Raw genomic sequence first — 124,573 nt, forward strand, 5'->3', positions numbered from 1 at the left:
ACACCGGATCTGCTCAGATGAGGAGGAACGGGATGGACACCTACAGACGCTGAAAGACGCCTTCGTAAGAATAGGATATGACGCTCGACTCGTCGATCGACAGTTCCGACGGGCCACAGCAAAAAATTGCATAGACCTCCTCAGAAGACAAACACGGGACACAACCAACAGAGTACCCTTCGTTGTCCAGTACTTCACCGGAGCGGAGAAACTACGCCATGTTCTTCGCAGCCTTCAACATGTCATCGATAACGATGAACACCTCGCTAAGGCCATCCCCACGCCTCCACTACTCACCTTCAAACAGCCGCCTAACCTCAAACAGACCATCGTTCACAGCAAATTACCCGGCTTTCAGGAGAACAGCGACCACAACACCACACAACCCTGCCACAGCAACCTCTGCAAGACATGCCAGATCAGCAACACAGATACCATCATCACACGTGAGGACACCACCCACCAGGTACATGGTACATACTCATGTGACTCAGACAGGTACAGTGCCCAAGGAGTGACTGGGTGAGCGCCCCACCCATCTGGAAACAGGTTGACAGTCCTGTGAGGTTATCCAGATTTATTCAGACTAAGGCCCAGCCTTCGAATTTCCTGCTCCAAAGCTGCCAGTATTGAATCACCATCTGACATGATAGAATTCCACATTCCGTTTGAGGCTGAGAAACTTGGGTCTTAAACTTAAATAAAGGCAATTACAAGGGTATGAAGATAGAGTTGGCTAAAGTGGGCTGGGAAAATAGGTTTAAAGGTAAGACGGTAGATAAGCAGAGGCAGACTTTTAAGGAGATATTTCATAACTCTCAGCAAAGATATATTCCAGTGTGAAAGAAAGACTCGAAGAGAAGGATGAATCATCCGTTGCTAACTAACGAAGTTAAGGATGGTATCAAATTGAAGGAAAAGGCATACAATGTTGCAGAGATTAGTGGTAGGTCAGAAGATTGGGAAAATTTTAGAAACTTGCAAAGGATGACTAAAAAAAAATAAAGAGGGAGAAGATAGATTATGAGAGTAAACTAGCAAGAAATATAAAAACAGACAGTAAGAGCTTCTACAAGTATATAAAAAGGAAGAGAGTAGCTAAAGTAAACATTAGTCCCTTAGAGGATGAGACTGGGGAATTAATAATGGGAAACAAGGAAATGGCAGAGACTTTGAACAAATATTTTTTATCTGTCTTTACGATAGAAGACACTAAAAGTATCCCAATAATAGTCGATAATCAAGGGGCAAAAGGGAGGGAGGAACTTAAAACAATCACTATCACTAGAGAAAAAGTACTAGGCAAGCTAATGGAACTAAAGGTGGACAAATCCCCTGTACCTGATGGCCTGCATCCTCGGGTCTTAAAAAAAGTGGCTGCAGAGATAGTGGATGCTTTGGTTGTAATCTTCTAAAAATCCAGTACAGAGGGACCTGGGTGTCCTTGTACACCAGTCACTGAAAGCAAACATGCAGGTGCAGCAAGCAGTTAGGAAGGCAAATGGTATGTTGGCCTTCATTGCAAGAGGATTTGCGTACAGGAGCAAGGATGTCTTACTATAGTTATACAGGGCCTTGGAGAGACCACACCTGGAGTACTGTCTGCAGTTTTGGTCTCCTTACCTAAGAAAGGATATACTTGCCATAGAGGGAGTGCAGCGAAGGTTCACCAGACTGATTCCTGGGATGGCAGGACTGTCGTATGAGGAGAGATTGGGTCGACTAGGCCTGTATTCACTAGAGTTTAGAAGAATGAGAGGGGATCTCATTGAAATGTATAAAATTCTGACAGGGCTAGACAGACTGGATGCAGGGAGGATGTTTCCCCTGGCTGGGGGGGTCTAGAACGAGGGGTCACAGTCTCAGGATAGGGGGTAGGACATTTAGGACTGAGATGAGGAGAAATTTCTTCACTCTGAGGTTGGTGAACCTGTGGAATTCTCTACCACAGAAGGTTGTGGAGGCCAAGTCACTGAATATATTTAAGAAGGAGATAGGTAGATTTCTAGACACAAAAGGCATCAAGGGGTATGGGGAGAGAGCGGGAATATGGTATTGAGATAGAGGATCAGCCATGATCATATTGAATGGCGGAGCAGGCTCGAAGGGCCGAATGGCCGACTCCTGCTCCTATTTTTCTATGTTTCTATCCCTGAATTCTGGGGAGGTCCCAGCCGATTGGAAAACCGCTAATGTAACACCCTTGGTCAAGAAAGGAGGGAGATAGAAAGCAGGAAACTATCGGCCAGTTAGCCTAACATCTGTCATTGGGAAAATGCTGGAATCCATTATTAAGGGAGTGGTAGCAGGACAGTTAGTAAATCAGAATATAGTCAAGCAGAGTCAGCATGGTTTTATCAAAGGGAAATCATGTTTGACAAATTTGCTGGAGCTCTTTGAAGATGTAACGAGCAGGGTGGATAAAGGGGAACCAGTAGATGTGGTGTATTTGGATTTCCAGAAGGCATTCGATAAGGTGCCACATAAAAGGTTACTGCACAAGATAAGAGCGCACGGAGTTGGGGGTAATATATTAGCATGGACAGAGGATTGGCTAACTAACAGAAAACAGAGAGTTGGGATAACTGGGTCATTTTCAGGTTGGCAAACGGTAACTAGTGGGGTGCCACAGGGATCAGTGCTGGGGCCTCAACTATTTACAATCTACATTAATGACTTGGATGAAGGGACCGAGTGTAATGTAGCCAAATTTGCTGATGATACAAAGATAGGTGGGTTCGCAAGTTGTGAGGACACAAAGGCCTAGAAATTCAGTATAGCCACTTTTGGGGCGGTAAAGTCGGGCGGGTGCTAAAGTTTGCGCCCGCCGGAAAGTGGAGGCCACTTCGCCGATATTCAGTAGCTTTGGCCAAGGAGTTTGGGCGAGCGCTAAAACTGGCGTTGCACCCCTCTCTTTAGGCGCTAAGCTGGCGGTGCAGAGTGGTAACGCCGAGGCCGGGCGCAGCGCAGGTGCGGTCATGTTTTGATTGACAGCAGACACCCTGACGCCGGCCAGCTCTTAAAGGGGGAAGGGTCGACTTGGTCTGCTGCCACGCCCTGGATACTGCAGCCCTCCAGCTAGGCCTAAACACTGCTGCTGGAGAGAAATAGCACCAGCAACGATGCAGAGGGCCCGTGAGCGAGCGCAGCGCTTCTCTGCCCATGATTTGAAGGTGCTGCTTAGGGGTTTGGAGAAGAGAAGAGATATCTTGTTCCCGGACAGTGGCAAGAAGGCTCCCAAGAGGGTGTACAGGAGAGCCTGGAGGGAAATCGCCCAGAGGGTCACAGCCAACAGCGATGTCCCCAGGACTGCTGACCAATGCCGGAAGAAGTTTAACGACCTCACTCGGTTGGTCAGGGTGAGTACCCTTTCCAGTGTCCTCCTCATCCTTGCATGTGCACCTCACATTATGGGCAAAGGGACCTCAAAGGCCTAATGGCCAGCCCTCCTCCAGCAGCTATGGCACTGGCATGCTCATCAATAGCACTTTCTGCACTTTACACACTGGCCAAGCTATTCGACCATGGGAGGCAGTGCACACACCAACAGGGCACCACATTGGCCAAGCTATTCCACCATGGGAGGCAGTGCACACACCAACAGGGCACCACACTGAACTTAGAGGCCGTCCTTTCTCTTGCAGGCCAAGCTGGCGCAGAATCTGAAGAGCCGGGCTGTCACCGGGGGAGGCCGTTCCCAGTTCCAGGAGCTCAGTGACCTGGAGGAGCGCGTGGCTCGACTCATGCGTGCCCGGGTGATTGGCCCCGTTGCTATTGGAGATGCCGACCCTGTGCTGGGCCCCAATGGTAAGGACATGACCGTTTGGACCTCTCTCGGTCCCCTTGTGCTTCAGATCTACATCCTTTGCCACTGTCCCACCAATGCGCATAATGCCACCACTCATGCCTCCCTCGCTGACGCCCTGTCCTCACTCTAAAGCTACTCTTGTGCCTTCCTGCTTTCAGCTGGTGAGGAGGAGGTCCCTGAAGCGGCGAGTGTCAGTCCCTCGGAAGAGGAAGACGACGAGGAGCAAGAGGAAGGCGGCACATCGGGGGAACCCTCATCCGCGCCAGGGGATGGCAATGGAGGGGACACGTCTTGCCTGGAGGAGAGCCAGGGGGAAGTGTTGCAGGGGGGTGTAGCTCCTGTGCCCAGTGGCGTCCAGCCACGCGGGAAGGGTCGGCCAGCACGGCTGCCTTCTCCCCAGAGGGGGGAAGTGTTGCAGGGGGGTGTAGCTCCTGTGCCCAGTGGCGTCCAGCCACGCGGGAAGGGTCGGGCAGCTCGGCTGCCTTCTCCCCAGAGGGGGGAAGTGTTGCAGGGGAGGGCAGCTGCTGGGCCCAGTGGCGTCCAGCCACGCGGGAAGGGTCGGCCAGCACGGCTGCCTTCTCCCCAGAGGGGGGAAGTGTTGCAGGGGAGGGCAGCTGCTGGGCCCAGTGGCGTCCAGCCACGCGGGAAGGGTCGGCCAGCTCGGCGGCCTTCTCCCCAGAGGGAGAGTCCGGCCTCCAGTCCGGAGACGGTCCTCGCCCAGGAGGTGCGCCTCCTTGATCAAATGTCCGCGGACTCGGAGCGTCGCCACACCGAGTTCATGGGGGTTGTGGCACAGTTGCCTCAGGCCATTGAGTCCCTGGCTCATAGTGTGGCCAATTTCGGGGACTCACAGGCCAGGGGTTTCGAACAACTCGCGGCAGCACAGGCCAGGGGTGTTGAACAATTCGGGGCATCACAGGACGCGAGTCGGGCAGAATTCAAGGCATCACAGGACGCGAGTCGAGAGTTCATGAGTGGTGCCGTGCAGACACTGGCTGGTCTGATGCGGGCACAGTCAGTACGGGCACTCACTTCTGCCACACTCGCGGTGTCACGGACGCATCGCCAGGGCACCCGCCGCGCTGCTGCAGCACAGCGGTCTGTCCTTCACCAGATTGCTGCGCTTGCTGCAGTGCCAGCCCGGCCGACTGCCAGTGTCTCTGGCGACCAGCGAGCGCCTGGCATCAGCCAGCTTGCCTCCATTGCTCCAGCCGCCACTGCCACTCCCCCAGCAAAGCTGCGTCGAGCTGCTGGAAAGACTGATGCTGGCCAGCCACAGCTGCAGCAGTCAGCAGCCGGCCCCTCCAGGGCCGGACCTCGTCTAGGCCGACCCCCAAGGGCATCTGCCGTCACGCATTGTGCCCCTCAGGAGCCTTCCCCCAGCCTTGCAACACCCACAGGGCCCAGGTTGAGGCGGAGCAGCAGGTCAGCCAGGGGCCGGAGAAGCCTGCACAAGGACTCGCCCTCTCGGCACACAAAGTAGAGTGTGTTGCCAAATGTTTTTTTATATGGGGGTGTTTGTGTTCTCTATGGGGGGGGTTTATTTTGGTAAGGCCGAAGATGAAGGCAAATGTTTTTTCATATGGGGGTGTTTGTGTTCTCTATGGGGGGGGTTTATTTTGGTAAGGCCGAAGATGAAGGCCAATTGGATGGACAAGTTTTATTATTCCTCCCCAGGTTGTGGGAGTGAGATATGTTTTTGACTGTTTTTTGGGGGTCTTGTCTGTTTTTGCCTTTCATGTGGGAAGGGCCCTGAGTTTGTTAAATAAAGCTTTTTATTTATTCAGCTTGTCCATGTGTGATGTTTGAAGTGGTTGTTGCGTTAACCGGCTGAGGGCTTGCGGAGCGGCTGCATTCAGGTGCGTTCATTGCCACAAGTCATTCCCTGACAGGGGGCCTAGAAGTGTCGTTCAATAAGCCGCCGACGAACGGCCCTTGGACCTTGTGGCTCCCTCCTGGGCTGGTACTCCTCCTCCTCCTCCTCCTCCTCCTCATGGTCCTCCTGCTCGTCCTCCTGAGGTGGTGGTCCAACGTGAGGTGGCAGTGCCTGAGTCCTGCGGATAGCCAGGTTGTGCAGCATGCAGCAAACGACGACGAACTGGGAGACTCTATCCGGCGAATACTGTAGAGAGCCGCCGGAACGATCCAGGCAGCGGAACCGTTGCTTGAGGACGCCAATTGTTTGCTCTATGATGTTCCTTGTGGCTTGATGGCTTTCGTTGTATGCCTCCTCAGCAGGGGTCCTGGGCGCGCGGAGCGGGGTCATGAGCCAGGTACACAAAGGGTAGCCCTTGTCCCCGATAAGCCATCCTCTTGGGGGAGGCTGTGCCTGGAACATGTCAGCCACAGTAGTCTGGCGCAGGATAAATGCATCGTGGCTGCTTCCTGGAAAGTGGGCATTGACAGCTAGGATGCGCTGCCTGTGGTCACACACCAGCTGTACATTGAGGGAATGGTAGCCCTTCCGGTTGCGGTAATCCTCGGCATTGTTGATAGGTGCCCGCATAGCCACATGCGTGCAGTCAATGGCGCCCTGCACCATGGGGAAGTCGGCGATCCTCGCAAATCCGACTGCACGCTGCTCCTGCCTCTCTAGGGTCATGGGGAAGGAGATGAATTGGTGTCTCCTTGCGAAAAGGGCATCGGTGACCTGTCGGATGCAGCGATGCACGGCAAACTGGGAGATGTTCGCTATGTCCCCAGCAGCGGCTTGGAAGGAGCCGCTTGCATAAAAGTTCAGAGCCACCGTGACCTTCACTTCCACCGACAGAGACGTCCTGCACATCAGCTGTGGACGCAGATCTCTGTGAAGCAGCTGGCAGATCTCTGCAACCACCTCCCTTCTGAAGCGCAGCCTCTTAACACAATGCGCGGCAGTCATGGTGAGATAGGACACCTGCTGCCGGTATTCCCTGAGTGGGTAAGGCCTACGTTGCCGATGCCTGATGGCCCCTCTGCGTCTAGGCATGGCTGCCCCTCTCACACAGCGTCTGCGAGCCCTTCGCACATAATGCTGGAACTGAGGGTTGGAACCCCATGCAGCCCCCATAATATACTTGCAAACAGTGAAATCACAATGAGTCAAATTTCCAAGCTCTGGCCAGAAGCCAAAAATACCTCTCCTATGTTGTCCCAAATCAGTAAGGTCTGTTCCTTGGTCTCTGTCCAGAAATCCAAAGCACTAAAGTCATTGCAGCAAAATGGCTGGCCTTTATAGTTCAGTGTAAGTGCCCTTTAATTAGCGCTCCCCGAGGCCCGCAGGGCCTCTGCTGCGTTCCACTTCACAGTTCTTAACAGCGCCACGCCCACATTGGGTGGGCGCCACTGATGTTCCGGTTTGGGGCGCACAAACAGCGTTGCACGACGAAATGACGTCATAAGCTGCGCGCGCAGCTGAGCACGCGCAAACACTTTGCGCCGGCGCTAAATGTCAACTGAAGTTGGGCGTAGGCGCAGATCGGTCTGCGCCCGGGCGCTAAGTCCCTAGCACTCGAAATCTACCCCTCTTATGGCGCTAACGGCTGGCGAACGCAACTGAATTTCTAGGCCACAGAGTCTGCAAAGGGATATAGAGAGGCTCAGTGAGTGGGCAAAAATCTGGCAGATGGAGTATAATGTGGGAAAATGCGAGGTTATCCACTTTGGTAGGAAAAATAGAAAAACAAAATATTATTTAAATGGAGAGAGACTACAGAATACTACGGTGCAGAAGGATCTGGGTGTTCTCGTACATGAATCACAAAAAGGTAGCATGCAGGTACAGCAAGTAATTAGGAAGGCAAATGGAGTGTTGGCCTTTATTGCAAAGGGAATGGAGTATAAAAGTAGGGAAGTCCTGTTACAACTGTACAGGGCGTTGGTGAGACCACACCTGGAGTACTGCGTACAGTTTTGGTCTCCTTATTTAAGGAGGGATATACTTGCATTGGAGGCAGTTCAGAGAAGGTTCACGAGGTTGATTCCGGAGATGAAGGGGTTGTCTTATGAGGAAAGGTTGAGCAGGTTGGGCCTATACTCATTGGAGTTTAGAAGAATGAGAGGGGATCTTATTGAAACATATAAGATTCTGAAGGGGCTTGACAGGGTAGATGCAGAGAGGATGTTTCCCCTCGTGGGGGAATCTAGAACTAGGGGGCATAGTTTCAGAATAAAGGGGCACCCTTTTAAATCGGAGATGAGGAGGAATTTCTTCTCTGAGGGTGGTGAATCATTGGAATTCTCTTCCCCAGAGAGCTGTGGAGGCTGGGTCATTGAATATATTTAAGGTGGAGACAGATTTTTGAACGATAAGGGAGTCGAGGGTTATGGGGAGTGGGCAGGGAAGTGGAGTTGAGGCCAAGATCAGTTCAGCCATGATCTTATTGAATGGTGGAGCAGGCTCGAGGGGCCGAATGGCCGACTCCTGCTCCTATGTCCTATGACTGCACGGACCCCACACACCTAACCTTCCACATTCTTGGCTAGATCCAGGAACAGCTGTATTGGAACAGCCCTGGGGAGGGAGCGGATAGACCTGGTACACAGATCCTCAACACTAGAACCAGGGGCCCAAAACCACAGTGACCCACAGTCACTTCTTAACGTCACAAGGAGTGAATTGAATTGGCTGGACACTGGTATCCATGATGGCGAGTGACCCCAGTGAGAGTCAGCACCTTCAGGAGAGGAGGGGACCCGTACCCCAGTGAGAGTCAGCACCTTCAGGTGAGGAGGGGACCCGTACCCCAGTGAGAGTCAGCACCTTCAGGTGAGGAGGGGACCCATACCCCAGTGAGGGTCAGCACCTTCAGGAGAGGAGGAGACCCGTACCCCAGTGAGAGTCAGCACCTTCAGGAGAGGAGGGGACCAGTACCCCAGTGAGAGTCAGCACCTTCAGGAGAGGAGGGGACCTGTACCCCAGTGAGAGTCAGCACCTTCAGGAGAGGAGGAGACCCGTACCCCAGTGAGAATCAGCACCTTCAGGAGAGGAGGGGACCCATACCCCAGTGAGAGTCAGTACCTTCAGGAGAGGAGGGGACCCATACCCCAGTGAGAGTCAGCACCTTCAGGAGAGGAGGGGACCTGTACCCCAGTGAGAGTCAGTACTGTAATAATCAATAACATGTCATTCTAGAGTGGTACACTAGATGGAGCCCTAGAGCTGTATGTTTAGTTGTATGTGTTTAAGACTACACTACCCACGATGCACTAGGCTACCCACAAGGCAGTAGTCAAGATGGCTGCCTGCACACAGAAGTACACATGCTGAATCTCTGCAGATGCTGTACCTAGAGAACGTGTACTGAATAAATGACTAGCTAGAAGCTAGCTGTTCATAATAAGAATGTCTAGTTATTAATGAACATAACATGGTACCAGGAGTTGTGAAAATCTGCTAAACATTGTGAAAAGCGACATGGAGTCTTTGAAGCCACCAGGAGGTTTGAATCTCACGGGAAATGTCGACTACAATTGGCGGGCTTTCAAACAACAATTCAAACTCTACATTGCTGCCATCGGGTTCGGTACGAAGCCAGACACAAGGAAGGTAGCGTTGCTGCTCACGGTTGCAGGCCCACAGGCGATAGAGGTATTTAATACATTTGTATTTAATCCAGAGGAGAACAGAGAAAATTTAGACGATGTGCTAAAGAAATTTGATACACATTGTTCTCCCAAAAAGAATGAGACCTATGAAAGATACGTGTTCCATTCAAGGACACAGTGGCAAAATGAGACTTTTGATAGCTTTGTGACCGATCTGAAACTGAAAGCACAGACATGTAATTTCTCTGAGCTGAAAGCATCCATGATTCGTGACCAAATTGTGTTTGGTATTCATGATAAAAAGGTCAGGGAACGTCTGTTGAGAGAAACCGAACGAACATTGGAAAATGCTGTGACAATATGACAAGCCAGCGAGCTAGCTCAAAAGCATGCGAAGACTTTCAGTGAAATCAATAATGATGCGATTTTAGTAAGTGCTGCTGTCGGTGCTGTGTCCTACAAAGGGAAAAAACATGGGCAGAACAGAAATGAAAAGCAATCGGAGGAAGGAATTTTTAATTGTAAATGCTGTGGTTATAAACACCAGTTAAGACAATGCCCAGCGTTTGGAAAAATGTGCACAAAATGTCATGGAAAGAATCACTTTGCCAAACAATGCTTTTCAAAAGTAAAAACAAAGAAAGGGCAACAAGTCCAAGTCAATGTGATTGAGGACACTGATTTAAGTGAGACATTTTTTGTAGGAATGGTGTCATGTGACAATATAGAAAAGGATACAGAAAATGTGCAGCCCTTAGGAATAAACAATGCTGAACATAAAGTTAATGCAGTAAAAGAGGACAAATGGATGATCCCACTGCAGGTAAATGGAGCATTAGTTACATTGAAACTAGACACTGGGGCAAAAGCAAACTTAATCAGTATGAGTGACATTAAAAATATGAAAGAAAAGCCCAAAATACAGAAAAAGTCAGTACTACTGAAGGACTATAATGGACAGAAAATAGATAGCTTAGGTGTATGCAGACTTAAAGTGACAGTCAAAGACAAAGTGCATCATCTCATGTTTTCTGTTGTGGCTGAGGACTTGATTCACTACTGGGTGACAAAGCTTGTGAGGACTTAGAACTGGTCAAGAGAGTATACCGTATAAACTGTGCCATAAACAGACCAGATGACTCAGTGGATTCTGTAGTGAGTAATTTCCAGCATGTGTACTTCTGTGTGCAGGCAGCCATCTTGACTATTGCCTTGTACTCGATGTCTCACAAGGATTTTGGCAACTAAAACTGGATGACGAGAGCACCAAATACTGTACCTTCAACACACCATTTGGCAGGTATTGTTTCCTCAGAATGCCTTTCGGGATAATATCTGCATCTGAAATCTTTCATAGAGCACTAACAAAAGTGTTACTGATATCATCTTTATAGTTTTTCTTGAAAGTTGATTGATATTGATTTTGTTAACCTCAAAGAAAGGGGGATGTAATGATCAATAACATGTCATTCTAGTGTGGTACACTAGATGGAGCAGTAGAGCTGTATGTTTACTTGTATGTGTTTAAGACTACACTACCCACGATGCACTAGGCCACCCACAAGGCAGTAGTCAAGATGGCTGCCTGCACAAAGAAATACACATGCTAAATCTCTACAGATGCTGTACCTAGAGAACGTGTACTGAATAAATGACTAGCTAGAAGCTAGCTGTGTTCATAATAAGAATGTCTAGTTATTAATGAACATAACAAGTACCTTCAGAAGAGGAGGGGACCCATACACCAGTGTGAGTCAGCACCTTCAGGGGAGGAGGGGACTCATACCCCAGTGAGAGTCAGCACCTTCCGGAGAGGAGGGGATCCATACCCCATTGAGATTCAGCACCTTCAGGAGAGGAGGGGACCCGTTCCCCAGTGAGAGTCAGCACCTTCAGGAGAGGAGGGGACCCGGTCCCCAGTGAGAGTCAGCACCTTCAGGAGAGGAGGGGACCCGTTCCCCAGTGAGAGTCAGCACCTTCAGGAGAGGAGGGGACCCGTACCCCAGTGAGAGTCAGCACCTTCAAGAGAGGAGGGGACCCGTACACCAGTGAGAGGCAGCACCTTCAGGAGAGGAGGGGACCCGTACCCCTGTGAGAGTCAGCACCTTCAAGAGAGGAGGGGACCCGTACACCAGTGAGAGGCAGCATCTACAGGAGAGGAAGGGACCCGTACCCCTGTGAGAGTCAGCACCTTCAGGAGAGGAGGGGACCCGAACCCCAGTGAGAGTCAGCACCTTCAGGAGAGGAGGGGACCCATACCCCAGTGAGAGTCAACACCTTCAGGAGAGGAGGGGACCCGTACCCAGTGAGAGTCAGCACCTTCAGGAGAGGAGGGGACCCGTACCCCAGTGAGAGTCAGCACCTTCAGGAGAGGAGGGGACCCGTACCCCAGTGAGAGTCAGCACCTTCAAGAGAGGAGGGGACCCGTACACCAGTGAGAGTCAGCACCTTCAGGAGAGGAGGGGACCCGTACCCCAGTGAGAGTCAGCACCTTCAGGAGAGGAAGGGACCCATACCCCAGTGAGAGTCAGCACCTTCAGGAGCGGAGGGGACCCGTACCCCAGTGAGAGTCAGCACCTTCAGGAGAGGAGGGGACCCGTACCCTAGTGAGAGTCAGCACCTTCAGGAGAGGAGGGGACCCGTTCCCCAGTGAGAGTCAGCACCTTCAGAAGAGGAGGGGACACGTACCCCAGTGAGAATCAGCACCTTCAGGAGAGGAGGGGACCCGTACCCCACTGAGAATCAGCACCTTCAGAAGAGGAGGGGACCCGTACCCCAGTGAGAGTCAGCACCTTCAGGAGAGGAGGGGGCCCATACCCCAGTGAGAGTCAGCACCTTCAGGAGAGGAGGGGACCCGTACCACAGTGAGAGTCAGCACCTTCAGGAGAGGAGGGGACCCATACCCCAGTGAGAGTCAGCACCTTCCGGGGAGGAGGGGACCCGTACCCCAGTGAGAGTCAGCACCTTCAAGAGAGGAGGGGACCCGTACACCAGTGAGAGTCAGCACCTTCAGGAGAGGAGGGGACCCGTACCCCAGTGAGAGTCAGCACCTTCAGGAGAGGAGGGGACCCGTACCCCAGTGAGAGTCAGCACCTTCAGGAGAGGAGGGGACCCGTACCCCAGTGAGAGTCAGCACCTTCAGGAGAGGAGGGGACCCGTGCCCCAGTGAGAGTCAGCACCTTCAGGCAAGGAGGGGACCCGTACCCCAGTGAGAGTCAGCACCTTCAGGAGAGGAAGGGACCCATACCCCAGTGAGAGTCAGCACCTTCAGGAGCGGAGGGGACCCGTACCCCAGTGAGAGTCAGCACCTTCAGGAGAGGAGGGGACCCGTACCCTAGTGAGAGTCAGCACCTTCAGGAGAGGAAGGGACCCGTACCCCTGTGAGAGTCAGCACCTTCAGGAGAGGAGGGGACCCGTACCCCTGTGAGAGTCAGCACCTACAGGAGAGGAAGGGACCCGTACCCCAGTGAGAGTCAGCACCTTCAGGAGAGGAGGGGACCCGTACCCCAGTGAGAGTCAGCACCTTCAGGAGAGGAAGGGACCCGTACCCCAGTGAGAGTCAGCACCTTCAGGAGAGGAAGGGACCCATACCCCAGTGAGAGTCAGCACCTTCAGGAGAGGAAGGGACCCGTACCCCAGTGAGAGTCAGCACCTTCAGAAGAGGAGGGGACCCGTACCCCAGTGAGAGTCAGCACCTTCAGGAGAGGAGGGGACCCGTACCCTAGTGAGAGTCAGCACCTTCAGAAGAGGAGGGGACCCGTACCCCAGTGAGAGTCAGCACCTTCAGGAGAGGAGTGGACCCGTACCCCAATGAGAGTCAGCAGCTTCAGGAGAGGAGGGGACCCGTACCCCAGTGAGAGTCAGCGCCTTCAGGAGAGGAGGAGACCTGTACCCCAGTGAGAGTCAGCACCTTCAGAAGAGGAGAAGGATACTGGTTAGGAATGTAGATTGTGGGTTGTGTGGAATGATGTCCTTGCATTGAGAGAGTTAATATTCTCTGAATAATTCTCCACACAGAAAGCACTTCATGAGGGATTAAGACTGAGTGACTAATTCTCCTCGCTAGTGAACTGAGCAGCAGACCTAACAAATCGCATCATTTATTGTTTAAAACGCATCAGTGCTTCAGCAGGATGAAAGACTCAATCGCAGGTTCGGTGCGGACTGTGAGTGAAGGGCTTGTCATGTTTAGCAGGGAGATGTACAGTCACTAGCTCAGACACAAGGCCAAAGCAGTGCCTCTCATCACTCATTTCCAGGCCAGTGTGCGCTCAACATACACTCTCTTAAAGGGAAATTGGATTTGATGGAAAAACATTGTTAACCTTTCCAACACGGGTGAGGCCTTCAGAATAAATGAGTCCTGCTGGGCAGTGGACCCGTGACTCCGAAACTGGCCAGAGCACGGTTTGGGAATCAAGCGCCACGACTGACTCTCACTGGGGTACGGGTCCCCTCCTCTCCTGAAGGTGCTGGCCCTCACTGGGGTACGGGACTCCATCTCTCCTGAAGGTGCTGACTCTCACTGGGGTACGGGTCCTCTCCTCTCCTGAAGGTGCTGACCCTCACTGGGGTATGGGTCCCCTCCTCTCCTGAAGGTGCTGACTCTCACTGGGGTACGGGTCCCCTCCTCTCCTGAAGGTGCTGACTCTCACTGGGGTACGGGTCCCCGCCTCTCCTGAAGGTGCTGACTCTCACTGGGGTACAGGTCCCCTCCTCTTCTGAAGGTGCTGACTCTCACTGGGGTACGGGTCCCTTCCTCTCCTGAAGGTGCTGACTCTCACTGGGGTACGGGTCCCCGCCTCTCCTGAAGGTGCTGACTCTCACTGGGGTACGGGTCCCCTCCTCTCCTGAAGGCGCTGACTCTCACTGGGGTACGGGTCCCCTCCTCTCCTGAAGGTGCTGACCCTCACTGGGCTACGGGTCCCCTCCTCTCCTGAAGGCGCTGACTCTCACTGGGGTACGGGTCCCCTCCTCTCCTGAAGGTGCTGACTCTCACTGATGTAAGGGTCCTCTCCTCTCCTGAAGGTGCTGACTCTCACTGGGGTACGGGTCCCCTCCTCTCCTGAAGGTGCTGACTCTCACTGGGGTACGGGTCGCCTCCTCTCCTGAAGGTGCTGACTCTCACTGGGGTACGGGTCCCCTCCTCTCCTGTAGGTGCTGACTCTCACTGGGGTACGGGTCCTCTCCTCTCCTGAAGGTGTTGACTCTCACTGGGGTACGGGTCCCCTCCTCTCCTGAAGGTGCTGACTCTCACTGGGGTACGGGTCCCCTCCTCTCCTGAAGGTGCTGACTCTCACTGGGGTATGGGTCCCTTCCTCTCTGGAAGGTGCTGACTCTCACTGGGGTACGGGTCCCCTCCTCTCCTGAAGGTGCTGACACTCACTGGGCTACGGGTCCCCTCCTCTCCTGAAGACGCTGACTCTCACTGGGGTACGGGTCCCCTCCTCTCCTGAAGGTGCTGACTCTCACTGGGGTACGGGTCCTCTCCTCTCCTGAAGGTGCTGACTCTCACTGGGGTACGGGTCCCCTCCTCTCCTGAAGGTGCTGACTCTCACTGGGGTACGGGTCCCCTCCTCTCCTGTAGGTGCTGACTCTCACTGGGGTACGGGTCCCCTCCTCTCCTGAAGGTGCTGACTCTCACTGGGGTACGGGTCCTCTCCTCTCCTGAAGGTGTTGACTCTCACTGGGGTACGGGTCCCCTCCTCTCCTGAAGGTGCTGACTCTCACTGGGGTACGGGTCCCCTCCTCTCCTGAAGGTGCTGACACTCACTGGGGTACGGGTCCCCTCCTCTCCTGAAGGTGCTGACTCTCACTGGGGTACGGGTCCCCTCCTCTCCTGAAGGTGCTGACTCTCACTGGGGTACGGGTCGCCTCCTCTCCTGAAGGTGCTGACTCTCACTGGGGTACGGGTCCCCTCCTCTCCTGTAGGTGCTGACTCTCACTGGGGTACGGGTCCCCTCCTCTCCTGAAGGTGCTGACTCTCACTGGGGTACGGGTCCCCTCCTCTCCTGAAGGTGCTGACTCTCACTGGGGTACGGGTCCCCTCCTCTCCTGAAGGTGCTGACTCTCACTGGGGTACGGGTCGCCTCCTCTCCTGAAGGTGCTGACTCTCACTGGGGTACGGGTCCCCTCCTCTCCTGTAGGTGCTGACTCTCACTGGGGTACGGGTCCCCTCCTCTCCTGAAGGTGCTGACTCTCACTGGGGTACGGGTCCCCTCCTCTCCTGAAGGTGTTGACTCTCACTGGGGTACGGGTCCCCTCCTCTCCTGAAGGTGCTGACTCTCACTGGGGTACGGGTCCCCTCCTCTCCTGAAGGTGCTGACTCGCACTGGGGTACGGGTCCCTTCCTCTCTGGAAGGTGCTGACTCTCACTGGGGTACGGGTCCCCTCCTCTCCTGAAGGTGCTGACCCTCACTGGGCTACGGGTCCCCTCCTCTCCTGAAGGTGCTGACTCTCACTGGGGTACGGGTCCCCTCCTCTCCTGAAGGTGCTGACTCTCACTGGGGTACGGGTCGCCTCCTCTCCTGAAGGTGCTGACTCTCACTGGGGTACGGGTCCCCTCCTCTCCTGTAGGTGCTGACTCTCACTGGGGTACGGGTCCCCTCCTCTCCTGAAGGTGCTGACTCTCACTGGGGTACGGGTCCCCTCCTCTCCTGAAGGTGCGGACTCTCACTGGGGTACGGGTCCCCTCCTCTCCTGAAGGTGCTGACTCTCACTGGGGTACGGGTCCCCTCCTCTCCTGAAGGTGCTGACTCTCACTGGGGTACGGGTCCCCTCCTCTCCTGAAGGTGCTGACTCTCACTGGGGTACGGGTCCTCTCCTCTCTTGAAGGTGCTGACTCTCACTGGGGTACGGGTCCCCTCCTCTCCTGAAGGTGCTGACTCTCACTGGGGTACGGGTCCCCTCCTCTCCTGAAGGTGCTGACTCTCACTGGGGTTCGGGTCCCCTACTCTCCTGAAGGTGCTGACTCTCACTGGGGTACGGGTCCCCTCCTCTCCTGAAGGTGCTGACTCTCACTGGGGTACGGGTCCCCTCCTCTCCTGAAGGTGCTGACCCTCACTGGGGTACGGGTCCCCTCCTCTCTTGAAGGTGCTGACTCTCACTGGGGTACGGGTCCCCTCCTCTCCTGAAGGTGCTGACTCTCACTGGGGTATGGGTCCCCTCCTCTCCTGAAGGTGCTGACTCTCACTGGGGTACGGGTCCCCTCCTCTCCTGAAGGTGCTGACCCTCACTGGGGTACGGGTCCCCTCCACTCCTGAAGGTGCTGACTCTCACTGGGGTACTGGTTCCCTCCTCTCCTGAAGGTGCTGACTCTCACTGGGGTACGGGTCCCCTCCTCTCCTGAAGGTGCTGACCCTCACTGGGCTACGGGTCCCCTCCTCTCCTGAAGGCGCTGACTCTCACTGGGGTACGGGTCCCCATCTCTCCTGAAGGTGCTGACTCTCACTGAGGTACGGGTCCCCTCCTCTCCTGAAGGTGCTGACTCTCACTGGGCTACGGGTCCCCTCCTCTCCTGAAGGTGCTGACTCTCACTGGGGTACGGGTCCTCTCCTCTCCTGAAGGTGCTGACTCTCACTGGGGTACGCGTCCCCTCCTCTCCTGAAGGTGCTGGCTCTCACTGGGGTACAGGTCCCCATCTCTCCTGGAGGTGCTGACTCTCTGGGGTATGGGTCCCCTCCTCTCCTGTAGGTGCTGACTCTCACTGGGGTACGGGTCCCCTCCTCTCCTGAAGATGCTGTCTCTCACTGGGGTACGGGTCCCCTCCTCTCCTGAAGGTGCTGACTCTCACTGGGGTACGGGTCCCCTCCTCTCCTGAAGGTGCTGACTCTCACTGGGGTATGGGTCCCCTCCTCTCCTGAAGGTGCTGACTCTCACTGGGGTACGGGTCCCCTCCTCTCCTGAAGGTGCTGACTCTCACTGGGGTACGGGTTCCCTCCTCTCCTGAAGGTGCTGACTCTCACTGGGGTACGGGTCCCCTCCTCTCCTGAAGGTGCTGACTCTCACTGGGGTACGGGTCCCTTCCTCTCTGGAAGCTGCTGACTCTCATTGGGGTACGGGTCCCCTCCTCTCCTGAAGGTGCAGACTCTCACTGGGGTACGGGTCCCCTCCTCTCCTGAAGGTGCTGACTCACTGGGGTACGGGTCCCCGCCTCTCCTGAAGGTGCTGACTCTCACTGGGGTACGGGTCCTCTCCTCTCTTGAAGGTGCTGACTCTCACTGGGGTACGGGTCCCCTCCTCTCCTGAAGGTGCCGACTCTCACTGGGGTACGGGTCCCCTCCTCTCCTGAAGGTGCTGACTCTCACTGGAGTATGGGTCACCTCCTCTCCTGAAGGTGTTGACTCTCACTGGGGTACAGGTCCCCTCCTCTCCTGAAGGTGTTGACTCTCACTGGGGTACGGGTCCCCTCCTCTCCTGAAAGTGCTGACTCTCACTGGGGTACGGGTCCCCTCCTCTCCTGAAGGTCCTGACTCTCACTGGTGTATGGGTCCCCTCCTCTCCTGAAGGTGCTGACTCTCACTGGGGTACAGGTCCCCTCCTCTCCTGAAGGTGCTGACTCTCACTGGGGTACGGGTCCCCTCCTCTCCTGAAGGTGCTGACTCTCACTGGGGTACGGGTCCCCTCCTCTCCTGAAGGTGCTGACTCTCACTGGGGTACGGGTCCCTTCCTCTCCTGAAGGTGCTGACTCTCACTGGGGTACGGGTCCCCTCCTCTCCTGAAGGTGCTGACTCTCACTGGGGTACGGGTCCCCTCCTCTCCTGAAGGTGCTGACTCTCACTGGGGTACGAGTCCCCTCCTCTCCTGAAGGTGCTGACTCTCACTGGGGTACGGGTCCCCTCCTCTCCTGAAGGTGCTGACTCTCACTGGGGTACGAGTCCCCTCCTCTCCTGAAGGTGCTGACTCTCACTGGGGTACGGGTCCCTTCCTCTCCTGAAGGTGCTGACTCTCACTGGGGTACGGGTCCCCTCCTCTCCTGAAGGTGCTGACTCTCACTGGGGTACGGGTCCCCTCCTCTCCTGAAGGTGCTGACTCTCACTGGGGTACGGGTCCCCTCCTCCCCTGAGGTTGCTGACTCTCACTGGGGTACGGGTCCCCTCCTCTCCTGAAGGTGCTGACTCTCACGGAATGCACATCTGGCACTGTGTGGGAAATCCTGGATGCTTCCTGTGTCCTGGACAACCACGTGTGCAGGATATGTCATCAGCTGGAGGAGCTCGAGCTCCGGGTTTCAGATTTTGAGGAGCAGCTCGCATCAGTGCAGTGCATCCGTGAGGCTGAGAGTTTCGTGGATAGCACATTTCAGGAGGTGGTCACCTCGCAGATAAGGAATGTGCAGGCAGAGAGGGAATGGGTGACCGCCGGACAGAAGAGGAGGACCAGGCAGGTAGTGCAGGAGTCCCCGGAGTGCATCTCGCTCTCCAACCAGGATTTGGTGCTGAGTACTGGTGAGGGCGATGGTTCCTCTGGGGGAGTACAGCCAGAGCCAAGTCTGCGTGCAGCACCGCAGGTAGCTCAGCTGTGCGGTGGGGGAGGAAGAGTGGGAGAGCAATAGTGGGAGGGGATTCGATAGTTAGGGGAACAGACAGACTTTTCTGCAGCCATAGACGTGACTCCAGGATGGTATGTTGCCTCCCTGGTGCTGGGGTCAAAGATGTCACTGAGAGGCTGCAGAACATTCTGAGGGGGGAGGGTGAACAGCCAAAGGTCGTGGTACCAACGACATAGGTAGAAAGAGGGATGAGGTCCTGCAGGCAGATTTTAGGGAGCTAGGAGATTAAAAATCAGGACCTCAAAGGGTTAGGGTTAGGGTTAGGAGTTCAAAGGTAGTAATCGCTGGATTACTCCCGGTGCCACATGCGAGTGAGTGTAGAAAAAGGAGGATAGAACAGATGAATGCGTGGCTGGAGAGATGGTGCAGGAGTGAGGGCTTTAGATTCCCGAGGCATTGGGACCAGTTCTGGGGGAGGTGGGACCTGTACAGGCTGGACAGGTTGCACCTCAACAGGGCCGGAACCAATATCCTCGCAGGGAGGTTTGCTGGTGCTGTTGGGGAGGGTTTAAACTAATTTGGCAGGGGGATGGGCCCCAGGATGTAACATTAGAAACAGGAAATAAAGTGTTCAAAGGATTGGGAGAGACGGATCGCACTAAAGTAAGAAATAGTAAGGTATTAGGTGGGGTCAGACTAAGAGAGAATACAGGATGGTCTAAGATGGGTTTACAGGGCATGTGTGTAAACGCACGATGTGTGGTAAACAAGGTCAGTGAGCTGCAGGCGCAAATAGCCACATGGGAATATGATGTTGTGGCAATAACTGAGACCTGGCTCAAAAAAGGACAGGATTGGGTATTAAATATTCCTGGTTATAAGGTGTTCAGGAAAGATAGGGAAGGAAAGATAGGAGGTGGTGTGGCAGTATTGGTTACGGAGAATGTTACAGTGCTGGAGAGGGAGGATGTCCTGGCGGGGTCAAGGACAGAATCTATTTGGCTAGAGTTAAGAAATAATAGAGGTGCCATTACACTACTAGGTGTATTCTATAGACCACCAACCAGTGGGAAAGATATAGAGGAGCAAATTTGCAGAGAACTTACAGAGAGGTGCAAGAACTATAGAGTAGTGATAATGGGGGACTTCAACTATCTTACTATAGACTGCGACTGTAACAGTGTAAAGGGCAGAGACGGGGAAGAATTTCTGAAGTGTGTTCAGGAGAACTTTCTTGATCAGTATGTTTCCGGCCCAACGAGGGAGGAGGCATTGCTGGATCTGGTTCTGGGGAATGAGGTGGGTCAAGTGGAGCAAGTGTCAGTCGGGGAACAGTTAGGGAACAGTGATCATAGTATCATAAGGTTTAGATTAGCTATGGAAAAGGACAGGGAGCAATCTAGAGTAAGAACGTTTAACTGGGGGAAGGCCAATTTCAGTGGGATGAGAACGGATCTGGCCCGGGTAAACTGGAATTAAAGATTGGCAGACAAAACTGCAATGGAACAACGGGCTGCCTTTAAAGAGGAAATGGTTCAGGTACATTCCCACTAGAGAGAGTAGTGGTGAACGGTTGTTTTTCGGACTGGAGGAAGGTATACAGTGGTGTTCCCCAGGGGTCGGTACTAGGACCACTGCTTTTCTTGATATATATTAATGACTTGGACTTGGGTGTACAGAGCACAATTTCAAAATTAGTAGATGACACAAAACTTGGAAGTACAGTGAACAGTGAGGAGGAGAGTGATAGACTTCAGGAAGACATAGACAGGCTGGTGGAATGGATGGACTCGTGGCAGAAGAAATTTAATGCAGAAAAGTGAGAAGCAATTATTTTGGTAGAAAGAATGAGGAGAGGCAATATAAACTAAAGGGTACAATCCTGAAGGGGGTGCATGAACAGAGAGACCTGGGGGTATGTGTGCACAAATTGTTGAAGGTGGCAGGGCAGGTTGAGAAAGCCGTTAAAAAAGCTTACGGGATCCTGGACTTCATAAATAGAGGCATAGAGAACAAAAGTGAGGAAATTATAATGAACCTGTATAAAGCACTGGTTCGGCCTCAACTGGACTATTGTGTCCAATTCTGGGCACCGCACTTTAGGAAGGATGTGAAGGCCATAGAGAGGGTGCAGAAAAGATTTACGAGAATGATTCCAGGGATGAGGGACTTCAGTTACATGGATAGACTGGAGAAGCTGGGGTTGTTCTCCTTAGAGCAGAGAAGGTTGAGAGGAGATTTGATAGAGGTGTTCAAAATCATGAGGGGTCTGGACAGAGTAGATAGAGAGAAACTGTTCCCATTGGCAGAAGGGCCGAGAACCAGAGGACACAGATTTAAGGTGATTGGCAAAAGAACCAAAGGCGACACGAGGAAAAACTTTTTACGCAGCGAGTGGTTAGGATCTGGAATGCACTGCCTGAAAGGGTGGTGGAGGCAGATTCAATCACAGCTTTCACAAGGGAATTGCATAAGTACCTGAATGAAGGAAATTTGCAGGGCTGTGGGGAAAGGGCGGGGGAGTGGGACTGGCTGAAGTGCTCTTAGAGAGCCGGCACGGGCTCGACGGGCCGAATGGCCTCCTTCCCTGCTGTAACCGTTCTATAATTCTCACTGAGGTACAGGTTTATATGTAGAGGGATGGAGTCGGTGGCTAGGGAAAGGAGTTTATGGTGGCTTCAGTTTTCCCAATATTTAGTTGGATGATATTTCTGCTCATCCAGTACTGGATGTCGGACAAATCAGTGACCGTGGAGGGGTCGCGAGGTGGTGGTGAGGTAGAGCTGGGTGTCATCAGCGTACATGTGGAACCTGACGTGTTACTGGATGATGTCGCCGAGGGGTAGCATGTAAATGAGAAATAGGAGGGGGCCAAGGATAGATCCTTGTGGTATCCCAGAGGTAATGGTGCAGGAGTGGGAAGAGAAGCCATTGCAGGTGATTCTCTGGCTACAGCTAGATAGATAAGAATGAAACCAGGCGAGTGCAGTCCCACCCAGCTGGACAATGGAGGAGAGGTGTTGGAGGAGGATGGAGTGGTCAACCGTGTCAAAGGCTGCAGATTTTTAAAAATTCATTCAGGGATGTGGGCATCGCTGGCAAGGCCAGCATTTATTGCCGATTCCCTAATTGCCCTTGAGAAGGTGGTGGTGAGCCGCCTTCTTGAACTGCTGCAGTCCGTGTGGTTAAGGTACTTCCACAGTGCTGTTACGGAGGGAGTTCCAGGATTTTGACCCAGCGACGATGAAGGATCGGCGATATCTTTCTAAGTCAGGGTGGTGTGTGACTTGGAGGGGAACTTGGAGGTGGTGGTGTTCCCACGTGCCTGCTGCCCTTGTCCTTCTAGGTGGAAGAGGTCGTGGGTTTGGGAGGTACTGTCGAAGGAACCTTGGCGAGTTGCTGCAGTGCATCTTGTAAATGGTGCACACTGCAGCCACGGTACGCCGGTGGTGGAGGGAGTGAATGTTTAAGGTGGTGGATGGGGTGCCAATCAAGCGGGTTGCCTTGTCCTGGATGGTGTCGAGCTTCTTGAGTGTTGTTGGAGCTGCACTCATCCAGGCAAGTGGAGAGTATTCCATCACACTCCTGACTTGTGCCTGTAGATGGTGGAAAGGCTTTGGGGAGTCAGGAGGTGAGACACTCGTCGCAAAATACCCAGGCTCTGACCTGCTCTTGATACCACAGTATTTATGCGGCTGGTCCTGTTAAGTTTCTGGTCAATGGTGACCCCCAGGATGTTGATGGTGGGGGATTCGCCGCTGGTAATGCCGTTGAATGTCAAGGGGTGGTGGTTAGACTTTCGCTTGTTGAAGATAATCATTGCCTGGCACTTGTGTGGCGCGAATGTTACCTGCCACTTATCAGCCCAAGCCTGAACGCCATCCAGGTCTTGTTGCAAGCGGGCATGGACTGCTTCATTATCTGAGGAGTTGTGAATAGCACTGAACACTGTGCAGTCATCAGCGAACATCCCCATTTCTGACCTTATGATGGAGGGAAGGTCATTGATGAAGCAGCTGAAGATGGTTGGGCTGAGAACACTGCGCTGAGGAGCTCCTGTAGCGATGTCCTGGGGCTGTGATGATTGACCTTCAACCACCACAACCATCTTCCTTTGTATTAGGTATGACTCCAGCCAATGAAGAGATTTCCCCCTTATTCCCATTGACTTCAGTTTTACCATAAGAACATAATAGGACCAGGAGTAGGCCATTTGGCCCCCTCGCGCCTGCTCCGCCATTCAATAAGATCATGGCTGATCTGATCTTGGCATCAACTCTACTTCCCTGCCCGCTCCCTGTGGTAAACCAGTTATCGTTCACAACCGTTCACTATTGTTACACTGTTGTTATCACTGTTTACACTGTTATCACTACACAAGGTTACCTCTTGCCACGCACGCTGTTATACCTAGGCATACCTCAGCTGACTCCGCCCATGGCTCCGCCTGCTTGCCCAGGTATAAAGGTGACTGATTGGCTAGTATTCTTCCTTGTTGGAACCGATCACCCACGAGGGTGGGCTCTGTTATTTAGCCAATAAAAACCTATAGTTACTATCTTAACTCGTCGCTTTTCATGGAATGAATTGATAGGTATATCAATTTTATTGGCTAAATTTTGAAATGAATGGACTGGAGCAGCCAAACGACCAGCCAAATGGCCAGCTACAACAGCCCCAGCAGCCGACTTGGCTGCGAGCCCTCCGACCGCCGTACCTGGATCTAAATCCACAGGCAGCGAATTCAGCCCTCGACTTCGATCACTGGCTGAGCTGCTTTGAATCCTACCTGGTAGCCTCCGGCATACCATCGGAAGCCGACAAACTAAGAGTTCTGACCGCCCAGGTGAGCCCTAAAGTATTTGCACTCATCCGGGACCTTGCTACATACGAGGAGGCCCTCGACCTGCTAAAAGAGCAGTACCGGAGCCCAGTAAATTCAATGTATGCCAGACATCTCCTAAGATCCCGCTCGCAACAGCCAGGAGAGTCTGTAGATGAATTTTTACGGGCGCTACAAACACTCGGCAGGGACTGTGACTTTAAAGCTGTATCGGCTGCACAACATGCTGAAGGAAATATCCGTGATGCCTTCGTGAAAGGCCTTCGGTCCGACTACTCACGACAAAGACTGCTCGAATCAATTGACCTCGGCTTGAAAGCAGCTGCAGCCCTCGCTCGCTCCCTGGAAGTGGCCCATCGGGACCTCGAGACGTACTCCGGGTACAGTGCTGCGCGACCCTGGGACTCGGGCCCGACTTCGGCCGCAATACCCCTCGCACCGCCGCCCCTGGGACCTACTACGGCATCGGTGTCCCGGAATCGATCAGGACCGCCACCCTCGGGACCTGCTACGGCAGTGGAGCCCCGCGATCGGGCCGCCAGCTGCTATTTCTGTGGCCAGGCGAGACATCAAAGGGCGCGCTGCCCTGCAAGGAACACGACCTGCTCCGGATGCGAAAAAAAAGGCCACTTCGCAAACGCCTGCAGGGGGAAAGCCACAGACGCCAGCAGTGCCTCATGTGAGTCGTGGGGGCGGCCATCTTTGATCAAGGCGACAGACGCCAGCAGTGCCTCATGTGAGTCGTGGGGGCGGCCATCTTCTCCGCCATTTTGTCCAACTTCGACCTCGTGGGGATCCGCGTCATGGGCGCCGCCACTTTGTTCGCCGCACTCGGCCGCCATTTTGTCTCCAGACCCGACCACCGCCTCACCTGCCGACTACAGCAGCTCACTCAGCCATACACTGGCCTCCGTCACGCTTGACCAAGCTCTCCCGCATCATCTGTCCAGGTCCATGATGGACATCGAAGTAAACGGCCACGCCACGACCTGCCTGTTCGACAGCGGGAGCACGGAGAGTTTTATTCACCCAGACACGGTGCGCTGCTACTCCCTCACTGTCCGGCCAACGCGCCATTGGATCTCGATGGCGTCGAAGTCCCATTCAACAGACGTCAGCGGCTACTGTGTGGTGACCCTGTCGGTTAGGGGCACGGAATATAAAAACTTTAAACTTCTCGTCCTGCCCCAGCTCTGCGCTGCCGTCCTACTAGGGCTGGATTTCCAATGCCACCTTCAAAGTGTCACTTTGGCATACGGTGGATCCCTCCCCCCACTCACAGCCTACAACCAGCAGTTTTTAAACCGCCCGCCGCGTACCACCTGCGGCCTCTCCACTCTCAAAGTCCCGCCCCCTCCTTGTTCGCTAACCTCACCCGCGACTGTAAACCCATCGCTACCAAGAGCAGGCGGTACAGCGCCGGGGACAGAGCTTTTATTAGCTCTGAGGTGCAGCGACTCCTGAAGGAGGGCATCATCGAGGGGAGCACCAGCCCCTGGCGTGCCCAGGTCGTAGTCGTTAAGACCGGCAATAAACACCGCCTGGTCATCGACTACAGCCAAACCATAAACCGGTACACCCAGCTGGACGCATACCCCCTTCCCCGCATATCTGATATGGTCAACCAGATTGCACAGTACCGGGTATTCTCCACCATCGACCTTAAGTCGGCCTATCGCCAACTCCCTATCCGCCCTGAGGACCGCCAGTATACCGCCTTTGAGGCGAATGGCCGCCTCTACCACTTCCTTAGGGTTCCCTTCGGCGTCACCAACGGGGTTTCGGTCTTCCAAAGGGAGATGGACCGGATGGTTGACCAGAACGCGCTGCAGGCCACGTTTCCTTATCTAGATAACGTCACCATCTGCGGCCACGACCAGCAGGACCATGATGTTAACCTGGAGAAATTCCTCCGTACGGCCCAACGGCTGAATCTCACTTACAATAAGGAGAAATGTGTGTTTAACACCTCGCGCCTTGCCATCCTCGGCTGCGTAGTAGAGAACGGAGTCATCGGCCCCGACCCCAAAAGAATGCGCCCCCTCATGGAGCTTCCCCTTCCCCACTGTCAAAATGCACTGAAGAGAACCCTGGGGCTCTTCGCTTACTATGCCCAATGGGTGCCCAATTATGCGGACAAAGCCAGACCCCTCATGAAGTCCACCTCCTTCCCCCTGACAGCAGAAGCATGCGCAGCCTTCTCCCTCATAAAAGGAGACATTGCGAAGGCCACAATGCACGCAGTGGATGAGTCCATCCCTTTCCAAGTGGAGAGCGATGCATCCGACTTCGCCCTAGCTGCAACCCTTAACCAGGCGGGGAGACCTGTGGCCTTCTTCTCAAGGACCCTCCAGGGCCCTGAGATCCGACACTCTTCTGTCGAGAAGGAGGCCCAGGCGATTGTGGCAGCGGTACGACGCTGGAGGCATTACCTGGCAGGCAAACGATTTACCCTCCTCACCGACCAGCGTTCGGTTGCTTTTATGTTTAATAACAAGCTGAGGGGCAAAATCAAGAACGACAAGATCTTGAGGTGGAGAATTGAGCTCTCCACCTCCGATTACGATATCTTGTACCGGCCTGGTAAACTCAACGAGCCCCCAGATGCTCTATCACGAGGTACATGCGCCAACGCGCAAATTGATAGACTGCGGACCCTCCACAACGACCTCTGCCACCCTGGGGTCACTAGACTTTACCACTTCATTAAGGCCCGCAACCTGCCCTACTCCATCGAGGAGGTCAGGACCATGACCAGGAACTGCCAAGCCTGTGCCGAATGCAAACCGCATTTCTATAGGCCGGACAGAGCAAGCCTGATCAAGGCCACCCGCCCCTTCGAGCGCTTGAGCATCGATTTTAAGGGGCCCCTCCCGTCCTCTGACTGCAATGTGTACTTCCTCAACATTATTGACGAGTACTCCCGTTTCCCCTTTGCCATCCCCTGCCCAGACATGACCAGTACCACGGTCATCAAATGCCTGAACGACCTCTTCGCCTTGTTCGGGTTCCCGAACTATATACATAGCGACCGGGGCTCATCCTTCATGAGCGAGGAACTTCGCCAGTTCCTGCTCGCGAGAGGTATTGCTGCGAGCAGGACCACCAGCTACAACCCCCGGGGGAATGGCCAGGTGGAAAGAGAGAACGCGACAGTTTGGAAGGCCGTCCTCTTAGCCCTAAAGTCTAAGGGCCTCCCAACCTCTCGCTGGCAGGAAGTCCTCCCGGCAGCGCTCCATTCCATCCGGTCACTGCTTTGTACTGCCATTAACGCCACCCCCCATGAGCAAATGTTTGTCTTCCCCAGGAAGTCGACTACGGGAACCTCGCTACCAACATGGCTGACTTCTCCGGGGCCCGTCCTGCTGCGGAAGCACGTGAGGACCCATAAAACGGACCCCCTGGTCAAGAGGGTGAACCTCCTGCACGCCAACCCCCAGTATGCCTATGTGGCACACCCAGACGGGCGGGAGGACACAGTCTCCTTGCGAGACCTCGCACCCTCGGGCACCCCCGAGATACCACCATTATCCCCCACCACTCCCCCAAATCCAGCTCCTGTAGGCGGCATGCCGGAACCCCAGGAGCCTTCGTCGACCACGCAGACACCAGCACTAACATCGGATACTGCACCACCGCCGCCGCTGCTGCGCCGATCAGAAAGGCTTACGAGGCCTCCTGATAGACTGACATACACGAACTGGTAGTACACTTCACCCCGCCGGACTCAATTTTAAACAAGGGGTGAATGTGGTAAACCACTGTTACCGTTCACAACCGTTCACTATTGTTACACTGTTGTTATCACTGTTTACACTGTTGTTATCACTACACAAGGTTACCTCTTGCCATGCACGCTGTTATACCTAGGCATACCTCAGCTGACTCCGCCCATGGCTCCGCCTGCTTGCCCAGGTATAAAGGTGACTGATTGGCTAGTATTCTTCCTTGTTGGAACCGATCACCCACGAGGGTGGGCTCTGTTATTTAGCCAATAAAAACCTATAGTTACTATCTTAACTCGTCGCTTTTCATGAAATGAATTGATAGGTATATCACTCCCCATAACCTTTGACTCACTTATTGTTCAAAAATCTGTCTATCTCCACACCTGGAATACTGCGTGCAGTTTTGGTTTCCATATTTAAGAAAAGATATACTTGCTCTCGAGGCGGTTCAGAGAAGGTTCACTCGGTTGATTTCAGAGATGAGGGGGTTGACGTATGAGGAAAGGTTGAGTAGGTTGGGACTCTACTCATTGGAGTTCAGAAGAATGAGAGGCGATCTTATCGAAACATATAAGATTGTGAGGGGACTTGATCGGGTGGATGCGGTGAGGATGGTTCCACTGATGGGTGAAACTAGAACTAGGGGGCATAATCTTAGAATAAGGGGCTGCCCTTTCAAAACTGAGATGAGGAGAAACTTCTATGGAATTTGCTACCCCAGAGAGCTGTGGAAGCTGCAACATTAAATAAATTTAAAATGGAGATAGACAGTTTCCTAGCAGATAAGGGAATTAGGGGTTACGGGGAGAGGCCAGGGAAGTGGACGTGAGTCTAGATTCGGATCAGCCATGATCCTATTGAATGGCGGAGCAGGCCCGAGGGGCCGTATGGCCTACTCCTGCTCCTACTTCTTATGTTCTTATGTTCTTAAATATATTTAATGACCCAGCCTCCACAGCTCTCTGGGGTACAGAATTCCACAGATTCACGACCCTGAGAGAAGAAATTCCTCCTCATCTCTGTTTTAAATGGGCATCCCCTTATTCTAAAACTATACCCCCTAGTTCTAGATTCCCCCACGAGTGGAAACATCCTCCCTGCATCTACCCTGTCAAGCCCCCTCAGCATCTTATATGTTTCAATAAGATCCCCTCTCATTCTTCTAAACTCCAATGAGTATAGGCCCAACCTGCTCAACCCTTCTTCATAAAACCCCTTCATCTCCAGAATCAACCGTGTGAATCGTCTCTGAACTGCCTCCAATGCAAGTATATCCCTCCTTAAATAAGGAGACCAAAACTGCACACAAAGCTGGGTGGGTGTGTGTGCTGTGAGGAGGATGCCGAGAAACTCCAGGATGATTTGGACAGGTTGGGTGATTGGGCAGAAGCATGGCAGATGCAATATAACGTGGATAAATGCGAGGTTATCCACTTTGGTGTCAAAAACAGGAAGGCAGGTTATTATCTGAATGGCAATAGATTGGGGGAAGGGGAAGTGCAACGGGACCTGGGTGTCCTTGTGCACCAGTCGCTGAAGGTAAGCATACAGGTGCAGCAGGTGGTTAAGAAGGCAAATGGTATGTTGGCCTTCGTAGCAAGAGGGTTCGAGTACAGGGGCAGGGATGTCTTGCTGCAGTTGTACAGGGCCTTGGTGAGACCGCACCGTGAGTATTGTGCGCAGTTTTGGTCGCCTTATCTGAGGAAGAATGTTCTTGCCATGGAGGGAGTGCAGCGAAGATTCACCAGACTGATGCCTGGGATGGCAAGAATGACGTATGAGGAGAGATTGGGTCGATTGGGCTTATACTCGCTAGAGTTTAGAAGAATGAGAGGGGATCTCATTGAAACTTATAAAATTCTAACAGGACTAGACAGACTAGATGCAGGAAGGATGTTCCCGATGGCGGGGGAGTCCAGAACCAGGGGTCACAGTCTAAGGATAAGGGGTAAGCCATTTAGAACAGAGATGAGGAGGAATTTCTTCACCCAGAGTGGTGAACCTGTGGAATTCTCTACCACAGAAGGCAGTGGAGGCCAATTCATTAAATATATTCAAGAAGGAGTTAGATATATTTCTTAAGGCTAAAGGGAGCAAGGGATATGGGGAGAAAGTAGGGACCGGGTACTGAATTTGGATGATCAGCCATGATCTCGTTGAATGGCGGAGCAGGCTTGAGGGGCCGAATGGCTACTCCTGCTCCTATCTTCTATGTATCTATGTATGCATCTATGTACACAGTACTCCAGGTGTGGTCTCAACAATGCCTTGTACAGTTGTAGCAGGACATCCCTACTTTTATACTCCATTCCTCTTTGCAATAAAGGCCAACATTCCATTTGCCTTCCTAGTTACTTGCTGTACCTGCATGCTAACTTTTTGTGTTTCATGTAAAAGGACCCCAAGATCCCTCTGTACTGCAGCATTTTGTAATCTCTCTCCATTTAAATAATAATTTGCTTTATTTTTCCTGCCAAAGTGGATAACCTCACATTTTCCCACATTATACTCCATCTGCCAAATGTTTGCCCACTCACCTAGCCTGTCTATATCCCTTTGCAGATTCTTTGTCCTCTGCACAATTTGCTTTCCCACCTATCTTTGTATCATCAGCAAATTTGGCTACATTACACTCGGTCCCTTCTTCCAAGTCATTAATATAGATTGTAAATAGTTGAGACCCCAGCACTGATCCCCGTGGCACCCCACTAGTTACAGTTTGCCAACCTGAAAATGACCCATTTATCCCGACTCTCTGTTTTCTGTTAGTTAGCCAATCCCCTATCCATGCTAATATATTACCCCCAACCCCGTGCGCTCTTATCTTGTGCAGTAACCTTTTATGTGGCACCTTATCGAATGCCTTCTGGAAATCCAAATACACCACATCTACTGGTTCCCCTTTATCCACCCTACTCGTTACATCCTCAAAGAACTCCAGCAAATTTGTCAAACATGATTTCCCTTTCATAAAACCATGCTGACTCTGCTTGACTATATTCTGATTTTCTAAATGTCCAACTACCATTTCTTTAATAATAGACTCCAACATTTTCCCAATGACAGATGTTAGGCTAACTGGACTAAAGATTCCTGCTTTCTGTCTCCCTCCTTTCTTAAAGAAAGGCGTTACATTTGCGGTTTTCCAGTCCGCTGGGACCTCTCCAGAATCCAGGGAATTTTGGTATATTGCAACCAATGCATCCACTATCTCTGCAACCACCTCTTTTAAGACCCTAGGATTCAGGCCATCAGATCCAGGTGACTTGTCCACCTTTAGTCCCATTATTTTAAAAGAGTATTTTTACTCTAGTGAAAGTGGTCACCTTATCTGAGGAAGGATGTTCTTGCCATGGAGGGAGTTCAGCGAAGATTCACCAGACTGATACCTGGGATGGCAGGAATGATGTATGAGGAGAGATTGGGTCAATTGGGCTTATACTCGCTGGAGTTTAGAAGAATGAGAGGGGATCTCATCGAAACTTATAAAATTCTAACAGGACTAGACAGACTAGATGCTGGAAGGATGTTCCCAATGGTTGGGGAGTCCAGAACCAGGGGTCACAGTCTAAGGATAAGGGGTAAGCCATTTAGGATAGAGATGAGAAGGAATTTCTTCACCAAGAGAGTGGTGAACCTGTGGAATTCTCTACCACAGAAGGCAGTAGAGGCCAAGTCATTTAATATATTCAAGAAGGAGTTGGATATATTTCTTAAGGCTAAAGGGACCAAGGGATATGGGGAGAAGGCAGGGACAGGGTACTGAATTTGGATGATCAGCCATGATCTCATTAAATGGCGGAGCAGGCTCGAGGGGCCGAATGGCCTACTCCTGCTCCTATCTTTTATGCCAAGTCTCCTTGATGTCACACTTGGTCAAATGCTGCCTTGATGTCAAAGGGCAGTCACTCTCACCTCACCTCTGGAATTCAGCTCCTTTATCCATGTTTGGACCAAGGCTGTATTGAGGTCGGGAGCCGAGTGGTCTTGGCGGAACCTAAACTGGGCATCAGTGAGCAGGTTATTGGTGGGTAAGTGCCGCTTGATAGCACTGTCGATGATACCTTCCATCACTTTGCTGATGATTGAGAGTAGACTGATGGGGGGGTAATTGGCCGGATTGGATTTGCCCTGCTTTTTGTGGACAGGACATACTTGGGCAGTTTTCCACATTGTTGGATAGATGCCAGTGTTGTAGCTGTAACTTGGCTAAAGATGCGGCTAGTTCTGGAGCACATGTCTTCAGCATGATAGCCGGGATGTTGTCAGGGCCCATAGCCTTTGCTGTATCCAGTGCGCTCAGCCATTTCTTGATATCAGGTGGAGTGAATTGAATTGGCTGAAGACTGGCTGCTGTGATGGTGGGCAGGAGGTCGATATGGATCATCCACTCAGCACTTCTGGCTGAAGATGGTTGCAAACACTTCTGCCTTGTTTTTTGTACTCACGTGCTGGGCTCCACCATCATTGAGGATGAGGATATTCCTCCTCCTCCTCCCGTTAGTTGTTTAATGGTCCACCACCATTTATGACTGGATGTGACAGGACTGCAGAGCTTTGATCTGATCCGTTGATTGTGGGATCGCTTAGCCCTGTCTATAGCATGCTGCTTCCGCTTTTTAGCATGCATGTAGTCCTGTGTTGCAGCTTCCCCAGGTTGGCACCTCAGTTTTAGGTACGCCTGGTGCTGCTCCTGGCATGCTCTTCTACACTTGTTGTTGAACCAGGGTTGGTCCCCTGGTTTGGTGGTAATGGTAGAGTGAGGGATATGCCGGACCATGAGGTTACAGATTGTGGTGGAATACAATTCTGCTGCTGCTGATGGCCCAGAGTGCCTCATGGATGCCCAGTTTTGAGCTGCTAGATCTGTTCTGAATCTATTCCATTTAGCACGGTGGTAGTGCCACACAACACGATGGAGAGTGTCCTCAGTGTGAAGATGGGACTTCGTCTCCACAATGACTGTGCGGTGGTCACTGCTACCAGAGCAACGGCAGCGGCGGACCTGCGGGAGACTCTGCGGCGAGGCTATAAAGCAGCAGCGAGGACCAGGTAGGCTTACTAATCTCCAATCTCCAAGCTCAGAGGGAGGGAGAGAAGTACAAAGTAATCGAAGTGTGACGTCACCAGAAAGCAGGTAAGTGATTGGTTGGTGAGTATTTCTCTCTTTTTAAACTTTAACTCTCTGGTTTATAGTTTTTAAGGTCTCTGTGGTGTAGCGGGGACTGTTGGTAAACCAGGGCCCTTAATTATATCATTTAACTGTAGTGTAATTGGTGGCATTGATTTGATTTAATTTAATTGGAATTAACTAAAGGGTAAGTCATGGCAGGAGAGCTCAGCCCCGAGGTATGCTCCTCCTGCGCTATGTGGGAACTCAGGGACACTTCCTGTATCCCTGACAACCATGTGTGCAGGAAGTGTGTCCAGCTGCAGCTACTGGCAGACCGCATTGCGGCGCTGCAGCTGCGATTGGATACATACTGGACCATTCGCGATGCTGAGGACGTCGTGGATATCACATTTAAGCAGTTGGTCACATGGCAGGCAAAGTTTGGACAGGCAGAAAGGGAAGGGGTGACGAACAGACAGTAGTAGGCGCAAGCAGGTAGTGCAGGAGTCCCCTGTGGACATCCCCCTCTCAAACAGATATACCGCTTTGAATACTGTTCAGGGGGATGGCTTATCAGAGGAAGGCAGCAGCAGCCAACTTCCTGGCACCAGGGGTGGCTCTGCTGCACAGGACGGGAGGAAAAAGAGGGGTAGAGCTATAGTAATAGGGGATTCTATTGCAAGGGGAATAGATAGGCGTTTCTGCGGCCGCAAACGAGACTCCAGGATGGTGTGCTGCCTCCCTGGTGCAAGGGTCAAGGATGTCTCAGAGTGGCTGCAGAACATTTTGGAAGGGGAGGGTGAACAGCCAGTTGTCGTGGTGAATATAGGTATCAACGATATAGGTAAAAAATGGGATGAGGTCCTAAAAGCTGAATATAGGGAGTTAGGAGGTAAATTAAAAAATAGGACCTCAAAGGTAGTAATCTCAGGATTGCTACCAGTGCCACGTGCTAGTCAGAGTAGAAATAGAAGGATATTTCAGGTGAATACGTGGCTAGAGGAATTCCTGGGACATTGGAACCGGTTCTGGGGGAGGTGGGACCAGTACAAACCGGACAGTTTGCACCTGGGCAGGGCCAGGACCGATGTCCTAGGGGGAGTGTTGCTAGTGCTCTGGGGGAGGGTTTAAACTAAAATGGCAGGCGGTTGAGAACCTCAGCATAGAAAACATAGAGATAGGAACAGGAGTAGGCCATTCGGCCCTTCGAGCCTGCTCCGCCATTCAATGAGATCATGGCTGATCTTCGTCTGTGATCATAGCTGATCTTACCAGTTCAGTACCCCGTCCCCGCCTTTTCTCCGTAACCCTTAATCCCCTTAGCCTTCAGAAATATATCCAATTCTCTCTTGAAAATATTTATTGAATTAGCCTTCACAGCCCTCTGTGGCAGGGAATTCCACAGGCTCACCACTCTTTGAGTGAAGAAATTCTTCCTCATCTCTGTTTTAAATGATTTGCCCGCTATTTTTAGACTGTGGCCCCTGGTTCTGTGCTCCCCTGCCATTGGAAACATTCTCTCTGAATTCAGCCTGTCCAGGCCTGCCATAATTTTATATGTTTCGATGAGATCCCCTCTCAATCTTCTAAACTCCAGTGAGTACAAGCCCAAACTATTCAATCTCTCCTCGTAGGTCATTCCCGCCATTCCAGGTATCAGCCTGGTGAATCGCCGCTGCACTCTTTCCATGGCAAGAACATCCTTCCGCAGATGGGGCGACCAAAACTGTACACAATACTCCAGATGCGGTCTCACCATCACCTTGTACAGCTGTAGTAAGGTATCCCTATTCCTATACTCGAACCCCCTTGATATGAAGGCCAACATACCATTTGCCTTCTTAATCGCCTGTTGCACCTGCATGCTCTCCTTCAGTGACTGGTGCACAAGAACACCCAGGTCCCTCTGCACTTCCCCATCTCCCAATCTATTGCCATTTAGATAATAATCCACCCTCCTGTTTTTACCCCCAAAGTGGATAACCTCGCATTTATCCACATTATAGTGCATCTGCCACGTATCCGCCCATTCCCCCAACCTGTCCAAATCGCACTGTAGCCTCCTGACATCCTCATCAGAGCTCACCCCTCCTCCTAGTTTAGTGTCGTCAGCGAATTTGGAAATATTGCATCCAATTCCCTGATCCAGATCATTTATATATATTGTGAACAGCTGGGGTCCCAGGACAGATCCTTGCGGCACCCCGCTGGTCACTGCCTGCCACTCCGAAAACGAGCCGTTTATTCCAACTCTCTGTTTTCTATCCGCCAGCCAGTTCTCTATCCACGTTAATACTTTGCCCCCAATCCCATGAGCCTTAATTTTGCATGATAATCTTTTGTGTGGAACCTTATCGAAGGCTTTCTGGAAGTCAAGGTACACCACATCCACTGGCTCTCCCCCATCTATTTTACCAGTTACTTCCTCAAAAAATTCCAGCAGATTAGTCAAACACGATTTACCCTTTGTAAATCCATGTTGACTCTGTCTGATCCTTTCCCCATTTGTCAAGTGCTCCGCTATTTTATCCTTAATAATGGACTCTAGCATTTTGCCCACAACCGATGTAAGGCTTACTGGTCTATAATTCCCTGCTTTCTCTCTACCCCCCTTTTTAAATATTGGGGTAACATTAGCTACCCTCCAATCCACGGGTACTGTTCCCGAGTCAATGGAGTTCCGGAAGATGATCCTTAGAGCATCTGCTATCTCCAGGGCCACCTCCTTAAGTACCCTAGGATGTAGTTTATCAGGCCCCGGGGATTTGTCGGCCTTCAGTCCCCTCAACTTACCCAACACCATATCCCTAGAGATACTAATTTCTGTCAGCTCCTCCCTCTCATTAGTCCCTATGTTTGCCGATATTCCTGGGAGGTTATTTGTGTCCTCCTTTGTGAATACAGAACCAAAGTATGAGTTTAATTGGTCTGCCATTTCCTTATTCTCCATTATATATTCTCCCGAATCGGACTGCAAGGGACCGACTTGGGATTTTACCAGTCTTTTCCTCCTGATATACCGATAAAAGCTTTTGCAGTCTGTCTTTATGTTTGCTGCAAGTTTACTTTCGTATTCTATTTTCCCCTTCCTGATTAATCCCTTTGTCCTCTTTTGCTGTATCCTGTACTGCCCCCAATCTTCCGGTCTGGTGCTTTTTTTTGCCAGTTGATATGCCCTTTTTTTTGATTTTATGCTGTCCCTAATTTCCCTCGTTATCCACGGTTGAGTCACCTTTTTAGGTTTATTTTTATGCCAAACCGGTATAAACATGTTCTGGAATTCTTCCATTCTATCTTTGAATGCTTGCCATTGTCTATCCACTGTCAATCCCCCCAGAAACACCACCCAATCAATCTTACCCAATTCCCGTCTCATACCCTCGTAATTCCCTTTATTTAAGTTCTGGACCTTAGTCTCTGATTCAATTTCCTCACTCTCCATCTCGACTGAGAGCTCGATCATATTATGATCGCTCTGACCCAAGGGGCCTCGTACAAGAAGATTGCTGATAAGTCCCTTCTCATTGCACAATACCCAGTCTAAAATGGCCTGATCTCGAGTCGGCTCCTCGACATATTGGTCCAGATAACCGTCCCGAAAACATTCCAGGAATTCCTCCTCCTCAGAATTTTTACTAATTTGGGTAGTCCAATCAATATGTAAATTAAAGTCACCCATGATGACAGCTGTGCTCTTATCGCACGCTTCTCTAATTTCCCTTTTTATGCCTTCCCTCACCTCCATATTACTATTTGGAGGCCTATATATCACACCCACTAACGTTTTCCTCCCCTTGCTATTTCTCATTTCTACCCATACAGATTCCGTTTCATCCGAGTTAATATCCTTCCTTTCCATTGCATTAATCCCCTCCTTTACCAGCAATGCTACCCCACCTCCCCTACCTTTTTGCCGATCCTTCCTAAATATTGTATATCCCTGGATGTTAAGTTCCCAGCCTTGCCCACCCTGCAGCCACGTTTCTGTAATCCCAATCAAATCATACTTGTTTACCTCTATTTCCACAACTAATTCATCCACCTTGTTCCTAATGCTTCTAGCATTAAGATACAAAGCCTTCAGGCTTGCTTTTTTCACACTCTCATTATGAATTAGTTTGGCCCTTTGTGTTTCTCTCCTTTGCTTATTGCTTCTCACCTTTCTACCATCTATTTCTAACTTCATATGACTTCCCTCTTTTCCACTACCTAGGTTCCCATCCCCCTGCCAAATTAGTTTAAATCCTCCCGAACCGCCCTAGAAAATATTACCCCGAGGACATCGGCTCCCTCACAGTTCAGGTGTAGACCGTCCCCTTGGTACAGGTCACTCCTCCCCAAGAACTGGTTCCAATGCCTCAAGAATTTAAATCCCTCTCCCTTGCACCACTGCTCAAGCCACGTATTTAGCTTATCTATCTTACTCTCTCTAAACTTATTAGCTCGTGGCACTGGTAGCAATCCAGAGATTACTACCTTTGAGGTCCTACTTTTCAATTTAGCTCCTAACTCCCTAAATTCAGCTTGTAGGACCTCCTCCCTCTTTTTACCTACATCGTTGGTACCTACATGTACCACGACAACTGGCTGATCCCCCTCCCCCTTCAGAGTGCTCTGCACCCGCTCCGAGACATCCTTGACCCTTGCACCAGGGAGGCAACATACCATCTTGGAGTCTCGGTCTCGGCCACAGAAACTCCTATCTATCCCCCTTACAATTGAATCCCCTATCACTATAGCCCTATCCCTCTTTTTCCCGCCCTTCTGTGCAGCAGAGCCAGTCATGGTGCCCTGAACCTGGCTGCTGGTGCCTTCCCCTGATAAGTCATCTCCCCCAACAGTACCCAAAACGGTAAACCTGTTTTGGAGGGAGATGACCGCAGGTGACTCCTGCACTACCTTCCTGCCTTTACCCTGCCTTTTGGTCACCCATTTACTGTCTGAGCTAGCCTTTACCTGCGGTGTGACCAACTCACTGAATGTGCTATCCACAACATCCTCAGCATCGCGTATGCTCCAGAGTGAGTCCATTCGCAGCTCCAGCGCCGCCATGCGGTCTGCTAGGAGCTGCAGCTGGACACACTTCCTGCACACATAGTTGTCAGGGACAGTGTCCCTGATTTCCCACATGGCACAGGAGAAGCATGACACGGGTCCGAGCTGCCCTTCCATGACTTAACCCTTACAATACCCTTTTATTTACTACGATTTAGCTTAATTATTGAATTCTACTTAGAATAAGTTTGTGAAAGTACTCACCAACCAGTCACCTACCTGTTTTCTGGTGTTGTATTTTCACTGCCGCCTCCTGTCCTGGAACCTTTTCCACCTAGGTTAGGCTCCTGAAATAAAATAAATTGAACCTACCTTTTCAACTTCCCCTAACACCTAAAAGGTTAGAGGAGGTGGAAGGGTGGGAGACACTACACTGTAGTGTTTCGGGTTTAGCAACAGCTCCACCTATATAAGAGTTACTGGCCTCCTGCTCTCCCAACTGCACCAGCTGTGAAAGAAAAAGCCCGCGAAAGGTGAGCTTTTAAACTCACCAGTTACTGGCCTCCTGCTCTCCCGACTGCCCCAGCAGTTACTGGCCTCCTGCTCTCCCGACTGCCCCAGCTGTGGTCTCGGGCCTCGCCTCTCTCCGGTTTTTATACCGGGCTCCGACTCACTGCTCCCGACTGGTCTCGGGCCTCGCTGGTCGCCGGGTTTTCTCCCGAGCTCCTCCTCGCTGCTCCCGTTGGTCCCGACTCCGCCTCCACCCACTGCCGATGCCGCACTGGGGCCTACCTGAGCCTCTGGGGCCTCTTGTAGTCGCTCTGCCGCTCAGCTCCGCCTCCACCCGCTGCCGATGCCAGCAGGGAGACAGAGGAAAGGGAAACAAGGATAAAAGCAAAAGATAGGAAGGAGAAAAACAAAAGTGGCAGTCAGAGAAATCAACGGTTTAAATCAAACATGGCCACAGTAAATAATAATTCTAATTGGTCTAAGAGCGTTGAAAAAACAAGCCTGAAGGCTTTGTGTCTTAGTGCGAGGAGCATTCGTAATAAGGTGGATGAATTAGCTGCGCAAATAGAGGTAAACAAATATGATTTGATTGGGATTACGGAAACATGGCTCCAGGGTGGCCAAGGCTGGGAATTCAACATCCAGGGATATTCAATATTCAGGAAAGATAGGCAAAAAGGAAAGGGAGGTGAGGTAGCATTGCTGGTTAAAGAAGCGATTAACACAATTGTAAGGAAGGATATTAGCTCTGATGATGTGGAATCTCTATGGGTAGAACTGAGAAATACCAAGGGGCAGAAAACGTTAGTGGGAGTGGTATATAGACCTCCAAATAGTAATGCGGAGGTTGGGGATGGCAATAAAAGAGAAATTAGAGAAGCGTGCAATAAGGGCACAGCAGTCATCATGGGTGACTTTAATCTACATATAGATTGGGCTAACCAAATTAGTAACAATACTTGGAGGAGGAATTCCTGGAGTGTTTACGGGATGGTTTCCTGGGCCAATATGTCGAGGAACCAACTAGAGATCAGGCCATCTTAGACTGGGTATTATGTAATGAGAAAGGATTAATTAGCAATCTTGTTGTACGAGGCCCCTTGGGTTGGAGCGATCATAATATGATACAATTCTTCATTAAGATGGAGAATGAAATTGTTGACTCAGAGACTTGGGACCTGAATTTAAATAAAGGAAACTATGATGGTATGAGGCGAGAGTTGCGTAGGATTGATTGGGGAATGTTACTCAAAGGGTTCACGGTGGATAGGCAATGGCAAACATTCAAAGAACGCATGGATGAACTACAGAATTTGTTCATCCCAGTTTGGCATAAAAATAAAACAAAAAAGGTGACTCAATCGTGGCTAACAAGGGAAATTAGGGATAGCATAAGATCCAAGGAGAGGACATATAAATTGGCCAGAAAAAGCAGTAAACCTGAGGATTGGGAGCAGTTTAGGATTCAACAAAGGAGGACAAAGGGATTAATTAAGAAGGGGAAAATAGAGTATGACAGTAAGCTTTCAGGGAACATAAAAACTGACTGTAAAAGCTTTCATAGATATGTGAAGAGAAAAAGATTGGTGAAGTCAAGCGTAGGTCCCTTGCAGTCAGAATCAGGGGAATTTATAATGGGGAACAAAGAAATGGCAGACCAATTAAATACATTTTGGTTCTGTCTTCACAAAGGAGGACACAAATAACCTCCCAGAGATGTCAGGGAACATAGGGTCTGATGAAAGGGAGGAACTGAAAGAAGTCAGTATTTGTAGTGAAATGGTGTTAGGGAAATTGATGGGATTGAAGGCCGATAAATCCCCAGGGCCTGATAATCTACATCCTAGGGTACTTAAGGAAGTGGCCCTAGAAATAGTAGAGGCATTGCTGATCATCTTCCAACAGTCGATGGAATCTGGAACAGTACCCATGGATTGGAGGGTAGCTAATGTTACCCCACTATTCAAAAAAGGTGGTAGAGAGAAAATGGGGAATTACAGACCGGTAAGCCTGACTTCGGTAGTGGGGAAAATGCTAGAGTCCATTATAAAAGATGTAATAGCAGAGCACTTGGAAAACTGTGACAGGATCGGACAAAGTCAACATGGATTTACAAAAGGTAAATCGTGCTTGACTAATCTACTGGAATCTTTTGAGGATGTAACTGGTAAAATAGATAAGGGAGAACGAGTGGATGTGGTGTATTTGGACTTTCAGAAGGATTTCGATTAGGTCTCGCATAAGAGATTAGCGTGCAAAGTTAATGCACATGGGATTGGCGGCAAGGTATTGACTTGGATAGAGAACTGGTTGGCAGACAGAAAGCAAAGAGTTGGAATAAACGGGTCTTTTTCCGAGTGGCAGGCAGTGACTAGTGGGGTACCGCAGGGATTGGTGCTAGGACCCCAGCTATTCACAATATATATTAATGATCTAGACAAGGGAACTAGATGTAATATCTCCAAGTTTGCAGACGACACAAAGCTGGGTGGGCATGTGTGCTGTGAGGAGGATGCCGAGAAACTCCAGGATGATTTGGACAGGTTGGGTGATTGGGCAGAAGCATGGCAGATGCAATATAACGTGGAAAAATGCGAGGTTATCCACTTTGGTGGCAAAAACAGGAAGGCAGATTATTATCTGAATGGCAATAGATTGGGAGAAGGGGAAGTGCAACGAGACCTGGGTGTCCTTGTGCACCAGTCGCTGAAGGTAAGCATGCAGGTGCAGCAGGCAGTTAAGAAGGCAAATGGTATGTTGGCCTTCGTAGCAAGCGGGTTTGAGTACAGGAACAAGGATGTCTTGCTGCAGTTGTACAGGGCCTTGGTGAGACAACACCTTGAGTATTGTGTGCAGTTTTGGTCGCCTTATCTGAGGAAGGATGTTCTTGCCATGGAAGGAGTTCAGCGAAGATTCACCAGACTGATACCTGGGACGGCAGGAATGATGTATGAGGAGAGATTGGGTCGATTGGGCTTATACTCGCTGGAGTTTAGAAGAATGAGAGGGAATCTCATTGAAACTTATAAAATTCTTACAGGACTGGACAGACTAGATGCAGGATTGATGTTCCCGATGGTCGGGAAGTCCAGAAGCAGGGGTCACAGTCTAAGGATAAGGGGTAAGGATTTAGGACTGAGATGAGGAGGAATTTCTTCATCCAGAGTGGTGAACCTGTGGAATTCTCTACCACAGAAGGCAGTAGAGGCCAATTCATTAAATATATTCAAGAAGGAGTTGGATATATTTCTTAAGGCTAAAGGGATCAAGGGATATGGGGAGAAGGCAGCGACAGGGTACTGAGTTTGGATGATCAGCCATGATTGCATTGAATGGCGGAGCAGGCTCGAGGGGCCGAATGGCCGACTCATGCTCCTATCTTCTATGTTTCAATACTGTCATGGACAGACACATCTGCGACAGGTAGATTGGTGAGGACGAGGTAAAGTAGGTAAGGGCCGTTTCAGTACTGGTAGGGGTGGAAACCTGCTGGAGGGATTCAAAGATGGAATTGCGAGAAAAGATGGCATGGATTTTGTGAGGTGACTTTGGGGAGGAAAGGGAGGTTGGAGATTGGGCGGTAGTTTGCAAAGACAGAGGGGTCAATGGTTGTTTTTTTTGAAGAGGGTTATGACGGCACATTTGAAGGAGAGGGGGACAGTATCTGAGGAGAACGGTTAATCATATCAGCTAACTTGGGAGCCAGGAAGGGAAGTTGGGTGGTCAGCATGGTGAGAATAGGGTCGAAGGAGCAGGTGGTGGGTCTCATGGACAAGATGAGCTGGGAGAGGGAATGAGGGGAGATCGGAGAGCAACTAGAGAAAGATGAGAGTTCAGGGCTAGGGCAGGGGGGTGTGGTGATTATTCTTTATGTTTAGTAAGAAGTATTGTGATTGGTTGTTTGTTTCCTGCCTTGGGATATATGCTGTAATCTCATTGGTAGTTGATGTCATGTGATTTGTGGTGGCCATCTTAAATTCAGTTCTTTCCAGCCTTTAGTTGGGACTGGGTGTTGAAAGATGTGCTACAGGATTTTTAAGTTAATAAAGCCTAGATTAGAAAGGCAAATCTATTCTTTATTTCAATTTATTAACTTTATGTCAGAATGGAGCGATATCTTCAACCAGAACGATTCAATGCTGACCCTAATTCTGCAGGAGTGGATGATAAATGGAAACATTGGTATTGTACATTTAAAAACTTTTTGGGCGTGTTGGATCAAGAGTCTCTAAATAAGCTGAATATGCTGATCAACTACATTGCTCCAGATGTGTATAAGTATATTTTGGACTGTAAAACTTACGAAGTGGCTATTTCTACATTGGAAAAGATTTTTGTTAAACCAAAGAATGAGGTATTTGCGCGTCACCTTCTATCTGCCCGTAGGCAGCAGGTGGGAGAATCTTTGGATACTTATTTACAAGCACTTCGGTGCCTTAGTGTTAACTGTAATTATAAGGCCGTGACAGCTGAAGAATATAAGGAAGAATCGGTACGGGATGCTTTTATTAATGGATTACTGTCTAGATCAATTCGTCAGCGGTTGTTAGAAAATAAGACTTTGGATCTTAAGAGTGCCTTTGAGCAAGCTTCTACATTGGATGTGGCTCAGAGAAGTTCGGATTCTTATGCTCTTTTTAACCGGCCTGTGACTGTGGTTTCGGCAGTTCCGGATGAAAAGGAATTATGTGGACTTAATAGGAGTGGTTTACTAGATTCTGAAACAGTTTCTACTTCAGCGGCTGTTGCCTCTAGGATTCAGAAGTGTTATTTTTGTGGGAACGTCTGGCACCCTCGTCTAAAGTGTCCTGCTCGGGAGGCTGTGTGTAGTAAATGCGGCAAGAGAGGTCATTACGCACGTGTGTGTAAATCATCAGGTTCAATTACCTCCTCTGTGACTATTCAGCCTTTAGATAGGGCGTTTATTGCTTCAATTTCTGCTGCATTTGCTCATGGCCTAAACAAAGCTATAGTTACGGCCCAAGTTAATGGGTTGGAAGTGAAGGCCCTTATAGATACGGGCAGTACCGAGAGTTTTATAAGTCTTCAGTTTGCAAAGGAGAAGCATTTGAAAATTTTGCCTGTTTCCTATCAGGTGTGTATGGCTCAGACGACTCTCACTTCACAAGTAGCTGGTTGTTGCCTTGTGAAATTGATTCTTCTAGGTAATACGTATACTGATATACGCCTATCTGTTTTGCCTAATCTCTGTGCAGATATTTTGATTGGTCATGATGTGCTTCAGTTACACGAGTCTCTCAGTCTTTCATTTGGAGGGACTAAGCCACCTTTATCTATTTGTGGATTAACCTCTTTATCCATTTCTCCATTATCACTTTTTTCCAATTTGATGCCGGATTGTAAGCCAATTGCTACCAAGTCAAGAAGGTATAGCAGTCAGGATAGAGAATTTATTAATTCTGAAGTTCAACGTCTCTTATTGGAAGGAATCATTGAACCTAGTTGTTCGCCTTGGCGGGCACAGGTAGTTGTCACGACTAACGAGAGACATAAGAAACGAATGGTGATAGACTATTCCCAAACTATTAATAGGTATACTCAATTAGATGCGTACCCTTTGCCTAAGATTGATGAGCTTATCAATAAAGTATCTCGGTATAAGGTTTTTAGCACTATTGACCTAAAGAGTGCTTATCATCAGATTCCTATTGTTAAGAAGGATCAACCATATACGGCCTTTGAGGCTGGTGGAAAGCTGTATCAGTTTTGCCGAATACCATTTGGTGTTACTAATGGTGTTGCTTGTTTTCAACGGGCAATGGATGCTTTTATAAGTGATAACTCTCTCTCTGACACCTTTTCATACTTAGATGACATCACGGTGTGTGGCAAATCAAGGGTGGAGCATGATTCTAATTTAGAAAGATTCCTTCAAGCTGCGGAAAAAGTTGGTTTAACTTTCAATAAAGAGAAGTGTACCTTTTCGACCACTGAGGTAAATCTACTGGGGTACATTATCTCGGGAAACAAGATTAAACCAGACCCAGAACGTCTGCGACCATTGATTGATTTACCTTGTCCTACTAATTCTAAGGCTTTGCAACGAGTTGTTGGACTGTTTTCTTACTATTCTAATTGGATTGCAAATTTTTCACAGAAGATCCGGCCTCTTATTCAGGTTATGACATATCCTCTATCATGGGAGGCCAGGATGTGTTTTGATAATTTTAAAAAGGATATCCTTGGAGCAGTTGTGCATTCTATTGATGAGCAGGTTCTTTTGTGATTGAGACGGACGCTTCTGATTTTGCAATTGGGGCTGCTCTGAACCAAAATGGAAGACCTGTGGCCTTTTTCTCACGTACCTTGAACAATAGTGAAAAAAGGCATTCTTCAATAGAGAAAGAGGCGTATGCAATAGTAGAAGCACTGCGTAAATGGAGACATTATTTATCGGGGCGACATTTTACATTGGTAACTGATCAAAAGTCTGTGTCCTTTATGTTTGATGTCAAACATTTTGGAAAGATTAAGAATGATAAAATAATGAGGTGGAGGATTGAGTTGGCATGTTACCATTTTGATATAGTTTATCGTCCGGGGAAGGATAATGTTGCTGCTGATGCGCTGTCGAGGGCTTATTGTTCTGTGATTCACGGAGATACGCTTATTAATCTTCACAATGCCTTATGCCATCCTGGGGTTACGAGGATGATACACTTCGTACGCAGTAAGAATTTGCCCTTTTCAGTTGAAGACATCAAGCAGATGACTTCATCATGTTCTATCTGTGCTCGGTGTAAACCGAATTTCTTTAAGCCTCAACGAGCTCATCTTATAAAGGCTACTTCTCCTTTTGAACGTTTGAGCGTTGATTTTAAGGGGCCTCTTCCTTCAACTACTCAAAACCGATATATATTTACTGTTGTGGATGAGTTTTCAAGGTTCCCTTTTGCTTTTCCTTGCGCAGATGTATCAGCTGCTAGTTATCAAATGTCTGACTCAACTTTTTGTCATCTTTGAGATGCCTGCGTATATCCATTCGGATCAGGGAAGTTCTTTTATGCCTTCCCAGTTGAAGGAATACCTTCAGAGTCGGGGAATTTCTACTAGCAGAACTACCCCGTATAATCCCCAGGGTAATGGACAGTGCGAACGATACAATGGGGTGATCTGGAAGGCAGTTATGTTGGCTTTGACATCCCAGAACCTTAAGAATACACAGTGGGAAATGGTACTGCCTGATGCCCTGCATTCCATTAGATCATTGCTTTCAACGGCTACTAATGTGACCCCCCATGAAAGGCTCTTTAACTATCCGCGGAGATCTACTACGGGATATTTGGTACCTTGGCTTACTATGCAGGGACCTGTGCTGCTTCGACGCCATGTTAGATTGTCAAAATATGATCCTTTAGTGGAGGAGGTGGAGCTGTTGGAGGCAAATTCCCAATATGCTCATATTCGATTCCAAGATGGGAAAGAAAGTACCGTTTCAATTAAAGACTTGGCTCCTTGTGGTGGCCAGCCCTCTTCTGAGGATATTAACAATAGTCATGATTCAGATAATGTGGATGCTGTTACAGATACTACGAATATTTCCAATCCGACTGCAGATAATTATACTTCTATTAGTCAGCCCTCGATGGATGTTTATGACCATCCCAGTTTACCTCCTGATGGGATTTCTAATCCGGAAACCGTTGAAAATTGGGATATGGATAGCCTTCCTGCAGAAGATACTTCTGTGTCTCCTGGTGTGGGAGGGCAAGGAATTTCACCAAGGTTGAGAAGGTCGACACGAACAAGATATCCGGTCGACCGATTGAAAATGGACTTTTAAATTGATAGTAATGTTTTAAAATTGTTGAAATATTATATTACATTGTTTTAGTTGAGAGATACTTAATACTTATGTGCAATGTTACTATTTGTTGTTGCTCACTTAGTATTGTGTCATGTTGAATAGTTTTATTTTGTCTGTGCATAGTTTTAGTTGTAAATAATTAATTATAAATTGTAAAGGTTATTTAGGTTGGAGTATATTTTAAAAGGAGGGGTGAATGTGGTGATTATTCTTTATGTTTAGTAAGAAGTATTGTGATTGGTTGTTTGTTTCCTGCCTTGGGATATATGCTGTAATCTCATTGGTAGTTGATGTCATGTGATTTGTGGTGGCCATCTTAAATTCAGTTCTTTCCAGCCTTTAATTGGGACTGGGTGTTGAAAGATGTGCTGCAGGATTTTTAAGTTAATAAAGCCTAGATTCGAAAGGCAAATCTATTCTTTATTTCAGGGGGAACCTTAGTTGTGAGCAGTTAGAATCTCTCTCAGCTTTCAGCAAGTAGAGCATTTACCTTGTCTAACTGTTAAAACACACAAGCTAATTCACTGATTTCAAAATTAAACTGGTTCCTTTTTAAAAAATTGAACATTAGTTTAAAATACTCAGCTTAATGCACTTTCTGAAGTTTAAAGAACACAAAGCAAAAGCTGCAGTCCTTCTTTCCTCACTCCTTTTCACCACACGTCCTCTATGTTTAAACTTTATTTCAAGATAAACTTTACCTGAAATTAGTCCTCTTGTTTTCTTCAATATCCCACCAGCTCTGATGCATCCTGGGGAGTTAGATACACTGCATATGCTCAGACTGCACAATCCAAACTCCGCTCACAGCAGTGCCCCCACTGGTAGCAGGGTGTACTTACAGTGTGATGTGTTTACATGGACAATTCCCATGATAAATGTGAACAGTCATTAATAACGAAAGTATAAAATAAGAACAGAATGGATGACTTTAACACAGAGCTCGTAATTACAGCTGTCCCAGTATACCTTGCTTCAACTGAACACCAGGTGTAACTATGGGAGGTACACACTCCGCACCACATTAACTGCCCACAGTTACTTCGGGCAAATAACACCATTTCCATCACCGCTATTGTCCATTACAAAGTCATCGCTCATCATGTTAACCGCCAGGGACTTCGGGCAGACACAGGTTCAGAGAGCAGTTCACACCTGGTTAAGGTGCAGTTACCTGTGATAAGGAATCACCGCTAACTGGCCAATACTTAAGGCTAAAGGGATCAAGGGATATGGGGAGAAAGCAGGGACAGGGTACTGAATTTGGATGATCAGCCATGATCGCATTAAATGGCGGAGCAGGCTCGAGGGGCCGAATGGCCTACTCCTATCTTCTATGTAATACTGAAGGCGTTTCAGAAATTGTCAACACGGTGATTGACATTCACTTGGCTTGTGTCTCCCTCGAGTTTACAAGATTTAGGGGTGATTTGATCGAGTTGTTTAAAAGGATTTGATGGGTAAAAACAGAGAAACTATTTCCTCTGGTGGGGGTAGTCCAGAACAAGGGGACAGAACCTTAAAATTAGAGCCAGGCGGTTCAGGGGTGATGTCAGGAAGCTCTTCTTCACACAAAGGGCAGTGGAAACCTGGAACTCAAGCTCAAACATAAAAGGGAACCCAAAAATCTTCTATCGGGTAGTAAGAGGTGGGGTGGGGCTTATTAGGGACAAAGGTGATATATGCTTAGAGGCGCAGGGCAAGGCTAGAATACTCAATGAGTACTTTGTATTGGTGTTTACTAAGGAGGTGGATGCTGACAAAATATCGGTAGAAGTGGAAAAGGTAGAAGCAATGGAAGGGGTGAAAATTGATAAGACAGGATATATTAGAAAGGCTGGGTATGCTTAGGGTGGATAAGTCGCCTGGTTCAGATGGCTTGCATCCCAGATTGCTAAGGGAATTGGGGGAGGAGATAGCGGAAGGGCTTGCCATAATTTTCCAATCTTCCCTAGATGCGGGGGAGGTGCCTGAGGATTGGAAAGTGGCAAATGTGACACCATTGTTCAAGGGTGTAAGGACAATCCTAGTAACTACAGGCCGGTCAGTTTAACATCAGTGGTGGGTAAAGTTTTAGAAACAATAATCAAGGAAAAAATTAACGGGCACTTGGAGAGGTTTAAGCTAATTAAGGAGAGCCAACACGGGTTTGTAAAAGGAAGATTGTGTTTGACTAATCTAATTGAATTTTTTGATGATGTAACAGGGAGGATCGATGAAGGGAATGCAATGGGTGTTGTCTACATGGATTTTAGGAAGGTGTTTGACAAAGTACCACATAGAAGGCTGGTTAACAAAATTGAGGCTCATGGAATAGGTGGGTCAGTGGCAGCTTGGATAAGGAATTGGCTTAAGGACAGAAAACAGCGAGTTGTGGTAAATGGCTGTTTTTCAGACTGGAGGATGGTAGACAGTGGTGTTTCCCAAGGGTCAGTGCTGGGCCACTGCTTTTTTTTTGGATTGAAATAACCTGGATATTGGAATACAAAGTAGAATTTCTAAATTTGCCGATGACACCAAACTTGGGGGTGTGGCAAACAGTGAGGATGATACCAATCGACTGCAACAGGACATAGAAAGGCTAGCAGAATGGGCAGACAAGTGGCAGATGGAATTTAATACAGAGAAGTGTGAGGTGATGCATTTTGGCAGAAGGAACAGGGAGAGGCAATATACACTTAATGGCACAGTTTTAAAGAGTGTGCAGGGACAGAGGGACCTGGGAGTTAATGTGCATAGGTCCCTGAAGGTGGCGGAACATATTGAGAGAGTGGTTAACAAAGCATTTGGGATCTTGGGCTTCATAAATAGAGGTATTGAGTACAAAAGTAGAGAAGTTATGCTGAACATTTATAAAGCGCTGGTTAGGCCACAACTGGAGTATTGGGTCCAGTTCTGGTCACCACACTTTAGGAAGGATGTGAAGGCCCTTGAGAGGGTGCAGAGGAGATTTACCAGAATGGTTCCGGGGATGGGGGATCTTAGCTACAAGGACAGGTTGGAGAAGCTGGATTTGTTTTCATTAGAGCAAAGGAGGTTGAGGGGTGATTTGATAGAGGTGTACAAGATTATGACTGGTTTGGATAGGCTAGACGGGGAAAGGCTGTCCCCACTAGTTGATGGTACAAGGACTAGGGGACACAGATTTAAGGTTTTGGGCAAGAGGTACAGGGGGGACGTGAGGAACAACTTTTTTACGCAGCGAGTGGTGAGGACCTGGAACTCGCTGCCGACGGAAGTGGTGGAAACGGAGACACTCAATGTTTACAAGGGGAGACTGGATAGGCATGTGAGGGAAATAAACTTGCAGGGCTACGGGGATAGAGCGGGGGAATGGGACTGACTGGATTGCTCTACAGAGAGCCGGCACGGACTCGATGGGCCGAATGGCCTCCTTCTGTCCCTATGTAGTTGAATAATACTGCTGAGAGGCTATCCATTGGTGACAGTTCCCCACAGGACCTCACACAAAGCAACAAGTTTCACAAACAATTGAATATTGTGCAAAATCTTATCTTCATGTTCAGCTTTATTGGAATGATGATTCCTCTGTAGACTTGTACAGGGATATAAACAAACATATAAGCACGGTGGCATAGTGGTTAGCACTGTTGCCTCACAGCGCCAGGGACCCGGGTTCGAATCCGGCCTCAGGCGACTGTCTGTGTGGAGTTTGCACATTCTCCCCGTGTTTGCGTGGGTTTCCTCCAGGTGCTCCGGTTTCCTCCCACAGTCCAAAGATGTGCGGGTTAGGTTGATTGGCTATGATAAATTGACCCTTAGTGTTAGGGGGATTAAATACGTGGGGTTACGTGGATCGGGTGGGATATGTGTCGGTGCAGGCTCGATGGGCCGAAATGGCCTCTATCTTCACTGTGGGGTTTCTGTGATTCTGTGATATAAACTGCCCAGCGAGTACAGCGTGCAAATCACATTAGCACCAACACACCCCCTACAGGGTGGGGCCCGTACACACACACTTCACAGAAACACAACCACACTGATGCAGCGGAGAGTGCGAGTAGTGCGTGTGTGCAAAACTCAAACCGAGCACCTTAAACCTCCACTACCGGTGTACCGTGGCTGCAGTGTGTACCATCTACAAGATACACTGCAGCACCTCCCAAACCTGCAACCTTTCCCACCTAGAAGGACAAGGGCAGCAGGCGCATGGGAACACCACCACCTCCAAGTTCCCCTCCAAGTCACACACCATCCTGACTTGGAAGTATATCGCCGATCCTTCATCGTCGCTGGGTCAAAATCCTGGAACTCCCTCCCTAACAGCACTGTGGGAGTACCTTCACCACACGGACTGCAGCGGTTCAAGAAGGTGGCTCATCACCACCTTCGCGAGGGCAATTAGGGATGGGCAATAAATGCTGGCCTTGCCAGCGACGCCCACATCCAAGGAATGAATAAATTAAAACAAAACATGGCCCCTCAGTGTCAGTGTATCGGGGTAGCACATTGGTGTTGCGAATGAAGACTCTGGTGCTCGAGGAGGTATAGGCCGCACTGCGCAGCACCAGAGAGTGTCAGTGAAGCATTGCATCACATCGCTAGAATGAGATTATCCTAGGGTTTTGGTTAAGATTGAATCCATATGGATAGAGTTAAGGAATAGGAAGGGAAATGGTGCAATTCCCATTGCTTTACATACCAGCGAAGACTGGAGATGAGATTGCAATGCAGAAGTGCAGAGACTTCAGAGGGAACAGGGCAATAATACTAATTTGAACTAATTAGTTGTCACCGTGCCTCAGTGGTGTCAGAAGGTGTGGAGCGTAAACACCAACATGAGCCCGTTGGGCCGAATGGGCTGTGAATACTTTCATACTTTGTAAAGGGCACAGGAAACAAAAGCTACAATAGTTATGCAATCGCTACAATTGTTGTCACCTACATAGACCAGCCGGATTAATCACAAATAAAACCTCAATACGTATAAACTTTACCTGAATAAAGCTTTGGCTCATAATTTTCCAGAAACTGCTACAAGCTGTGGAAAAATATTCCAGCAGCGCAACTGGTACAGGTGCACCCAGGGAAATCGGTCTGCACCGCCCGCGCTCGGACTGCCTGCCCGCGCTCAGACCGCACCGCCCGCGCTCAGACTGCCCGCGCTCAGACTGCACCGCCCGCGCTCAGACTGCACCGCCCGCGCTCAGACTGCCCGCGCTCGGACCGCACCGCCCGCGCTCAGACTGCCTGCGCTCAGACCGCACCGCCCGCGCTCGGACCGCACCGCCCGCGCTCGGACCGCACCGCCCGCGCTCAGACTGCACCGCCCGCGCTCAGACTGCCTGCGCTCAGACCGCACCGCCCGCGCTCGGACCGCACCGCCCGCGCTCGGACCGCACCGCCCGCGCTCGGACCGCACCGCCCGCGCTCAGACTGCCCGCGCTCAGACTGCACCGCCCGCGCTCGGACTGCCCGCCCGCGCTCGGACTGCCCGCCCGCGCTCGGACTGCCCGCCCGCGCTCGGACTGCCCGCGCTCAGACCGCGCCCAGACTGCCCGCACTCAGACCGCGCCGCCCGCGCTCAGACTGCGCAACCTGCATTGAACTGACAGAATGGACAAACAGATCAATCCAAGCTCAGAGGAAAGACCGAGCTCGTCCAGTAAAAACTTTAATGAAAGCATTAAAAGACAATTCAATGGAAACATTTCATCATATAGTTGTGAAATATCTAAATATTTGAATTTAAAATTTTTGTTTAAAAACCTTATTTGGGATGTTAGAAATTTCACACACTGAGGGAAAAAATGATGGACGAATTTGTTTCAGAAAGCATCGAATAGTTTGGGCGGAACAGATAGTATAGCACGAGGTGTGACAGGGAGCCGTGACAAGAATGAACATAACATTATTACACATTCTTATTAGAGTGAATATTACTGACATCATAGAGAAACATTGGGCAAGTGTGTAAACTTCCGAATCCGCAGAGATATTCATAACGCACTTTCAATGGAAGGAGCAGCTACATGAGAATTTTAATATATCTGACAAGACAAGACATAGAATCATAGAAATTTACCGCACAGGAGGCGGCCATTCGGCCCATCGTGTCCGTGCCGGCCGACAAAGAGCGATCCAGCCTAATCCCACTTTCCAGCTCTTGGTCCGTAGCCTTGCAGGTTACAGCATTTCAAGTGCATATCCAAGAATTTTTAAAATGTGATGGGGTTTCTGCCTCTACCACCCTTTCAGGCAGTGTGTTCCAGACCCCCACCACCCTCTGGGTGAAAAAAGATCTCCTTAACTCCGCTCTAATCCTTCTACCAATTACTTAAAATCTATACCCCCTGGTTATTGACCTCTCTGTACATATATAACGCACCGTGTGTTACTGGGTATAACACTCCTGTGTATATTATATAATAACACGCCGTGCGTTACTGGTATAACGCCCCTGTATTATATTATATAACGCACCGTGTGTTACTGGGTATAATGCTCCTCCATATATTATATAATAACACACCATGCGTTACTGGTATAACGCTCCTGTATATATTATAAATAACACACCGTGTGTTACTGGGTATAACACTCCTGTGTATATTATATAATAACACGCCGTGCGTTACTGGGTATAATGCTCCTGTATTATATTATATAACACACCGTGCGTTACCGGGTATAATGCTCCGTATATATTATATAATAACAGCCGTGCGTTACTGGGTATAACGCTCCGTATATATTATATAATATAACACCGCGCGTTACTGGGTATAACGCTCCAGTATATATTATATAATAACACGCCGTGCGTTACTGGGTATAACGCTCCTGTGTATATTATATAATAACACGCCGTGCGTTACTGGGTATAACGCTCCAGGGTGGGTGGAACAGGATATTTTACTGGGATTCAATCAGGGCTCCAACCAAATCGCAGCTCTGATTTTACACAACTCGTAGTATGTTTTACAAATCACAAAACGCGCTGACTCGCACTGCACATCGCCTGGGGCCTCTCCTTTATTCACACGCACCGCACAGAAATGCCACCCTCTAATCCTGGCGCCTCAAAGCGCTGGGGCAGGGCCCACTTGGTGCCATCGGAATGAAGCAAGCGGATGTTTAAGCCCTTCTTTCGAAGGTGGATTCCACTCCAGTCACCCTCGCTCTCTCTCTTGCACCCCCCGATCTCGGGGATCACCCAGTGCAGTCAGAGTCTGTGTGCGGGGACATCGCTGAGAGACGGGGGGTGGGAGGGGGACTGAAGTCTCAGCCCCTTTCCATAGTCGCCCATTTTATATCGAGAACCCCGTGACTCCTCAAAGCCTTTCGCCGATGCTGCTGGCAGGTTGCGAACATTGGCGTTTCAGTCAGTCAGTCCCCATCTCCGGGGCCTCGTCATAACTGTGCACCCCCTCTGGGCGAGAGCGGACTCAACGGCTCCACGCGGTCGACGGACGCCGGTTTGCCTGCTGCCGATCCAGCCCTGGGTAGAATCTCCACCCATTCCATGCTCGCTGAGCTCTTGCTGCTCCCAGCATCCTCTGGGCTCGGGCCTACACCGTCTCCATGGTGACAGGACGCAGCTGCAAGGAGAGATTTCAGATTTTAGTTGAGCCGGTTAACACCCGCCACCTCCCCGGGGACAGCAGGGACCATCTCCTCCTGCGCTGACCCAGGTCCTGCACTGAGTGTGGGGGGGAGGTCGAGCAGTGGGCCTAGGCCCCAATCTCACCCTGGCACCCAAGAGCCTGATGGCACAAGACTACTGCCAGGCACAGGGAGCGGAGCCGTGGCACTCCGTGACTTGTGGAATCTAATACTGAATCAGTGACAGGGACTCAACAAAATTAATGTAAGTAAAATAACAGTAATGAAGAAAACAATGGCACCAAGAGTGACAAATCCCCAGGACCAGATGGTTTCCATCCCAGGGTTTTGAAGGAAGTGGGTGAGCACATTGCAGATGCCCAAACTATAATCTTCCAAAGTTCTCTCGATTCAGGAACCGTTCCTTTAGATTGGAATATTGCGCATGTCACTCCGCTGTTTAAAAATGGTGAGAGAGGGAAACCAGGGAATTATAGACCAGGTTAGCCTAACATCTGTTGTCGGGAAATTACTAGAATCTACAATTAAGGATAGGGTGACTTATATTTTCAAATATTTTCAGCTGATCAGAGAGAGCCAGCATGGATTGTGAAAGGTAGGTCATGCCTGACAAATCTGATTGAATTTTTTGAAGAGGTGACTAAAGTAGTGGACAAAGGAATGTCTATGGATGTTATTTATATGGACTTCCGGAAGGCATTTGATAAAAGTCCACGGAATTGAGGGCAAATTATTGACCTGGTTTGGAAATTGGCTGAGCGGCAGGAGACAGGCAGTGGGGATAATGGGCAGGTGCTCAAATTGGCAGGAGGTGACTAGTGGTGTCCCGCAGGGATCTGTGTTGCGGCCTCAACTATTCACAGTATTTATTAATGACTTAGATAATGGGATAGACAGTCATACAGGTAGACTACCCTTGATCCGAACTTCTGAAAACCGAAACCCTCTAAAAACCGAAGGTTTTTTCGGTCAGCGTAAGTCGTGCGCACGACATGACCAGAGTGGCGCACGACCCCCCGCGGACCCCGACCCCCGCCGACCTCCCCGCGGACCCCCGCCGACCCCGACCGACTTACGCTGAGCAGAGGGTCAGTGTAAGTCGTGCGCACGACCCCCCCGCGGAACCACCTGACTCTCTTCCAAAGGCTCGAAAGCAACGAGAGCTCTGAGCCCGCGGCGGTGCCGGCCCCTGTTCCGACCGAGCACGACGACCTGTTGGTGGAAATGCGGAACTTCATTGCATTCCAGGCTAGCAGCGACGGACAAGCCACGACTGCGGACCCCCCCCCGCGGACCCCCGCCGACGCGGACCCCCCTGCGGACCCCCGCCGACCCCGACCCCCGCGGACCCCCCTGCGGAACCCCCGCCGACCCACCTTCCGAAATCCGAAATTTTCCGAAAACCGAAACACGGCTGGTCCCGAGGTTTTCGGATAAAGGATAGTCTACCTGTATATACAAATTTGCCAATGACACAAAGATAGGTGGAATTGTAGGCAGTGTAGATGAAAGCATAAAATTACAAAGATATTGACAGATTAAGTGAATGGGCAAAACTGTGGCAAATGGATTTCAATATAAGCAACTGTGAGGTCATCCACTTTGGACCTAAAAAGGATAGAACAGGGTACTTTCTAAATGGTGAAAGGCTAAAAACAGTGGAGGCCCAAAGAGACTTGGGGGGTTCAGGTACATCGATCATTACGATGTCGTGAACAGTTACAGAAAATAATCAAAAAGGCTAATGGAATGCTGGCCTTTATATCTAGAGGACTAGAATACAAGGGGGTAGAAGTTATGCTGCAGCTGTACAAAACCCTGGTTAGACCACACCTGGAGCACTGGGAGCAGTTCTGGGCACCACACCTTAGGGAGGATAGGTTGGCCTTGGAGGGAGTGCCGCGTAGGGTTACCAGAATGATACCCGGACTCCAAGGGTTAATTTACGAGGAGATTTTACACAAACTAGGGTTGTATTCCCCAGAATTTAGAAGGTTAAGGGGTGATTGGATCGAAGTTTTCAGGATATTAAGGGGAACAGATAGGGTAGATAGAGAGAAACTATTTCCGCTGGTTGGGGATTCTAGGACTAGGGGGCATAGTCTAAAAATTAGAGCCAGACCTTTCAGGAGTGAAATTAGGAAACACTTCTACACACAAAGGGTGGTAGAAGTTTGGAACTCTCTTCCGCAAACGGCAATTGATGTTAGATTAATTGTTAATTTTAAATCGGAGATTGATAGCTTTCTGTTAACCAAAGGTATAAAGGAGTATGGGCCAAAGGCGGGTATATGGAGTTAGGTCGCAGATCAGCCATGATCTCATTGAATGGCAGAGCAGGCTCGAGGGGCTGAATGGCCTCCTCCTGTTCCTGTGTCTTGCTGACATTCTCCACATGCACGGAGACTGCAAATGGTGAGCCGGGGAGGTCCAGAACTTGGCGGGAGACAGGAGCAGAGTGGAGGTGGGACAGGACGGGAGACAGGAGCAGAGTGGAGGTGGGACAGGACGGGAGACAGGAGCAGAGTGGAGGTGGGACAGGACGGGAGACAGGAGCAGAGTGGAGGTGGGACAGGACGGGAGACAGGAGCAGAGTGGAGGTGGGACAGGACGGGAGACAGGAGCAGAGTGGAGGTGGGACAGGACGGGAGACAGGAGCAGAGTGGAGGTGGGACAGGACGGGAGACAGGAGCAGAGTGGAGGTGGGACAGGACGGGAGACAGGAGCAGAGTGGAGGTAGGACAGGACGGGAGACAGGAGCAGAGTGGAGGTGGGACAGGACGGGAGACGAAAAGTAAAATGGAACAGGAGACAGGACGGGAGGAAAGGGGAGCTAGGAAGAGGTGAGAGACAGGACAGAGAAATTAAGGGTGTAAATCAAACAGGGCCACAGTAAATAATAATTCTAAAAGGACTAAGAGTGTTAAAAAGACAAGCCTGAAGGCTTTGTGTCTTAATGCGAGGAGCATTCGTAATAAGGTGGATGAATTAGCTGCGCAAATCAATGTACAGGAAACTTTGGTTTATCCGGAGGTTACATGTCCAGAATACTCGATCTAACGGCAAAAATCAGGAGCCGTTTTCTATATTTTTTTTAGTTCTCGTTGCTTCTTTTTTCCCAGTCAAGCACTGCAAGGTCTGTAGCTACAGCAACAGCTTCAGCTAGAGACGCTTGCAGCTGCAGCCGACTGTTTTGAAGCTGTTGCTAAGCAACAGTGTTTGTTGATTCACACGGAGCTTCTCAGTTTCGTATGTTTAAACATTAACGCTGGTATGTCCGGCACTTTTGATGTTACGGCACCAGCTCGGTCCCGTCAGTGCCGGATATCAGAAAGTTTCTGAAAATGGATATGATATAATTGGGATTATGGAGACATGGCTCCAGGGTGACCAAGGCTGGGAATTCAACATCCAGGGGTATTCAATATTCAGGAAAGACAGGCAAAAAGGAAAAGGAGGTGGGGTAGCATTGCTGGTTAAAGAGGAGATTAACACAATAGTAAGGAAGGATATTAGCTCTGATGATGTGGAATCTGTTTGAGTAGAGCTGAGGAATACCAAGGGGCAGAAAACATAAGTGGGAGTTGTATACAGACCCACAAACAGTAAGGCGGAGGTTGGGGATGGCATTAAACAGGAAATTAGAGACGTGTGCAATAAGGGCACAGCAGTTATCATGGGTGACTTTAATCTACATATAGATTGGGCTAACCAAATTAGTAACAATACTGTGGAGGAGGAATTCCTGGAGTGTTTACGGGATGGTTTCCTGGACCAATATGTCGAGGAAACAACTAGAGATCAGGCCATCTTAGACTGGGTATTATGTAATGAGAAAGAATTCATTAGCAATCTTGTTGTGCGAGGCCCCTTGGGGAGGAGCGATCATAATATGATAGAATTCTTCATTAAGATGGAGAGTGAAGTATTTGACTCAGAGACTAGGGTCCTGAATTTAAATAAAGGAAACTACGATGGTATGAGGCGCGAGTTGGGTAGGATTGATTGGGGAACGTTACTCAAAGGGTTGACGGTGGATAGGCAATGGCAAACATTTAAAGATCGCATGAACTACAGAATTTGTTCATCCCTGTTTGGCACAAAAATAAAACAAAAAAGGTGACTCAACCGTGGCTAACAAGGGAAATTAGGGATAGCATAAGATCCAAGGAGAGGACATATAAATTGGCCAGGAAAAGTAGCAAACCTGAGGATTGTGAGTAGTTTAGGATTCAGCAAAGGAGGACAAAGGGATTAATTAAGAGGGGGAAAATAGAATATGAGAGTAAGCTTTCAGGGAACATAAAAACTGACTGTAAAAGCTTCTATAGATATGTGAAGAGAAAAAGATTGGTGAAGTCAAGCGTAGGTCTCTTGCAGTCAGAATCAGGGGAATTTATAATGGGGAACAAAGAAATGGCAGACCAATTAAATACATACTTTGGTTCTGTCTTCACAAAGGAGGACATAAATAACCTCCCAGAGATGTCGGGGAACATAGGGTCTAATGAGAGGGAGGAATTGAATGAAATCAGTATTTGTAGGGAAATGATGTTAGGGAAATTGACGGGATTGAAGGCCGATAAATCCTAAGGGCCTGATAATCTACATCCCAGGGTACTTAAGAAAGTGGCCCTACAAATAGTAGATGCATTGCTGGTCAACTTCCAAAATTCTATAGACTCTGGAACAGTTCCCATGGATTGGAGGGTAGCTAATGTAACCCCACTATTTAAAAAAGGTGGCAGAGAGAAAACGGGGAATTATAGACCGGTAAGCCTGACATCAGTAGTGGGGAAAATGCTAGAGTCCATTATAAAAGATGTAATAGCAGAGCACTTGGAAAACAGTGACAGGATCGGACAAAGTCAACATGGATTTACAAAAGGTAAATCATGCTCGACTAATCTACTGGAATTTTTTGAGGATGTAACTGGTAGAATAGATAAGGGAGAACCAGTGGATGTGGTGTATTTGGACTTTCAGAAGGCTTTCGATAACGTCCCGCATAAGAGACTAGCGTGCAAAGTTAAAGCACATGGCATTGGGGGTAAGGTACTGACTTGGATAGAGAACTGGTTGGCAGACAGGAAGCAAAGAGTTGGAATAAATGGGTCTTTTTCCGAGTGGCAGGCAGTGACTAGTGGGGTACCGCAGGGATCGGTGCTAGGACCCCAGCTATTCACAATATATATTAATGATCTAGACGAAGGAACTAGATGTAATATCTCCAAGTTTGCAGACGACACAAAGCTGGGTGGGTGTGTGTGTGCTGTGAGGAGGATGCAGAGAAACTCCAGTATGATTTGGACAGGTTGGGTGATTGGGTAGATGCATGGCAGATGCAGTATAATGTGCATAAATGCAAGGTTATCCACTTTGGTGGCAAAAACAGGAAGACAGATTATTATCTGAACGGCAATAGATTGGGAAAAGGGGAAGTGCAACGAGACCTGGGTGTCCTTGTGCACTAGTCGCTGAAGGTAAGCATGCAGGTGCAGCAGGCGGTTACGAAGGCAAATGGTATGTTGGCCTTCGTAGCAAGAGGGTTCGAGTACAGGAACAAGGATGTTTTGCTGCAGTTGTACAGGGCCTTGGTGAGACCACACCTTGAGCATTGTGTGCAGTTTTGGTCGCCTTATCTGAGGAAGGATGCTCTTGCCATGGAGGGAGTACAGCCAAGATTCACCAGACTGATACCTGGGATGGCAGGAATGACGTATGAGGAGAGATTGGGTTGATTGGGCTGATATTCGCTAGAGTTTAGAAGAATGAGAAGGGATCTCCTTGAAACTTATAAAATTCTAACAGGACTAGACAGACTAGATGCAGGAAGGATGTTCCCGATGGCGGGGGAGTGCAGAACCAGAGGTCACAGTCGAAGGATAAGGGGTAAGCCATTTAGGACAGAGATGAGAAGGAATTTCTTCACCCAGAGAGTGGTGAACCTGTGGAATTCTCTACCACAGAAGGCAGTAGAGGTCAATTCATTAAATATATTCAAGAAGGAGTTAGATATATTTCTTAAGGCTAAAGGGATCAAGGGATATGGGGAGAAAGCAGGGACAGGGTACTGAATTTGGATGATCAGCCATGATCGCACTGAATGGCGGAGCAGGCTCGAGGGGCAGAATGGCCTACTCCTGCTCCTATCTTCTATGTTTCTATGACAGGATGGAAGATGAGATGGGAGGCAGGAGGGGAGGGGAGACGGGAGGAGAACATGGATGCGACAGGATGGGAGACGAGACGGGATGGGAGGTTTCTTATTATGGGCCCGTACATGACCCTATAAGCGACTCCTCGCACAGCTCCATAGGCCCACAGCCATGGTGCGACACTCGGCCCAAGTACAGAGCCAAAGTGAGCTGCAGAGGACGTTCAGAGGGCCTGTCAGCTCGGGCAGGGAGAGAGGGCCGTGACACTGTCACCACAACTAATGGCCGAGACACAGCCCCATCCGTCTCCTGCTGCCTCGCTCCCCTCCTCTGCCTTCAAGGTAATGAAGGGAGGGCTAGCCTGCCCAGAGATAACGGAGAGCTGAGGCCCGAGGTGATTCGTCATCACTCCGAGCAGTACCCAGGCTCAGCCAGGCGAGAGCAGCAGTAACGCACAGGCTGCGTGAAACATAAGCCATTGTTATCCTGTAGCCCTGTATCCCTGAGAGTCAGGCACTCTTTCCCCGAGAGTCAGGCACTCTTTCCCCGAGAGTCAGGCACTCTTTCCCCGAGAGTCAGGCACTCTTTCCCCGAGAGTCAGGCACTCTTTCCCCAGCACACAGTCGCCTGAGGTTCTACTGGGAGAAGGATTAGAGGAGCATTGAGGAGAACTTTTTTCACCCTGGAACTCACTGAAAGGCTGGTAGAGGCAGAAACCCTCATCACATTTAAAAAGTAATTGGATGTGTGCTTGAAGAGCCGTAAAATACAGGCTACGGACCAAGAGCGGGAAAGTGCGATTCGGCTGGAGAGCTTTTTTGCAGGCACCTTCTGTGCTGTAAATTTCTATGATTTAAAGGTTTGAAGTTATCCCACTGCCCCGCTCTCTCCCCATAGCCCTGTATCAATCCCCAAACTAATCCCACTGCCCCGCTCTCTCCCCATAGCCCTGTATCAATCCCAAACTAATCCCACTGCCCCGCTCTCTCCCCATTGCCCTGTATCAATCCCCAAACTAATCCCACTGCCCCGCTCTCTCCCCATTGCCCTGTATCAATCCCCAAACTAATCCCACTGCCCTGCTCTCTCCCCATAGCCCTGTATCAATCCCCAAACTAATCCCACTGCCCCGCTCTCTCCCCATAGCCTTGTATCAATCCCAAACTAAACCCACTGCCCCGCTCTCTCCCCATAGCCCTGTATCAATCCCCAAACTAATCCCACTGCCCCGCTCTCTCCCCATAGCCTTGTATCAATCCCCAAACTAATCCCACTGCCCCACTCTCTCCCCATAGCCCTGTATCAATCCCCAAACTAATCCCACTGCCCCACTCTCTCCCCATAGCCCTGTATCAATCCCCAAACGAATCCCACTGCCCCGCTCTCTCCCCATAGCCTTGTATCAATCCCAAACTAACCCCACTGCCCCGCTCTCTCCCCATAGCCCTGTATCAATCCCAAACTAATCCCACTGCCCCGCTCTCTCCCCATAGCCCTGTATCAATCACAAACTAATCCCACTGCCCTGCTCTCTCCCCATAGCCCTGTATCAATCCCAAACTAATCCCACTGCCCCGCTCTCTCCCCATAGCCCTGTATCAATCCCAAACTAATCCCACTGCCCCGCTCTCTTCCCATAGCCCTGTATCAATCCCAAACTAATCCCACTGCCCCGCTCTCTCCCCATAGCCCTGTATCAATCCCAAACTAATCCCACTGCCCCGCTCTCTCCCCATAGCCCTGTATCAATCCCAAACTAATCCTACTGCCCCGCTCTCTCCCCATAGCCCTGTATCAATCCCCAAACTAATCCCACTGCCCTGCCCTCTCCCCATAGCCCTGTATCAATCCCAAACTAATCCTACTGCCCCGCTCTCTCCCCATAGCCCTGTATAAATCCCAAACTAATCCTACTGCCCCGCTCTCTCCCCATAGCCCTGTATCAATCCCAAACTAACCCCACTGCCCTGCTCTCTCCCTATAGCCCTGTATAAATCCCAAACTAATCCCACTGCCCCGCTCTCTCCCCATAGCCCAGTATCAATCCCAAACTAATCCCACTGCCCCGCTCTCTCCCCATAGCCCTGTATCAATCCCAAACTAATCCCACTGCCCTGCTCTCTCCCCATAGCCCTGTCTCAATCCCAAACTAATCCCACTGCCCCGCTCTCTCCCCATAGCCCTGTATCAATCCCAAACTAACCCCACGGCCTCACTCCCTCCCCATAGCCCTGTATCAATCCCCAAACTAATCCCACTGCCGCGCTCTCTCCCCATAGCCCTGTATCAATCCCAAACTAATCCTACTGCCCCGCTCTCTCCCCATCGCCCTGTATCGATCCCCAAACTAATCCCATTGCCCCGCTCTCTCCCCATAGCCCTGTATCAATCCCCAAACTAATCCCACTGCCCCGCTCTCTCCCCATAGCCCTGTATCAATCCCAAACTAACCCCACTGCCCCGCTCTCTCCCCATAGCCCTGTATCAATCCCAAACTAACCCCACTGCCCTGCTCTCTCCCTATAGCCCTGTATAAATCCCAAACTAATCCCACTGCCCTGCTCTCTCCCCATAGCCCTGTATCAATCCCAAACTAATCCCACTGCCCTGCTCTCTCCCCATAGCCCTGTATCAATCCCAAAATAACCCCACTGCCCTGCTCTCTCCCTATAGCCCTGTATCAATCCCAAACTAATCCCACAGCCCTGCTCGCTCCCCATAGCCCTGTATCAATCCGAAACTAATCCCACTGCCCTGCTCTCTCCCCATAGCCCTGTATCAATCCCAAACTAATCCCACTGCCCTGCTCTCTCCCCATAGCCCTGTATCAATCCCAAACTAATCCCACTGCCCTGCTCTCCCCCCATAGCCCTGTATCAATCCCCAAACTAATCCCACTGCCCCGCTCTCTCCCCATAGCCCTGTATCAATCCCAAACTAATGCTACTGCCCCGCTCTCTCCCCATAGCCCTGTATCAATCCCAAACTAATCCTACTGCCCCGCTCTCTCCCCATAGCCCTGTATCAATCCCAAACTAACCCCACTGCCCCGCTCTCTCCCCATAGCCCTGTATCAATCCCAAACTAATCCCACTGCCCTGCTCTCTCCCCATAGCCCTGTATCAATCCGAAACTAATCCCACTGCCCCGCTCTCTCCCTATAGCCCTGTATCAATCCCCAAAGTAATTACACTGCCCCGCTCTCTCCCCATAGCCCTGTATCAATCCCAAACTAATCCCACTGCCCTGCTCTCTCCCCATAGCCCTGTATCAATCCGAAACTAATCCCACTGTCCTGCTCTCTCCCCATAGCCCTGTATCAATCCCAAACTAACCCCACTGCCTCCCCACAGCCCTGTATCAATCCCAAACTAATCCCACTGCCCTGCTCTCTCCCTATAGCCCTCTATCAATCCCAAACTAATCCCACTGCTCTGCTCTCTCCCCATAGCCCTGTATCAATCCCAAACTAACCCCACTGCCCCGCTCTCTCCCCACAGCCCTGTATCAATCCCAAGCTAATCCCACTGCCCCGCTCTCTCCCTATAGCCCTGTATCAATCCCAAACTAATCCCACTGCCCCGCTCTCTCCCTGTAGCCCTGTATCAATCCCAAACTAATCCCACTGCCCCGCTCTCTCCCCACAGCCCTGTATCAATCCCAAACTAATCCCACTGCCCCGCTCTCTCCCCATAGCCCTGTATCAATCCCAAACTAACCCCACTGCCCCACTCTCTCCCCATAGCCCTGTATCAATCCGAAACTAATCCCACTACCCTGCTCTCTCCCCATAGCCCTGCATCAATCCCAAACTAATCCCACTGCCCCGCTCTCTCCCCATAGCCCTGCATCAATCCCAAACTAATCCCATAGCCCTGTACCAATCCCAAACTAATCCCACTGCCCCGCTCGCTCCCCATAGCCCTGTATCAATCCCAAACTAATCCCACTGCCCTGCTCTCTCCCCATAGCCCTGTATCAATCACAAACTAATCCGAATGCCCCGCACTCTCCCCATAGCCCTGTATCAATCCCAAACTAATCCCGCTGCCCCGCTCTCTCCCCATAGCCCTGTATCAATCCCAAACTAATCCCACTGCCCCGCTCTCTCCCCATAGCCCTGTATCAATCCCAAACTAATCCCACTGCCCCGCACTCTCCCCATAGCCCTGTATCAATCCCAAACTAATCCCACTGCCCCGCTCTCTCCCCATAGCCCTGTATCAATCCCAAACTAATCCCACTGCCCCGCTCTCTTCCCATAGCCCTGTATCAATCCCAAACTAAACCCACTGCCCCGCTCTCTCCCCATAGCCCTGTATCAATCCCCAAACTAATCCCACTGCCCCGCTCTCTCCCCATAGCCTTGTATCAATCCCCAAACTAATCCCACTGCCCCACTCTCTCCCCATAGCCCTGTATCAATCCCCAAACTAATCCCACTGCCCCACTCTCTCCCCATAGCCCTGTATCAATCCCCAAACGAATCCCACTGCCCCGCTCTCTCCCCATAGCCTTGTATCAATCCCAAACTAACCCCACTGCCCCGCTCTCTCCCCATAGCCCTGTATCAATCCCAAACTAATCCCACTGCCCCGCTCTCTCCCCATAGCCCTGTATCAATCACAAACTAATCCCACTGCCCTGCTCTCTCCCCATAGCCCTGTATCAATCCCAAACTAATCCCACTGCCCCGCTCTCTCCCCATAGCCCTGTATCAATCCCAAACTAATCCCACTGCCCCGCTCTCTTCCCATAGCCCTGTATCAATCCCAAACTAATCCCACTGCCCCGCTCTCTCCCCATAGCCCTGTATCAATCCCAAACTAATCCCACTGCCCCGCTCTCTCCCCATAGCCCTGTATCAATCCCAAACTAATCCTACTGCCCCGCTCTCTCCCCATAGCCCTGTATCAATCCCCAAACTAATCCCACTGCCCTGCCCTCTCCCCATAGCCCTGTATCAATCCCAAACTAATCCTACTGCCCCGCTCTCTCCCCATAGCCCTGTATAAATCCCAAACGAATCCTACTGCCCCGCTCTCTCCCCATAGCCCTGTATCAATCCCAAACTAACCCCACTGCCCTGCTCTCTCCCTATAGCCCTGTATAAATCCCAAACTAATCCCACTGCCCCGCTCTCTCCCCATAGCCCAGTATCAATCCCAAACTAATCCCACTGCCCCGCTCTCTCCCCATAGCCCTGTATCAATCCCAAACTAATCCCACTGCCCTGCTCTCTCCCCATAGCCCTGTCTCAATCCCAAACTAATCCCACTGCCCCGCTCTCTCCCCATAGCCCTGTATCAATCCCAAACTAACCCCACGGCCTCACTCCCTCCCCATAGCCCTGTATCAATCCCCAAACTAATCCCACTGCCGCGCTCTCTCCCCATAGCCCTGTATCAATCCCAAACTAATCCTACTGCCCCGCTCTCTCCCCATCGCCCTGTATCGATCCCCAAACTAATCCCATTGCCCCGCTCTCTCCCCATAGCCCTGTATCAATCCCCAAACTAATCCCACTGCCCCGCTCTCTCCCCATAGCCCTGTATCAATCCCAAACTAACCCCACTGCCCCGCTCTCTCCCCATAGCCCTGTATCAATCCCAAACTAACCCCACTGCCCTGCTCTCTCCCTATAGCCCTGTATAAATCCCAAACTAATCCCACTGCCCTGCTCTCTCCCCATAGCCCTGTATCAATCCCAAACTAATCCCACTGCCCTGCTCTCTCCCCATAGCCCTGTATCAATCCCAAAATAACCCCACTGCCCTGCTCTCTCCCTATAGCCCTGTATCAATCCCAAACTAATCCCACAGCCCTGCTCGCTCCCCATAGCCCTGTATCAATCCGAAACTAATCCCACTGCCCTGCTCTCTCCCCATAGCCCTGTATCAATCCCAAACTAATCCCACTGCCCTGCTCTCTCCCCATAGCCCTGTATCAATCCCAAACTAATCCCACTGCCCTGCTCTCCCCCATAGCCCTGTATCAATCCCCAAACTAATCCCACTGCCCCGCTCTCTCCCCATAGCCCTGTATCAATCCCAAACTAATGCTATTGCCCCGCTCTCTCCCCATAGCCCTCTATCAATCCCAAACTAATCCTACTGCCCCGCTCTCTCCCCATAGCCCTGTATCAATCCCAAACTAACCCCACTGCCCCGCTCTCTCCCCATAGCCCTGTATCAATCCCAAACTAATCCCACTGCCCTGCTCTCTCCCCATAGCCCTGTATCAATCCGAAACTAATCCCACTGCCCCGCTCTCTCCCTATAGCCCTGTATCAATCCCCAAAGTAATTACACTGCCCCGCTCTCTCCCCATAGCCCTGTATCAATCCCAAACTAATCCCACTGCCCTGCTCTCTCCCCATAGCCCTGTATCAATCCGAAACTAATCCCACTGTCCTGCTCTCTCCCCATAGCCCTGTATCAATCCCAAACTAACCCCACTGCCTCCCCACAGCCCTGTATCAATCCCAAACTAATCCCACTGCCCTGCTCTCTCCCTATAGCCCTCTATCAATCCCAAACTAATCCCACTGCTCTGCTCTCTCCCCATAGCCCTGTATCAATCCCAAACTAACCCCACTGCCCCGCTCTCTCCCCACAGCCCTGTATCAATCCCAAGCTAATCCCACTGCCCCGCTCTCTCCCTATAGCCCTGTATCAATCCCAAACTAATCCCACTGCCCCGCTCTCTCCCTGTAGCCCTGTATCAATCCCAAACTAATCCCACTGCCCCGCTCTCTCCCCACAGCCCTGTATCAATCCCAAACTAATCCCACTGCCCCGCTCTCTCCCCATAGCCCTGTATCAATCCCAAACTAACCCCACTGCCCCACTCTCTCCCCATAGCCCTGTATCAATCCCAAACTAATCCCACTACCCTGCTCTCTCCCCATAGCCCTGCATCAATCCCAAACTAATCCCACTGCCCCGCTATCTCCCCATAGCCCTGCATCAATCCCAAACTAATCCCATAGCCCTGTACCAATCCCAAACTAATCCCACTGCCCCGCTCGCTCCCCATAGCCCTGTATCAATCCCAAACTAATCCCACTGCCCTGCTCTCTCCCCATAGCCCTGTATCAATCACAAACTAATCCGAATGCCCCGCACTCTCCCCATAGCCCTGTATCAATCCCAAACTAATCCCGCTGCCCCGCTCTCTCCCCATAGCCCTGTATCAATCCCAAACTAATCCCACTGCCCCGCTCTCTCCCCATAGCCCTGTATCAATCCCAAACTAATCCCACTGCCCCGCACTCTCCCCATAGCCCTGTATCAATCCCAAACTAATCCCACTGCCCCGCTCTCTCCCCATAGCCCTGTATCAATCCCAAACTAATCCCACTGCCCCGCTCTCTTCCCATAGCCCTGTATCAATCCCAAACTAATCCCACTGCCCCGCTCTCTCCCCATAGCCCTGTATCAATCCCAAACTAATCCCACTGCCCCGCTCTCTTCCCATAGCCCTGTATCAATCCCAAACTAATCCCACTGCCCCGCTCTCTCCCCATAGCCCTGTATCAATCCCAAACTAATCCCACTGCCCCGCTCTCTCCCCATAGCCCTGTATCAATCCCAAACTAATCCCACTGCCCCGCTCTCTTCCCATAGCCCTGTATCAATCCCAAACTAATCCCACTGCCCTGCTCTCTCCCCATAGCCCTGTATCAAACCCCAAACTAATCCCACTGCCCCGCTCTCTCCCCATAGCCCTGTATCAATCCCAAACTAATCCCACTGCCCCGCTCTCTTCCCATAGCCCTGTATCAATCCCCAAACTAATCCCACTGCCCCGCTCTCTCCCCATAGCCCTGTATCAATCCCAAACTAATCCCACTGCCCTGCTCTCTCCCCATAGCCCTGTATCAATCCCAAACTAATCCCACTGCCCCGCTCTCTCCCCATAGTCCTGTATCAATCCCAAATAATCCCACTGCCCTGCTCTCTCCCCATAGCCCTGCATCAATCCCAAACTAACCCCACGGCCCCACTCCCTCCCCATAGCCCTGTATCAATCCCAAACTAATCCCACTGCCCTGCTCTCTCCCCATAGCCCTGTCTCAATCCCAAACTAATCCCACTGCCCCGCTCTCTCCCCATAGCCCTGTATCAATCCCAAACTAACCCCACGGCCTCACTCCCTCCCCATAGCCCTGTATCAATCCCCAAACTAATCCCACTGCCCCGCTCTCTCCCCATAGCCCTGTATCAATCCCAAACTAATCCTACTGCCCCGCTCTCTCCCCATAGCCCTGTATCAATCCCCAAACTAATCCCACTGCCCTGCTCTCTCCCCATAGCCCTGTATCAATCCCAAACTAATCCCACTGCCCTGCTCTCTCCCTATAGCCCTGTATCAATCCCCAAACAAATCCCACTGCCCCGCTCTCTCCCCATAGCCCTGTATCAATCCCCAAACTAATCCCACTGCCCTGCTCTCTCCCCATAGCCCTGTATCAATCCCAAACAAATCCTACTGCCCCGCTCTCACACCATAGCCCTGTATCAATCCCAAACTAATCCCACTGCCCCGCTCTCTCCCCATAGCCCTGTATCAATCCCCAAACTAATCCCACTGCCCTGCTCTCTCCCCATAGCCCTGTATCAATCCCAAACTAATCCCACTGCCCTGCTCTCTCCCTATAGCCCTGTATCAATCCCCAAACTAATCCCACTGCCCCGCTCTCTCCCCATAGCCCTGTATCAATCCCAAACTAACCCCACTGCCCTGCTCTCTCCCTATAGCCCTGTATAAATCCCAAACTAATCCCACTGCCCTGCTCTCTCCCCATAGCCCTGTACCAATCCCAAACTAATCCCACTGCCCTGCTCTCTCCCCATAGCCCTGTATCAATCCCAAACTAATCCCACTGCCCTGCTCTCTCCCCATAGCCCTGTATCAATCCCAAACTAATCCCACTGCCCCGCTCTCTCCCCATAGCCCTGTATCAATTCCAAACTAATCCCACTGCGCTGCTCTCTCCCCATAGCCCTGTCTCAATCCCAAACTAATCCCACTGCCCCGCTCTCTCCCCATAGCCCTGTATCAATCCCAAGCTAACCCCACGGCCTCACTCCCTCCCCATAGCCCTGTATCAATCCCAAACTAATCCCACTGCCGCGCTCTCTCCCCATAGCCCTGTATCAATCCAAACTAATCCTACTGCCCCGCGCTCTCCCCATAGCCCTGTATCAATCCCCAAACTAATCCCACTGCCCCGCTCTCCCCATAGCCCTGTATCAATCCCCAAACTAATCCCACTGCCCCACTCTCTCCCCATAGCCCTGTATCAATCCCAAACTAATCCTACTGCCCCGCTCTCTCCCCATAGCCCTGTATCAATCCCAAGCTAACCCCACGGCCTCACTCCCTCTCCATTGCCCTGTATCAATCCCAAACTAACCCCACTGCCCTGCTCTCTCCCTATAGCCCTGTATGAATCCCAAACTAATCCCACTGCCCCGCTCTCTCCCCATAGCCCTGTATCAATCCTAAACTAATCCCACTGCCCCGCTCTCTCCCCATAGCCCTGTATCAATCCCAAACTAACCCCACGGCCTCACTCCCTCCCCATAGCCCTGTATCAATCCCCAAACTAATCCCACTGCCGCGCTCTCTCCCCATAGCCCTGTATCAATCCCAAACTAATCCTACTGCCCCGCTCTCTCCCCATCGCCCTGTATCAATCCCCAAACTAATCCCACTGCCCCGCTCTCTCCCCATAGCCCTGTATCAATCCCCAAACTAATCCCACTGCCCCGCTCTCTCCCCATAGCCCTGTATCAATCCCAAACTAACCCCACTGCCCCGCTCTCTCCCCATAGCCCTGTATCAATCCCAAACTAACCCCACTGCCCTGCTCTCTCCCTATAGCCCTGTATAAGTCCCAAACTAATCCCACTGCCCTGCTCTCTCCCCATAGCCCTGTATCAATCCCAAACTAATCCCACTGCCCTGCTCTCTCCCCATAGCCCTGTATCAATCCCAAACTAACCCCACTGCCCTGCTCTCTCCCTATAGCCCTGTATCAATCCCAAACTAATCCCACTGCCCTGCTCGCTCCCCATAGCCCTGTTTCAATCCGAAACTAATCCCACTGCCCTGCTCTCTCCCCATAGCCCTGTATCAATCCCAAACTAATCCCACTGCCCTGCTCTCCCCCCATAGCCCTGTATCAACCCCCAAACTAATCCCACTGCCCCGCTCTCTCCCCATAGCCCTGTATCAATCCCAAACTAATGCTACTGCCCCGCTCTCTCCCCATAGCCCTGTATCAATCCGAAACTAATCCCACTGCCCCGCTCTCTCCCTATAGCCCTGTATCAATCCCAAAGTAATTACACTGCCCCGCTCTCTCCCCATAGCCCTGTATCAATCCCAAACTAATCCCACTGCCCTGCTCTCTCCCCATAGCCCTGTATCAATCCCAAACTAACCCCACTGCCCTGCTCTCTCCCTATAGCCCTGTATAAATCCCAAACTAATCCCACTGCCCCGCTCTATCCCCATAGCCCTGTATCAATCCCAAACTAATCCCACTGCCCCGCTCTCTCCCCATAGCCCTGTATCAATCCCAAACTAATCCCACTGCCCCGCTCTCTCCCCATAGCCCTGTATCAATCCCAAACTAACCCCACGGCCTCACTCCCTCCCCATAGCCCTGTATCAATCCCCAAACTAATCCCACTGCCGCGCTCTCTCCCCATAGCCCTGTATCAATCCCAAACTAATCCTACTGCCCCGCTCTCTCCCCATCGCCCTGTATCAATCCCCAAACTAATCCCACTGCCCCGCTCTCTCCCCATAGCCCTGTATCAATCCCCAAACTAATCCCACTGCCCCGCTCTCTCCCCATAGCCCTGTATCAATCCCAAACTAACCCCACTGCCCCGCTCTCTCCCCATAGCCCTGGATCAATCCCAAACTAACCCCACTGCCCTGCTCTCTCCCTATAGCCCTGTATAAATCCCAAACTAATCCCACTGCCCTGCTCTCTCCCCATAGCCCTGTATCAATCCCAAACTAATCCCACTGCCCTGCTCTCTCCCCATAGCCCTGTATCAATCCCAAACTAACCCCACTGCCCTGCTCTCTCCCTATAGCCCTGTATCAATCCCAAACTAATCCCACTGCCCTGCTCGCTCCCCATAGCCCTGTATCAATCCGAAACTAATCCCACTACCCTGCTCTCTCCCCATAGCCCTGTATCAATCCCAAACTAATCCCACTGCCCTGCTCTCCCCCCATAGCCCTGTATCAATCCCCAAACTAATCCCACTGCCCCGCTCTCTCCCCATAGCCCTGTATCAATCCCAAACTAATGCTACTGCCCCGCTCTCTCCCCATAGCCCTGTATCAATCCCAAACTAATCCTACTGCCCCGCTCTCTCCCCATAGCCCTGTATCAATCCCAAACTAACCCCACTGCCCCGCTCTCTCCCCATAGCCCTGTATCAATCCGAAACTAATCCCACTGCCCCGCTCTCTCCCCATAGCCCTGTATCAATCCCAAACTAATGCTACTGCCCCGCTCTCTCCCCATAGCCCTGTATCAATCCGAAACTAATCCCACTGCCCCGCTCTCTCCCTATAGCCCTGTATCAATCCCAAAGTAATTACACTGCCCCGCTCTCTCCCCATAGCCCTGTATCAATCCCAAACTAATCCCACTGCCCTGTTCTCTCCCCATAGCCCTGTATCAATCCCAAACTAACCCCACTGCCCTGCTCTCTCCCTATAGCCCTGTATAAATCCCAAACTAATCCCACTGCCCCGCTCTCTCCCCATAGCCCTGTATCAATCCCAAACTAATCCCACTGCCCCGCTCTCTCCCCATAGCCCTGTATCAATCCCAAACTAATCCCACTGCCCCGCTCTCTCCCCATAGCCCTGTATCAATCCCAAACTAACCCCACGGCCTCACTCCCTCCCCATAGCCCTGTATCAATCCCCAAACTAATCCCACTGCCGCGCTCTCTCCCCATAGCCCTGTATCAATCCCAAACTAATCCTACTGCCCCGCTCTCTCCCCATCGCCCTGTATCAATCCCCAAACTAATCCCACTGCCCCGCTCTCTCCCCATAGCCCTGTATCAATCCCCAAACTAATCCCACTGCCCCGCTCTCTCCCCATAGCCCTGTATCAATCCCAAACTAACCCCACTGCCCCGCTCTCTCCCCATAGCCCTGGATCAATCCCAAACTAACCCCACTGCCCTGCTCTCTCCCTATAGCCCTGTATAAATCCCAAACTAATCCCACTGCCCTGCTCTCTCCCCATAGCCCTGTATCAATCCCAAACTAATCCCACTGCCCTGCTCTCTCCCCATAGCCCTGTATCAATCCCAAACTAACCCCACTGCCCTGCTCTCTCCCTATAGCCCTGTATCAATCCCAAACTAATCCCACTGCCCTGCTCGCTCCCCATAGCCCTGTATCAATCCGAAACTAATCCCACTACCCTGCTCTCTCCCCATAGCCCTGTATCAATCCCAAACTAATCCCACTGCCCTGCTCTCCCCCCATAGCCCTGTATCAATCCCCAAACTAATCCCACTGCCCCGCTCTCTCCCCATAGCCCTGTATCAATCCCAAACTAATGCTACTGCCCCGCTCTCTCCCCATAGCCCTGTATCAATCCCAAACTAATCCTACTGCCCCGCTCTCTCCCCATAGCCCTGTATCAATCCCAAACTAACCCCACTGCCCCGCTCTCTCCCCATAGCCCTGTATCAATCCCAAACTAACCCCACTGCCCTGCTCTCTCCCCATAGCCCTGTATCAATCCGAAACTAATCCCACTGCCCCGCTCTCTCCCTATAGCCCTGTATCAATCCCAAAGTAATTACACTGCCCCGCTCTCTCCCCATAGCCCTGTATCAATCCCAAACTAATCCCACTGTCCTGCTCTCTCCCCATAGCCCTGTATCAATCCCAAACTAACCCCACTGCCTCCCCACAGCCCTGTATCAATCCCAAACTAATCCCACTGCCCTGCTCTCTCCCTATAGCCCTGTATCAATCCCAAACTAATCCCACTGCTCTGCTCTCTCCCCATAGCCCTGTATCAATCCCAAACTAACCCCACTGCCCCGCTCTCTCCCCACAGCCCTGTATCAATCCCAAGCTAATCCCACTGCCCCGCTCTCTCCCTATAGCCCTGTATCAATCCCAAACTAATCCCACTGCCCCGCTCTCTCCCTATAGCCCTGTATCAATCCCAAACTAATCCCACTGCCCCGCTCTCTCCCCACAGCCCTGTATCAATCCCAAACTAATCCCACTGCCCCGCTCTCTCCCCATAGCCCTGTATCAATCCCAAACTAACCCCACTGCCCCACTCTCTCCCCATAGCACTGTATCAATCCCAAACTAATCCCACTACCCTGCTCTCTCCCCATAGCCCTGCATCAATCCCAAACTAATCCCACTGCCCCGCTCTCTCCCCATAGCCCTGCATCAATCCCAAACTAATCCCACAGCCCCGCTCTCTCCCCATAGCCCTGTACCAATCCCAAACTAATCCCACTGCCCCGCTCGCTCCCCATAGCCCTGCATCAATCCCAAACTAATCCCACTGCCCCGCTCTCTCCCCATAGCCCTGTATCAATCCCAAACTAATCCCGCTGCCCCGCTCTCTCCCCATAGCCCTGTATCAATCCCAAACTAATCCCACTGCCCCGCTCTCTCCCCATAGCCCTGTATCAATCCCAAACTAATCCCACTGCCCCGCTCTCTCCCCATAGCCCTGTATCAATCCCAAACTAATCCCACTGCCCCGCTCTCTTCCCATAGCCCTGTATCAATCCCAAACTAATCCCACTGCCCCGCTCTCTCCCCATAGCCCTGTATCAATCCCCAAACTAATCCCACTGCCGCGCTCTCTCCCCATAGCCCTGTATCAATCCCAAACTAATCCTACTGCCCCGCTCTCTCCCCATCGCCCTGTATCAATCCCCAAACTAATCCCACTGCCCCGCTCTCTCCCCATAGCCCTGTATCAATCCCCAAACTAATCCCACTGCCCCGCTCTCTCCCCATAGCCCTGTATCAATCCCAAACTAACCCCACTGCCCCGCTCTCTCCCCATAGCCCTGGATCAATCCCAAACTAACCCCACTGCCCTGCTCTCTCCCTATAGCCCTGTATAAATCCCAAACTAATCCCACTGCCCTGCTCTCTCCCCATAGCCCTGTATCAATCCCAAACTAATCCCACTGCCCTGCTCTCTCCCCATAGCCCTGTATCAATCCCAAACTAACCCCACTGCCCTGCTCTCTCCCTATAGCCCTGTATCAATCCCAAACTAATCCCACTGCCCTGCTCGCTCCCCATAGCCCTGTATCAATCCGAAACTAATCCCACTACCCTGCTCTCTCCCCATAGCCCTGTATCAATCCCAAACTAACCCCACTGCCCCGCTCTCTCCCCATAGCCCTGTATCAATCCCAAACTAACCCCACTGCCCTGCTCTCTCCCTATAGCCCTGTATAAATCCCAAACTAATCCCACTGCCCTGCTCTCTCCCCATAGCCCTGTACCAATCCCAAACTAATCCCACTGCCCTGCTCTCTCCCCATAGCCCTGTATCAATCCCCAAACTAATCCCACTGCCCTGCTCTCTCCCCATAGCCCTGTCTCAATCCCAAACTAATCCCACTGCCCCGCTCTCTCCCCATAGCCCTGTATCAATCCCAAGCTAACCCCACGGCCTCACTCCCTCCCCATAGCCCTGTATCAATCCCAAACTAATCCCACTGCCGCGCTCTCTCCCCATAGCCCTGTATCAATCCCCAAACTAATCCCACTGCCCCGCTCTCCCCATAGCCCTGTATCAATCCCAAACTAATCCCACTGCCCCGCTCTCTCCCCATAGCCCTGTATCAATCCAAACTAATCCTACTGCCCCGCTCTCTCCCCATAGCCCTGTATCAATCCCCAAACTAATCCCACTGCCCCACTCTCTCCCCATAGCCCTGTATCAATCCCAAACTAATCCCACTGCCCCGCTCTCTCCCCATAGCCCTGTATCAATCCCAAGCTAACCCCACGGCCTCACTCCCTCCCCATAGCCCTGTATCAATCCCAAACTAACCCCACTGCCCTGCTCTCTCCCCATAGCCCTGTATCAATCCCAAACTAACCCCACTGCCCTGCTCTCTCCCTATAGCCCTGTATCAATCCCAAACTAATCCCACTGCCCTGCTCGCTCCCCATAGCCCTGTATCAATCCGAAACTAATCCCACTGCCCTGCTCTCTCCCCATAGCCCTGTATCAATCCCAAACTAATCCCACTGCCCTGCTCTCTCCCCATAGCCCTGTATCAATCCGAAACTAATCCCACTGCCCCGCTCTCTCCCTATAGCCCTGTATCAATCCCGAACTAACCCCACTGACTCCCCACAGCCCTGTATCAATCCCAAACTAATCCCACTGCCCTGCTCTCTCCCTATAGCCCTGTATCAATCCCAAACTAATCCCACTGCTCTGCTCTCTCCCCATAGCCCTGTATCAATCCCAAACTAACCCCACTGCCCCGCTCTCTCCCCACAGCCCTGTATCAATCCCAAGCTAATCCCACTGCCCCGCGCTCTCCCTATAGCCCTGTATCAATCCCAAACTAATCCCACTGCCCCGCTCTCTCCCTATAGCCCTGTATCAATCCCAAACTAATCCCACTGCCCCGCTCTCTCCCCACAGCCCTGTATCAATCCCAAACTAATCCCACTGCCCCGCTCTCTCCCTATAGCCCTGTATCAATCCCAAACTAATCCCACTGCCCCGCTCTCTCCCTATAGCCCTGTATCAATCCCAAACTAATCCCACTGCCCTGCTCTCTCCCCATAGCCCTGCATCAATCCCAAACTAATCCCACTGCCCCGCTCTCTCCCCATAGCCCTGCATCAATCCCAAACTAATCCCACAGCCCCGCTCTCTCCCCATAGCCCTGTACCAATCCCAAACTAATCCCACTGCCCCGCTCGCTCCCCATAGCCCTGTATCAATCCCAAACTAATCCCACTGCCCTGCTCTCTCCCCATAGCCCTGTATCAATCACAAACTAATCCGAATGCCCCGCACTCTCCCCATAGCCCTGTATCAATCCCAAACTAATCCCGCTGCCCCGCTCTCTCCGCATAGCCCTGTATCAATCCCAAACTAATCCCACTGCCCCGCTCTCTCCCCATAGCCCTGTATCAATCCCAAACTAATCCCACTGCCCCGCTCTCGCCCCATAGCCCTGTATCAATCCCAAACTAATCCCACTGCCCCGCTCTCTCCCCATAGCCCTGTATCAATCCCAAACTAATCCCACTGCCCCGCTCTCTTCCCATAGCCCTGTATCAATCCCAAACTAATCCCACTGCCCCGCTCTCTCCCCATAGCCCTGTATCAATCCCAAACTAATCCCACTGCCCTGCCCTCTCCCCATAGCCCTGTATCAATCCCAAACTAATCCCACTGCCCCACTCTCTCCCCATAGTTCTGTATCAATCCCAAATAATCCCACTGCCCTGCTCTCTCCCCATAGCCCTGCATCAATCCCAAACTAACCCCACGGCCCCACTCCCTCCCCATAGCCCTGTATCAATCCCAAACTAATCCCACTGCCCTGCTCTCTCCCCATAGCCCTGTCTCAATCCCAAACTAATCCCACTGCCCCGCTCTCTCCCCATAGCCCTGTATCAATCCCAAACTAACCCCACGGCCTCACTCCCTCCCCATAGCCCTGTATCAAGCCCCAAACTAATCCCACTGCCCCGCTCTCTCCCCATAGCCCTGTATCAATCCCAAACTAATCCTACTGCCCCGCTCTCTCCCCATAGCCCTGTATCAATCCCCAAACTAATCCCACTGCCCTGCTCTCTCCCCATAGCCCTGTATCAATCCCAAACTAATCCTACTGCCCCGCTCTCTCCCCATAGCCCTGTATCAATCCCAAACTAATCCTGCTGCCCCGCTCTCACACCATAGCCCTGTATCAATCCCAAACTAATCCCACTGCCCTGCTCTCTCCCCATAGCCCTGTCTCAATCCCAAACTAACCCCACTGCCCCGCTCTCTCCCCATAGCCCTGTATCAATCCCAAACTAACCCCACTGCCCTGCTCTCTCCCTATAGCCCTGTATAAATCCCAAACTAATCCCACTGCCCTGCTCTCTCCCCATAGCCCTGTACCAATCCCAAACTAATCCCACTGCCCAGCTCTCTCCCCATAGCCCTGTATCAATCCCCAAACTAATCCCACTGCCCTGCTCTCTCCCCATAGCCCTGTATCAATCCCAAACTAATCCCACTGCCCCGCTCTCTCCCCATAGCCCTGTATCAATCCCAAACTAATCCCACTGCGCTGCTCTCTCCCCATAGCCCTGTCTCAATCCCAAACTAATCCCACTGCCCCGCTCTCTCCCCATAGCCCTGTATCAATCCCAAGCTAACCCCACGGCCTCACTCCCTCCCCATAGCCCTGTATCAATCCCAAACTAATCCCACTGCCGCGCTCTCTCCCCATAGCCCTGTATCAATCCCCAAACTAATCCCACTGCCCCACTCTCTCCCCATAGCCCTGTATCAATCCCAAACTAATCCTACTGCCCCGCTCTCTCACCATAGCCCTGTATCAATCCCAAACTAATCCTACTGCCCCGCTCTCACACCATAGCCCTGTATCAATCCCAAACTAATCCCACTGCCCTGCTCTCTCCCCGTAGCCCTGTATCAATCCCAAACTAACCCCACTGCCCTGCTCTCTCCCTATAGCCCTGTATGAATCCCAAACTAATCCCACTGACCCGCTCTCTCCCCATAGCCCTGTATCAATCCCAAACTAATCCCACTGCCCTGCTCGCTCCCCATAGCCCTGTATCAATCCCAAACTAATCCCACTGCCCTGCTCGCTCCCCATAGCCCTGTATCAATCCCAAACTAATCCCCCTGCCCTGCTCTCTCCCACAGCCCTGCATCAATCCCAAACTAACCCCACGGCCCCACTCCCTCCCCATAGCTCTGTATCAATCCCAAACTAATCCCACTGCCCCGCTCTCTCCCCATAGCCCTGTATCAATCCCAAACTAACCCCACGGCCCCACTCCCTCCCCATAGCCCTGGATCAATCCCCAAACTAATCCCACTGCCCTGCTCTCTCCCCATAGCCCTGTATCAATCCCAAACTAATCCTACTGCCCCGCTCTCTCCCCATAGCCCTGTATCAATCCCAAACTAACCCCACTGCCCCACTCTCTCCCCATAGCCCTGTATCAATCCCAAACTAATGCTACTGCCCCGCTCTCTCCCCATAGCCCTGTATCAATCCCAAACTAATCCTACTGCCCCGCTCCCTCCCCATAGCCCTGTATCAATCCCAAACTAATCCCACTGACTCCCCACAGCCCTGTATCAATCCCAAACTAATCCCACTGCCCTGCTCTCTCCCTATAGCCCTGTATCAATCCCAAACTAATCCCACTGCTCTGCTCTCTCCCCATAGCCCTGTATCAATCCCAAACTAACCCCACTGCCGCGCTCTCCCCCCACAGCCCTGTATCAATCCCAAGCTAATCCCACTGCCCCGCTCTCTCCCTATAGCCCTGTATCAATCCCAAACTAATCCCACTGCCCCGCTCTCTCCCTATAGCCCTGTATCAATCCCAAACTAATCCCACTGCCCCGCTCTCTCCCCACAGCCCTGTATCAATCCCAAACTAATCCCACTGCCCCGCTCTCTCCCTATAGCCCTGTATCAATCCCAAACTAATCCCACTGCCCCGCTCTCTCCCTATAGCCCTGTATCAATCCCAAACTAATCCCACTGCCCCGCTCTCTCCCCACAGCCCTGTATCAATCCCAAACTAACCCCACTGCCCCACTCTCTCCCCATAGCCCTGTATCAATCCCAAACGAATCCCACTACCCTGCTCTCTCCCCATAGCCCTGCATCAATCCCAAACTAATCCCACTGCCCCGCTCTCTCCCCATAGCCCTGCATCAATCCCAAACTAATCCCACAGCCCCGCTCTCTCCCCATAGCCCTGTACCAATCCCAAACTAATCCCACTGCCCCGCTCGCTCCCCATAGCCCTGTATCAATCCCAAACTAATCCCACTGCCCCGCTCTCTCCCCATAGCCCTGTATCAATCACAAACTAATCCGAATGCCCCGCACTCTCCCCATAGCCCTGTATCAATAAACTAATCCCGCTGCCCCGCTCTCTCCCCATAGCCCTGTATCAATCCCAAACTAATCCCACTGCCCCGCTCTCTCCCCATAGCCCTGTATCAATCCCAAACTAATCCCACTGCCCCGCTCTCGCCCCATAGCCCTGTATCAATCCCAAACTAATCCCACTGCCCCGCTCTCTCCCCATAGCCCTGTATCAATCCCAACCTAATCCCACTGCCCCGCTCTCTTCCCATAGCCCTGTATCAATCCCAAACTAATCCCACTGCCCCGCTCTCTCCCCATAGCCCTGTATCAATCCCAAACTAATCCCACTGCCCCGCTCTCTTCCCATAGCCCTGTATCAATCCCAAACTAATCCCACTGCCCCGCTCTCTCCCCATAGCCCTGTATCAATCCCAAACTAATCCCACTGCCCCGCTCTCTCCCCACAGCCCTGTATCAATCCCAAACTAATCCCACTGCCCCGCTCTCTCCCCATAGCCCTGTATCAATCACAAACTAATCCGAATGCCCCGCACTCTCCCCATAGCCCTGTATCAATCCCAAACTAATCCCACTGCCCCGCTCTCTCCCCACAGCCCTGTATCAATCCCAAACTAATCCCACTGCCCTGCTCTCTCCCCATAGCCCTGTATCAATCACAAACTAATCCGAATGCCCCGCACTCTCCCCATAGCCCTGTATCAATCCCAAACTAATCCCGCTGCCCCGCTCTCTCCGCATAGCCCTGTATCAATCCCAAACTAATCCCACTGCCCCGCTCTCTCCCCATAGCCCTGTATCAATCCCAAACTAATCCCACTGCCCCGCTCTCGCCCCATAGCCCTGTATCAATCCCAAACTAATCCCACTGCCCCGCTCTCTCCCCATAGCCCTGTATCAATCCCAAACTAATCCCACTGCCCCGCTCTCTTCCCATAGCCCTGTATCAATCCCAAACTAATCCCACTGCCCCGCTCTCTCCCCATAGCCCTGTATCAATCCCAAACTAATCCCACTGCCCTGCCCTCTCCTCATAGCCCTGTATCAATCCCAAACTAATCCCACTGCCCCACTCTCTCCCCATAGTTCTGTATCAATCCCAAATAATCCCACTGCCCTGCTCTCTCCCCATAGCCCTGCATCAATCCCAAACTAACCCCACGGCCCCACTCCCTCCCCATAGCCCTGTATCAATCCCAAACTAATCCCACTGCCCTGCTCTCTCCCCATAGCCCTGTCTCAATCCCAAACTAATCCCACTGCCCCGCTCTCTCCCCATAGCCCTGTATCAATCCCAAACTAACCCCACGGCCTCACTCCCTCCCCATAGCCCTGTATCAAGCCCCAAACTAATCCCACTGCCCCGCTCTCTCCCCATAGCCCTGTATCAATCCCAAACTAATCCTACTGCCCCGCTCTCTCCCCATAGCCCTGTATCAATCCCCAAACTAATCCCACTGCCCTGCTCTCTCCCCATAGCCCTGTATCAATCCCAAACTAATCCTACTGCCCCGCTCTCTCCCCATAGCCCTGTATCAATCCCAAACTAATCCTGCTGCCCCGCTCTCACACCATAGCCCTGTATCAATCCCAAACTAATCCCACTGCCCTGCTCTCTCCCCATAGCCCTGTCTCAATCCCAAACTAACCCCACTGCCCCGCTCTCTCCCCATAGCCCTGTATCAATCCCAAACTAACCCCACTGCCCTGCTCTCTCCCTATAGCCCTGTATAAATCCCAAACTAATCCCACTGCCCTGCTCTCTCCCCATAGCCCTGTACCAATCCAAAACTAATCCCACTGCCCAGCTCTCTCCCCATAGCCCTGTATCAATCCCCAAACTAATCCCACTGCCCTGCTCTCTCCCCATAGCCCTGTATCAATCCCAAACTAATCCCACTGCCCCGCTCTCTCCCCATAGCCCTGTATCAATCCCAAACTAATCCCACTGCGCTGCTCTCTCCCCATAGCCCTGTCTCAATCCCAAACTAATCCCACTGCCCCGCTCTCTCCCCATAGCCCTGTATCAATCCCAAGCTAACCCCACGGCCTCACTCCCTCCCCATAGCCCTGTATCAATCCCAAACTAATCCCACTGCCGCGCTCTCTCCCCATAGCCCTGTATCAATCCCCAAACTAATCCCACTGCCCCACTCTCTCCCCATAGCCCTGTATCAATCCCAAACTAATCCTACTGCCCCGCTCTCTCACCATAGCCCTGTATCAATCCCAAACTAATCCTACTGCCCCGCTCTCACACCATAGCCCTGTATCAATCCCAAACTAATCCCACTGCCCTGCTCTCTCCCCGTAGCCCTGTATCAATCCCAAACTAACCCCACTGCCCTGCTCTCTCCCTATAGCCCTGTATGAATCCCAAACTAATCCCACTGCCCCGCTCTCTCCCCATAGCCCTGTATCAATCCCAAACTAATCCCACTGCCCTGCTCGCTCCCCATAGCCCTGTATCAATCCCAAACTAATCCCACTGCCCTGCTCGCTCCCCATAGCCCTGTATCAATCCCAAACTAATCCCCCTGCCCTGCTCTCTCCCACAGCCCTGCATCAATCCCAAACTAACCCCACGGCCCCACTCCCTCCCCATAGCTCTGTATCAATCCCAAACTAATCCCACTGCCCCGCTCTCTCCCCATAGCCCTGTATCAATCCCAAACTAACCCCACGGCCCCACTCCCTCCCCATAGCCCTGGATCAATCCCCAAACTAATCCCACTGCCCTGCTCTCTCCCCATAGCCCTGTATCAATCCCAAACTAATCCTACTGCCCCGCTCTCTCCCCATAGCCCTGTATCAATCCCAAACTAACCCCACTGCCCCACTCTCTCCCCATAGCCCTGTATCAATCCCAAACTAATGCTACTGCCCCGCTCTCTCCCCATAGCTCTGTATCAATCCCAAACTAATCCTACTGCCCCGCTCCCTCCCCATAGCCCTGTATCAATCCCAAACTAATCCCACTGACTCCCCACAGCCCTGTATCAATCCCAAACTAATCCCACTGCCCTGCTCTCTCCCTATAGCCCTGTATCAATCCCAAACTAATCCCACTGCTCTGCTCTCTCCCCATAGCCCTGTATCAATCCCAAACTAACCCCACTGCCCCGCTCTCCCCCCACAGCCCTGTATCAATCCCAAGCTAATCCCACTGCCCCGCTCTCTCCCTATAGCCCTGTATCAATCCCAAACTAATCCCACTGCCCCGCTCTCTCCCTATAGCCCTGTATCAATCCCAAACTAATCCCACTGCCCCGCTCTCTCCCCACAGCCCTGTATCAATCCCAAACTAATCCCACTGCCCCGCTCTCTCCCCACAGCCCTGTATCAATCCCAAACTAACCCCACTGCCCCACTCTCTCCCCATAGCCCTGTATCAATCCCAAACTAATCCCACTACCCTGCTCTCTCCCCATAGCCCTGCATCAATCCCAAACTAATCCCACTGCCCCGCTCTCTCCCCATAGCCCTGCATCAATCCCAAACTAATCCCACAGCCCCGCTCTCTCCCCATAGCCCTGTACCAATCCCAAACTAATCCCACTGCCCCGCTCGCTCCCCATAGCCCTGTATCAATCCCAAACTAATCCCACTGCCCTGCTCTCTCCCCATAGCCCTGTATCAATCACAAACTAATCCGAATGCCCCGCACTCTCCCCATAGCCCTGTATCAATAAACTAATCCCGCTGCCCCGCTCTCTCCCCATAGCCCTGTATCAATCCCAAACTAATCCCACTGCCCCGCTCTCTCCCCATAGCCCTGTATCAATCCCAAACTAATCCCACTGCCCCGCTCTCGCCCCATAGCCCTGTATCAATCCCAAACTAATCCCACTGCCCCGCTCTCTCCCCATAGCCCTGTATCAATCCCAAACTAATCCCACTGCCCCGCTCTCTTCCCATAGCCCTGTATCAATCCCAAACTAATCCCACTGCCCCGCTCTCTCCCCATAGCCCTGTATCAATCCCAAACTAATCCCACTGCCCCGCTCTCTTCCCATAGCCCTGTATCAATCCCAAACTAATCCCACTGCCCCGCTCTCTCCCCATAGCCCTGTATCAATCCCAAACTAATCCCACTGCCCCGCTCTCTCCCCATAGCCCTGTATCAATCCCAAACTAATCCCACTGCCCTGCTCTCTCCCCATAGCCCTGTATCAATCCCCAAACTAATCCCACTGCCCCGCTCTCTCCCCACAGCCCTGTATCAATCCCAAACTAATCCCACTGCCCTGCTCTCTCCCCATAGCCCTGTATCAATCACAAACTAATCCGAATGCCCCGCACTCTCCCCATAGCCCTGTATCAATCCCAAACTAATCCCGCTGCCCCGCTCTCTCCGCATAGCCCTGTATCAATCCCAAACTAATCCCACTGCCCCGCTCTCTCCCCATAGCCCTGTATCAATCCCAAACTAATCCCACTGCCCCGCTCTCGCCCCATAGCCCTGTATCAATCCCAAACTAATCCCACTGCCCCGCTCTCTCCCCATAGCCCTGTATCAATCCCAAACTAATCCCACTGCCCCGCTCTCTTCCCATAGCCCTGTATCAATCCCAAACTAATCCCACTGCCCCGCTCTCTCCCCATAGCCCTGTATCAATCCCAAACTAATCCCACTGCCCTGCCCTCTCCCCATAGCCCTGTATCAATCCCAAACTAATCCCACTGCCCCACTCTCTCCCCATAGTTCTGTATCAATCCCAAATAATCCCACTGCCCTGCTCTCTCCCCATAGCCCTGCATCAATCCCAAACTAACCCCACGGCCCCACTCCCTCCCCATAGCCCTGTATCAATCCCAAACTAATCCCACTGCCCTGCTCTCTCCCCATAGCCCTGTCTCAATCCCAAACTAATCCCACTGCCCCGCTCTCTCCCCATAGCCCTGTATCAATCCCAAACTAACCCCACGGCCTCACTCCCTCCCCATAGCCCTGTATCAAGCCCCAAACTAATCCCACTGCCCCGCTCTCTCCCCATAGCCCTGTATCAATCCCAAACTAATCCTACTGCCCCGCTCTCTCCCCATAGCCCTGTATCAATCCCCAAACTAATCCCACTGCCCTGCTCTCTCCCCATAGCCCTGTATCAATCCCAAACTAATCCTACTGCCCCGCTCTCTCCCCATAGCCCTGTATCAATCCCAAACTAATCCTGCTGCCCCGCTCTCACACCATAGCCCTGTATCAATCCCAAACTAATCCCACTGCCCTGCTCTCTCCCCATAGCCCTGTCTCAATCCCAAACTAACCCCACTGCCCCGCTCTCTCCCCATAGCCCTGTATCAATCCCAAACTAACCCCACTGCCCTGCTCTCTCCCTATAGCCCTGTATAAATCCCAAACTAATCCCACTGCCCTGCTCTCTCCCCATAGCCCTGTACCAATCCCAAACTAATCCCACTGCCCAGCTCTCTCCCCATAGCCCTGTATCAATCCCCAAACTAATCCCACTGCCCTGCTCTCTCCCCATAGCCCTGTATCAATCCCAAACTAATCCCACTGCCCCGCTCTCTCCCCATAGCCCTGTATCAATCCCAAACTAATCCCACTGCGCTGCTCTCTCCCCATAGCCCTGTCTCAATCCCAAACTAATCCCACTGCCCCGCTCTCTCCCCATAGCCCTGTATCAATCCCAAGCTAACCCCACGGCCTCACTCCCTCCCCATAGCCCTGTATCAATCCCAAACTAATCCCACTGCCGCGCTCTCTCCCCATAGCCCTGTATCAATCCCCAAACTAATCCCACTGCCCCACTCTCTCCCCATAGCCCTGTATCAATCCCAAACTAATCCTACTGCCCCGCTCTCTCACCATAGCCCTGTATCAATCCCAAACTAATCCTACTGCCCCGCTCTCACACCATAGCCCTGTATCAATCCCAAACTAATCCCACTGCCCTGCTCTCTCCCCGTAGCCCTGTATCAATCTCAAACTAACCCCACTGCCCTGCTCTCTCCCTATAGCCCTGTATGAATCCCAAACTAATCCCACTGACCCGCTCTCTCCCCATAGCCCTGTATCAATCCCAAACTAATCCCACTGCCCTGCTCGCTCCCCATAGCCCTGTATCAATCCCAAACTAATCCCACTGCCCTGCTCGCTCCCCATAGCCCTGTATCAATCCCAAACTAATCCCCCTGCCCGGCTCTCTCCCACAGCCCTGCATCAATCCCAAACTAACCCCACGGCCCCACTCCCTCCCCATAGCTCTGTATCAATCCCAAACTAATCCCACTGCCCCGCTCTCTCCCCATAGCCCTGTATCAATCCCAAACTAACCCCACGGCCCCACTCCCTCCCCATAGCCCTGGATCAATCCCCAAACTAATCCCACTGCCCTGCTCTCTCCCCATAGCCCTGTTTCAATCCCAAACTAATCCTACTGCCCCGCTCTCTCCCCATAGCCCTGTATCAATCCCAAACTAACCCCACTGCCCCACTCTCTCCCCATAGCCCTGTATCAATCCCAAACTAATGCTACTGCCCCGCTCTCTCCCCATAGCCCTGTATCAATCCCAAACTAATCCTACTGCCCCGCTCTCTCCCCATAGCTCTGTATCAATCCCAAACTAATCCCACTGCCCCGCTCTCTCCCCATAGCCCTGTATCAATCCCAAACTAACCCCACGGCCCCACTCCCTCCCCATAGCCCTGGATCAATCCCCAAACTAATCCCACTGCCCTGCTCTCTCCCCATAGCCCTGTATCAATCCCAAACTAATCCTACTGCCCCGCTCTCTCCCCATAGCCCTGTATCAATCCCAAACTAACCCCACTGCCCCACTCTCTCCCCATAGCCCTGTATCAATCCCAAACTAATGCTACTGCCCCGCTCTCTCCCCATAGCCCTGTATCAATCCCAAACTAATCCCACTGCCCCGCTCCCTCCCCATAGCCCTGTATCAATCCCAAACTAATCCCACTGACTCCCCACAGCCCTGTATCAATCCCAAACTAATCCCACTGCCCTGCTCTCTCCCTATAGCCCTGTATCAATCCCAAACTAATCCCACTGCTCTGCTCTCTCCCCATAGCCCTGTATCAATCCCAAACTAACCCCACTGCCCCGCTCTCCCCCCACAGCCCTGTATCAATCCCAAGCTAATCCCACTGCCCCGCTCTCTCCCTATAGCCCTGTATCAATCCCAAACTAATCCCACTGCCCCGCTCTCTCCCTATAGCCCTGTATCAATCCCAAACTAATCCCACTGCCCCGCTCTCTCCCCACAGCCCTGTATCAATCCCAAACTAATCCCACTGCCCCGCTCTCTCCCTATAGCCCTGTATCAATCCCAAACTAATCCCACTGCCCCGCTCTCTCCCTATAGCCCTGTATCAATCCCAAACTAATCCCACTGCCCCGCTCTCTCCCCACAGCCCTGTATCAATCCCAAACTAACCCCACTGCCCCACTCTCTCCCCATAGCCCTGTATCAATCCCAAACTAATCCCACTACCCTGCTCTCTCCCCATAGCCCTGCATCAATCCCAAACTAATCCCACTGCCCCGCTCTCTCCCCATAGCCCTGCATCAATCCCAAACTAATCCCACAGCCCCGCTCTCTCCCCATAGCCCTGTACCAATCCCAAACTAATCCCACTGCCCCGCTCGCTCCCCATAGCCCTGTATCAATCCCAAACTAATCCCACTGCCCTGCTCTCTCCCCATAGCCCTGTATCAATCACAAACTAATCCGAATGCCCCGCACTCTCCCCATAGCCCTGTATCAATAAACTAATCCCGCTGCCCCGCTCTCTCCCCATAGCCCTGTATCAATCCCAAACTAATCCCACTGCCCCGCTCTCTCCCCATAGCCCTGTATCAATCCCAAACTAATCCCACTGCCCCGCTCTCGCCCCATAGCCCTGTATCAATCCCAAACTAATCCCACTGCCCCGCTCTCTCCCCATAGCCCTGTATCAATCCCAAACTAATCCCACTGCCCCGCTCTCTTCCCATAGCCCTGTATCAATCCCAAACTAATCCCACTGCCCCGCTCTCTCCCCATAGCCCTGTATCAATCCCAAACTAATCCCACTGCCCCGCTCTCTTCCCATAGCCCTGTATCAATCCCAAACTAATCCCACTGCCCCGCTCTCTCCCCATAGCCCTGTATCAATCCCAAACTAATCCTACTGCCCCGCTCTCTTCCCATAGCCCTGTATCAATCCCAAACTAATCCCACTGCCCTGCTCTCTCCCCATAGCCCTGTATCAATCCCCAAACTAATCCCACTGCCCCGCTCTCTCCCCATAGCCCTGTATCAATCCCAAACTAATCCCACTGCCCCGCTCTCTTCCCATAGCCCTGTATCAATCCCCAAACTAATCCCACTGCCCCGCTCTCTCCCCATAGCCCTGTATCAATCCCAAACTAATCCCACTGCCCTGCTCTCTCCCCATAGCCCTGTATCAATCCCAAACTAATCCCACTGCCCCACTCTCTCCCCATAGTCCTGTATCAATCCCAAATAATCCCACTGCCCTGCTCTCTCCCCATAGCCCTGCATCAATCCCAAACTAACCCCACGACCCCACTCCCTCCCCATAGCCCTGTATCAATCCCAAACTAATCCCACTGCCCCGCTCTCTCCCCATAGCCCTGTATCAATCCCAAACTAATCCCACTGCCCCGCTCTCTCCCTTATCCCTGTCTCAATCCCAAACTAATCCCACTGCCCCGCTCTCTCCCCATAGCCCTGTATCAATCCCAAACTAACCCCACGGCCTCACTCCCTCCCCATAGCCCTGTATCAATCCCCAAACTAATCCCACTGCCCCGCTCTCTCCCCATAGCCCTGTATCAATCCCCAAACTAATCCCACTGCCCTGCTCTCTCCCCATAGCCCTGTATCAATCCCAAACTAATCCTACTGCCCCGCTCTCTCCCCATAGCCCTGTATCAATCCCAAACTAATCCCACTGCCCTGCTCTCTCCCCATAGCCCTGTATCAATCCCAAACTAACCCCACTGCCCTGCTCTCTCCCTATAGCCCTGTATAAATCCCAAACTAATCCCACTGCCCTGCTCTCCCCATAGCCCTGTACCAATCCCAAACTAACCCCACTGCCCCGCTCTCTCCCCATAGCCCTGTATCAATCCCAAACTAACCCCACTGCCCCGCTCTCTCCCCATAGCCCTGTATAAATCCCAAACTAATCCCACTGCCCTGCTCTCTCCCCATAGCCCTGTACCAATCCCAAACTAATCCCACTGCCCTGCTCTCTCCCCATAGCCCTGTATCAATCCCCAAACTAATCCCACTGCCCTGCTCTCTCCCCATAGCCCTGTATCAATCCCAAACTAATCCCACTGCCCCGCTCTCTCCCCATAGCCCTGTATCAATCCCAAACTAATCCCACTGCGCTGCTCTCTCCCCATAGCCCTGTATCAATCCCAAACTAACCCCACTGCCCTGCTCTCTCCCCATAGCCCTGTATCAATCCCAAGCTAACCCCACGGCCTCACTCCCTCCCCATAGCCCTGTATCAATCCCAAACTAACCCCACTGCCCTGCTCTCTCCCCATAGCCCTGTATCAATCCCAAACTAACCCCACTGCCCTGCTCTCTCCCTATAGCCCTGTATCAATCCCAAACTAATCCCACTGCCCTGCTCGCTCCCCATAGCCCTGTATCAATCCGAAACTAATCCCACTGCCCTGCTCTCTCCCCATAGCCCTGTATCAATCCCAAACTAATCCCACTGCCCTGCTCTCTCCCCATAGCCCTGTATCAATCCGAAACTAATCCCACTGCCCCGCTCTCTCCCTATAGCCCTGTATCAATCCCGAAGTAATTACACTGCCCCGCTCTCTCCCCATAGCCCTGTATCAATCCCAAACTAATCCCACTGCCCTGCTCTCTCCCCATAGCCCTGTATCAATCCGAAACTAATCCCACTGTCCTGCTCCCTCCCCATAGCCCTGTATCAATCCCAAACTAACCCCACTGACTCCCCACAGCCCTGTATCAATCCCAAACTAATCCCACTGCCCTGCTCTCTCCCTATAGCCCTGTATCAATCCCAAACTAATCCCACTGCTCTGCTCTCTCCCCATAGCCCTGTATCAATCCCAAACTAACCCCACTGCCCCGCTCTCTCCCCACAGCCCTGTATCAATCCCAAGCTAATCCCACTGCCCCGCGCTCTCCCTATAGCCCTGTATCAATCCCAAACTAATCCCACTGCCCCGCTCTCTCCCTATAGCCCTGTATCAATCCCAAACTAATCCCACTGCCCCGCTCTCTCCCCACAGCCCTGTATCAATCCCAAACTAATCCCACTGCCCCGCTCTCTCCCTATAGCCCTGTATCAATCCCAAACTAATCCCACTGCCCCGCTCTCTCCCTATAGCCCTGTATCAATCCCAAACTAATCCCACTGCCCCGCTCTCTCCCCACAGCCCTGTATCAATCCCAAACTAACCCCACTGCCCCACTCTCTCCCCATAGCCCTGTATCAATCCCAAACTAATCCCACTGCCCTGCTCTCTCCCCATAGCCCTGCATCAATCCCAAACTAATCCCACTGCCCCGCTCTCTCCCCATAGCCCTGCATCAATCCCAAACTAATCCCACAGCCCCGCTCTCTCCCCATAGCCCTGTACCAATCCCAAACTAATCCCACTGCCCCACTCGCTCCCCATAGCCCTGTATCAATCCCAAACTAATCCCACTGCCCTGCTCTCTCCCCATAGCCCTGTATCAATCACAAACTAATCCGAATGCCCCGCACTCTCCCCATAGCCCTGTATCAATCCCAAACTAATCCCGCTGCCCCGCTCTCTCCCCATAGCCCTGTATCAATCCCAAACTAATCCCACTGCCCCGCTCTCTCCCCATAGCCCTGTATCAATCCCAAACTAATCCCACTGCCCCGCTCTCGCCCCATAGCCCTGTATCAATCCCAAACTAATCCCACTGCCCCGCTCTCTCCCCATAGCCCTGTATCAATCCCAAACTAATCCCACTGCCCCGCTCTCTTCCCATAGCCCTGTATCAATCCCAAACTAATCCCACTGCCCCGCTCTCTCCCCATAGCCCTGTATCAATCCCAAACTAATCCCACTGCCCTGCCCTCTGCCATAGCCCTGTATCAATCCCAAACTAATCCCACTGCCCCACTCTCTCCCCATAGTTCTGTATCAATCCCAAATAATCCCACTGCCCTGCTCTCTCCCCATAGCCCTGCATCAATCCCAAACTAACCCCACTGCCCCACTCTCTCCCCATAGTTCTGTATCAATCCCAAATAATCCCACTGCCCTGCTCTCTTCCCATAGCCCTGTATCAATCCCAAACTAATCCCACTGCCCCGCTCTCTCCCCATAGCCCTGTATCAATCCCAAACTAATCCCACTGCCCTGCCCTCTCCCCATAGCCCTGTATCAATCCCAAACTAATCCCACTGCCCCACTCTCTCCCCATAGTTCTGTATCAATCCCAAATAATCCCACTGCCCTGCTCTCTCCCCATAGCCCTGTATCAATCCCAAACTAATCCCACTGCCCTGCTCTCTCCCCATAGCCCTGTCTCAATCCCAAACTAATCCCACTGCCCCGCTCTCTCCCCATAGCCCTGTATCAATCCCAAACTAACCCCACGGCCTCACTCCCTCCCCATAGCCCTGTATCAAGCCCCAAACTAATCCCACTGCCCCGCTCTCTCCCCATAGCCCTGTATCAATCCCCAACTAATCCCACTGCCCTGCTCTCTCCCCATAGCCCTGTATCAATCCCAAACTAATCCTACTGCCCCGCTCTCTCCCCATAGCCCTGTATCAATCCCAAACTAATCCTGCTGCCCCGCTCTCACACCATAGCCCTGTATCAATCCCAAACTAATCCCACTGCCCTGCTCTCTCCCCATAGCCCTGTCTCAATCCCAAACTAACCCCACTGCCCCGCTCTCTCCCCATAGCCCTGTATCAATCCCAAACTAACCCCACTGCCCTGCTCTCTCCCTATAGCCCTGTATAAATCCCAAACTAATCCCACTGCCCTGCTCTCTCCCCATAGCCCTGTACCAATCCCAAACTAATCCCACTGCCCAGCTCTCTCCCCATAGCCCTGTATCAATCCCCAAACTAATCCCACTGCCCTGCTCTCTCCCCATAGCCCTGTATCAATCCCAAACTAATCCCACTGCCCCGCTCTCTCCCCATAGCCCTGTATCAATCCCAAACTAATCCCACTGCGCTGCTCTCTCCCCATAGCCCTGTCTCAATCCCAAACTAATCCCACTGCCCCGCTCTCTCCCCATAGCCCTGTATCAATCCCAAGCTAACCCCACGGCCTCACTCCCTCCCCATAGCCCTGTATCAATCCCAAACTAATCCCACTGCCGCGCTCTCTCCCCATAGCCCTGTATCAATCCCCAAACTAATCCCACTGCCCCACTCTCTCCCCATAGCCCTGTATCAATCCCAAACTAATCCTACTGCCCCGCTCTCTCACCATAGCCCTGTATCAATCCCAAACTAATCCTACTGCCCCGCTCTCACACCATAGCCCTGTATCAATCCCAAACTAATCCCACTGCCCTGCTCTCTCCCCGTAGCCCTGTATCAATCCCAAACTAACCCCACTGCCCTGCTCTCTCCCTATAGCCCTGTATGAATCCCAAACTAATCCCACTGCCCCGCTCTCTCCCCATAGCCCTGTATCAATCCCAAACTAATCCCACTGCCCTGCTCGCTCCCCATAGCCCTGTATCAATCCCAAACTAATCCCACTGCCCTGCTCGCTCCCCATAGCCCTGTATCAATCCCAAACTAATCCCCCTGCCCTGCTCTCTCCCACAGCCCTGCATCAATCCCAAACTAACCCCACGGCCCCACTCCCTCCCCATAGCTCTGTATCAATCCCAAACTAATCCCACTGCCCCGCTCTCTCCCCATAGCCCTGTATCAATCCCAAACTAACCCCACGGCCCCACTCCCTCCCCATAGCCCTGGATCAATCCCCAAACTAATCCCACTGCCCTGCTCTCTCCCCATAGCCCTGTATCAATCCCAAACTAATCCTACTACCCCGCTCTCTCCCCATAGCCCTGTATCAATCCCAAACTAACCCCACTGCCCCACTCTCTCCCCATAGCCCTGTATCAATCCCAAACTAATGCTACTGCCCCGCTCTCTCCCCATAGCCCTGTATCAATCCCAAACTAATCCTACTGCCCCGCTCCCTCCCCATAGCCCTGTATCAATCCCAAACTAATCCCACTGACTCCCCACAGCCCTGTATCAATCCCAAACTAATCCCACTGCCCTGCTCTCTCCCTATAGCCCTGTATCAATCCCAAACTAATCCCACTGCTCTGCTCTCTCCCCATAGCCCTGTATCAATCCCAAACTAACCCCACTGCCCCGCTCTCCCCCCACAGCCCTGTATCAATCCCAAGCTAATCCCACTGCCCCGCTCTCTCCCTATAGCCCTGTATCAATCCCAAACTAATCCCACTGCCCCGCTCTCTCCCTATAGCCCTGTATCAATCCCAAACTAATCCCACTGCCCCGCTCTCTCCCCACAGCCCTGTATCAATCCCAAACTAATCCCACTGCCCCGCTCTCTCCCTATAGCCCTGTATCAATCCCAAACTAATCCCACTGCCCCGCTCTCTCCCTGTAGCCCTGTATCAATCCCAAACTAACCCCACTGCCCCGCTCTCTCCCCACAGCCCTGTATCAATCCCAAACTAACCCCACTGCCCCACTCTCTCCCCATAGCCCTGTATCAATCCCAAACTAATCCCACTACCCTGCTCTCTCCCCATAGCCCTGCATCAATCCCAAACTAATCCCACTGCCCCGCTCTCTCCCCATAGCCCTGCATCAATCCCAAACTAATCCCACAGCCCCGCTCTCTCCCCATAGCCCTGTACCAATCCCAAACTAATCCCACTGCCCCGCTCGCTCCCCATAGCCCTGTATCAATCCCAAACTAATCCCACTGCCCTGCTCTCTCCCCATAGCCCTGTATCAATCACAAACTAATCCGAATGCCCCGCACTCTCCCCATAGCCCTGTATCAATCCCAAACTAATCCCGCTGCCCCGCTCTCTCCCCATAGCCCTGTATCAATCCCAAACTAATCCCACTGCCCCGCTCTCTCCCCATAGCCCTGTATCAATCCCAAACTAATCCCACTGCCCCGCTCTCGCCCCATAGCCCTGTATCAATCCCAAACTAATCCCACTGCCCCGCTCTCTCCCCATAGCCCTGTATCAATCCCAAACTAATCCCACTGCCCCGCTCTCTTCCCATAGCCCTGTATCAATCCCAAACTAATCCCACTGCCCCGCTCTCTCCCCATAGCCCTGTATCAATCCCAAACTAATCCCACTGCCCCGCTCTCTTCCCATAGCCCTGTATCAATCCCAAACTAATCCCACTGCCCTGCTCTCTCCCCATAGCCCTGTATCAATCCCCAAACTAATCCCACTGCCCCGCTCTCTCCCCATAGCCCTGTATCAATCCCAAACTAATCCCACTGCCCCGCTCTCTTCCCATAGCCCTGTATCAATCCCCAAACTAATCCCACTGCCCCGCTCTCTCCCCATAGCCCTGTATCAATCCCAAACTAATCCCACTGCCCTGCTCTCTCCCCATAGCCCTGTATCAATCCCAAACTAATCCCACTGCCCCACTCTCTCCCCATAGTCCTGTATCAATCCCAAATAATCCCACTGCCCTGCTCTCTCCCCATAGCCCTGCATCAATCCCAAACTAACCCCACGGCCCCACTCCCTCCCCATAGCCCTGTATCAATCCCAAACTAATCCCACTGCCCCGCTCTCTCCCCATAGCCCTGTATCAATCCCAAACTAATCCCACTGCCCTGCTCTCTCCCCATAGCCCTGTCTCAATCCCAAACTAATCCCACTGCCCCGCTCTCTCCCCATAGCCCTGTATCAATCCCAAACTAACCCCACGGCCTCACTCCCTCCCCATAGCCCTGTATCAATCCCCAAACTAATCCCACTGCCCCGCTCTCTCCCCATAGCCCTGTATCAATCCCCAAACTAATCCCACTGCCCTGCTCTCTCCCCATAGCCCTGTATCAATCCCAAACTAATCCTACTGCCCCGCTCTCTCCCCATAGCCCTGTATCAATCCCAAACTAATCCCACTGCCCTGCTCTCTCCCCATAGCCCTGTATCAATCCCAAACTAACCCCACTGCCCTGCTCTCTCCCTATAGCCCTGTATAAATCCCAAACTAATCCCACTGCCCTGCTCTCCCCATAGCCCTGTACCAATCCCAAACTAACCCCACTGCCCCGCTCTCTCCCCATAGCCCTGTATCAATCCCAAACTAACCCCACTGCCCCGCTCTCTCCCCATAGCCCTGTATAAATCCCAAACTAATCCCACTGCCCTGCTCTCTCCCCATAGCCCTGTACCAATCCCAAACTAATCCCACTGCCCTGCTCTCTCCCCATAGCCCTGTATCAATCCCCAAACTAATCCCACTGCACTGCTCTCTCCCCATAGCCCTGTATCAATCCCAAACTAATCCCACTGCCCCGCTCTCTCCCCATAGCCCTGTATCAATCCCAAACTAATCCCACTGCGCTGCTCTCTCCCCATAGCCCTGTCTCAATCCCAAACTAATCCCACTGCCCCGCTCTCTCCCCATAGCCCTGTATCAATCCCAAGCTAACCCCACGGCCTCACTCCCTCCCCATAGCCCTGTATCAATCCCAAACTAATCCCACTGCCGCGCTCTCTCCCCATAGCCCTGTATCAATCCAAACTAATCCTACTGCCCCGCTCTCCCCATAGCCCTGTATCAATCCCCAAACTAATCCCACTGCCCCACTCTCTCCCCATAGCCCTGTATCAATCCCAAACTAATCCTACTGCCCCGCTCTCTCCCCATAGCCCTGTATCAATCCCAAACTAATCCTACTGCCCCGCTCTCACACCATAGCCCTGTATCAATCCCAAACTAACCCCACTGCCCTGCTCTCTCCCTATAGCCCTGTATGAATCCCAAACTAATCCCACTGCCCCGCTCTCTCCCCATAGCCCTGTATCAATCCCAAACTAACCCCACTGCCCTGCTCTCTCCCTATAGCCCTGTATCAATCCCAAACTAATCCCACTGCCCTGCTCGCTCCCCATAGCCCTGTATCAATCCCAAACTAATCCCACTGCCCTGCTCTCTCCCCATAGCCCTGCATCAATCCCAAACTAACCCCACGGCCCCACTCCCTCCCCATAGCTCTGTATCAATCCCAAACTAATCCCACTGCCCCGCTCTCTCCCCATAGCCCTGTATCAATCCCAAACTAACCCCACAGCCCCACTCCCTCCCCATAGCCCTGGATCAATCCCCAAACTAATCCCATTGCCCCGCTCTCTCCCCATAGCCCTGTATCAATCCCAAACTAATGCTACTGCCCCGCTCTCTCCCCATAGCCCTGTATCAATCCCAAACTAATCCTACTGCCCCGCTCTCTCCCCATAGCCCTGTATCAATCCCAAACTAACCCCACTGCCCCACTCTCTCCCCATAGCCCTGTATCAATCCCAAACTAATGCTGCTGCCCCGCTCTCTCCCCATAGCCCTGTATCAATCCCAAACTAATCCTACTGCCCCGCTCTCTCCCCATAGCCCTGTATCAATCCCAAACTAACCCCACTGCCCTGCTCTCTCCCCATAGCCCTGTATCAATCCGAAACTAATCCCACTGCCCCGCTCTCTCCCTATAGCCCTGTATCAATCCGAAACTAATCCCACTGTCCTGCTCTCTCCCCATAGCCCTGTATCAATCCCAAACTAATCCCACTGCCCTGCTCTCTCCCCATAGCCCTGTATCAATCCGAAACTAATCCCACTGTCCTGCTCTCTCCCCATAGCCCTGTATCAATCCCAAACTAACCCCACTGCCTCCCCACAGCCCTGTATCAATTCCCAAACTAACCCCACAGCCCTGCTCTCTCCCTATAGCCCTGTATCAATCCCAAACTAATCCCACTGCTCTGCTCTCTCCCCATAGCCCTGTATCAATCCCAAACCCCACTGCCCCGCTCTCTCCCTATAGCCCTGTATCAATCCCAAACTAATCCCACTGCCCCGCTCTCTCCCCAGAGCCCTGTATCAATCCCAAACTAATACCACTGCCCCGCTCTCTCCCCATAGCCCTGTATCAATCCCAAACTAACCCCACTGCCCCACTCTCTCCCCATAGCCCTGTATCAATCCCAAACTAATCCCACTACCCTGCTCTCTCCCCATAGCCCTGCATCAATCCCAAACTAATCCCACTGCCCCGCTCTCTCCCCATAGCCCTGCATCAATCCCAAACTAATCCCACAGCCCCGCTCTCTCCCCATAGCCCTGTATCAATCCCAAACTAATCCCACTGCCCCGCTCGCTCCCCATAGCCCTGTATCAATCCCAAACTAATCCCACTGCCCTGCTCTCTCCCCATAGCCCTGTATCAATCACAAACTAATCCGAATGCCCCGCACTCTCCCCATAGCCCTGTATCAATCCCAAACTAATCCCACTGCCCCGCTCTCTCCCCATAGCCCTGTATCAATCCCAAACTAATCCCACTGCCCCGCTCTCTCCCCATAGCCCTGCATCAATCCCAAACTAATCCCACTGCCCCGCTCTCTCCCCATAGCCCTGTATCAATCCCAAACTAATCCCACTGCCCCGCTCTCTCCCCATAGCCCTGTATGAATCCCAAACTAACCCCACTGCCCCGCTCTCTCCCTATAGCCCTGTATCAATCCCCAAACTAATCCCACTGCCCCGCTCTCTCCCCACAGCCCTGTATTAATCCCAAACTAACCCCACTGCCCCACTCTCTCCCCATAGCCCTGTATCAATCCCAAACTAATCCCACTACCCTGCTCTCTCCCCATAGCCCTGCATCAATCCCAAACTAATCCCACTGCCCTGCTCTCTCCCCATAGCCCTGCATCAATCCCAAACTAATCCCACAGCCCCGCTCTCTCCCCATAGCCCTGTATCAATCCCAAACTAATCCCACTACCCTGCTCTCTCCCCATAGCCCTGCATCAATCCCAAACTAATCCCACTGCCCTGCTCTCTCCCCATAGCCCTGCATCAATCCCAAACTAATCCCACAGCCCCGCTCTCTCCCCATAGCCCTGTATCAATCCCAAACTAATCCCACTGCCCCGCTCGCTCCCCATAGCCCTGTATCAATCCCAAACTAATCCCACTGCCCCGCTCTCTCCCCATAGCCCTGTATCAATCCCAAACTAACCCCACTGCCCCACTCTCTCCCCATAGCCCTGTATCAATCCCAAACTAATCCCACTACCCTGCTCTCTCCCCATAGCCCTGCATCAATCCCAAACTAATCCCACTGCCCCGCTCTCTCCCCATAGCCCTGCATCAATCCCAAACTAATCCCACAGCCCCGCTCTCTCCCCATAGCCCTGTATCAATCCCAAACTAATCCCACTGCCCCGCTCGCTCCCCATAGCCCTGTATCAATCCCAAACTAATCCCACTGCCCCGCTCGCTCCCCATAGCCCTGTATCAATCACAAACTAATCCGAATGCCCCGCACTCTCCCCATAGCCCTGTATCAATCCCAAACTAATCCCACTGCCCCGCTCTCTCCCCATAGCCCTGTATCAATCCCAAACTAATCCCACTGCCCCGCTCTCTCCCCATAGCCCTGCATCAATCCCAAACTAATCCCACAGCCCCGCTCTCTCCCCATAGCCCTGTATCAATCCCAAACTAATCCCACTGCCCCGCTCTCTCCCCATAGCCCTGTATCAATCCCAAACTAACCCCACTGCCCCGCTCTCTCCCTATAGCCCTGTATCAATCCCCAAACTAATCCCACTGCCCCGCTCTCTCCCCACAGCCCTGTATCAATCCCAAACTAATCCCACTGCCCCGCTCTCTCCCCATAGCCCTGTATTAATCCCAAACTAACCCCACTGCCCCGCTCTCTCCCCATAGCCCTGTGTCAATCCCAAACTAATCCCACTACCCTGCTCTCTCCCCATAGCCCTGCATCAATCCCAAACTAATCCCACTGCCCTGCTCTCTCCCCATAGCCCTGCATCAATCCCAAACTAATCCCACAGCCCCGCTCTCTCCCCATAGCCCTGTATCAATCCCAAACTAATCCCACTACCCTGCTCTCTCCCCATAGCCCTGTATCAATCCCAAACTAATCCCACTGCCCCGCTCTCTCCCCATAGCCCTGTATCAATCCCCAAACTAATCCCACTGCCCCGCTCTCTCCCCATAGCCCTGTATCAATCCCAAACTAATCCCACTGCCCCGCTCTCTCCCCATAGCCCTGTATTAATCCCAAACTAATCCCACTACCCTGCTCTCTCCCCATAGCCCTGCATCAATCCCAAACTAATCCCACTGCCCTGCTCTCTCCCCATAGCCCTGCATCAATCCCAAACTAATCCCACAGCCCCACTCTCTCCCCATAGCCCTGTATCAATCCCAAACTAATCCCACTACCCTGCTCTCTCCCCATAGCCCTGCATCAATCCCAAACTAATCCCACTGCCCTGCTCTCTCCCCATAGCCCTGCATCAATCCCAAACTAATCCCACAGCCCCGCTCTCTCCCCATAGCCCTGTATCAATCCCAAACTAATCCCACTGCCCTGCTCTCTCCCCATAGCCCTGTATCAATCACAAACTAATCCGAATGCCCCGCCCTCTCCCCATAGCCCTGTATCAATCCCAAACTAATCCCACTGCCCCGCTCTCTCCCCATAGCCCTGTATCAATCCCAAACTAATCCCACTGCCCCGCTCTCTCCCCATAGCCCTGCATCAATCCCAAACTAATCCCACAGCCCCGCTCTCTCCCCATAGCCCTGTATCAATCCCAAACTAACCCCACTGCCCCGCTCTCTCCCTATAGCCCTGTATCAATCCCCAAACTAATCCCACTGCCCCGCTCTCTCCCCACAGCCCTGTATCAATCCCAAACTAATCCCACTGCCCCGCTCTCTCCCCATAGCCCTGTATTAATCCCAAACTAACCCCACTGCCCCACTCTCTCACCATAGCCCTGTATCAATCCCAAACTAATCCCACTACCCTGCTCTCTCCCCATAGCCCTGCATCAATCCCAAACTAATCCCACTGCCCTGCTCTCTCCCCATAGCCCTGCATCAATCCCAAACTAATCCCACAGCCCCGCTCTCTCCCCATAGCCCTGTATCAATCCCAAACTAATCCCACTACCCTGCTCTCTCCCCATAGCCCTGCATCAATCCCAAACTAATCCCACTGCCCTGCTCTCTCCCCATAGCCCTGCATCAATCCCAAACTAATCCCACAGCCCCGCTCTCTCCCCATAGCCCTGTATCAATCCCAAACTAATCCCACTGCCCCGCTCGCTCCCCATAGCCCTGCATCAATCCCAAACTAATCCCACAGCCCCGCTCTCTCCCCATAGCCCTGTATCAATCCCAAACTAATCCCACTGCCCCACTCTCCCCATAGCCCTGTATCAATCCCAAACTAATCCCACTGCCCCGCTCTCTCCCCATAGCCCTCTATCAATCCCAAACTAATCCCACTGCCCCGCTCTCTCCCCATAGCCCTGCATCAATCCCAAACTAATCCCACTGCCCCACTCTCTCCCCATAGCCCTGCATCAATCCCAAACTAATCCCACTGCCCCGCTCTCTCCCCATAGCCCTGTATCAATCCCAAACTAATCCCACTGCCCTGCTCCCTCCCCACGGCCCTGTATCAATCCCAAACTAATCCCACCTGCCCGCTCTCTCCCCATGCATCAATCCCAAATATTCCCACTGCACTGCTCTCTCCCCGGTGGGGTGGGGGGAAACCTGTAGTTCAGATAGTTTCTAGTTAATAGTCTATAAAGTAAAGGCACGGCAGGGCAGCTCAGTCCCGTGGAGTGCACTTCCTCTGCCAGGTGGGAAGTCCTGGACGCTTCTCGTAGCCTGGACGGCCACGTGTGCAGCAAGTGTCGCCAACTGCAGCAACTGGAGCTCCAGGTTTCCGAGCTTGAGCGGCAGCTGGAGTCACTACAGTGCATCCGAGAGGCTGAGAACTTCGTGGATAACACATTTCTAGAGGTGGTTGCCCCATAGCTTAAGAGTATGCAGCCAGAGAGGGAATGGGTGACCACCAGACAGAAGAGGAGGACCAGGCAGGTTGTGCAGAAATCCCGAGTGCAACTCGCTTGGTAACCAGTATTCAGATCTGGATACTGTTGAGGGCGATGGTTCCTCTGGGGAGAGCAGCCAGATCCAGGTGGCTCAGCTGCACGGGGGAGGGGAGAAAGAGTGGAAGAGCAATAGTGATAGGGGATTCATTGGTTAGGGGAACAGATAGGCGTTTCTGTGGACGCAGTCTTGACTCCAGGATGGTATGTTGCCTCCCTGGTGTCAGGGTCAAGGATGTCACTGAACGGCTGCAGGACATTGAGGGGGGAGGGTGAACAGCCAGAGGTCGTGGTCCATATCGGTACCAACGACATAGGTAGAAAGAGGGATGAGGTCCTGCAGGCAGATTTTAGGGAGCTGGGAAAGAGATTAAAAAGCAGGGCCTCAAAGGTAGTAATCTCCAGATTACTCCTGGTGCCACACGCTAGTGAGTACAGAAATAGGAGGACAGAGCAGATGAATGCGTGGCTGCAGAGATTCCTGAGGCATTGGGACCGTTTCTGGGGAAGGTGGGACCTGTACAAGCCGAACGGGTTACACCTCAACAGGACCAGGACCAATATTCTCACGGGAGGGTTTGCTAGTGACGTTGGGGTGGGTTCAAACTAGCTTGGCAGGGTGATGGGAACCTGAGAGTGGATTCAGAAGGGAGAGAAGCAAAGCTGGAAATGGAAGGCAGAAAATTAGTAAGTGGGTTTGGAAAGCAGAGGAAACAAAGGCTAGAAAATAAACAAGGGAGTTAGGCGATGCTAAATGGTATATACTTCAACGCAAGGAGTCTGGGGAATAAAGCAGGTGAGCTGAGGGCACAGACAGACACGTGGGAGTGTGATATTATAGCTGTTACTGAGACATGGCTGAAAGAAGAGCAGGAATGGCAGCTCAACATTCCTGGTTACAGGGTTTTCAGACGAGATAGAGGGGGGGATAAAAAAGGAGGGGGTCGCAATATTGATTAAAGAAACAATTACAGCTGTGAGGAGGGAGGATATCTTCGAAGGATCATCAAATGAGGCCATATGGGTTGAACTGAAAAACAAAAAAGGGGCAGTCACACTGCTGGGGGTGGACTATCGACCCCCGAACAGCGAGAGGGAGATTGAAGAGAAAATATGTAGGCAAATTTCTGACACGTGCAAAAATAGGGCAGTAATAGTAGGGGATTTCAACTTCCCTAACTGGGATAAAATTAGTGTGAAAGGTATAGAGGGAGCAGAATTCTTAAAATGCACTCAGGAGAATTTTTTTAGCCAGTACGTAGCAAGCCCAACAAGAGAGGGGGCAGTTCTGGACCTAGTTTTAGGGAATGAAGCTGGGCAGGTGGAAAGGGTATCAGTGGGAGAGCATATTGGTGGTAGAGATCATAATTCAGTTAGATTTAGGGTAGTTATGGAAAAGGACAAGGATAGAACAAGAATAAAAGTTCTCAATTGGGAAAAGCTAATTTTGCAGATGATACAAAAATGGGCCGTGTGGTTGATAATGAAGACGAAAGCTGCAGACTGCAGGAAGATATCAATGGACTGGTCAGGTGGGCAGAACAGTGGCAAATGGAATTCAATCTGGAGAAGTGTGAGGTAATGCATTTGGGGAGGGCTAACAAGGCAAGGGAATACACATTAAATGGTAGGACACTGAAGTGCAGAAGATCAGAGGGACCTTGGAGTGCATGTCCACAGATCCCTGAAGGTAGCAGGACAGGTAGGTAAGGTGGTTAAGAAGGCATACGGAATGCTTGCCTTTATTAGCCAAGGCATAGAATACAAGAGCAGGGAGGTTATGCTAGAACTGTAGAAAACACTAGTCAGTTAGAGGAGATTTCCGAGGATGTTGCCAGGGCTGAGGAATTTTAGCTGTGAGGAAAGATTGGAGAGGCTGGGGTTGTTTTCTCTGGAACAGAGGAGGCTGAGGGGAGATTTAATTGAGGTGGATAAAATGATATGAGGGGTCTAGATAGTGGATAGGGAGGATCTATTTCCCTTAGCAGAAGTCAATAACCAGGGGACACAGATTTAAAGTAATTTGTAGGTGGTTTAGATGGGATGTGACGAGAAATTTTTTCTGGGGGTCTGGAACTCTCTGTCTGAAAGGGTGGGAGAGGCAGAAACACTCATCACATTTAAAAAGTACTTGGATATGCGCTTGAAGTGCCGTAACCTACAGGGCTACGGAGCAAGAGCTGGAAAGTGGGATTAGGCTGGAGAGCTCTTTGTCGGCCAGCACATACAGGATGGGCTGAATGGCCTCCTTCTGTGCTGTAAATTTCTGTGATTCTATGAAGCGTGGGGACCCCGCTAGCTCATTACCTGCAGAGGGGCTGGAGACGGTCGCTGTCTTTCGCCTTCGCTTCACGTCCCCTGTACACAGCGAGCCAAGGTGGACACTCGTCTGTCTGGAGAGGAGGAGAACAGACAGCCTGAATTAACAGGTCTCTCAGCACCCCGCTGTAAAACCGTTCAACATATCGACGCAGCACTGTCAACAGCATGCAACACGCCAGAACATCACATGGTGCGGGTTTGGGGGAAATTCAGACACCAAACAAGGATTGGGAGGAGTGAGGACGCTGGCAGATTCACCCCCATCCCTTGGACCCAAGGGTCACTGGACAGTGATCAGGAGCGGGAACCCTGGCTGATTTCCTCTCTCTAACCCAGGGGTCACTGGACAGTGATCAGGAGCAGGAACCCTGGCTGATTTCCCCTCTCTCTCTAACCCAGGGGTCACTGGACAGTGATCAGGAGCATGAACCCTGACTGATTTCCCCTCTCTCTAACCCGGGGTCACTGGACAGTGATCAGGAGCAGGAACCCTGGCTGATTTCCCCTCTCTCTAACCCAGGGGTCACTGGGCAGTGATCAGGAGCAGGAACCCTGGCTGATTTCCCCTCTCTCTAACCCAGGGGTCACTGGACAGTGATCAGGAGCAGGAACCCTGGCTGATTTCCCCTCTCTCTAACCCAGGGGTCACTGGACAGCGATCAGGAGCAGGAACCCTGGCTGATTTCCCCTCTCTAACCCGGGGTCACTGGGCAGTGATCAGGAGCAGGAACCCTGACTGATTTCCCTTCTCTCTAACCCAGGGGTCACTGGACAGTGATCAGGAGCAGGAACCCTGGCTGATTTCCCCTCTCTCTAACCCAGGGGTCACTGGGCAGTGATCAGGAGCAGGAAACCTGGCTGATTTCCTCTCTCTCTAACCCAGGGGTCACTGGACAGTGATCAGGAGCAGGAACCCTGGCTGATTTCCCCTCTCTCTAACCCGGGGTCACTGGACAGTGATCAGGAGCAGGAACCCTGGCTGATTTCCCCTCTCTCTAACCCAGGGGTCACTGGGCAGTGATCAGGAGCAGGAACCCTGGCTGATTTCCCCTCTCTCTAACCCAGGGGTCACTGGGCAGTGATCAGGAGCAGGAACCCTGGCTGATTTCCCCTCTCTCTAACCCAGGGGTCACTGGGCAGTGATCAGGAGCAGGAACCCTGGCTGATTTCCCCTCTCTCTAACCCAGGAGTCACTGGGCAGTGATCAGGAGCAGGAACCCTGGCTGATTTCCCCTCTCTCTAACCCACGGGTCACTGGGCAGTGATCAGGAGCACGAACCCTGGCTGATTTCCCTTCTCTCTAACCCAGGGGTCACTGGGCAGTGATCAGGAGCAGGAACCCTGGCTGATTTCCCATCTCTCTAACCCAGGGGTCACTGGACAGTGATCAGGAGCAGGAACCCTGGCTGATTTCCCCTCTCTCTCTAACCCAGGGGTCACTGGACAGTGATCAGGAGCAGGAACCCTGGCTGATTTCCCCTCTCTCTAACCCAGGGGTCACTGGACAGTGATCAGAAGCAGGAACCCTGGCTGATTTCCCCTCTCTCTGACCCAGGGGTCACTGGACAGCGATCAGGAGCAGGAACCCTGGCTGATTTCCCCTCTCTCTAACCCAGGGGTCACTGGACAGTGAGCAGGAGCAGGAACCCTGGCTGATTTCCCCACTCTCTAACCCAGGCGTCACTGGACAGTGATCAGGAGCAGGAAACCTGGCTGATTTCCCCTCTCTCTAACCTGGGGTCACTGGGCAGTGATCAGGAGCAGGAGCCCTGGCTGATTTCCCCTCTCTCTCTAACCCGGGGTCACTGGACAGTGATCAGGAGCAGGAACCCTGGCTGATTTCCCCTCTCTAACCCAGGGCTCACTGGACAGTGATCAGGAGCAGGAAGCCTGGCTGATTTCCCCTCTCTCTAACCCAGGGGTCACTGGACAGTGATCAGGAGCACGAACGCTGGCTGATTTCCCCTCTCTCTCTAACCCAGGGGTCACTGGACAGTGATCAGGAGCAGGAACCCTGGCTGATTTCCCCTCTCTAACCCAGGGCTCACTGGACAGTGATCAGGAGCAGGAAGCCTGGCTGATTTCCCCTCTCTCTAACCCAGGGGTCACTGGACAGTGATCAGGAGCAGGAACCCTGGCTGATTTCCCCTCTCTAAACCGGGGTCACTGGGCAGTGATCAGGAGCAGGAACCGTGACTGATTTCCCTTCTCTCTAACCCAGGGGTCACTGGACAGTGATCAGGAGCAGGAACCCTGGCTGATTTCCCCTCTCTCTAACCCAGGGGTCACTGGGCAGTGATCAGGAGCAGGAAACCTGGCTGATTTCCTCTCTCTCTAACCCAGGGGTCACTGGGCAGTGATCAGGAGCAGGAACCCTGGCTGATTTCCCCTCTCTCTAACCCAGGGGTCACTGGGCAGTGATCAGGAGCAGGAACCCTGGCTGATTTCCCCTCTCTCTAACCCGGGGTCACTGGACAGTGATCAGGAGCAGGAACCCTGGCTGATTTCCCCTCTCTCTAACCCAGGGGTCTCTGGGCAGTGATCAGGAGCAGGAACCCTGGCTGATTTCCCCTCTCTCTAACCCAGGGGTCACTGGGCAGTGATCAGGAGCAGGAACCCTGGCTGATTTCCCCTCTCTCTAACCCAGGGGTCACTGGGCAGTGATCAGGAGCAGGAACCCTGGCTGATTTCCCCTCTCTCTAACCCAGGAGTCACTGGGCAGTGATCAGGAGCAGGAACCCTGGCTGATTTCCCCTCTCTCTAACCCACGGGTCACTGGGCAGTGATCAGGAGCACGAACCCTGGCTGATTTCCCTTCTCTCTAACCCAGGGGTCACTGGGCAGTGATCAGGAGCAGGAACCCTGGCTGATTTCCCATCTCTCTAACCCAGGGGTCACTGGACAGTGATCAGGAGCAGGAACCCTGGCTGATTTCCCCTCTCTCTCTAACCCAGGGGTCACTGGACAGTGATCAGGAGCAGGAACCCTGGCTGATTTCCCCTCTCTCTAACCCAGGGGTCACTGGACAGTGATCAGAAGCAGGAACCCTGGCTGATTTCCCCTCTCTCTGACCCAGGGGTCACTGGACAGCGATCAGGAGCAGGAACCCTGGCTGATTTCCCCTCTCTCTAACCCAGGGGTCACTGGACAGTGAGCAGGAGCAGGAACCCTGGCTGATTTCCCCACTCTCTAACCCAGGGGTCACTGGACAGTGATCAGGAGCAGGAACCCTGGTTGATTTCCCCTCTCTCTAACCCAGGGGTCACTGGACAGCGATCAGAAGCAGGAACCCTGGCTGATTTCCCCTCTCTCTAACCCAGGGGTCACTGGACAGTGATCAGGAGCAGGAACCCTGGCTGATTTCCCCTCTCTAACCCAGGGCTCACTGGACAGTGATCAGGAGCAGGAACCCTGGCTGATTTCCCCTCTCTCTAACCCAGGGGTCACTGGGCAGTGATCAAGAGCAGGAACCCTGGCTGATTTCCCCTCTCTCTAACCCAGGGGTCACTGGACAGTGATCAGGAGCGGGAACCCTGGCTGATTTCCTCTCTCTCTAACCCAGGGGTCACTGGACAGCGATCAGGAGCAGGAACCCTGGCTGATTTCCCCTCTCTCTAACCCAGGGGTCACTGGACAGTGATCAGGAGCAGGAACCCTGGCTGATTTCCCCTCTCTAACCCGGGGTCACTGGACAGTGATCAGGAGCAGGAACCCTGGCTGATTTCCCCTCTCTAACCCAGGGCTCACTGGACAGTGATCAGGAGCAGGAACCCTGGCTGATTTCCCTTCTCTCTAACCCAGGGCTCACTGGACAGTGATCATGAGCACGAACCCTGGCTGATTTCCCCTCTCTCTAACCCAGGCGTCACTGGGCAGTGATCAGGAGCAGGAACCCTGACTGATTTCCCTTCTCTCTAACCCAGGGGTCACTGGACAGTGATCAGGAGCATGAACCCTGGCTGATTTCCCTTCTCTCTAACCCAGGGGTCACTGGACAGTGATCAGGAGCAGGAACCCTGGCTGATTTCCCCTCTCTCTAACCCAGGGGTCACTGGACAGTGACCAGGAGCAGGAACCCTGGCTGATTTCCCCTCTCTCTAACCCAGGGGTCACTGGACAGTGATCAGGAGCAGGAACGCTGGCTGATTTCCCCTCTCTCTCTAACCCAGGGGTCACTGGACAGTGATCAGGAGCAGGAACCCTGGCTGATTTCCCCTCTCTCTAACCCAGGGGTCACTGGACAGCGATCAGGAGCAGGAACCCTGGTTGATTTCCCCTCTCTCGAACCCAGGGGTCACTGGACAGCGATCAGAAGCAGGAACCCTGGCTGATTTCCCCTCTCTCTAACCCAGGGGTCACTGGACAGCGATCAGAAGCAGGAACCCTGGCTGATTTCCCCTCTCTCGAACCCAGGGGTCACTGGACAGCGATCAGGAGCAGGAACCCTGGCTGATTTCCCCTCTCTCTAACCCAGGGGTCACTGGACAGTGATCAGGAGCATGAACCCTGGCTGATTTCCCCTCTCTCTAACCCAGGGGTCATTGGACAGTGAGCAGGAGCAGGAACCCTGGCTGATTTCCCCACTCTCTAACCCAGGCGTCACTGGACAGTGATCAGGAGCAGGAACCCTGGCTGATTTCCCCTCTCTCTAACCCAGGGGTCACTGGGCAGTGATCAGGAGCAGGAACCCTGGCTGATTTCCCCTCTCTCTAACCCAGGGGTCACTGGACAGTGATCAGGAGCGGGAACCCTGGCTGATATCCTCTCTCTCTAACCCAGGGGTCACTGGACAGTGATCAGGAGCAGGAACCCTGGCTGATTTCCCCTCTCTCTAACCCAGGGGTCACTGGACAGCGATCAGGAGCAGGAACCCTGGCTGATTTCCCCTCCCTCTCTAACCCGGGGTCACTGGACAGTGATCAGGAGCAGGAACCCTGGCTGATTTCCCCTCTCTAACCCAGGGCTCACTGGACAGTGATCAGGAGCAGGAACCCTGGCTGATTTCCCTTCTCTCTAACCCAGGGCTCACTGGACAGTGATCATGAGCACGAACCCTGGCTGATTTCCCCTCTCTCTAACCCAGGCGTCACTGGGCAGTGATCAGGAGCAGGAACCCTGACTGATTTCCCTTCTCTCTAACCCAGGGGTCACTGGACAGTGATCATGAGCACGAACCCTGGCTGATTTCCCCTCTCTCTAACCCAGGCGTCACTGGGCAGTGATCAGGAGCAGGAACCCTGACTGATTTCCCCTCTCTCTAACCCAGGGGTCACTGGGCAGTGATCAGGAGCAGGAACCCTGGCTGATTTCCCCTCTCTCTAACCCAGGGGTCACTGGGCAGTGATCAGGAGCAGGAACCCTGGCTGATTTCCCCTCTCTCTAACCCAGGGGTCACTGGGCAGTGATCAGGAGCAGGAACCCTGGCTGATTTCCCCTCTCTCTAACCCAGGAGTCACTGGGCAGTGATCAGGAGCAGTAACCCTGGCTGATTCCCCCTCTCTCTAACCCAGGGGCCACTGGGCAGTGATCAGGAGCACGAACTCTGGCTGATTTCCCTTCTCTCTAACCCAGGGGTCACGGGACAGTGATCAGGAGCAGGAACCCTGGCTGATTTCCCCTCTCTCTCTAACCCAGGGGTCACTGGACAGTGATCAGGAGCAGGAACCCTGGCTGATTTCCCCTCTCTCTAACCCAGGGGTCACTGGACAGTGATCAGGAGCAGGAACCCTGGTTGATTTCCCCTCTCTCTAACCCAGGGGTCACTGGACAGTGATCAGGAGCAGGAACCCTGGCTGATTTCCCCTCTCTCTAACCCAGGGGTCACTGGGCAGTGATCAGGAGCAGGAACCCTGGCTGATTTCCCCTCTCTCTAACCCAGGGGTCACTGGGCAGTGATCAGGAGCACGAACCCTGGCTGATTTCCCTTCTCTCTAACCCAGGGGTCACGGGACAGTGATCAGAAGCAGGAACCCTGGCTGATTTCCCCTCTCTCTAACCCAGGGGTCACTGGACAGTAACCAGGAGCAGGAACCCTGGCTGATTTCCCCTCTCTCGAACCCAGGGGTCACTGGACAGCGATCAGGAGCAGGAACCCTGGCTGATTTCCCCTCTCTCTAACCCAGGGGTCACTGGACAGTGATCAGGAGCATGAACCCTGGCTGATTTCCCCTCTCTCTAACCCAGGGGTCATTGGACAGTGAGCAGGAGCAGGAACCCTGGCTGATTTCCCCACTCTCTAACCCAGGCGTCACTGGACAGTGATCAGGAGCAGGAACGCTGGCTGATTTCCCCTCTCTCTAACCCAGGGGTCACTGGGCAGTGATCAGGAGCAGGAACCCTGGCTGATTTCCCCTCTCTCTAACCCAGGGGTCACTGGACAGTGATCAGGAGCGGGAACCCTGGCTGATTTCCTCTCTCTCTAACCCAGGGGTCACTGGACAGTGATCAGGAGCAGGAACCCTGGCTGATTTCCCCTCTCTCTAACCCAGGGGTCACTGGACAGCGATCAGGAGCAGGAACCCTGGCTGGTTTCCCCTCTCTAACCCGGGGTCACTGGACAGTGATCAGGAGCAGGAACCCTGGCTGATTTCCCCTCTCTAACCCAGGACTCACTGGACAGTGATCAGGAGCAGGAACCCTGGCTGATTTCCCTTCTCTCTCACCCAGGGCTCACTGGACAGTGATCAGGAGCAGGAACCCTGGCTGATTTCCCCTCTCTCTCTAACCCAGGGGTCACTGGACAGTGATCAGGAGCAGTAACGCTGGCTGATTTCCCCTCTCTCTCTAACCCAGGGGTCACTGGACAGTGATCAGGAGCAGGAACCCTGGCTGATTTCCCCTCTCTCTAACCCAGGGATCACTGGACAGTGATCAGGAGCAGGAACCCTGGCTGATTTCCCCTCTCTCTAACCTGGGGTCACTGGGCAGTGATCAGGAGCAGGAGCCCTGGCTGATCTCCCCTCTCTCTCTAACCCGGGGTCACTGGACAGTGATCAGGAGCAGGAACCCTGGCTGATTTCCCCTCTCTCTAACCCAGGGGTCACTGGACAGTGATCAGGAGCAGGAACCCTGGCTGATTTCCCTTCTCTCTAACCCAGGGGTCACTGGGCAGTGATCAGGAGCACGAACCCTGGCTGATTTCCCCTCTCTCTAACCCAGGGGTCACTGGGCAGTGATCAGGAGCAGGAACCCTGGCTGATTGCCCCTCTCTCTAACCCAGGGGTCACTGGGCAGTGATCAGGAGCAGGAACCCTGACTGATTTCCCTTCTCTCTAACCCAGGGGTCACTGGGCAGTGATCAGTAGCAGGAACCCTGACTGATTTCCCTTCTCTCTAACCCAGGGGTCACTGGGCAGTGATCAGGAGCAGGAAACCTGGCTGATTTCCTCTCTCTCTAACCCAGGGGTCACTGGGCAGTGATCAGGAGCAGGGAACCTGGCTGATTTCCTCTCTCTCTAACCCAGGGGTCACTGGGCAGTGATCAGGAGCAGGAACCCTGGCTGATTTCCCCTCTCTCTAACCCAGGGGTCACTGGGCAGTGATCAGGAGCAGGAACCCTGGCTGATTTCCCCTCTCTCTAATCCGGGGTCACTGGACAGTGATCAGGAGCACGAACCCTGGCTGATTTCCCCTCTCTCTAACCCAGGGGTCACTGGGCAGTGATCAGGAGCAGGAACCCTGGCTGATTTCCCCTCTCTCTAACCCAGGGGTCACTGGGCAGTGATCAGGAGCAGGAACCCTGGCTGATTTCCCCTCTCTCTAACCCAGGGGTCACTGGGCAGTGATCAGGAGCAGGAACCCTGGCTGATTTCCCCTCTCTCTAACCCAGGAGTCACTGGGCAGTGATCAGGAGCAGTAACCCTGGCTGATTCCCCCTCTCTCTAACCCAGGGGCCACTGGGCAGTGATCAGGAGCACGAACTCTGGCTGATTTCCCTTCTCTCTAACCCAGGGGTCACGGGACAGTGATCAGGAGCAGGAACCCTGGCTGATTTCCCCTCTCTCTCTAACCCAGGGGTCACTGGACAGTGATCAGGAGCAGGAACCCTGGCTGATTTCCCCTCTCTCTAACCCAGGGGTCACTGGACAGTGATCAGGAGCAGGAACCCTGGTTGATTTCCCCTCTCTCTAACCCAGGGGTCACTGGACAGTGATCAGGAGCAGGAACCCTGGCTGATTTCCCCTCTCTCTAACCCAGGGGTCATTGGACAGTGAGCAGGAGCAGGAACCCTGGCTGATTTCCCCACTCTCTAACCCAGGCGTCACTGGACAGTGATCAGGAGCAGGAACGCTGGCTGATTTCCCCTCTCTCTAACCCAGGGGTCACTGGGCAGTGATCAGGAGCAGGAACCCTGGCTGATTTCCCCTCTCTCTAACCCAGGGGTCACTGGACAGTGATCAGGAGCGGGAACCCTGGCTGATTTCCTCTCTCTCTAACCCAGGGGTCACTGGACAGTGATCAGGAGCAGGAACCCTGGCTGATTTCCCCTCTCTCTAACCCAGGGGTCACTGGACAGCGATCAGGAGCAGGAACCCTGGCTGGTTTCCCCTCTCTTACCCGGGGTCACTGGACAGTGATCAGGAGCAGGAACCCTGGCTGATTTCCCCTCTCTAACCCAGGACTCACTGGACAGTGATCAGGAGCAGGAACCCTGGCTGATTTCCCTTCTCTCTCACCCAGGGCTCACTGGACAGTGATCAGGAGCAGGAACCCTGGCTGATTTCCCCTCTCTCTCTAACCCAGGGGTCACTGGACAGTGATCAGGAGCAGTAACGCTGGCTGATTTCCCCTCTCTCTCTAACCCAGGGGTCACTGGACAGTGATCAGGAGCAGGAACCCTGGCTGATTTCCCCTCTCTCTAACCCAGGGGTCACTGGACAGTGATCAGGAGCAGGAACCCTGGCTGATTTCCCCTCTCTCTAACCTGGGGTCACTGGGCAGTGATCAGGAGCAGGAGCCCTGGCTGATCTCCCCTCTCTCTCTAACCCGGGGTCACTGGACAGTGATCAGGAGCAGGAACCCTGGCTGATTTCCCCTCTCTCTAACCCAGGGGTCACTGGACAGTGATCAGGAGCAGGAACCCTGGCTGATTTCCCTTCTCTCTAACCCAGGGGTCACTGGGCAGTGATCAGGAGCACGAACCCTGGCTGATTTCCCCTCTCTCTAACCCAGGGGTCACTGGGCAGTGATCAGGAGCAGGAACCCTGGCTGATTGCCCCTCTCTCTAACCCAGGGGTCACTGGGCAGTGATCAGGAGCAGGAACCCTGACTGATTTCCCTTCTCTCTAACCCAGGGGTCACTGGGCAGTGATCAGTAGCAGGAACCCTGACTGATTTCCCTTCTCTCTAACCCAGGGGTCACTGGGCAGTGATCAGGAGCAGGAAACCTGGCTGATTTCCTCTCTCTCTAACCCAGGGGTCACTGGGCAGTGATCAGGAGCAGGGAACCTGGCTGATTTCCTCTCTCTCTAACCCAGGGGTCACTGGGCAGTGATCAGGAGCAGGAACCCTGGCTGATTTCCCCTCTCTCTAACCCAGGGGTCACTGGGCAGTGATCAGGAGCAGGAACCCTGGCTGATTTCCCCTCTCTCTAATCCGGGGTCACTGGACAGTGATCAGGAGCACGAACCCTGGCTGATTTCCCCTCTCTCTAACCCAGGGGTCACTGGGCAGTGATCAGGAGCAGGAACCCTGGCTGATTTCCCCTCTCTCTAACCCAGGGGTCACTGGGCAGTGATCAGGAGCAGGAACCCTGGCTGATTTCCCCTCTCTCTAACCCAGGGGTCACTGGGCAGTGATCAGGAGCAGGAACCCTGGCTGATTTCCCCTCTCTCTAACCCAGGAGTCACTGGGCAGTGATCAGGAGCAGTAACCCTGGCTGATTCCCCCTCTCTCTAACCCAGGGGCCACTGGGCAGTGATCAGGAGCACGAACTCTGGCTGATTTCCCTTCTCTCTAACCCAGGGGTCACGGGACAGTGATCAGGAGCAGGAACCCTGGCTGATTTCCCCTCTCTCTCTAACCCAGGGGTCACTGGACAGTGATCAGGAGCAGGAACCCTGGCTGATTTCCCCTCTCTCTAACCCAGGGGTCACTGGACAGTGATCAGGAGCAGGAACCCTGGTTGATTTCCCCTCTCTCTAACCCAGGGGTCACTGGACAGTGATCAGGAGCAGGAACCCTGGCTGATTTCCCCTCTCTCTAACCCAGGGGTCACTGGGCAGTGATCAGGAGCAGGAACCCTGGCTGATTTCCCCTCTCTCTAACCCAGGGGTCACTGGGCAGTGATCAGGAGCACGAACCCTGGCTGATTTCCCTTCTCTCTAACCCAGGGGTCACGGGACAGTGATCAGGAGCAGGAACCCTGGCTGATTTCCCCTCTCTCTAACCCAGGGGTCACTGGACAGTGATCAGGAGCAGGAACCCTGGCTGATTTCCCCTCTCTCTAACCCAGGGGTCACTGGACAGTGATCAGGAGCAGGAACCCTGGCTGATTTCCCCTCTCTCTAACCCAGGGGTCACTGGACAGTGAAACCGGTTGCAGGAACCCTGGCTGATTTCCCCTCTCTCTCCAACCCAGGGGTCACTGGACAGTGATCAGGAGCAGGAACCCTGGCTGATTTCCCCTCTCTCTAACCCAGGGGTCACTGGACAGTGATCAGGAGCAGGAACTCTGGTTGATTTCCCCTCTCTCTAACCCAGGGGTCACTGGACAGTGATCAGGAGCAGGAACCCTGGCTGATTTCCCCTCTCTCTAACCCAGGGGTCACTGGACAGCGATCAGGAGCAGGAACCCTGGCTGATTTCCCCTCTCTCTAACCCAGGGGTCACTGGACAGTGATCAGGAGCAGGAACCCTGGCTGATTTCCCCTCTCTAACCCGGGGTCACTGGACAGTGATCAGGAGCAGGAACCCTGGCTGATTTCCCCTCTCTAACCCAGGGCTCACTGGACAGTGATCAGGAGCAGGAACCCTGGCTGATTTCCCTTCTCTCTAACCCAGGGCTCACTGGACAGTGATCATGAGCACGAACCCTGGCTGATTTCCCCTCTCTCTAACCCAGGCGTCACTGGGCAGTGATCAGGAGCAGGAACCCTGACTGATTTCCCTTCTCTCTAACCCAGGGGTCACTGGACAGTGATCATGAGCACGAACCCTGGCTGATTTCCCCTCTCTCTAACCCAGGCGTCACTGGGCAGTGATCAGGAGCAGGAACCCTGACTGATTTCCCCTCTCTCTAACCCAGGGGTCACTGGGCAGTGATCAGGAGCAGGAACCCTGGCTGATTTCCCCTCTCTCTAACCCAGGGGTCACTGGGCAGTGATCAGGAGCAGGAACCCTGGCTGATTTCCCCTCTCTCTAACCCAGGGGTCACTGGGCAGTGATCAGGAGCAGGAACCCTGGCTGATTTCCCCTCTCTCTAACCCAGGAGTCACTGGGCAGTGATCAGGAGCAGTAACCCTGGCTGATTCCCCCTCTCTCTAACCCAGGGGCCACTGGGCAGTGATCAGGAGCACGAACTCTGGCTGATTTCCCTTCTCTCTAACCCAGGGGTCACGGGACAGTGATCAGGAGCAGGAACCCTGGCTGATTTCCCCTCTCTCTCTAACCCAGGGGTCACTGGACAGTGATCAGGAGCAGGAACCCTGGCTGATTTCCCCTCTCTCTAACCCAGGGGTCACTGGACAGTGATCAGGAGCAGGAACCCTGGTTGATTTCCCCTCTCTCTAACCCAGGGGTCACTGGACAGTGATCAGGAGCAGGAACCCTGGCTGATTTCCCCTCTCTCTAACCCAGGGGTCACTGGGCAGTGATCAGGAGCAGGAACCCTGGCTGATTTCCCCTCTCTCTAACCCAGGGGTCACTGGGCAGTGATCAGGAGCACGAACCCTGGCTGATTTCCCTTCTCTCTAACCCAGGGGTCACGGGACAGTGATCAGAAGCAGGAACCCTGGCTGATTTCCCCTCTCTCTAACCCAGGGGTCACTGGACAGTAACCAGGAGCAGGAACCCTGGCTGATTTCCCCTCTCTCGAACCCAGGGGTCACTGGACAGCGATCAGGAGCAGGAACCCTGGCTGATTTCCCCTCTCTCTAACCCAGGGGTCACTGGACAGTGATCAGGAGCATGAACCCTGGCTGATTTCCCCTCTCTCTAACCCAGGGGTCATTGGACAGTGAGCAGGAGCAGGAACCCTGGCTGATTTCCCCACTCTCTAACCCAGGCGTCACTGGACAGTGATCAGGAGCAGGAACGCTGGCTGATTTCCCCTCTCTCTAACCCAGGGGTCACTGGGCAGTGATCAGGAGCAGGAACCCTGGCTGATTTCCCCTCTCTCTAACCCAGGGGTCACTGGACAGTGATCAGGAGCGGGAACCCTGGCTGATTTCCTCTCTCTCTAACCCAGGGGTCACTGGACAGTGATCAGGAGCAGGAACCCTGGCTGATTTCCCCTCTCTCTAACCCAGGGGTCACTGGACAGCGATCAGGAGCAGGAACCCTGGCTGGTTTCCCCTCTCTAACCCGGGGTCACTGGACAGTGATCAGGAGCAGGAACCCTGGCTGATTTCCCCTCTCTAACCCAGGACTCACTGGACAGTGATCAGGAGCAGGAACCCTGGCTGATTTCCCTTCTCTCTCACCCAGGGCTCACTGGACAGTGATCAGGAGCAGGAACCCTGGCTGATTTCCCCTCTCTCTCTAACCCAGGGGTCACTGGACAGTGATCAGGAGCAGTAACGCTGGCTGATTTCCCCTCTCTCTCTAACCCAGGGGTCACTGGACAGTGATCAGGAGCAGGAACCCTGGCTGATTTCCCCTCTCTCTAACCCAGGGGTCACTGGACAGTGATCAGGAGCAGGAACCCTGGCTGATTTCCCCTCTCTCTAACCTGGGGTCACTGGGCAGTGATCAGGAGCAGGAGCCCTGGCTGATCTCCCCTCTCTCTCTAACCCGGGGTCACTGGACAGTGATCAGGAGCAGGAACCCTGGCTGATTTCCCCTCTCTCTAACCCAGGGGTCACTGGACAGTGATCAGGAGCAGGAACCCTGGCTGATTTCCCTTCTCTCTAACCCAGGGGTCACTGGGCAGTGATCAGGAGCACGAACCCTGGCTGATTTCCCCTCTCTCTAACCCAGGGGTCACTGGGCAGTGATCAGGAGCAGGAACCCTGGCTGATTTCCCTTCTCTCTAACCCAGGGGTCACTGGGCAGTGATCAGTAGCAGGAACCCTGACTGATTTCCCTTCTCTCTAACCCAGGGGTCACTGGGCAGTGATCAGGAGCAGGAAACCTGGCTGATTTCCTCTCTCTCTAACCCAGGGGTCACTGGGCAGTGATCAGGAGCAGGGAACCTGGCTGATTTCCTCTCTCTCTAACCCAGGGGTCACTGGGCAGTGATCAGGAGCAGGAACCCTGGCTGATTTCCCCTCTCTCTAACCCAGGGGTCACTGGGCAGTGATCAGGAGCAGGAACCCTGGCTGATTTCCCCTCTCTCTAATCCGGGGTCACTGGACAGTGATCAGGAGCACGAACCCTGGCTGATTTCCCCTCTCTCTAACCCAGGGGTCACTGGGCAGTGATCAGGAGCAGGAACCCTGGCTGATTTCCCCTCTCTCTAACCCAGGGGTCACTGGGCAGTGATCAGGAGCAGGAACCCTGGCTGATTTCCCCTCTCTCTAACCCAGGGGTCACTGGGCAGTGATCAGGAGCAGGAACCCTGGCTGATTTCCCCTCTCTCTAACCCAGGAGTCACTGGGCAGTGATCAGGAGCAGTAACCCTGGCTGATTCCCCCTCTCTCTAACCCAGGGGCCACTGGGCAGTGATCAGGAGCACGAACTCTGGCTGATTTCCCTTCTCTCTAACCCAGGGGTCACGGGACAGTGATCAGGAGCAGGAACCCTGGCTGATTTCCCCTCTCTCTCTAACCCAGGGGTCACTGGACAGTGATCAGGAGCAGGAACCCTGGCTGATTTCCCCTCTCTCTAACCCAGGGGTCACTGGACAGTGATCAGGAGCAGGAACCCTGGTTGATTTCCCCTCTCTCTAACCCAGGGGTCACTGGACAGTGATCAGGAGCAGGAACCCTGGCTGATTTCCCCTCTCTCTAACCCAGGGGTCACTGGGCAGTGATCAGGAGCAGGAACCCTGGCTGATTTCCCCTCTCTCTAACCCAGGGGTCACTGGGCAGTGATCAGGAGCACGAACCCTGGCTGATTTCCCTTCTCTCTAACCCAGGGGTCACGGGACAGTGATCAGGAGCAGGAACCCTGGCTGATTTCCCCTCTCTCTAACCCAGGGGTCACTGGACAGTGATCAGGAGCAGGAACCCTGGCTGATTTCCCCTCTCTCTAACCCAGGGGTCACTGGACAGTGATCAGGAGCAGGAACCCTGGCTGATTTCCCCTCTCTCTAACCCAGGGGTCACTGGACAGTGAAACCGGTTGCAGGAACCCTGGCTGATTTCCCCTCTCTCTCCAACCCAGGGGTCACTGGACAGTGATCAGGAGCAGGAACCCTGGCTGATTTCCCCTCTCTCTAACCCAGGGGTCACTGGACAGTGATCAGGAGCAGGAACTCTGGTTGATTTCCCCTCTCTCTAACCCAGGGGTCACTGGACAGTGATCAGGAGCAGGAACCCTGGCTGATTTCCCCTCTCTCTAACCCAGGGGTCACTGGACAGCGATCAGGAGCAGGAACCCTGGCTGATTTCCCCTCTCTCTAACCCAGGGGTCACTGGACAGTGATCAGGAGCAGGAACCCTGGCTGATTTCCCCTCTCTAACCCGGGGTCACTGGACAGTGATCAGGAGCAGGAACCCTGGCTGATTTCCCCTCTCTAACCCAGGGCTCACTGGACAGTGATCAGGAGCAGGAACCCTGGCTGATTTCCCTTCTCTCTAACCCAGGGCTCACTGGACAGTGATCATGAGCACGAACCCTGGCTGATTTCCCCTCTCTCTAACCCAGGCGTCACTGGGCAGTGATCAGGAGCAGGAACCCTGACTGATTTCCCTTCTCTCTAACCCAGGGGTCACTGGACAGTGATCAGGAGCATGAACCCTGGCTGATTTCCCTTCTCTCTAACCCAGGGGTCACTGGACAGTGATCAGGAGCAGGAACCCTGGCTGATTTCCCCTCTCTCTAACCCAGGGGTCACTGGACAGTGACCAGGAGCAGGAACCCTGGCTGATTTCCCCTCTCTCTAACCCAGGGGTCACTGGACAGTGATCAGGAGCAGGAACGCTGGCTGATTTCCCCTCTCTCTCTAACCCAGGGGTCACTGGACAGTGATCAGGAGCAGGAACCCTGGCTGATTTCCCCTCTCTCTAACCCAGGGGTCACTGGACAGCGATCAGGAGCAGGAACCCTGGTTGATTTCCCCTCTCTCTAACCCAGGGGTCACTGGACAGCGATCAGAAGCAGGAACCCTGGCTGATTTCCCCTCTCTCTAACCCAGGGGTCACTGGACAGCTATCAGAAGCAGGAACCCTGGCTGATTTCCCCTCTCTCGAACCCAGGGGTCACTGGACAGCGATCAGGAGCAGGAACCCTGGCTGATTTCCCCTCTCTCTAACCCAGGGGTCACTGGACAGTGATCAGGAGCATGAACCCTGGCTGATTTCCCCTCTCTCTAACCCAGGGGTCATTGGACAGTGAGCAGGAGCAGGAACCCTGGCTGATTTCCCACTCTCTAACCCAGGCGTCACTGGACAGTGATCAGGAGCAGGAACCCTGGCTGATTTCCCCTCTCTCTAACCCAGGGGTCACTGGGCAGTGATCAGGAGCAGGAACCCTGGCTGATTTCCCCTCTCTCTAACCCAGGGGTCACTGGACAGTGATCAGGAGCGGGAACCCTGGCTGATTTCCTCTCTCTCTAACCCAGGGGTCACTGGACAGTGATCAGGAGCAGGAACCCTGGCTGATTTCCCCTCTCTCTAACCCAGGGGTCACTGGACAGCGATCAGGAGCAGGAACCCTGGCTGATTTCCCCTCTCTAACCCGGGGTCACTGGACAGTGATCAGGAGCAGGAACCCTGGCTGATTTCCCCTCTCTCTAACCCAGGGGTCACTGGACAGTGATGAGGAGCAGGAACCCTGGCTGATTTCCCCTCTCTCTCTAACCCAGGGGTCACTGGACAGTGATCAGGAGCAGGAACCCTGGCTGATTTCCCCTCTCTCTAACCCAAGGGTCACTGGACAGTGATCAGGAGCAGGAACCCTGGCTGATTTCCCCTCTCTCTCACCCAGGGGTCACTGGGCAGTGATCAGGAGCACGAACCCTGGCAGATTTCCCCTCTCTCTAACCCAGGGGTCACTGGGCAGTGATCAGGAGCAGGAACCCTGGCTGATTTCCCCTCTCTCTAACCCAGGGGTCACTGGGCAGTGATCAGGAGCAGGAAACCCTGGCTGATTTCCCCTCTCTCTAACCCAGGGGTCACTGGACAGTGATCAGGAGCAGGAACCCTGACTGATTTCCCCTCTCTTTAACCCAGGGGTCACTGGGCAGTGATCAGGAGCAGGAACCCTGGCTGATTTCCCCTCTCTCTAACCCAAGGGTCACTGGACAGTGATCAGGAGCAGGAACCCTGGCTGATTTCCCCTCTCTTTAACCCAGGGGTCACTGGGCAGTGATCAGGAGCAGGAACCCTGACTGATTTCCCCTCTCTTTAACCCAGGGGTCACTGGGCAGTGATCAGGAGCAGGAACCCTGACCGATTTCCCCTCTCTTTAACCCAGGGGTCACCGGGCAGTGATCAGGAGCAGGTACCCTGACCGATTTCCCCTCTCTTTAACCCAGGGTCACTGGACAGTGATCAGGCGCAGGGACCTGACTCATTTCCCCTGTCCTTTAACCCAGGAGTCACTTGGCAGTGATCAGTAGCCGGGACCCTGGCCTTTTGCTCCTTGCCCTGAGCTGCGATGAGGCTCGGTCTGATTACAAGTGCGGTGCTCTGGGAATTTGCTGCACTCGTGGGGCAAGACTCACCGCGATTTGTTCTGAAGGGTGGAGCACTTCCTGTGCGAGCTGTCAGTCAGAACCTCCAGGGGGTACAAGGGCACCAAAGGGTTAAACTGCAAAGCAAATGATGGCAAAGCGTCAGCTACAACATGACAGGCCCGCGGGAAGCCTGCATTCTCCGAGGGAGCGAGGCCCCTGGCCTTCGCCCCAAGGCGGGACAGGGAACAACTGATACCTCTGGGGGCTTGGAGTCGCACGGGTGACCCAACATGGTACTGCACCCGAACACCCACCCCGCCCCAGCCCCCAATATCCCCAGCGGCAATACGGCCCCCCGCCATACACCTCCCCGCTCCAATACCACTTTCTCCTGGGGTTTCACCAAGCCGCCATAAAACCGCACGACACCCAGCAGCTGCACAGTGTGCCTGGTCACTGACTGGGGAATGAGGGTCTCCTCCACACCAGGCTGGGGTCAGGGAATATCCAACCCAGCAACTGCACCAAGATTCCTCTCTCCGTCTCTCTATACAGGGCCAGGTACTGCAGTGTGTTAATATCAGTCCTTCCAGTTACAATGGGAACCAAGATCGTTCGCTCTCTCTCTCTCATACTGGAATATTCTGTAACTTGACAATATTCCCAAGTGTAGAAGATTAAGGGTTGAGCTAATCGAGGTGTTGAAGCTGATTAAAGGATTTGATAGGGTAGATAGAGAATCTATTTCCTCTGGTGGGGGAGTCCAGAACAAGGGGGCAGAAACTTAAATTAGAGCCAGGCCGTTCAGGGGTGATGTCAGGAAGCACTTCTTCACACAACGGGTTCTGGAAATCTGATAGATTTTTGTTAGGGAAGGAGATTAAGGGTTACGGAACCAAGGTGGGTAGATGGAGTTAAGATACCAATCGGCCGTGATCTGTTTGAATGGCAGAGCAGGCTCGAGGGGCTGAATGGCCTCCTGGTCCTGTGCAATATACTCGAGGGACTGAATGGCCTTCTGTTCCTGTGCAATATACTCGAGAGGCTGAATGGCCTCCTCCTGTTCCTGTGTAATATACTCGAGGGACTGAATGGCCTCCTGGTCCTGTGCAATATACTCGAGGGACTGAATGGCCTCCTCCTGTTCCTGTGTAATATACTCGAGGGACTGAATGGCCTCCTGGTCCTGTGCAATATACTCGAGGGACTGAATGGCCTCCTGTTCCTGTGCAATATACTCGAGGGACTGAATGGCCTCCTGGCCCTGTGCAATATACTCGAGGGACTGAATGGCCTCCTGGTCCTGTGCAATATACTCGAGGGGCTGAATGGCCTCCTGGTCCTGTGCAATATACTCGAGGGACTGAATGGCCTCCTGTTCCTGTGTAACAGGCTCGAGGGGCTGAATGGCCTCCTCCTGTTCCTGTTGAACAGGCTCAAGGGGCTGAATGGCCTCCTCCTGTTCCTGTAGAACAGGCTCAAGGGGCTGAATGGCCTCCTCCTGTTCCTGTAGAACAGGCTCAAGGGGCTGAATGGCCTCCTCCTGTTCCTGTAGAACAGGCTCGAGGGGCTGAATGGCCTCCCCCGTTCCTGTGCTCCTACACCTCACAGATGGGAAGATAATGACCTCTCTATCCAACACTACTTCTGCTGCGAGCTCTTTCTAAAGGACGTTTCCTCATCAAACTTACAACAGCCAAGAATCCAAAGCAGAACTTGCGTTAATTAAGGAGTAAGTCCAGTGTCGGGGTAAGAAGGTGGAATGACTGGCTGGCGATCTGGAGAGAGAACACAATGTTGAACTTACCCCAACACGCAAGGGCTGCAGTCGGGTCAGCACGCTCCACTCTCGGTACTGACCACGCACACAAAAGTTCCTCCGTAACCTGCAACAAGGAAAAGAATCATCTAAACACAGCCCCATACTTGCAGCACTCAGTGCGACAGACACAGCTCGCAACCTCCACCACCTCACCTGGGACCAGGCTCTCTCCCCGAATGAAACAGGGAAAGTCGGCCAGAGAGAGCAGTCTGAACACTAGCAAAACCTCCCACCCTCACCAAGGGGAGTGAGGAACCTAGGGGCACAGCAATCAGATCAGATACTCGCCGAGATACAGGCTGGAATCTAATCCAGGGGTTCGGGGGTTTATTTATAGAATAACAGATACTCGGGAGTGAGTTACAGGCTGGAATCTAATCCAGGGGTTCGGGGGTTTATTTATAGAATAACAGATACTCGGGAGTGAGTTACAGGCTGGAATCTAATCGAGGGGTTCGGGGGGTTTATATATAGAATAACAGATACTCGGGAGTGAGTTACAGGCTGGAATCTAATCGAGGGGTTCGGGGGGTTTATATATAGAATATCAGATACCCGGGAGTGAGTTACAGACTGGAATCTAATCCAGGGGTTCGGGGAGTTTATATATAGGATAACAGATACCCGGGAGTGAGTTACAGGCTGGAATCTAATCCAGGGGTTCGGGGAGTTTATATATAGAATAACAGATACCCGGGAGTGAGTTACAGACTGGAATCTAATCGAGGGGTTCGGGGAGTTTATATATAGAATAACAGATACCCGGGAGTGAGTTACAGGCTGGAATCTAATCGTGGGGTTCGGGGGGTTTATATATAGAATAACAGATACCCGGGAGTGAGTTACAGGCTGGAATCTAATCGCGGGGTTCGGGGGTTTTTTATATAGAATAACAGATACTCGGGAGTGAGTTACAGGCTGGAATCTAATCGAGGGGTTCGGGGGGTTTATATATAGAATAACAGATACCCGGGACTGAGTTACAGGCTGGAATCTAATCGAGGGGTTCGGGGGGGTTTATATATAGAATAACAGATACCCGGGAGTGAGTTACAGACTGGAATCTAATCGACGGGTTCGGGGGGTTTATATATAGAATAACAGATACCCGGGACTGAGTTACAGGCTGGAATCTAATCGAGGGGTTCGGGGGGGTTTATATATAGAATAACAGATACCCGGGACTGAGTTACAGGCTGGAATCTAATCGAGGGGTTCGGGGGGGTTTATATATAGAATAACAGATACCCGGGAGTGAGTTACAGACTGGAATCTAATCGCGGGGTTCGGGGTTTTTTTTATATAGAATAACAGATACTCGGGAGTGAGTTACAGGCTGGAATCTAATCGAGGTGTTCGGGGGGTTTATATATAGAATAACAGATACCCGGGACTGAGTTACAGGCTGGAATCTAATCGAGGGGTTCGGGGGGTTTATATATAGAATAACAGATACCCGGGAGTGAGTTACAGGCTGGAATCTAATCAACGGGTTCGGGGGGTTTATATATAGAATAACAGATACCCGGGACTGAGTTACAGACTGGAATCTAATCGAGGGGTTCAGGGGGTTTATATATAGAATAACAGATACCCGGGAGTGAGTTACAGGCTGGAATCTAATCGACGGGTTCGGGGGGTTTATATATAGAATAACAGATACCCGGGACTGAGTTACAGGCTGGAATCTAATCGAGGGGTTCGGGGGGGTTTATATATAGAATAACAGATACCCGGGAGTGAGTTACAGGCTGGAATCTAATCGACGGGTTCGGGGGGTTTATATATAGAATAACAGATACCCGGGACTGAGTTACAGACTGGAATCTAATCGAGGGGTTCGGGGGGTTTATATATAGAATAACAGATACCCGGGAGTGAGTTACAGACTGGAATCTAATCGAGGGGTTCGGGGGTTTATATACAGAATAACAGATACTCGGGAGTGAGTTACAGGCTGGAATCTAATCGAGGGGTTCGGGGGGTTTATATATAGAATAACAGATACCCGGGACTGAGTTACAGGCTGGAATCTAATCGAGGGGTTCGGGGGGGTTTATATATAGAATAACAGATACCCGGGAGTGAGTTACAGGCTGGAATCTAATCGAGGGGTTCGGGGGGGTTTATATATAGAATAACAGATACCCGGGAGTGAGTTACAGACTGGAATCTAATCGAGGGGTTCGGGGGGGTTTATATATAGAATAACAGATACCCGGGAGTGAGTTACAGGCTGGAATCTAATCGAGGGGTTCGGGGGGTTTATATATAGAATAACAGATACCCGGGAGTGAGTTACAGGCTGAAATCTAATCGAGGGGTTCGGGGGGTTTATATATAGAATAACAGATACCCGGGAGTGAGTTACAGACTGGAATCTAATCCAGGGGTTCGGGGGGTTTATATATAGAATAACAGATACTCGGGAGTGAGTTACAGGCTGGAATCTAATCGAGGGGTTCGGGGGTTTATATACAGAATAACAGATACTCGGGAGTGAGTTACAGGCTGGAATCTAATCGAGGGGTTCAGGGGGTTTATATAGAGAATAACAGATACTCGGGAGTGAGTTACAGACTGGAATCTAATCGAGGGGTTCGGGGGGTTTATATATAGAATAACAGATACCCGGGAGTGAGTTACAGGCTGGAATCTAATCGAGGGGTTCAGGGGGTTTATATATAGAATAACAGATACCCGGGAGTGAGTTACAGACTGGAATCTAATCCAGGGGTTCGGGGGTTTTATATATAGAACAGATACCCGGGAGTGAGTTACAGGCTGGAATCTAATCGAGGGGTTCAGGGGGTTTATATATAGAATAACAGATACCCGGGAGTGAGTTACAGGCTGGAATCTAATCGCGGGGTTCGGGGGGTTTTTATATAGAATAACAGCTACCCGGGAGTGAGTTACAGGGTGGAATCTAATCGAGGGGTTTGGGGGGTTTATATATAGAACTAGCTGGAGAGCCCGGCGGTGCCAAGGGTTTTTTGAGGGCATGTTGTTGTTGGAAGAGAGAGAGAGAGAGAGAGAGAGCGAGCGACGGGGGGGGGGGGGGAAAGAGAGGGCGAGCGGCGGGGGGGGGAAGAGGGCGCGCGACGGGGGGGGGAAGAGGGCGCGCTACTGGGGGGAAGAGGGCGCGCGCGACTGGGGGGAAGAGCGCGCGCGACGGGGGGAAGAGAGCTAGCGACTGGGGGGAAGAGATAGAGCGACTGGGGGGAAGAGAGCGAGCGACTGGGGGGAAGAGAGCGAGCGACTGGGGGGAAGAGAGCGAGCGACTGGGGGGAAGAGAGCGAGCGACTGGGGGGAAGAGAGCGAGCGACTGGGGGGAAGAGAGCGCGCGACTGGGGGGAAGAGAGCGAGCGACTGGGGGGAAGAGAGCGAGCGACTGGGGGGAAGAGAGCGAGCGACTGGGGGGAAGAGAGCGAGCGACTGGGGGGAAGAGAGCGAGCGACTGGGGGGAAGAGAGCGAGCGACTGGGGGGAAGAGAGCGAGCGACTGGGGGGAAGAGAGCGAGAGACTGGG

General features: G+C 52.4%; 1 protein-coding gene across 1 annotated transcript; it reads right to left on the minus strand.

Annotated features, from left to right (window-relative positions):
• Positions 1-51,431: 51,431 nt before the first annotated feature.
• Positions 51,432-121,534, minus strand: LOC147108989 (G patch domain-containing protein 2-like). Its single transcript, XM_086002534.1, has 4 exons — positions 121,028-121,534; positions 119,269-119,354; positions 102,267-102,352; positions 51,432-53,403 (listed from the first exon to the last, which is right to left on the minus strand). The coding sequence occupies exons 1-4, from the start codon at positions 121,142-121,144 to the stop codon at positions 53,216-53,218; spliced, it is 477 nt and encodes a 158-aa protein (XP_085858660.1). The 5' UTR covers positions 121,145-121,534; the 3' UTR covers positions 51,432-53,215.
• Between the last annotated feature and the right edge of the window lie 3,039 nt (positions 121,535-124,573).

The sequence above is a fragment of the Somniosus microcephalus genome, chromosome 12, assembly GCF_052327205.1.
Source record: "Somniosus microcephalus isolate GS21.2 chromosome 12, FLI_Smic_1.0, whole genome shotgun sequence".
Classification (NCBI taxonomy): Eukaryota; Metazoa; Chordata; class Chondrichthyes; order Squaliformes; family Somniosidae; genus Somniosus; species Somniosus microcephalus.

Excerpts from the sequence above, each read along its gene's own strand:
- LOC147108989 (XM_086002534.1), bottom strand. The coding sequence starts at position 121,144 with ATGGGGCTGTGTTTAGATGATTCTTTTCCTTGTTGCAGGTTACGGAGG. Across the intron at positions 102,353-119,268 it reads ACCCTTCAGAACAAATCGCG|ACAGACGAGTGTCCACCTTG; the intron begins GTGAGTCTTGCC and ends CCTCCTCTCCAG. Across the intron at positions 53,404-102,266 it reads CGTCTCCAGCCCCTCTGCAG|CTGCGTCCTGTCACCATGGA; the intron begins GTAATGAGCTAG and ends CTCTCCTTGCAG.